The sequence below is a fragment of the Tiliqua scincoides genome, chromosome 4 (assembly GCF_035046505.1).
Source record: "Tiliqua scincoides isolate rTilSci1 chromosome 4, rTilSci1.hap2, whole genome shotgun sequence".
Lineage (NCBI taxonomy): Eukaryota > Metazoa > Chordata > Lepidosauria > Squamata > Scincidae > Tiliqua > Tiliqua scincoides.
In genome coordinates, this window is record NC_089824.1 from 21,022,730 (window position 1) to 21,166,908 (window position 144,179).

Consider the following 144,179-nt stretch of genomic DNA (forward strand, 5'->3'; position numbering starts at 1 on the left):
AAATTCATGCTATTGTGTAGGCTCTTGACACATTTCCTGCTCTTATAAAATTCTGCGCATGTACAATTGTACTATTCCACTAAACTGTCGGGCAGTCTGACTGCCTGTCAATAGAAAGCAGTTCCAAGCCTTGCATTAAAATCCGCAGACTGTACTTTATAGCAGATTTTATCAGCTCTACAGCTGTTCATGTAGCAGATAAACAGATGCTCATTTTACTCAGTGTATCAAATGGCATTAGGAATTTCAATGAGCAGCTTAGTGTAGAGAATAATCAGTCAAACGAGATTTAAGCAAACAGGAAACAGAGAGTGGGAGAAACAAGCTGGATATCAAAACAATGCCTAATAGTGGCTATTAGCGTTAGGATGGGGTTTTAAAATGGCATCGAAAAGGGAAAAATTCTCTCTTTTCATCACTGTGTGTTTCCAAATTGTTCACGTTACAATATGTCAAGGATTTGGTTTCTCTTTTCCCATTTATTCTAAACAGTTTGTTCTGCTTCCAAACCCTGTTATAAAATACTTTTCGCCTCAAACTAGTGTGATGTGACACAGAAATACTTTACCTACAAGACCTTCTCCATTTACTTCACAGAGAAGGCAATGCCCTTAATATGGATTTACCTTAGCCACTGAAGTGAATGGCACAGCCCACTTTGAAGTGAACCACAACCCGCTTTGTCAACCATGGCAGTTGTGTTGCACCCCAGAATGCCTTGGCTTCTGGGTAGTGCCCCAGAATGCAAAGCCCACAAGGCATTCTGGGGTATGATGCAGTTGACACAGCCAACAAAAAGGGTCAAGTGCCATGCTACCTAGAAGCCACAAGGCATTCTGGAGTGCTACATGTCCCAGAATGCCTTGAGGTTTCTGGGTAGCATCAGTCCCATGACCCACCAGAAATCAGGTTACAACCAACTTGTGGGTTGTGGCCCACAGTTTGAGAACTGCTGGGTAAATCAATAAGCGTAAGAGTCCCAAATGTTCACCAAAGTGAACACAGGACTCTGTCAATCCAGATACGTCTGAATTGACTCCTGAGTAGAGTAGCGTTTGTGTTTAAACATTGTCTCTTACATCATCCAAAAAATGGTATATGTATTTTATTTCTTTATTACATTTAAATCCCAGATATATGCCTTCAACAACCCCACATATACAGTATCTCAGTAGCTGTGACAAGAGAAACTCACTTTGTAACATGCAAAAAAGGGTGGGCTTTCCAATTTTTAAATTCTTTAAAAAGTTTATAAGGAGTGCCAGTGATCCTTTCAATAGTGGCTCCACAAAAGCGTGGTGACTGCTAGTAGTAATGGCTGTGCATCCCCCCTCCCATATCCTGCACCAGATTGGGAATTCCATAGCTATTAATGCTGCATTTAACATCACATCTGCTTTGACCCTCAGAACATCTCTAATAAATTTGAAGCTTCCTGGGTGATCTTGGGTCACCCTCGACCTCTCCCTGACCTACCTCACAGGGTTGTTGTGAGGGCAAAAGAAGGGAAGGAACCATGTTCACCACCCTGAGTTCCTTGGAGGAACAGCAGTACAAAATGTGAAAAATAATGATATACAGGTGGTGCCTTTGTATCTGTGGGGGATCCATTCCCGGACCCCCTGTGGATACTGAAAACTGGATAACCAAATCTGTTTTTGGTCCACCTGAGCTCTTAACATGCTCTGGTCACTTTGGTCCAGTGTTGCACAGTCTCTCCAAGGTTCAGATTATGTTTCCCAGATGCTATCAAAATGCGGTTCCAGATGCATGTGGGAGGTCTGGGGGGAGGGGCAATCCAGGGGTTCAGCATCCATGATAAGACTAACCTGCTGATGCCAAATCTGCAGATAAAGAGATGTACATGTGAATGTACATGTGAATGAAGAACACCTGCTAAAATATATTCTACTTCTGTCTAATGAACTTAGTCAGCCTTGCTGGTCCCAACGAGACCTTTGGTACAGCTGAGCAAACTGCAGAGGCTTCTTCGCACTGAAGACATACATCAGATCTTCAGCACCTTGGAGAGCGCTAAATGCCAGCCGCAATTCATCTAATTGGTCGGGTGGCTGCTCGGTTTGGTGGAGGTATCTTTTAGCAAGTATTCCATGAGTGGACAGATAAGAGAGCAACTGATGAATCTTGATCTTGCCAAAAGACCATCGCTTGTCTAAGCAGCCAGGAGGCAGGGCACACTAAAAGGAGAGACCAACAAGCTTATTGTGTAAGTGTAGCACAACTTAAAACAATGCATTAAAGTGCACTGCCTCCTTCCCCAGTGTGTTAGTGAGCAGTTTTTGTTCTGAATTGAAGCATGTCCCATGAGTAGCAAAATTGCTGCCACTCTGGTCTGGTTCACACACTCATTGACATCATTTGAGTTGTCTGCATGATTATTGAATGTTGAAACTGATTCTATTAGAAGTGTTACATTTGAAGTGATGCCATAGATATGGAAGCTCTACCTGTGGTGCTGTTGCCCAGTCACATGTAGATTTTGTCATGTGTTCAGGTTGCAGTCATCAAACAACAAGCAGGCCTGTCTGAAAAATTTGTATGCAGTTTCTAAAGGAAGCTCCTGCTAAAACATCCAAAGCAAAGCAAATCCAACCATACCTGCTGGCAGGATCAATACAAATCCCTGCTGGAAGATTTCTATACGATGCTGTATCCACCAAAATAAAAATATGGTATTTCTGGTTCACTGTGCCTGTTTGAGCATTGCAATTACCCCTGCTAATTGGGTAAGAGGCACTTTTTCAAGTGGGTGCTCCTTTTTTTTAGCAGGGGGAGAGTAATTGGCCCACCTCACCCCAGCACTGTCTGTTCTAGTGGCTGCCTGCTGGTATTCATTTGCATCTTTTTAGATTGTGAGCCCTTTTGGGACAGGGAGCCATTTAGTTATTTGATTTTTTGGTTCTGTAAAACCGCTATTTATTTATTTGGTTCTGTAAACCGCTTTGTGAACTTTTAGTTGAAAAGCGGTATATAAATACTGTTAATAATAATAATTATTATTATTATTTTCTGTACAGGACCATTGGTGCATGGGTTATTATACTCTTGTTAGCCGAGTGCATGACATTGATGAAACACTGAACAGATTTACAAAGGGGTTGCCTACATTTTTTGTGAACTTGGACATGCTTCCTTAATTTTGTGCTCCCTCCCATAGGCAGCAATCCTGTACACACATACTTGGGAGTAAATCCCATTGAGTGGAATTCAACACTAAGTAGACATGCCTAGGATTGCACTAGTAGATACTAACTAATACCACGTGTCCTAGGTGGTTGTGGTCATTGCGTAATACTCAAGGAAACCCTAGGGCAACAGCCATGCTTCTGGGATAAGAACTCCCATTGCAATTTCTTCTGGAAGAGTTATTTCCCTCCTACTTTAGTAAGAATGCTTCCTTAAACTCAATCCTGTTACAATTTCCTTGTTACAATGCAGTGAGGGCTCCGTTGCAACTTGTGGGGAAGATTTGGCTGCTGGAGGTCTGTCAAGGTACGGGGACGTTTGTCCTGGGGTAAACCCCAGCAGCCACTATGGGGCAACTCAGACCTGCACCAGCAATATCACTGGTAGAAGTCTGAGTTGATCCATGCAGGCATTGGGGTAACTCGAGGGGGGGGGCAGCACACTGAATTTTGCATGCTGCAGGGAGCCTCTCTGCAGCATGCAAGCAGCTTCTCCCCCTCCCCTTGGGAGCTATTCACCTCATTTCCCCCTCCCCACCCACATGGCTCCAAAGGGGAGGGAAGGAGCTGCTTGCCTGCTGCAGTGAGGCTAAACAGAGGCGAATGGCTCCCAAGGGGAGGGGGAGGAGCTGCTTGCACGCTGCAGGGAGGTGCCCTGCAAAACTTAGTGTGCTGCCCCCCCCAGCTACGCCAGTGCATGCAGGCGAATTGTGCCTGGGAAGGGGGTTAGGCTATGGTGCATGCTGGCACCACCAATCTCAACCCCCTCCCAGAACCAATCCACCCCCCACTCCATTTCTTCTCTGTTTCACCTCCTCCCCACCCTCCCCCAGCCCTCCCTTGCTCCTGCGCTGGACTTCCCTGATCCAGCAGATGTGCCTGTGCCCTGGCAGGCTGGGCTTCTAACACTGTCACAAAGACTTGATGGTACTTTTGCTACAGCACATGCCAGTGGAACACATGTTTCCCCAAGATGTCCTTTGCACAGGATTGGGCTGCAAATCACTTTACATGTACTTCACAGATGCCTCTGTTTTGTTTTCCCACCCAGAATGGCTCCCAAGGGGAGGATGAGGGGCTGCTTGCACACTGCGGTGAGGCTCCCTGCGAAACTTAGTGCTTTGCGCCCCCTCTAACTATGCCACTGTAAAGAACTCATGTGATGCCTAATTACTGAACCAATATTCTATATGCATAAGGGAGGGAACCACCATTCATATGAAATATAATATGAAACATGAAAGAATGACTTGAAAAAGTTTGTGACTTTGCCATCATAGCTTAGTGTGCAAATTTCATACCAACAAAAGAAGAAGTTGGGGGGAAAAATTGAATATATCTGTCTTTTTAAATTGTCTTTGCTTTTATCAACTTTTTAAAGTGGTTCTTTGAAACCAACCATGTCCTAATCTTCAGTCTTCTTTCAAGACATTATAGGTTTGTTTGCTCAGCCTTCACACACCCTCTTAACTATAAGCCCCTTTTCTTACCTGTCAACAGGTGATATTGTACCAATTTGAAATACAAATGAAAATACCAAATGAACGAAGAAAGAGAATAAGGAACATGAAAAAGGTTAAAGTGGATATCGTTTTAAAGGTTCACTTCTGGCATGGCAAGAATACCTGCCTCATTTAGGCGATGTGAGACCAATTAGTTGATACTTGGAAAGTGCACTGCAGGATAAAAAGCGCCGTGTGCATTAATGATCAAACTTCCTTTGGTGGGGTGTCCAAAGCCTTCCATTGCTCCACAGCCTATTATACTACAAGCAGGTGCAGCTGCTCGCTTGGATTTGTTTTTCAACTTGCCTGGCGGGCTGAAACAGATGGACTCTCGGTGGAACACCGCTAGTGTTTAAGAAACGTTCCTAGCTTCTCCCTAACTTTGATTAATTTAAAAGGTTAAACTTCAGTTGGAGGAAGAATCTTTTTTTTCTCAAAGCTTCCGTCCCTTTGGGGCTCTTTAGTTCTTCCTCCTGCTTCGCTTGACAGAGCCTCCAAGCCTCCAGTGTTTAAATGTCTTGTAAATGACTCCAGAATAGCTTGCGTTTCGCACAAAAACCATTTGGTTCTCATTATTACTTTAACTGTGAAAACGTACTTAGCTACACAATCAGTTGGTGGCATTGATTAGCTCGCTGTCCAAGGGAAGGAGTCTGCTAGCTCTGATTATTCATTCAGCCAGCAGAAAAAAGTAGTCCCTTGTTTTCATGAAAAGGCAGTATTTTCTTGCAAGGAAAGTGGACAATTTCTAACATGAGAACAAGCGAGGAAAGACAATGAGCAGTGCCATTCATCGCAGCTATTGCAAACTTCCCATTTTGTTCATCTGCTGAGCAAAACTAACAGGCCAATCCTACTTACTGGTAGCACCAGTAGAATGTGTGTTTTGCCAGTGCTGGATGCCGCAAAAGTACCATAAAGTGCTTTATGGCAATGCAGGGTGCCGGTATGCCAGCAGGAAGATCAGAGCCTTCCTTTGTATGTAGGCAGAGCAATGGAAGCTTTCTGGAGCAGGTAAGCCTGGCACAGGGGGTGGAAGAGGGCAGGGGCAGAACAAGAAAGATAGGGGGTGGGAGGCAGATGGATCAGGCCCAGGAGGGGTGCAGGTTCTACAGTAGTGGTGCATACCAAATTCCAAGCCCCTTCCTGGGCCTGTTCTGCCTGCACAAATCAATATCACAGGTGTAGGTCTAAGTTGGCCTCTTGTGGCTGCCAGAGCTTACTCTGGGGCAAGGGAATAAATGTCCCCTTATTCCAAGGAGACCACCAGCAACCAAAAGTCCCTATAGGATGCAATGTAGCAGGATTCAGGAAGCCGACGTCAGCACTGCTGCACCACAGGAAGATTTGGTTAGAATTGGGCTTTAAGACTGATGATTATAAATCAGCAAAGCCTAGATATTCAGAAGTCATTGGGGTAGTTTTGCATGTACCTTCATCACTTTGTGGCCATTTCTGAACTATTTCTTCTCTTCATGGGACCTTCTACTAACACAGAGAAGCAGATGTGCATAGCGGCATTGCCTTATAACTAATGGTCCAGTCCTAAAAGGGCCTTACACTGTTGAAACTTAATAGCGGTCACAGAACACAGTATGTCATTCAGTGCAACCTGGCTGCTATCACAAGTGGTGAACAGCCCAGATCCCATGCCAGTGGACAGGGAAGGAGGGCCCAGTGCTAGTAATTCAGTTTGGAAGACCGGGAGATGGAAGGAATGGGGTGGGGAAGAGGATGGATTGAGACTGGGAAGGGGGCAGTATCAGCTGCAGTGGCATCAGAGATATCCTATCCCCCTTCCTGGCATCGATCCACCTTCCCAGGTCCACTTGGATGTGCACCAGCAAAATTGCTGGCACAGGTCCAGGTAAACCCAGTGGGGCATTGAGGTAAGAGAACAAATGTTCGCTCAGCAGGATGCAGCACACACCACTTTGGTGTGGCGGCATTGGTGCCAAGGGAGTTTCATAGAATGGGGCTGTCCATATTATAAGGCAGGGAGAAAAATGCCTCTATCCACTACCTTCAGACCATGTACAGTTCTATGAACCTCTATCATGGGCTCCACTCTCCTCTACTATAGAATCTTTATTCTAACTACAAACTTTAGACTACATCACAATTCCGATTACCCAGTCCTAACCAACTTTCCAGCACCGATGCAGCCACAATACAGCCCAACGAGAAGGGAACAAACATTCCCTAAGGAGGCCTCTGTGACTGCCACCCGATCACAGAATTCAGCACATACCTTGTTGGCATGACAGTGTTGGTGCTGGAAAGTTAGTTAGGATTATCGTACATAAAGTGGTCTTCCTGGGACAGCTCAGCAAGGACTCCTGCCTACCCCCCAAAACATGGATTTGCAGAATAATTTTCTGAGGACTGTAACAGTCATGGATTGGGGTCACACAGTTTGGCTCTGCAGACAAATTATTCATGTGACATTTTCTCCTGTTGTTATTAAGATCCTTGTTATCAAGATGAGGTGTTGGATCCCTTTAGTCATTGGCACTAAGTTAATACTTTGGTTCGTCTCTGTGACCTATATACCATTTTACAGGTTAATTAAAGGTGTGTCTTTATGTGTCTATCTCCTCCTGTCTCTTTTGCACACTAACCGGTTGGTGAGAAGGGAAGGTTGCTTTGGTTGGTGTCCTTTCACCAAAATGGGTTGATTGTTTAAAATGAGAAATGTAGGAAACTATGAAAGCACATGCAGCTTTACATCAGAAAGTTAACAAACTTTCAAGGACTTTTGTAGGTACTAGATAAGCTTCAAAAGGACATAGGTGGTTGCCTGTTCTTTGATATTGCTAGCTCTAATCCTACTGCCTTGAAACAATATTTGCATGCTGACCCCAGATCATTGTAAAGTACGATTCAAAATGTATAGTTTAGTTAAAGAGGCTAATGGGGAGGGCTGAGTGCTCTGATTAGATAGCGAAACTTGAAAAAACTAATTCCGAATCAATTTTTTGCTCCAACTGTGTTTCTAAAACTGTGGGTCAGGACCCACTAGGTGGGTCGCGAGCCAATTTCAGGTGGTTCCCCATTCATTTCAATATTTTATTTTTGATCAACCTAGACTTGATGCTACCATGGAATGTGACTGCATTTGGGGAAATGTTATAGACCTGTACTTTTTAACCAGCTACTATGTATTTTCTTTTAACAATGATAGTAAATGGAACTTACTCCTGGGTAAGTGTGGGTAGGATTGTAGTCTTAAGATTGTTAAAAATTTTCCTGCTGGATGATGTCACTTCCGGTCATGACATCACTTCTGGTGGCTCCTGACAGATTCTCATTCTAAAAAGTGGGTCCCTGTGCTAAATGCGTGAGAACCACTGGATTTGTGAATACATAGTCATGTTGCATGGATGCACATATTGGTATTGGAGATGTAGAATCCGACAGCCCGAGAATCTCAGGTTTCATATTTTTCACTTAAAAATCGTTTCTAGTCCAACCATTTTCAACCACTGTGCTGTGGCACACTGGTGTGCCACAAGTGGTCCACAGGTGTGCCACTGGAATTTGGGGGAAGGTCATTTATTTGTAGAACCAATGGGGATGTGAGCCCCCTGCTGGCAGCATGGTGTGCCTTGTCAAAAACCTGATGGTGTGCCTTGACAATTTTAATGCCTTGTCAGTGTGCCATGAGATGAAAAAGATTGAAAATCACTGTTTGAGTCCATAGGACTGTAGTGTGTTGTTCAGCTTAGTAGACTGGATCATTTGAACTTCTCCATCAAGACAGCTCAGTGAGTGCAAGTTTCACTTGTACCCCACCGACTTCCTTTTCACCACATAACCGCACTCCCCTCAATCTCTTATCATTAGTACAAAATTGCCATGAAAATCCAACTTTCCAAAAATTCTAAGCTCTTGGCTGGTAGCTGTTTTTAGAGGAAGCAGCATTAAACTTTTGTTTTTTCCCCAAAACCAAACTGGAAATAATGGATGGTAACTGATTCTCCAAAATGACAGCTTGTTAACAGTTCTGGAACAACAAGGAGTCTGGCAATGTATTTTTTCAGACTGCTCCTCCATCTCTGGCTGACTTTCATTGAAAAGCACTCTGGGCAAGGACACTATAATTGAAAAACTATTTTGCTTTTTTGAAAGAAAATGTAGTATGACTGAATCAGCTTGTTCTCATCAGCATTATATATTACTAGTCATCTATTTCACTTCCATAACTGCCACAATAAAGTACATGGTCTCTGACAGGACACTGTTTGATGGAATCACATCACAATAGGGCTGTTGGTTGAGACAATTGTCAGATAAACATGTCACACCTTAACCTCATTTTGGGTAATTAGCAGCTATCTGATTGTTGAATAGCCTCAGGGCTTGAGACAGGCCCAAATCCTAACCAACTTTCCTGCACTGGCATAGCTGTGCCAATGGGGCATGTGCTGCATCCTGCAGTTGGGGGGCAGTCATGGAGGCTTCCTCAAGGTAAGGGAATGTTTGTTCCCTTGCCTCAGAGCTGCACTACCCTTACCCCAGTGATGGAAAGTTGGTTAGGATTGCACTCTTAGTTATCTGATCTTTCCACCATCCATGTTTTCATGAGAACATAAGAACAACCCTGCTGGATCAGGCCATAGGCCCATCTAGTCCAGCTTCCTGTATCTCACAGTAGCCCATGGAGCACACAAGACAACAAGAGACCTGCATCCTGGTGCCCTCCCAGCTGACATTCTGACATAGCCCATTTCTAAAATCAGGAGGTTTTCATCAGGAGGTTTCATTCATCAGAAAGTCTGTTCTGCAACCCACCCAAAATTTGAGTTGCAACCCATCAGTGGGTCCCACCAGTTTGGGAACTACTACTCTAGGCATTTAGACTAGTGCTCATTATGATAATCTTTAACAGTGCTTGTATCAAAGCTCAGTAGAAAGAGCACCTCCTTTGCATGTAAATGTTCTTGAGTTCAGCCCTTAGCATTGCCCGCCCGCCCCCCCCCCCCCAAAAAAAACAACCTCTGCAGCTTTGGAGCTGCTGTCAGTCAGCATCAACATTTCTGAGCCAGACAAACTGACATTATGGCCCATCTATTTATGATGGACTTGTAGCAAATAGATATTGTAAAAGAGTTGTAACAGATATTCTACTCAAGGTAGAAAAGAATGCTCAGGAGGCTGTGATGAGTTGGGGCAGAGAAAGCATTATATCAGAGGAAGCATTAAAGAAAATCAGTTTGAAAGTAACCCATAATTATGGTCTTCATTTGACGAAACTTTTGCCTTCATTTATTAAAGCCAGTTTACCATTTGGGATGGCATCTCCTGCAGGTGGTGGCGAAGTTCGAGGGCGTGCAAAGCACTAGGTTTTGTGGGGAGCTTCACCACAGCATGCAAGGGACCTTTCCCCCTCCGTGCTTGGTGTAGTGCCCGGGGCAGATGCCCCTCAGGCTCCACCCTATTTATGGCTCTGTTGAAAGGGTAGAACCAATCTTCTGGTGCTGGCTGCTGTTTTCAACAACCAGGGTCAGGACAGCAAACCTTTTGCCTGTCTCCATCTCCCAAGCTGCCATTGTGGAAGGTGGAATGCTGTCTATTGGACTTTTGCAACCTTCTGGCAACCCACAGAGAAACACTGAACTCAGTTTCCCTTCCCAGCATAACATCAAGTTACTTGGAAGTGTTGCTCTGATGAATCCATTGAAGGAAATCACGGATGTGTTTTAATGTCATCGCACATGACAATCTACATTCCTGCTTTTGAATGTCCTTGATTATAAAGACAGTGATTTCATTTTTGCACAGTCTATCAATTTGTTTTGTGATTACACTCCCATGACAAATTTTTCAGTTATGCCATGGTCAGAAATTGCAAATAAGTGGGGCTTTCCATTCCTTAAGACAGCTTGTCTGTATTGAACAGTTTATCTCCAGAGGTAGAAAGACCGTGTAAAAATTGTCAGAATGCTTGACAAATCCTGTTTTTCTGGAAATTGTTCCATACCTGTGAAAATTATAATGGAGGGGAGTATCTGTTTAATTTCCATAAAAATGAGATATGTCCAAATAGTAATGTCTTGCAAATATGCATAAGCTCTTCTAGAAGACATGAAAGCATTTCTTCTTTGTCCCAATAGATTTATGTTCTCTGATATATACCTTCAGACAGTGGCATAGCTAGAGGGGGGTGTAAAACGCTAAGTTTTGCAGGGAGCCTCACTTCAGCATGCAAGGGTATCTTCCCCCTCCCCTTCAGAGCCATTCCAGGCAGGGGAACAAAACAGAGGCGTACGTATGGCTCTGCCTTTCAACTTGATATTTGACTCTTTACCTGCCAACCCTAAGAAGGACTCTGACTTCTCACCAAATGTTGTAACCTGGGTATTTTTTATTCTCTGCATTCTCAAGACTGGAAAAAAACTGCAGTGTGAGTGCTAGTGTCTCAATACCAGTGGGTGCCAGTGAGTCTATTAGCAATCCCCGGGGGCAGGGGGCACAAAGCTAGTTTTGCAGGTGCCTCAACACACCATGTAAATGGCTTCTCCCCTTCATCTTTGGAGCCATTCTAGGCAGCGAGAGCAACACAAAGGCATCTCCTCTATGTTGCTGTCGCAACCCAGAATGGCTCCAAAGGCAAGGGGGAAGGCCGCTTACACGGTTCATTGAGGCACCTGCAAAACTTAGAGCTGTGCCTTCCTGTGAATGCTACTGAATGAGTCTTATGAACATGGCGCAAAGCCAGAAAATGTGTATATGGGAGAATTAAGGGAAAGAGTTGTCAACTAAATAGCAGGGATAACAGAATTGTGCCAAGATGCTGGCACAACGATGTACGAGCAGCAAAGTCTCACAAGGCTTCCAGTGGCAGCATTCCACATGTGCAGTACATAGGGCCAGGGAAGAGAAAATGCTTGGGAGGACCTGACTGGACTCTTGTAAATAAGTGAGCCAAGAGAAGAGAACCAAGACGAAGGGCAGGCAGTCCAATCCTGAGCTGCTTGGAGTGCAGGGCTGCTGGCAGTAAGCCCGCGCGCATTGCCTAGGATTGGGTCCTTAGTTGCATTGACCTGCCTTCAGTCCAAGGTATTGGGGAGGCATGAGGTGGACTCAGATACAACCCCAAGGTGAAAGATGGTTACGAATTAGGATTGTCTTCTTTTAAAAGGTACCTTTATGGTATAAATTGTGCTGATTTCCATCATGACTAATGTCAGTATGCATTATATACAGTACTTTTTCTGCTGAATCAAGGGAATGCTGAGGGCGCTTCCAATTCTTTCTTAGCAGTTAATGACATTAACTGCTTGGCATTAATGACTTGCCATCTATCACATTAGCAGTGACAGATGGCTAGTCAGGTTATAGGAAATCCTCATTCATTTAAGTGGATGAAGTTGATGGGTCTCCCTTTCGTGGAGAAGATTTAGGTTTAGAAAAACCATTCTCATACATGCCTCAATCACATCTCAGTGAGGTGGTTGCAATAGGCTCCACGCGAGTCTTTCTTTGAAAGGGTTCAGAAACTGCAGCCGCTGTTGTTTGCCGCAGCCAGAAGGCCAACAGTGGTTTGGTTTTCAGAGTGTTCAACTCCAATATTGTCCAGCTGGATTGGCTTTTGGTTTGTTTTGGGGGCCAATATAACATGCTGGTTATTACCTTTAAGGCCCTGGAATAGGTTGGGAGTGAATGGAAGACATATGCCATGTTCCATCACCTGCAAAAGTACAATTAGTGGGTAAGTGGCCTTCTCAGGTGCAGTGCCCAGGCTATGCCACTAAGAACATAAGAACTTAAGAATAGCCCCTGCATTACACCTGCATTACACCTCACCTCCCTGCATTACAATCTCTGAGCATGAACTGGAGGTTGTCCATGACTTTGTGTACCTTGGCTCAACGATCTCCGACACTCATTCTCTCGATACCGAGCTAAACAAGCGCATCGGTAAAGCAGCTACCACGTTTTCCAGACTCACAAAGAGAGTCTGGTCCAACAAGAAGCTGACGGAACATACCAAGATCCAGGTCTACAGAGCTTGCGTCCTGAGTACACTTCTGTACTGCAGCGAGTCATGGACTCTTCGCTCACAACAGGAGAGGAAATTGAGCGCTTTCCACATGCGCTGCCTCCGACGCATCCTCGGCATCACCTGGCAGGACAAAGTTCCAAACAACACAGTCCTGGAACGAGCTGGAATCCCTAGCATGTATTCACTGCTGAAACAGAGACGCCTGCGTTGGCTTGGTCATGTCGTGAGAATGGATGATGGCCGGATCCCAAAGGATCTCCTCTATGGAGAACTCGTGCAAGGAAAGCGCCCTACAGGTAGACCACAGCTGCGATACAAGGACATCTGCAAGAGGGATCTGAAGGCCTTAGGGATGGACCTCAACAAGTGGAAAACCCTGGCCTCTGAGCGGCCCGCTTGGAGGCAGGCTGTGCAGCATGGCCTTTCCCAGTTTGAAGAGACACTTTGCCAACAGTCTGAGGCTAAGAGGCAAAGAAGGAAGGCCCATAGCCAGGGAGACAGACCAGGGACAGACTGCACTTGCTCCCGGTGTGGAAGGGATTGTCACTCCCGGATTGGCCTTTTCAGCCACACTAGACGCTGTGCCAGAACTACCTTTCAGAGCGCGATACCATAGTCTTTCGAGACTGAAGGTTGCCAATACAATACAAGAACAGCCCCACTGGATCAGGCCATAGGCCCATCTAGTCCAGCTTCCTGTATCTCACAGCGGCCCACCAAATGCCCCAGGGAGCACACCAGATAACAAGAGACCTGCATCCTGGTGCCCTCCCTTGCATCTGGCATTCTGACATAGCCCATTTCTAAAATCAGGAGGTTGCGCATACACATCATGGCTTGTACCCCGTAATGGATTTTTCCTCTAGAAACTTGTCCAATCCCCTTTTAAAGGCATCCAGGCCAGATGCCGTCACCACATCCTGTGGCAAGGAGTTCCACAGACCAACCACACGCACTCTGTACCTGGAGAGGCTCATCTGACCTGCTTCTCAGTCAAAATCACTCTGTGTCACTATGTTTTTGGTATTGATTGGATGTCCCCTCATTTTTATGCTGCTCTGGTGATGCTTGCTCGCATCATCTATTTTCTACTGCTCAGTTCATTCATTGTATTGCTTTTGTAGTACAGTATAATATAGACTGCTGTTTTTAATTTTGTCTTTATTGTAGCGTTGAATTCTTATTGATTTGGTCATAAGTCACTTTGGCAGCTCTCTTTTGGGTGACAGGTTGATTTACATTTAATGCACTATGAGTGGATATACTTATCCCTGCTATGAGCAGGGGTTATAGCTCAGTGGTTGAGCACAAACTTTGTATGCAAAAAGGTTTCAGGTTCAATCCCTAGTTTATCTACTTAAACAAGGATCAGATGTCAGGTGATGAGACAAATCTCCACCTGATATCTTGGAGAGCAAAACATAGTCAGAGTACACAGTCCTGAGCTAGATGGATTGAACTTCCCACTCAATACAAGGTAGTTTTCATAGGGTTGTAAATGAATGCAAGAGTTATATTTCAGGTGCATGCACATGGATCAGAAAAAGAAAAAAAACATTTCAAAGGTATTGAAGGACCCTTTTGAGTTTTGACATAACCTTCTTGTTATGGAAACCACTGCAACACAGCTCCTGCTTGTGCTGCAGCAATATTATGAAAGTTGTCCATGCCTTCATTCCATACCAATGTTTCCATTTCCAAAGAGTGGAAATGGCATCACTAGACTGGGTGGGCTGCCCTGAGTGTGAGGCTCAAGGGGGTGCACCGCCACTCTGACCAAGCATCCCTTTGGCAATCTTTGGGTCACTTTGGGCCCAGTCACCATACTCTCATGGTCAATTATATTTTCATTGCTTGACAGTGTGAGTATACAGCTCTCAAAGAACACTGGCCCAACGATCACCTAAGGGAGGGAGGCTTTTCACATTTAAATCAATCAGAAGGTCAGGGTAACATGATTATGCTGTTATGTGACCCCCCAGACTTCTGGAGGACTTCTGGACTCTTACCATAGTTGATGGCAAGAGTTTAAGGGCCTAGTTTCAGGATCACATGACTTTTGAGACTAGAAACCAATCTATAAGAAATGGGAGCATTCACCATGTTTGGCAGTGAGCAGGCCTATTTTATGCATATTTAACAGCTATTTTGTGAATGGATATAAAAAACTTTTAGACCTCTTTGTTTAAGTTGTACATCCCATCATGGCTGGAAAGGCTACGGCGTTTGGGCCTCTTCAGCCTAGAAAAGAGACGCCTGAGGGGGGACATGATTGAGACATACAAAATTATGCAGGGGATGGACAGAGTGGATAGGGAGATGCTCTTTACACTCTCACATAACACCAGAACCAGGGGACATCCACTAAAATTGAGTGTTGGGAGAGTTAGAACAGACAAAAGAAAATATTTCTTTACTCAGCGTGTGGTTGGTCTGTGGAACTCTTTGCCACAGGATGTGATGATGGCGACTGGCCTGGACGCCTTTAAAAGGGGATTGGACAAGTTTCTGGAGGAAAAATCCATTACGGGGTACAAGCCATGATGTGTATGTGCAACCTCCTGATTTTAGAAATGGGTTATATCAGAATGCCAGATGCAAGGGAGGGCACCAGGATGAGGTCTCTTGTTATCTGGTGTGCTCCTTGGGGCATTTGGTGGGCCGCTGTGAGATACAGGAAGCTGGACTAGATGGGCCTATGGCCTGATCCAGTGGGGCTGTTCTTATGTTCTTATGTACCCTTGTGTGTGTCAGAGATGTTGGTATTTAGTACCATTGCAATTGGTCTTAATTAAAAAAAAAAAAAAAGATGAATCTCATGCTGAAGACTATCTGTCCCTTCAGTGTGATTTCTCCAGGGAAGGGGTAACTGAGGGTTCAATCCTATCCAACTTTCAAGTACTGATGAAGCTGCAGTGCAGCCCTGAGGTAAGGGAACAAACATTCCCTTACCTGGAAGAAGCCTCTTTGACTCCACCTCCCCACTGCAGGATGCAGTGCATGCCCCATTGGCACTGCTGCATCAGCACTGGAAATATACACAGGATTGGGCCCTGAATTCCTTGACATCCTCCCCAGCCACTCTGTCAGCGGTGTTGCATACTCTGGGCCAGCAAGAGATAGGACTGGGTGGTGGCCAGTCACTATCTCTCAGCCTCACCTACCTCATGGGATTGTATATATAGATCACCCTGAGCTCCTTGGAGAAAGGGTGGTATAAACAAGTAAAAAATAAAATAAAAAACAAATCATATGATTCAGTTCAGGATCATGAAAAGCAATGGAAATTTTTGCCATTGAGTTCAACAGAAAATGTTTTCCCATAGTCTGCTCTCTTTCTTCTCCTTCCCCTCCTTCTCCTGCTCCCTCTCCTTCTTCTTCACAACTCAAAGCAGATTATGTTAAAAGAAAAGAGGACAATTGTGTCACACTAAAATCAATTGTTTTCAATGCAAATGTGTGCCCCTAAAGGCTGGAACTAACAACCAATCTCACTGTGGAACATCCATGCCCATCAGGCCCATGACTAATTTGGAACTTTGTAAAACGTGAGAGGCATGGACATTTTACATCCACACAATACCCACAAAACTATGCTTGGGTAGAGCGGATAGATGGATGTTCTCCCTCCCCATCACACAGCACCAGAACCAGGGGACATCCACTCAAATGGAGTGTCGGGAAGAGACAGAACAGACAAAAGAAAATATTTCTTTACCCAGCATGTAATTGGTCTGTGAACTCTTTGCCACAGGATGTGGTGATGGTGTCTGGTCTAGATGCCTTTGAAAGGGGATGGGACAGATTTTTAGAAGAAGAGTCAATCACAGGTTACAAGTGATGATAACTGTATGCAACATCTGGGTCTTAGAGGTAGCTAATCTCTGAATGCCAGGTGCAAGGGAGTGACAACAGGATGCAGGTCTCTTGTTGTCTTGGGTGCTCCCCGAGGCATCTGGTGGGCCACAGTGAGACACAGAAAACTGGACTAGGTGTGTCTTTGGCCTGATCCAGCGAGGCTCTTCTTATGTTCTTAGCACAGAAGTACAGTGAATTCACAACCAACATTTCATGTGCCAAAATAGATGAATGAATGGAAAGACAGCATAAAACACTGCATAGGTACCAGAAGCATCTCCTCTGCATGCCATGTCCCAACAGATGCTTGCTAAAATGATAGCAGGCAATAGGATAGGTTACCTCCAAATAGATGCAATTCTATGTAGACGTAGTCTGGACTTCACCTTTATTATCTGAATCAGGGTATCTCCTTATAGGTATCTCCTTATAGGATACTGACCAGGCTGGCCTCTCAGCACCTGAGGAGGCCTGTCAAATGCTATCCTCCTTCCCCTTACCTGGTGATGTGCACGTCTGCTCCTCCCTCTTCCCTTTACAGTCCAAGGAGTGGCAGGAGCAGAACTGTTTGAGATGAATGCCTCACTCATGAATGGGTCAACTCTGGAATCTAAGAGGAATCTGCAGACAGTGAATCTCAGTACCTTCCATTCAGTTCACTGGAGCATGGAAGGAAGCTCTTTGTGCTGGATTGCAGAGTTTCCACTCACTGCATTGGAGTGTCTCGGTTGTATTCTGCATTATACAACTGTATTCTTTAAGAACATAAGAACAGCCCCACTGGATCAGGCCATAGGCCCATCTAGTCCAGCTTCCTGTATCTCACAGTGGCCCACCAAATGCCCCAGGGAGCACACAAGACAGCAAGAGACCTGCATCCCAGTACCCTTCCTTGCATCTGACATAGCCCATTTCTAAAATCAAGAGGTTGCACATACACATCATGGCTTATAACCCATATTGGATTTTTCCTCCAGAAACTTGTCCAATCCCCTTTTAAAGGCATCCAGGCCAGATGCTGTCACCACATCCTGTGGCAAGGAGTTCCACAGACCAACCACACGCTGAGTAAAGAAATAAACATTCAACTTTAACATTCAGTCACCTCTCTGGATTGGCAAAAGAAAACTCCTAGTTTCCATGGGGATTAAACTGAAATTGGTTATATTGGAATATTCTGAATGCCTCACTTATGTATGATGCGTGCTTACTAAACTCTGCAGTCCAGCACAAAGTGCTTACCATGCATTCCCCAATAAATACAGCCGACAACAGGTATGGGATTAAATGGGCCACTTTATTAACTTACAACAAGCGCAACAAGGCAAAATAGGAAACAATACCCAAACTAAGTGCGGGGTTCTAAATGGGGGAAACGGCCTAGCCGTCTACGTCCCCCAGTCTCATGGGGCGTCCACCCAACTCCAGGCGCAGCTCAATTGTTATTAAGCCCGCCTTTCACTGTCGCCCAAAGAGGGTAAGCCAGCCAAACTACTCTGCCTTCAGGTCACCCCTGCAAGGCCCCAAAGTTCAGACCAGGGGCTAGCCAGCCTGCCTCCTCGAGCCGGACAAGCATCCAAAGAGCGGTTCTGGCTCACCCCTGCCCTTGCTGGCTTAGATTGGACGCCGGAGAAGGTCTTCTGTCTACCCACCCCGCACTTCTACCGCCAGTGACCAGGACAGTAAGAGGTATTATGCAAACCCAAACACGCTCCATAGCCAGTCCGAGGTAGGCGAAAACAAAGCACCATCATATTGCCAATCAGATAATGCTCAAAAATTCCTACCCGGTCCTCCGTAGAACGACCAGCTAATCCCAGACTAGCTACAGGGCGGGTGGGAGGGGGTCGCTTCCAGGAACGGAACTGAGCCGGGTCTAGCGCCTGCGCGCTAGATCAGGCTCAGTTGTCCCGCCCCCCAAGGCCAGCCAGCCAATCAGCTGGCAGCAAAGCCCTGCTGCCGGCTGATAGGGGGTTTAGCCTGGCAATCAGCGCTAGCGTGCCCATACGGGCACGCTAGCTGCCTTTACCATGCATTCCCCAATAAATACAGCCGACAACAGGTATGGGATTAAATGGGCCACTTTATTAACTTACAACAAGCGCAACAAGGCAAAATAGGAAACAATACCCAAACTAAGTGCGGGGTTCTAAATGGGGGAAACGGCCTAGCCGTCTACGTCCCCCAGTCTCATGGGGCGTCCACCCAACTCCAGGCGCAGCTCAATTGTTATTAAGCCCGCCTTTCACTGTCGCCCAAAGAGGGTAAGCCAGCCAAACTACTCTGCCTTCAGGTCACCCCTGCAAGGCCCCAAAGTTCAGACCAGGGGCTAGCCAGCCTGCCTCCTCGAGCCGGACAAGCATCCAAAGAGCGGTTCTGGCTCACCCCTGCCCTTGCTGGCTTAGATTGGACGCCGGAGAAGGTCTTCTGTCTACCCACCCCGCACTTCTACCGCCACAAGGGAAGGTCAGCCTCGCGCTTGGCCTTCCCTACACCCAAAAAGAGGGCCAAGCCTTGTTGCAACTCTGAAAGAAAGTGCCCATAACCCATAGGAGAAAGGTGAACCCCATCGCCACGGTAAAGAGCAGGCTCCTCAAAAGCAATGCTGGGATGATGGATAGCCGCTCCACCAAGCTCCGTGACGACCCTGCCCAGGTAAGCGTTGACCCTTTTTCGTGCTACCTCAATTCTTTTTACACAACTCGCCCAGTGCCAAATTCTCCTAGGCAGCATGTCAGACCACAGGATAGTAATCCCGGGAAACTGACGGACTAATGAGTCAAAATCCTTGCGGGCCTGGAGCCTCAAGGACATGGACGTCCTCTGACCCAAGTCGTTTTCGCCCAAGTGCACCATGATTACCTGCGGCAGGGGGTTACCAGCAATGTACTCCAAAATGGCTGGGCAAAATTGGCCCCAACACATACCCCTCTTGGCCAACCAATCAATGTGTGAAACATCACCCAGCGCCAGCTGAGAGCTGAAACTGGATGACATGGCATGCTTCCAGGCCCAAAAAACTATGGAGTGTCCGCAGATCAAGACCCTGGCGGGGCAGCTCCTTCGCGGACCTGTGGGAAAAAGAAGCACATCGAGAGATAAGCTCACTGGACAGGCCAAGAGAAAGGAGGAATCCTTCCTCCGCTCTAATACTCACTCCCATGGCCAGTCACGGACAGTGACCTGGTCCACCTTAGCTAACTTACAGGACCCCACCTACCCCCTGCGCCGACACTGGCGCGGCAAACGCCCTCCAAGCGCTGCCAACAGAGCCTACGCGGCTCTGACACATCTCGCCAACACTGGCGCGGCACACGCCCTCCGAGCGCTGCCAACAGAGCCTACTCGGCTCTGACACATCTCGCCAACACTGGCGCGGCACACGCCCTCTGAGCGCTGCCAACAGAGCCTACCCGGCTCTGACACATCTTGCCAACACTGGCACGGCACACGCCCTCTGAGCGCTGCCAACAGAGCCTACTCGGCTCTGACACATCTCGCCAACACTGGCGTGGCACACGCTCACTGAGCGCTGCCAACAGGGCCTACATGGCTCTGACACATTGTGCCAACCTGGCAGTGCACACATTGTGCCTGCTGGCGTTGCACACAGAGCCCTGGCGGCACCTTTCCGCACTTAGGATTTAAAGGCACCAGAGCGCCATCTACCGATGCGCCTGATGCCCTGGGGGGAAAAAACCAATGCTGGCCGCAATGGATGCTGCCCCAATCCTAAATGAATGCTGCCCCAATCCAAATGAATGCAGCCCAAACAATTCAGGCCGCAGGCCTAATTGAGACTGCGCTCGTTTAATAAATGGCCCGAAACTGGTAAAGGGGAAGGGGTGGGGCGATCCTCGTGGCGGAATAGCGGGCCCACTCCTGCAGGAGCCATTAAGCAGCACTGTTCCCTGACAGATACTGGACAAAGACACCGGCTCGGAGCCTGTTACAACTGAATCCACTGCCTACGCCCTAACTGGTATATTATGGATAAACTCCCAGACCGTGACACACAGTCCCCCCACTGAAGGACTCTGTCAGGGGGGGGGCAAACCGTGACCTAACCAAAGCAGCCGTGGGGGCCTGGGATCTGGACACAGCCTGGCCGCAAGGCCAGCAGCCAAAAGCGTTCCCCCTGAAATCGAGAGAGAGCGTCGGCCATGCTATCTTCAAGCCCCGGCTCATGTCTGGCTGATAAAACAGTGGTGACAGCAAGACACTGTTTGACAAAGACTCTAACCAGATTCATAACCCGGGACCCTAGGGCGCTAGTCAACATCCCTATCAGCTTATCTAATTTGTCCTCTGGCAGGCGGTTGGTCTGTGTAACCGAGTCCAAATCGATACCTAAAAGGTGAGCTTGCCAAGGCCCTCTGTCTTCTCGTGTGCCAGGGGGACCTCCAGCTGCTCACACAGCACTGTAAAGTCACCCAGGAGCCGAGCACAGACGACAGAGCCAGATGGTCCCATAAAAAGTAGTGGGCAGTGGATCGTAACACGGTTCTGAAACGCACAGTCATTCCAAAATGTACTGGACGCCTCAAATTCCGAACAGGAAATTGAACACCCCATTGGCAATGCCCTATTGTCTGGCAGAAATCCTGGGGGTGCACTAGAAGCGATCAAAAGGCAGACTGAATATCTGCCTTGGCCATCAAGGCCCCAGGGCCACACTTCTTGAGGCAGGCAACCACCTTGTCTAAAGAAGTGTATCTGACTGAACACCGGTGGGTCGGTATCCCGTCATTTATGGAGGAACCCTTTGGAAAGGACAGGTGGTGAATCAGTCTAAATTGGCCCTGGGCTTTTTTAGGCACCACACCCAGGGGGGATACCTGCAATTCCTCCGTGGAGGAAACGCAAACGGTCCAGCTACTCTACCCGCTTCTAACTCCTTGGCTATTTTTACCTCGCACCACCTCCTCCATGTCAGTCACTGACTGGAGGTTGCAAGTGAACGTGGGGCTAACTGGAGGCGGGGCTAGGATCTCGAAACCAAGCTGAAAACCCTCAAATACTCTGGCTGCAGAACGATCTGTATAAAATTGCAGCCAGTAAACCAAGGAGGGAATCTCAATTGGCGTCGGGCCCTTTGCCAACACCAGTTGAGGGTCCACCACCCGGCTTTTTACCACGGAAGGGGCGGAAACCTTGCCGTGGTCCACTGATCCGTGGACATTTTGCCACGGGATGCCCAGCCCCACACATGGGGCAGCCATGGGAAAACGAACATCCTGGCCTGTTGCATTTGCCAGTGGCATTAAATTGGAAGCAAGCGCGAGGGGATTGAACCCACTGCGCACCCTCAGGTGACGCAGGCTGCTCGGGTCTGGAACGAGCAATCAAATGCCCGCTATCCACCCTATCCCCCAACGTTGCCCTAGCCGGCAGGACTAATTGCACCCAGAGTTCCCACTGGGGTATATTCCAGTCCAAAGATGGGTCCTGCGCGGCTCTGATGCGAAATTGACGGTCATAAGCCATCCAAGCCGCACCAGCATGATCACGCAAAGCACGATGAATAATGTCCAGGTATTTGAACAGTTTCCCCACCTTTTTGGGGTGCAACTGGACAGTGACCCCAGCATAGACAATGAACCCATTCGGCCAATTGGTCCAATTCTTGTCTATCTTCCTCTGCCTGACGGTTTCCTCGTCACGCACAGGGTCTCCCACTTTGGGGGTAGGCTCAGGCTCAATGTGAAGGAGACTGAACATGTCCACAAAGTCACCCCGCCATATCTTCTCCTTGACCGACATGGCGAGGTGAGAGCCCAGAGGGATGGCGATGATGCCATACGAAACCGTAGGCTTCTCCCTCTCCACCACCAATCCCAATGACTCTTCCCCCCAGTCCACATCCTGCTGGTCCAACTCTGTGTCGGCCGTGGCAGGATAATGATCACACTGGGGGGGGGGTGCCCTGCTTGCCCTGGGACCAGATTTGGGACAGGGATACGTCCGACCCAGGGCCCAGGGGTACTGGGGGTAATTGGGCCCCTGCCAGAAGGAAGGAGGCCCCCAAGGAGACCAGGGCTGATCTGGTGCAGCCCGGCTAGGTGCCCAAGGAATGCCTTCCTTGTCTTCCCACACAGACTCTGCACTGTGAACATAGACAGAGGGTTTATGGATTTGTGCTATTATATCTTTGAGCTAGTTTTATCATAACCTATTTTAACACCAAGAATGCAAAGAGGGAAAGGGCCTAACAGATTTCCCTCCGAATGCAATAAAATGACATTTCTGGCTTCAAAACAAGGGCATTTCCTGAGGAAATGTAAATCTGACATCCTGCACAAGTCAGGTGGGCATGAGCATTTGACTACGCAGGAGGTGAAATAGATCGGAAGTATTGAATCTGGGCATTGGGAATAAGCGCCTGGGTTTCCCACTAATCACCCTAAAATGCTTGGCAACTGTAATCTCAAAGTCTGGGGAATAAGCCTACAACACCCAGAATTCCCAGGCATTCTCAATGGTATAAGCCCACAACACCCAGAACTCCCAGGCACTCTCCATGGTATAAGCCTACAACACCCAGAATTCCCAGGCGTTCTCCATGTTATAAGCCTACAACACCCAGAACTCCCGGGCGTTCCCCCTGGTATAAGCCTACAACACCCAGAATTCCCAGGTGTTCTCCCTGTCCAGCAGTAACCAGGCCTGGCCCTTGCCTAGTAACAAAATGGCCCTGGGCCCTTATGGGCCCCCCGTGCCATGCGGCCACCCTAAAATGCCTCCACTGCCCATAAGGCGTGCGGAGCCCGCGGCCTCCTTGCCGGGTGTGCGACTATGCGGGCGAGCCTCAGCCTCCCCCTGCCTCGCCTTTCGACAGGCCTTTTCTTTTTGTCTCGCGTCGTAGCAAGCCAAGGCCTGCAACTGTGGCATTTACTTCTCATCATACGATAAGGAGGAAGGGAGGGGAGGGGGGGGCCATGCTAGAGCTGTCTTTTTGGTGGCCTTGCCACCCGACTTCTGGGCTTTCTTCCCCATGTCCACCCCCCAAGTGAAGGAATATCCCCAGTGGGGCCCCCCGCCCCCTGTGCTCTAAGTTTTAACTGGATACGATACGCCTCAGCAGTCCGGAATCTTGGCCTTCCGCGCTGTGTCAGCAGACCGCTGTGACTGGAAGTTGCCCAACTCTGAAAATAAGAGACCCTTTTGGCAGTTGGGGCCCACAAAATGGCCGACAGGCTGTATTTAAATAATCAAAATGGCGGAGCACCATGAGGCAGGGCCCAAAATGGCACCCAGACACGAGGCACCCCCCCAATGGCTGCCAAAATGCGCCCCAACAGGCAGGCCCGCCCCAGGAGGAACGTGGGGCGGCTGCCCACCACGGGCGCCTGCCGCCCCACCGGACCCCCCAAATTGCACCCGCAGCCGTGGGGTGCGCAGATCTGCGAAGCGCTGCAGCCCCGCGGCCGGCAGAGCGCGCAGTGGGCCGCCCCCTACCGCTGCCGCTCGGACAGAGCGCACAGCGGGCCGCCCCCTTCGATAGCACCCTGCAGAGCGTGCAGCGGGTCACCCCCCCCTGACGCCGTCTGCAGAGCGCGCAGCGGGATGCCCCCTCAAGCTCTCACGGGGCCGCTCCGACGCTGAGCCCCGGAGCTAAAGTCGCAGAGCGCGCAGCTCAAGAGAGGCTACCCACTGCCCGAAGTGACGGGAGCCTGCAAGCGCGGATCTCCGCACCTCAAGCCCCGTCGTGGGGCAGCCTCTCTCCGCTCCTGGATAAGCGACCATGCTCGGTCGCTTCCAGGAACGGAACTGAGCCGGGTCTAGCGCCTGCGCGCTAGATCAGGCTCAGTTGTCCCGCCCCCCAAGGCCAGCCAGCCAATCAGCTGGCAGCAAAGCCCTGCTGCCGGCTGATAGGGGGTTTAGCCTGGCAATCAGCGCTAGCGTGCCCATACGGGCACGCTAGCTGCCTTTCTTTCCATGCTCCAGTGAACTGAATGGAAGGTACTGAGATCTTAGGCCGGCCTGGTCAGTATCCTATAAGGTTCTTCATGCCCTGTCTGTGTGAAGTTGCAATACAGCAGCCTTGTGAGGTAGGCCAATAGTGCTCAAGAACTTGAGCAACCCAAATGCACACCAGATTATTGCAATACCGTGAATGTACCTGCCTAGCATTCAGTACTTTCTGTGGGATATTCAGAACCATAATTTCCACAATGTCTGAATCATGCTGGGGAAATACATTATTTCTTGCCAGACTCTTTTACTGATACAGCTCCTGTGCCTTATATCTGCATCTCCATGAGAGTTACATGTGTGTTGGGGGGGGGGGGCTTGCTTGTTGCTAGCTACTTTTTATGACAAAGCTCACATCCCTTTTAACAATTACTAGACTGTGGCAGGAAAAATTTTAAGCATAGAATCCATCCCATTGAAATCATATGCATGTCTTTTTCTTTTCTTTCTGAAAGCTCGTCTGTGCCTTTTAAAAACTCTGAGGCAAGCAGAAATTGAAAGGATTGTTTTACCCTTAGGCCAGCCATTTTCCTTTGGATATACAAGTATAGTATTGATTCTATTTTGCTTTTTCATTCCAGGAAGATTTACAGCAGTGATTTTCAAAGTGGGCGCTAGCACCCCCCAGGGGGCGTTGGAAAGATCCAAGGGGGCGTTGAAAGTAAAATGGGCGTTAGGGGGGCGATGGGGACAAAGTGGGCGATAGGGGGGCAGTGACAGGTCAGGCCAGGTGAAAAACGCTGGCCGCCACCAAAAAAAGGGGTTCCAGGCGGCCAGCATTTGAATTTGGCGCGCTTTGTCCTTGCGCTCCTCTGATTTGTTTTTCTCTGCCTGGAGTCAATGAGCGGGAGAAGGAGGCTCCTCCCCCCCTCACCGCTCAGAGTGCTCCAGACTTCTGAGGCAACAGCCTCGTGAGTGCTCTTCCCCTGCGCCGCTTTGCCGCCTGCCTCCCTGCTTGTGTGGCCACAGCCTCAATGCTGGTCGTGGTGCCTGCCTGCTGCCTGTGTGGCCACAGCTGCTTGCCTGTGCCATGTGCCTGCCATCGCCACCACAGCCTCTGCAGCGGCGTTGTGCTGCCTGCCTGCCTGCCTGGGACCAACACAGCTCAGCAGCAGCCTTCTCCATTGATATCCAGGTAAAAGAAGAGAAGGAAGTATAAGTGTGCAATCCTGAGGCTGTCTACTCAGAAGTACGTTCCATTATATTCAATGGGACTTACTCCCAAGAAAGTGTCTTAAGGATTGCAGCCTCAATACATTACGTTAAAAACATTACTCATCCTACTTGTGTCTACTCATAAGTAAAGTCCATTACTCAGTTGGGCTCGCCCCCAGTCCAGCAATCTCCCCCTCCCAACCCCCTCTGCATCTGCAGCCTCTATCTCCCAGTCTGAGCCCCATCCCAGTTGTGTCTACTCGGAAGTAAGCCCCCTGAAATGAAGTGGCTTGGATTGCAGCCTAACTAGTCTTGCCCCCCCAACCCCTCTGGACCTGCCTGCACTGCCCCCCAAAAAATCCCATCATGCATGCACCCCCCCGCCCCAAGATAAAAAATATATGCAATATATTTATACATATTTATTTTTAAATTTATACATATACAAGATGGTTGATGCTGGATGCAAAAAGGTTGGTTGCAAAGTTTGCTGCAATTAGTGTTGTGTGATTTGCACAGGTGTTTCCTGACTTGGCCTGCTGGGGACTTCTGCAGACTCTGCAGAGAAGGTTGGTTGCAAAGTTTGCTGCAAATAGTGAGTGCGTGCTTTGCAAAGAATTTGCATATTCTTGATCCAGAATAAAATATGGCTCCAACACAGCAAACAAAAAAGAAGTGTAGGCAATACAGTGTGGAATATCTGAAATATGGATTTGTACCAGCACCAAATAACGAGCAGCAACCAATGTGCCTACTGTGTGAGGGAGTTTTTTCAAATGAAGCCATGAAACCTTCCAGGCTCCTACAACATTTGAAGAAAATGCACTCTGATAAAGCAGACAAAAACTCAGCATATTTTCAGTCACTTTGGGAACAATTACAGAAAAGGAAAAATATTGTAAATATGTTTGCTAGCACTTCACAGCAATCCATTGATGGTTTGCATGCATCATACAACATCTCATTGCTAAATGCTAGATCTGGTAAGCCTCATACAATTGGGGAACAGCTTATTCTGCCAGCAGTCAGTGAGGTTCTGCGCACAGTTCTACACAAGTCACCCGAACAAATTATTAAAGCTATTCCTCTCAGTGATAACTCTGTTCAAAGAAGAGTGGATGAAATGGCTGATAATATTGAAGACACATTGTGCAACATGCTTAGAACAATAGAATTTGGTTTACAAATAGATGAGTCCATTCTTCCAGGCAATCAATCTTTGCTTCTTGCTTATGTTCGCTTTGTCAAAGATGAAAGTTTGGTTCAAGAGCTGTTATTTGCAAGACAACTAGAAACAGATACAAGTCAGTATTTCGTGTTGTTGAGACTTTTTTCAAGGAGAAAGATATCCCGCTTACCAACATTCTTGCTTGTGCAACAGATGGGGCACCTGCGATGACAGGTCGTTACCGTGGCTTCATCAGTTTCTTGAAAAAAGCTGTACCTGGTGTGTTTACGGTCCACTGTGTAATTCACAGGCAACATTTGGTCGCAAAAAACCTAAGCAGTCGACTTCACAAATCATTAAACACTATTATCAAAGCGATAAATAAAATTAAGGCACATGCTCTCAATTCTCGATTGTTTCGACAGCTCTGCATTGAGAATGATGAAGATTTTGAACATTTGTTGTTGCACACAGAAGTTAGATGGCTGTCAAAGGGAAACTGCCTGAGACGTTTCTATTCAGTTTTTGGAACAGTTGTTGAATTCTTCCAAGACTCCAATCCTGTTCTCTCTGATGAACGAAGAAACATCAAGCAAGATACCGCCTACTTGTCTGATGTATTCACAAAGTTTAACGAAGTTAATCTGCAACTGCAAGGAAATGAGATTAGCCTTATCAAAGTCAAATCTGTTCTCTCCACGTTTCGCTCGAAGTTACAGTTGTTCAGACGTAACATAGCCCGTTGTGAGCTCTTTCAGTTTCCGAGCCTCTCTGAATTGGAGAAGGAGAAGAGCATACCAGACGATAACCTACAAGTGTATTGTGCACACCTGGATGAGTTGCACAGAGACATGTCTGATAGATTTCAGGATCTTTTTTTGCTTCAGATACCAGACTGGGTGATAAATCCATTCCTAGATATCGGCAATGATGAAACAGGAATGGTAGAGGAAGAACTTATTTCACTCCAAAATGACATTGAGCTCAGGCCAAAGTTCAAACAGTCATATCAAGACTTTTGGTTACAAAAAATTTTTTTTGACCGATACCCTGCACTGTGGAACAAAGTTAAGATGTACTTCATTGCTTTCCCTACATCATATTTAGTGGAGCGAGGCTTCAGTGCAGTCGCCTACCTACTTTCCAAGCAAAGAAACAGACTGAACATTATTGAACGTGGGGATCTAAGACTTTTCCTTAGTTCCTTCCAGCCAGATGTTGATAAGCTGATATCCCTACACCAAATACATCCATCCCATTAAACTTGTGAAGACAACGTAGTTGCAGAAGAGATGCAAATTTAGCTTTTTAAAAATGTTATTTATTAAAAATGTTAAATGTTATATATTTAACTTTAAATACTGTTTACTAGATTTATTTGTCAAATACATACGCTTTTTTTAATAGTGTTATATTACTTGTTTTGAATTTGCAGTAGACTATTAAGCAAAGAGGTGGGGGGTGCTAGGAATTTTTCCTGGGCCTCAAGGGGGCGTTAGCCCGAAAAAGTTTGGGAACCACTGGTTTACAGGCAACATCCGTGCTTGACCTAACCTTGTTGCTTCCAACTCTTGCAAGGAGGTTTCCTCTCTGCAGTTGTTCCTTCACTAGCTGATGGCTGCTATATTTTCTCCTGCACCAAAATTGAATGGGTTGCTCCAAAGCCTCAGCCATCAAGAGCAGTGGCATCACTAAGGCAGTGCGGACCACACTGGGTGACTCACACAAAGAGTATCTGTGACACCACTACTGGCCAAAATTGTGAAAATTGGGGTATTTTTGACAAATACCATCATGTTGTATATCATCTGATGTGTGATTTAATGCAAAATACAATGAAGCAAACTGCATTGAAATATCTGTATTCTATCAAAAGTTATCGCCAAATAACCAGAAAAGGAAAACACAGCTGCCTTATGGAACAAAAAACAGATTTTTTAAAATTCAAAACTGATCAATGAGACTGCTTGTTCTGAGAGCCAATGAGGTGTTATTGTGATGCATCAGGGAACTAATAAAGTGTTAGTATGAGTCAGCTGTCATTTTCATGTCTCAGGCTAATACTAGACCTAAGGGCAATACAGCTCCAAGGTAAGGGAACAAACAAATTGAGGAGGACTCCTTGACTGCAGGATGCAGCACAGGGCCCATGGGCAGAGCTTTATCAAAGCTGGAAAGTTGGTGAAGATTTGGGCTTTAGTTGAGTGTCATCAAATTGGCCACTGGTTTTTTGTTGGTTACTGATTTGTTGGGTGACTTGTACTGTTATATATCAAAATAAATAAACAAAGTTAATGGGGGTTACACCAACCTTAGTGATGCCACTGCATTTAGGTTGTATATGATATTGTAATTTATTGTATGTTCTGATATGGGAAGAGGTCCATAACAGGGGTGACACAATGAGCTGTTGCATGGGGTGAAGCAAACCCTAGTGGTGCCTCTGATCAGGAGAATATTTAGAAAAGCATCATTTCCAAGGAGGCTTCCTCTTCTCCAATGACTTGCTGCCAAGCATATCGAACTGGCATCTCTTGCATCTTGAGTTTCTCCAGAGTTGTCCAGGATTTGACCTACACATCCCAGGAAGCACCTCTAAGGCCTGGGAAGAGCCTGCACACAAACATCAGAACCATTTCTTTTCAGCCACTTCTTTCAAGTCCTCAACAACAATGGCAAAATTTTCTGGTCCCATGCAAATCTGCATTCAACGCTAACCCCCCTCCCCCCCAATAAACCGTTAGTTATGTCTTTTAATGTCTTCATCTTTCAGGTCAGGATCTGGACCTCAAAAGTTTAGAAGACTGGCAAGATGAATTTCTTCTCATTTAGTTTTCAGGATGCTTGAAAAAAGAGACTCATTTTTATCAATAAAAGCATGTTCAAGTTATATTATATTCATAAGAACATAAGAAGAGCCCCACTGGATCAGGTCAAAGGCCCATCTAGTATCATGTATAATCTCAGGTTCCTGTATCTCACAGCGGTACTCCAGGTGCCTCGGAGCATATAAGGCAACAAGATTTCTGCATCCTGATGCCACTTCTTTGCATCTGGCATTATGATGTAACCCTACTTCTAAAGCCAGGAGGTTACACATACCTATCATGGCTTGTAACCTGTGATGGACTTTTCTTCCAGAAATTTGTCCAGTCCCCCTTTAAAGGCATCTAGGCCATCGCCACATCCTGTGGCAAGGAGTTTTATTAATATATTAACATATTCATTACACGCTGGGTAAAGAAATATTCATTTCTCCACAGGTTGGGTTTCAAATTTGGGAAGGGGGAGAATTCTCAGTCAGGCAGCCCAACCATCACAAAATTCCCCTGTGCTGATGCAGGGATGCCGGCATGGGCTACTCTGCTTCCTGCGGGAGAATTCAGCTGCCAGAGGTCTCTGCAGGGTTAGGGAACATTTGTCCCCTTGTCCCGGGGTAAACCCCAGCAGTAAATTAACTGACAGTTAAGTCAGACCAGAGCCAGCTGTATCTGTGCCAGAGGACCATAAGAACATAAGAACATAAGAACAGCCCCACTGGATCAGGCCATAGGCACATCTAGTCCAGCTTCCTGCATCTCACAGCGGCCAACCAAATGCCCCAGGGAGCACACCAGATAACAAGACCAGGCCTGGGAAGGGGGATAGAACAAGGTATGTGCTATCCCACCCTCTCTCTGTCAAACTACAAATGTTCCATAAGAAAGATGTGATCACACATGGGTGAAGTTAAATTGTTTCTTTTCCAACTAAGGGCCAAATCCCATCCAACTTTCCAGTGCTGATGCAGCCATGCCAGCAGGGTTTGCACTGAGTCCTGGGGGTGGAGAGGCAATCATGGAGGCCTCCTCAAGGTTCCTTACCTCTGTGCTGCATTGCGGCTGCATTGGCACTGGAAAGTTGGATAGGGTTGGGCCCTAAATGTGGAAATTTATCTTCTGTCATGACATTTTCTTCCATCATGTTCAATATTTGGTTGCATGCAGAGCGATGTCAGACTTTGTTCTTCATGAATTCACATGCTCTCTTCCCCTTGGAGTATTGTTAAATAAAATGTTATTGATAGAGAATGGGAGACATGGAAAGCAGATAACTGGCTGAACTCAAGGTGACGCAAACACGAAATTAGGGACACAGTCAGAAATTGAGTCTGACAATCCTGCCTAAAATCCTGCCTTCTTGTACAAATTAGACAGCAGCTGGACACAAACATTTAGGACAGTTTGCTTAATTTTCTGAGTATTTGGGTATTGTTTAAGGCACAGGAGCATAGCTACTGAAAAAAATCTGACAACCCTACACATGAAAGTTGTTTTCACCATTCATTTCATCAGGCAGAGAATATTTTTAACTGCAAAAAATGTTGAAAAATACCTTTCTAGCTGGAATATGGTAAATTGAATTTTTCCCAATATTTATAGATAACACTGTGTAATCAAATTGTTTGTGTTGAATGTTTAATGTTTCGTATAAAATTTAGAGGCACTGATTCCAGTGGTAATCTTAGATTTTTTTTTGTACCCTGCAAATTTTTTAAGTTACTTTAAATTTTGTGTTTATAATAATAATAATAATAATAATAATAATAATAATAATAATAATAATAATAATAATAATATGTTGTTGGCATCCTTCAGTCTCGGAAGACTATGGTATCACGCTCTGAATGGTGGTTCTGGAACAGAGTGTTCTCTCCAGTGCGCGAAGCCTGGGTAAAGTAGGTATGGAGGATAGGCTGTTACCCATGCAGCAAATCCCCCCTCTCCACGTCGCTGAAATGGTCCAATGGAAAGGCAGAGGCCAATACGGTTGGTTCCAGCGGCGTCACAGGAGTTGCCAGAACGTGACTGTGTTCAGCCATGAACTGCCTCAGGGACTCCGGCTCTGGATTTTGCCTCAAGGTGGACTCCTGAAGCCTTTTCCATAACTGGATGTAGCCACAAGGCAGTGGAGGTTTGGGATCAGAGTTTTCCTTCTCTCAGATGAGCTGCCTTCCCAGGCTGACGAGTCCCATCTACCCCGTGGCTGTTTAGTCGCCTCTTACGACAAGTACAGCCGAACTATAATAATAATAACAACAACAACAACAACAACTCGATATTTATATACTGCCTTTCTGGTCATCAGATTACTCCTCTGACTTTATTCAACATGGTTTACATAGGCAGGCATTTCTAAATCCCTCAAGGGGATTTTTACAATCATAAACGGTTCTCTCTTTCAAGAACCAACAACATTTCAGATGGATCTTCTGGGTCTGATCTCACTTCTGGCCTCCAGTGCCTCCCATGCAGGTTGACAGCAGCTCCCACATGGAGGGCAGCCAAGACGCTTCTTCGCTCACAGCAGATGGAATAACTCGGTTCAGCTTGTCAGTTGTTTCAAGGTCTCCCCGTTCAGGGAACTACTGGTGTTCTCAGACTGGCAACCTTCTGATGTTATCTTCAGGCTAATGGAAGCTCTACCCTCTAGACCAGACCTCCTGCCCCTTTTTATCTATCTTATTGCCTAATGCTTTGTAATACACATTGTATTATACAATTGTGGCTACACTATTGATGTTAGTGTGTGAGGCCCCCCTTGTGGGGGGGGGAGAGGGGAGGGCCCGCCCAGCCTTTCCAAGGGGGACCCCCTTCTGGAGACCTCAGACTAGTTCACCAGAAGGGGGGGGGTTGTGTCACCTGGCTCTCCCTCTTTGGGTTGGCAGCATTTACCAGAGTCAGGAGCAGGGGCTGCTGCCTGCTCTCCTAACTCCCAACTGCCTTGTCATCCCTGACCTCCAGGTTTATGTAGGGCAGACCCCTCCCCTTTGGCCCCTCCCCTTCCCTCACAGGGATGGTACAAAAAGGGCGTGTCTCTGGGACTGCCCTCCCCTGGGATGACCACAACTCTTCCCCTTCCTCTCTCCGTTTCCCTCCCACCTCCTCTCACCTGGAGCTGCCAGGGTTGTTCCAGAGATGGCTGGGAAGGCTGCTGCCTCTGCTCTGGTCTCTGCATTTGGGGAGTGGGCTGGCCCTGCCCACTTGCAGGCGACGTCGGGAGGTCCAGCTGTGGGCTCCTGGTGGCACAGCCAAGTGCCCTGCCCAGCAAGGCAGGTTCTGGCTGGCTGGGCAAGGAAGTGCTCCCCTTCTCCCCTGAGGCGGGGGAGGGGCAGCTGCCCAGCAGCCGAATAGCCTGCGTCCTGTCTCTCCCCTCCCTCCTCCAAGGCGGAGGGAGAAGCGGGGGGTTCGGTGTACAGTGTTCCTCTGCTGCGCTTTGCCACCCACAGGAGTGCCCAGGCAGCATATGGGGAGGTGGCCCCATGTTCCACTGGCTTCCTCCCTGATCTTCTGGCCCAGAAGTCTTTGCCCTGGGTAAGTTGGGGACCTGTGGGAGGAGGGGAACCCCGACAAGCAGCATTTTTGAAATCTTCACACCAAAATTAATAGACATAAAAATATTTAAAGGTGATAATTAGTAGTGCTGGTTTGCAGCCCAATTCTTGAGCTGCCCGGTGCTCAGTGGAGCGGTGGCACCAAAATGGCTACCACTGCATCCTATGTGCGCTGCGGCAGCTGCCAGAGTCTCCTTGGTGGAAGGGGACATTGACTATATTAACTATCAACACATGATTATTAATTGTGATTTTTGTAAAATTTTTGTATGGATTCTTTTGCCTTTTTACCAGGTTTGCTTTCCAAATTTGAATATAACAGATGAAAAGGGGGATATAAATATAGTGAAATTTTATATTTCAATACAGTTTTACAATACAATAAAATTCAATGCAGTTTTTCAGGATCTCAAGATCATGAATAGTTTGTTCATTACACTCTCGTTTTCTGCCTGTGGGTGTTGTGCCATGGATGACTGGCAGCTGAATTTATGAGCTGGCTTCTTCAAAAGTAATGCATCTAAGGTTATGTAAATGTCTATTTCGAATATTAAAGCTGTGATGGTTTATTCAAACATGCAAGCCATTGCTTGATGGTGCAGTATTTACACAATGAATATGCCTTAGTGAACTAGTACTACCATCAGGACCTCTAGGTCCTTCCAAGAAAAAGTGTTATGTGTTAAGACTGGACTGCGTGGAAGCAAAACGGGGGGGGGGGCAGAAAGAGGCAGCAATGGGGGCAGGGGGAGGGTGGATCTGGTCCATGAAAGGGGTGGGTTTAGCGGTGGTAGTGCCCACCAAATTCTAGGCCTCTTCCTGGATGTGGATCCTGGATCCTGCTGTGTGGGTCCACACAGACCTGCTCCAGTGAATTAACATAGCAAGGGTTCAAGTAGACCCCCAGGTGGAAGAGGTTTACCCCAGGTAAGGGAACCAATGTTCCTTACTCAAAGGAGACCTCTGCAACTGCCCATCCCTCAGTGGTAGCCATTTTGGTGCCACTGCTCACCTGTTTGTTGCCTCTCCTAATTTGCCTCACCCAAAGCAGTCACCGTCGTGGGTAACATGTTGGAGTCAGGTCTACTTTTACTGCCCAGCTTCCTGTGGATCCTCACAATTCCAGCAATTTCTCATTATATGTCAGAAGTACCAGCCTTCTTTACTTGATCCCAATATAAACAGCACTGACATTTGGCAGACACTTCTTCAGAACAGTAGCAAATATCCCTGTCAGAAAGCGTCAAATGTCAGCCACTGGCAAAGAACATCAAGCGAGTGTCTTCTCACTGGAACAAGCACATTCATAAGCAGTGCATTTCTCATGGCTGTGTTATGAACCACCTGCTGAATGAGACTGCACAAGGCCAAGTGTTCCCATTCCAAGTCTTGTCATGTTTAAGTTTTCAAAGGCCACCTTAGAGAGCTATAGGCTAGTTCGTTGTTTCTCAAACTGTGGGTTGGAACCCACTAGGTGGGTTGTGAGCCAATTGCAGGTGGGTCCCCATTCATTTCAATATTTTATTTTTAATCTATTAGATTTGATGCTACTAGGGTATGAGACAGCATTTGGGGAAATGTTACAGATCTCTACTTTGAACAGGCTACTATGTATATGCTTCTAACAATGATAGTCAATGGGGTTTACTCCTGGGCAAGCGTGTATAGGATAGCAGCCTAGAATTGTCAAAACTCTTCCTGCTTGATGATGTCACTTCCAGTCATGACATCACTTCTGGTGGGTCTCAACAGATTCTCATTCTTAAAAAAGTGGGTCCCGCTGCTAAATGTGTGAGAATCACTCAGCAAGTTCATATAGGAGGTAGCAGCAATCATTACACACAGTGGCGTGGCTAGAGGGTGTGCAAAGCCCTGAGTTTTGCAGGGATCCTCACCATGGTGTGCAAGCAGCCACTTCCCCCCTTTGGACCCATTCCAGGCGGTGGGAGCGTTTGCCTCCGTTTTGCTCCCACGGCCTGGAATGGCTCCAAAGGAGAGTGGGAGGGGCCATTTGCATCCCGCAATGAGGCTCCCTGAGAAACTTAGAGCTTTGCACCCCCTCTAGTCACTGATCACACAGGTACAGGTGCCTGAGAGGGCCAAGCCAAAACAACTTGCTGCAATTTGGGAATATTTTTGCCATCCTCAAAACATTCACTCTATTTCAACAACTTGTGTAGTATTCTCGCTTTCAAAACAGAATGCTGTGTGTGCCTACTCAGAAGACCGTTCCTTTCAGTTTAGTGGTATTTACTCTTTAAGTATATGTAGGATTTCAACCTTGTGGCTTCATTTACCATCAAGAACCACATTACATACCCATATTTATTTATTTATTTATTTATTTATTTATTTATTAGTAGAATTTATGTCCCGCCTTTCCACTCCAGAAAGGAGAACTCTGCGGCTCTCTGATTGGTTACTTGTTACTGTGGTCAGTGAAGTAAGTGGATGACATCACAACGGCCTGGTCTCATTCATGATTCATCCATGACTCATCTAGGAAACTTTCATGTCCCTTTGCTGAATTGGTTCATTTCCTTTTTAGTGGTATCTTTGCATCTCCAGTTCAGATTGTTTAAGTCACATCATGACATCATTTCTTACGCATCTAATTCTGTACTGCTGGGGGACACCCGCGTTACTGATCCAAAATGAAGCATTTAACAACCCGATCCTAGCTAAATTCCTGCCAGTGATGCTGACTACGCTGCATTCCTCAAAGGGATTTCAGCTGCTGAAAGTTTCCTCGGGGTAAGGGGACATTTATCCCCCTGCGCCAGGGTAAGCTCCAGCAGCCATAATGGCTCAGCTCAGACCTGTGCGAGCGATATTACAAGTGCAATTGGCAGATTAGGCCTAGGAAGGGGGATAGGATTAGGCACATGCTGGCACTGCCACTCCTGCCCCCCTCCTGGGCCAATTCACCCACTCCACCCCATTACCATAGCATTTTCAACAGTGAAGGATTTAGAACATAAAGACATAACATTTGTCAAAACAATTTGTCATAACAATTAAAAATGATCAATAAGCCCAGCAAGTTACAAAAAGAACAAAATAACTCTGCATGCTCCTATCATTGTTAATAGAAGTCATTAAAAGTGCAATCTATGTTAATGAACCAACACATGAAGAAACACAATATTAAAAACGGCATGTAGAAGCAAGGCAAATGACTCACCAAAAACATTCCACAAAAGTGGCTTCTTGTGGGTGAGAACCATTCTAGAAATCTACTACCACCAAGTGAAGTCACATAGGAGCTATATAGTCCTTCTCTTTACCCCACCTGAGAAATGAGACTCATCAGGCTAAAGAACTTGCAGTGGATAACTGAAGGAGGGGGGATTATGAATATTGCAACCTTGCTTTTAAACTCCTTAAAAAGCCATTTGAAACCAAAGACTATATAAAATAAACCTATTGCTGCAAACATTTTGGAGAAAATTTTTTTTAAATCTTTCCCATGTTGATACCTCTCAATGAATCTTTGGATGGACTTCAACATCAGAAGGTTTGTTTTTGTGTCCATAAATGGTACACTAAACAGTACACTAACTTCTTGCAGTTTCAACCAACCACGGAGAAGACAAAGAATACGAATAACAACTCACTCTTGTTTCTACATAGTCCAGATCAGGGATGGGCAGATTTCAGGCTTGTGGGCTCTACTTTGAATGTTCAAGAACCCAAATGACCAGTAAGAAGAGTCATACAGTTAGGATGAAGGAACAGGTCACTCCTGAGCATACACTCCGTGCAAGAACATGTTTAGAGCATCAGAACTGAGCTCACAGCTTTCCACCCAAAATCCGCTCCCGGTTTCCCACAAGATTTCTTTATTTCAGCAGTCTAATTTGATGCTGTTGAAGAAAACTTTTTGTAGTTGCTATTGTTAAAGCATTGGAAGTTATAAACCTTTGACGGCCTACTCCAAGTTCGTCAGATATCCGCCAGTAGATGCCAGTGTACCTCTCCCCACCCTTGACCTTGATCAATAACCATCATCTCCAATTCCTGCTTTCATTCACATTGATATCATTACAGTAAACGTTAGATTAATCATGCTTGAAATGACAACTTCCTTGGCAGGGCTGGCCTTAGGAGCTGCAGGGCCCAATTGGAAATGCTTTTGCAGGGGCCCCTCTAATTTTGTGGGGCCCCATCATTTAATTTTTTTAGCTCTTGAATGGAGTCAGTCCAAGAAAAAAATTACATTACTTCTGTGCAGGTGGATAGGACTCTTGTACCTTTAGTGGTTATGTTGCAGTACGCAGCCGACACCACAGCTCCAGAGACTCAAGTTCAGGCAGATACTCCCGGTAAATAACAAGGCACAGGCACGGCAGTGCTCCACCACCAGATGTCCTTTACTTGAAGATATATACAATATTTACAGTGCAAAGGCAGCTCAGCAAGCAAACAGCAAAGAAAGCACTTTTCTTAATTCTCAGATCACCTCTACCTACGTAGGTTCCCGCAGACACTCCACATCACATCTCCCACACAGCAGCTTGCACAGGCTGCAATATATATTGGCACTGGCCAATGAGAAGCGGGCTACGAGCTGGTGACTGCATGACTCATTGTCTGGTGACATGATATTGCAGGGTATTGCATCATCCCTGCTGTGCCCTGTTGCATCAGCCAATCCCATGATGCACCTGGGCTACATTACATGTATGCAGGCCAGTACATCAGGGCCTAGCCTTGCCCTATCCAGCCTGTAAATTGACTATAGGCCTGAGGCATATGTCATAACAGGTTATGTAGAATAGGCACCTGGGAGGTCAGTCAGAGGGAGAGAGGGAGGGAGCCCACACCCAGCCCACAATGCCCCCTTGACTCTCACCCATCGCCACCCCATGTGCAGCAGCCGACTCAGGAGTGAGAGGGGTAGAGGATGGTGCTGGGAGATGTGAGCGCAGGGAAAGAGCAAGATGTGCATGCTGCCACCTGCGTGGCACCAATTTTGGGGCAATTGGAATAAACAGTGGGCAGAAGGGCAGTATGGGGTCCCCATAATGTGTGGGGCCCAATTGGGCAAAATTGCCCCAATTACCTAAAAGCCGGCCCTGTTCCTTGGCCCTTCTTGACATGATAGTCCTCTGCACCCTTGAAAATTCACTCTGGATAGCGGGGTGAACCTCCAGTGTGGAATTCTGTGGGGGAACTGAGAGATCTGGGGTTATGGGAAGATCACAATGACTGCTTCTCTCCTTTGCATAAATGGAAGCACCTTCCATCTGCAGAAGAGGTTAGGATACAATCCATTTCTTGACTGAGGGCCCAATCCGATCCAATGTTCCAGCACCGGTGTAGCCGCAATGCTGCCCCAAGGTAAGGGAACAAATGTTCCCATACTTTAAGGAGGCCTTTGTGACTCCATCCCTACCACAAGATGCAGTGCATGCCCCATTGGCATGGCTGCACTGGCACTGGAAAATTGGATAGGATTGGGCCCTTATGCCACTCTAGCAGGCAATATTATAAATATAAACAAAACGTAGACCATGAAATGAAAATGTATCTATAATCTGTACACATTTTTTTAAAAAAACACTCAATAGTTTCATTAATGAAAACACAATCACAGTATACATAGTCTACATGGTACTTTCATAGTATACATGACCCCATGCTGCTTGAAATGTATTTTCTGCATTTTCTATTTAGTTACATCAAGTTAAGCAAAATCAAAGAACTGCATCGGGCACACCTGGGAACTAACATTGTACACCCGCAATAAACAATGGCAATAAGTAGCATTTCATATACAAAATTCTCTGCTGCTATCATCTCATTATTCTGCGTGTGTGATCACTTTCAAACACCACCCTCGACGAACAGATTTGGTGAAATCCTCTGAGTGATTTTCAGAAACAAACACATTATACATGATTATTTTTGATACTTATATATTCAGGTGTCCCCCATATCTGTGGGGATTCATTTCAGACCCCCTATGCATACGGAAACCATGGATATGGGGAACCCTATCTCTGCACCCTCTGTGGCCTCCCTTTGCCCTTCCTTCCCCGTTAACATCATTTAGGCCCAAATCTTAACCAACTTTCCAGCACTGGCATAGCTGTGTCAATGGGACATGTGCTGCATCCTGTAGTTGGGTGGCACTCACAGAGGCCTCCTCAAAGTAATGGAACGTTTGTGCCCTTACCTCGGAGGTGCATTGCCCTTATGTCAGTGCTGGAAAGTGGGTTAGGATTGCACCCTTAGATGCTTACCCCTGGGAAATGTTTCTTCCTTTACAGGATGCTATAAGCATGCAAGTGTATAGCATGTGAAGGCAGCCTGAATGTTTGAAGAGACCAGATTGAACCTTGACAGGAAGCAGGATATTAATCCAATTTCTTCATGCATTCAGGCTGCCTGCAGCCTGCCTACATGTGCTATAAGCTTGCATGCTTACAGCATCCTGCAAAACATTTCCCAGCAGTAAGCATTTAAATGGCGTTAATTGGTGAAGGGGCAGGGGGCGCAGTAAACTGTGGATAAGCAGATCCATGGATACGGGGGACACCTATAATGCTTTGGATCTGTTAAGTTAACCAATCTGAATTATCTTTAAGAAGTTAAAGCAGAGGCTGAAACTCCCCTGCAGGATGCATCGGACAGTGGAGTAGCTAATGATCGTGTAGCCCGGTGCCAAACTCAAAATGTTGCCCCAGATGTGATGTCACAACCGGAAGTGATGTCACACCCGGGCTTTTTAAAAAGTGAAAACTAGAAGGAACCCTCCTCCTCCCCCCAGCTGCTCACCCCCCACTTGGTCTGCTGCCTCCCCCCAGTCAGAAGCATAGCTAAGGCATCTATCTGCTACCTTGGTTCAAAGAAGATTTTGTAGCCCCCCCCCGGATGAAAAAATCAAATTTAATTAAGGAAATAAAAAGTTATTGGTTCCATACTGAATCATAATAACATCTCATTGGCTCTCAGAACAGACAGTCTCATAGGTCAGTTTGGAGTTAAGCAAATCCACTTTTTGTTCCACAAGTCAGTTGTGTTTTCATTTTCTGGTTAATTGGCCTTAACGTTTGATAGAAAACAGATATCCCAGTGCTGTTTGTTTCATTGCACTCTGCATTAAATTACCTTTCCAATGATATGTAACATGATGGTATTATTCATACAAACCAAGATTTTCACAATTTTGGTCATTAGTGTCAAGCTTAGCTTGTTGCCCCCCCTAAAGCTTGATGCCTGGTGCAACTACCACCCCCTGCACCCCCTCAGCTACGCCGCTGGCATTGGGCGCCACACTGGTAAGTAGATTGGGTTTTAAGATAGTAAAACTTGGCAGAGGAGACTGCACCACTTCAAAGTATAGAATACTTATCTACTAAAATATTTCCAGCAAGGAAGAATTAGCACTTCTGGGGAACAAAAGATTGTCATTCCCCATGCAGGTTCGTTCAAAAAGCATTTTATTAACATGCAAATGTAGCAACTTTGACCATGTCTAAAATAATGGTATACATTCAGCTCATAGCACAAGCTGGTAAGATTCAGCGAACAGCTTTTACTCCATGTTATGAGAATAAATGATTGAAGTAGAGGGAGAAAAGCAACCATCAGAAATATTGAAATTTCAAGTATGGAGAGATCGGTGGACATACTTAATTGAATACACTTGATATACCCCTGGTAATGCATGCAGTCAAGAGCGCACATATATATTTGCAATAAAGTACTTGTAGCTAACTCATTTTATCTCAGCGGAGAGGAAGTCAAGGATGGCTCATGAAGTTTAATTCTAATGTAAAAAACCAACTGGGGACTCACAGTCTGTGAAAATTGCTTTTCAGTTACAAACTATTAGTTAAAAATGTTCTCCTCCCTTTCTCTTATTCAACTTAAAATATTCTGCATCACAAAAGAGCTTGGAGTATAGTGTAATAATAAAGGTAATGATCTGAATAATGTCCCTGAGGCTGTGAAAGTTTGGAGTGAAAATCTATTTCATTCATTCTGCAGTGATAAGAACATAAGAACAAAAGAACAGCCCCACTGGATCAGGCCATAGGCCCATCTAGTCCAGCTTCCTGTATCTCACAGCGGCCCACCAAATGCCCCAGGGAGCACACCAGATAACAAGAGACCTCATCCTGGTGCCCTCCCCTACATCTGGCATTCTGACTTAACCCATTTCTAAAATCAGGAGGTTGCGCATACACATCATGGCTTGTACCCCATAATGGATTTTTCCTCCAGAAACCCGTCCAATCCCCTTTTAAAGGCGTCTAGGCTAGACGCCAGCACCACATCCTGTGGCAAGGAGTTCCACAGACCGACCACACGCTGAGTAAAGAAATATTTTCTTTTGTCTGTCCTAACCCGCCCAACACTCAATTTTAGTGGATGTCCCCTGGTTCTGGTATTATGTGAGAGTGTAAAGAGCATCTCCCTATCCACTCTGTCCATTCCCTGCATAATTTTGTATGTCTCAACAAAAGTGAGACAAAGTGATGAAACTTTTGTATTTATAGCGTAATCATTTCAAACAACAGTTACACAGGAATAATGCAATAACTGAATGCCAAACACTATGTTCAACTTCAAACCCAGGAGGGCACTCCTGTTGCACAGTTTTTATGTCCCAAAGAGAAGTTTTTAGCTACCGAGTGTAAATGTTTATTTACATTTGATCTATCCTTTTTCTTCCAGGATTGCTGAGCACTTCATTCAACATCTCTTGGTTGACAGCCTTCAGTCTCGAAAGACTATGGTATAAGCCTACAGCACCAGGTATTCCCAGGCGGTCTCCTATCCAAGTACTAACCAGGCCTGACCCTGCTTAGCTTCCAAGATCAGACAAGATCAGGGATGTGCAGGGTAAATATCCATATCATTTCCCAGTCTTCTATGGGAAGTTGCAGCAGAAATTGAAAGCCCAGCAAGCAAAACAAGCAGGACATTGAAAGAGAAGAGCTTTGTCAAGTAAACATTTTGCTGTGAGGCTGGAAATGAGATAGTCAAAGACTGCAGACTGCACAGCGGGAATGATTTTTTCAATACTCATTGTGTATGGAAGCTCTTGCAGCAGAATATTTGTACAGCAGAAACAGTTTTCGTCAGACTGGGAGAGGAGTGGGTGGTCCAAACATGAAGAACCTGATACAGCTTGCATCAGTGGTAGATGATGAGGGGAGTGAGGTAGCAGTGAATCAGGGAGCCCTTCAACCCAAGTCTGCCTCCATCACCTCCCGCCAGCCCATCGCAGAAGTTGTTGACTATCACCTACTATCAAGCAGATAAAAGCAATGGGGAGGGGCACACAAAGGGAATCATCATGACTATTGTACCACCAGCAATGAAAATGAGTTATGAAGGCAGATGTGAGCCAGGAGCTCCAGGCAGTTCTAGCCATTCAGAGGGAAGGCTTTTGGGGGCAGGGGGAAGGTGAGGAGGGGGTGAAACTTGGTGGAGGGAAGGAGGTCCAGAGAGTGAATCAGGCCCAGGAGGGGGGCGGGGCAGTGGTAGAGGCTGCAGCTGAATCCTGTGCCCCCTCTTGAGCCGAGCTACCTGAGCTGAGCAGGCCTCCTGAGCTGAGCTGCCCACCTAAATAGTGGGTACAGCTCAGAGAAGTCCCATTAGCACCAGTGAAACTCTACCTTGGGTAAGGGAACAAATGTTCCCTTCCCCCAAGGAGACTCTGGTGGCCATTTCTGCACAGCTGGACCTGCAGCACCAGAGCACCATAGGATAGGGCTGCCCTCTATGTAAACTGCTCTATGAACATTGTTTTGTAGAAAATCAGGATCTAAATATTAATAGTAGTAATGTGATTTTAAACAGATCACATGGGGGGGGCCCATGTGATCTGTTTAAAGCAGAACCTGTATCCACCGTTTCATTTATCCATGGGCCTCCATGTGTACCCCCATGCGTCCCCCCCATGCGTCCCCACCGGAATAGGGTTCTGGAACGGAACCTTCATAGATACTGGGGCACACCTATATTTTTAAAAACTGTCTTTAGGCCTAGTCAACCCAGGAATTAATTGGTCTGTTTCCAATTTGCCATTTAAGAGGAAATGTATTCCAAAAGTGGTGGTGACCCAACTCCAGACCTTACTGGACGAAACAGATTGTCTATATCTTTTCAGTCTGAACTCTGACTAGGTTTGGGATTTCAATGGCCTTTGTTGTGTTGACAACTGGACAAGGGAATGTCTGTGTACCTGTTAATTCTGTTGGACTCCATAGTGCTCTTTCATACCATCAGCCATGGCATCCATCTGGGCCCCATTACTGCATTGGGTTTGGAGGGTGCTGCTTTGCAGTGAATTCACTCTTTCCTAGAGGGGCAGGTCCTAGAAGATGGTGCTGGTAGACAACTGTTTAACCCCTTGGGAGTCTGGGGTCCCTCAAGGTTATGTTTTCCTTGCTGTTTCGCATCTCCATAAAACTTGTGGGAAAGGTTGTCCAGAGGTTTGGGCTAAGATGCCATCAGTATCCTGATGAAACCCAGCTCTACATCTCCTTTGCCTCTTATTCTGGATAGGCAGTGGAGGTTCTGGACTGTTTCCTGAGGTCCGTGATGGACTTGATGTGGGCTAATAGACTGAGATTGAGTACAAACAAAACAGAGGTGTTTCTGGTCTTTAGGAAAGCCAATGTGGATTTGTATTACAGCCTGTCCAGATGGGATAATTCTCTCTGAAAGGTCAAGTTCATAGTTTGAAGGTACTCCTGGATCCCAGGGGCATCTTTGCCGAGTCTTAACTGGTGCACCATCTGTGCCTCTTTCTGATGGAGGCATATCTAACCATGTAACATATATCCTGTTTGCAGACAGCTTAAATTATTGCACCTATCTTGATATAGGGCTATCCTTGAAGAATGACCAGAAACTTCAGTGGATACAGAAAGTGACTGCATGGGCTCTTGTGGGGGTTTGTGCTTGGTAGCATAGAACTCCAATTTGGTAGCATCTCCATTGGCTTTCAATATGTTACTGGGCCCAATTTAAGATGCTGATTATGACCTTCAAAGCCCTTAATGTCATGGAACTAGGATACTCAAGGCCATCTCTTCCTGTATGAACATGCCCACCTGCTCTGCTCTCTGTCTGAGACCTTGCTCCATGTTTCCTCCCTCTCTGAAGCTCATTTGAAGGGGACATATGACAGGTTCTTTTCAGTTGTGGCCCCCAAGGTTGTGCAAATGCTTTCCCTCCATGGTCTGTCTGCAGCATACAAAATGGCAACCTATGCTCTAGATCAGAGGTTATAAAATTTTCTCAGTTCATGGTGCCCTTAGCATCTCAGTAATTTTTTCATGGTATCCCTAGGTCAAAAGAAACACCTTACAGTTCCATTTATTAAGTAGTTAGGTTACTAGCATAGCTGACAGTACAAGCAAACAAAAACATATCTCAAACAGAATGTCATTGAAAGGAATGTCACATGATCTAATGTTGAAACTGTGAACTACCTCTAGCTTGAGGTAGTAGTTTGCATGGTGTTGAGTATCATTGTGTTTCCCTTGAAAATTTAAAATATCCCACGGTGCCCCTGTGAGTTTACCTCAGCGCCCGAAAGCAAAGTTTGGGACCTGCAGGCCTAGATATTTACATTAGTGTCTAGGTCAGATGTCATCATCCGATCCTGTGGCAAGGAGTTCCACAGATTAATTACATGCTGTGTAAAGAAATATTTTGTTTTTCTCCAAGGTATCCTATAAACATTTATCGGGGCAGGTATCACAAAATATGGACTTGTCCCTGGTAAATAAGGACAGCAGGAATATGCTACATAGGCCACCATGTGTTCACTGCTCACTGACTATTGCAATGTGGCTGGACATTATCTCCTCCTCCATTCTTTCCCGGGGAACGTGGGTGCCTTGGAGCGAAGCCTTTCTAAGCACCTGGAGAGAGACTGATTGCTTCTGTGTGCATTACAAAAGGTCAGCAAGGCTGTTTTTAAATCTCTGAGCAAAAGGACATTGCTTTTTTAAATGGATTTGCCTTAGTTTGCTTTTTGCCATCCACCTGAGTTCTGGGAATGTAACCCTCTCGAATACCGAGACTAACCCTGTATTCCTTCACATAAAAACTTCCCTCAAAGTGCAACTGAACAGGTCAGGGAGAAAGGATTTAGCTCAGCTCTTTGCTAGCCTGATATTAGTCCCCTCCACCTGCAGATGAAAGTTGCGCAGTTCATTCTTCCACCCCAATATTTTCCCACCTTATTCTTCTTCATATGCAGACAAGGTCCCCAAGTTCCATTAGAATCAACAGGACACATTCGGATTAAATACAGGATTGGATTGTTAGTTCCTCTGTATAGTCAGCAAGGGACTTGACAGTGGGGTGTAATGCAATTCAAGTATATTTCTGAGTGATATCTGAAGGAACTGAGGGAACTGGGAACCGGGAGGGTCACCTTGTCTTATCCAAAACGATTGAAAGGATAGAAGCTGGTTGTGGCCAAAGGCTGGGAAATTGGAGGAGAGAGTAAAGGACTTTCTTTGCAGGATAAAGGTTCTATCTGCTGCAAAAGGTTGCTTTTCAATTACACCACTGGTTTCAATGGAGAATAACTTTCAGGTGAGGTACCTGTATTCTCTTTAATTGAAGCATATCTATATAATCCTGAACTGCAATTTTTAAAATTTTAAAAGCTTGCAATTTTAATAGCTTTCACAACACTAATGATGAATTCACACAATAAGGGCTCAATCCTATCCTGCGCTGGAACAGGCAAGCCACGAGGCTTGCACTGTATCCAGTGCAGGATAGTGGCCACAAGCGGCTTAGCCAGAGGCAAGGGGAAACTTTTCCCCTTACCCCTGGGTAAGGACTGCTGGCCCCAATGGGTCTCATTGGACTTGCGCCACCTCTGGAGGTGGCACAAGGCTGAGGAGAGCGGAGCGACTTGAAGCTGCTCCATTCTCCCCAGGAATAGGGGTTGGGATCCAGCATAACCGCCCTGCCTCCTGTTCCCCGCCCACCCACCCCCAGGGCTGCTCATCGCCTGCCCTCCCCCTGCCCAAGAACACCTTCCTCCCTCCTCCTCCCCACCTCCCCCATGCCTACCTTTGCTCCTTGTGTTGGCTCATCCGAGCTGATGCAAGGAGTTGGGAGGAAGCTGGCGCGGAGGCTTCCATCAGCGCCCGCAGGCCAGTGCTTCTGGGAGTGCTGGCCTGGCTTCCTCCCAAGGAGGTGCAAACATGCTTTACAGCATGTTTGCGACCCTCCCAGGCCAGCCCAAGGGACACAAGGCATAAGGTGCCGTTAGGATTGCGCCCTAAATTAATCAAATTTTGATTGTTGATTGATAATCTGAATCCTATGAAATGAATTACGTGTACTATAGATCAGTAGCAGTCTGCACTATAGTACAGGCAGCCCTTCGTATCGGCAGGATCAGGAACTGTAGATTTGAAAATCCATGAGTTACGAACCCACCAGGTGGGCCACCTATTGCCCTTTGAACGCAACCAGAACTATGCTCCAGTCACGTTCAGAGGGCAACAGGGTGCCTGATCCACGGATTTGAACATCCATGGGTTTTGGTATCCGCAGGGGTCTGAGAACAGATCCCCCATGGATACCAAGGGCCACCCTATACTTGGCTTTTGGCTTAGCCCAGTGTTGAGTTTGAGTCTATTGTCACTTGGAAATGTTAGGGTAGTTTTCTTTAAAAAAAAAAATCAACTTCAGTATTGTATAGACTTTCATTGGTCAACATTAATGAATCCTTATTGATAGAGAAATAAAAAAAATAAACCTGTAATCCTTCTGATCGCAAGACCAACTCTGGAGCACGTTTGTCCTCTTAGGGTCTCAGTGTGTCGGAATTATGCCATGAGTGGCTTTGCACAACAGAAGTGGCAAAACGCAATCATGCGAGTGACAGACAACTTGTACCTTTTATACTTTGGGTCAAGGAAGAATTTACATATTATCCTTATGGTGAGATGCTTCCTGCTATGAGATGGGACCCACTGCATGGTCAGTTACAGAGGACAATCATGTGAGGTGGGACCAGCAATATGGTTCCTTTCCATGCAAAAATCATTGATCCACACAGTGAAATCTGTAATATGGAAAGCAACTTGAGCATAGGAAAGGTGGTATGTAAAACTTTTAAATAAATAAATGATGGTGCAAGTCATTCCTATGTGATAGCTGTTTTTGGCCCCAATCCTAACAAAGAACTCAATCCATTCATTCCCCTCCACTGATGCGGCAGCATCAATGGGGGGCAGTGTGGAAGTCTCCCCTGGGTAAGGGAACAATGCATCAGTGTGGAGGGGGGAGTTGAAAGTGGGCTGTTTTAGTCACGGCTGGAAGCTGCTTGAGAGAAACTATGCCACAATGGCTCTCACACCACTGCGGATTATGTATGTATCGGACCTACATTCCAAATGCACGTTGAACCTGCACAGCTTGCTGAGAGCTGTGCATTGTTCCTGGAAGCATGAAAGCAGGGTGCACAATTCACTCACACATCCTGTCATCTCCACTTCTCAGAGTGTGTGGTCCACCCATTAGGACTACATTCCTTAATCTCTTTACCTTGAAGTCTTCCTATAAAATTCAATGTGGTGACTCCCCCTAGAGAACCCATGTGGTTGAGAAATTAATGCTGGGGCATGAATGACAAATGCACATACATCTGCCTTTTACCTCCATAAAGCACGCATAGTCTAATGGCACACAATAGCTTCCACATTTGAACTTTATAACATCAACGATTATTAGGGGGAAAAAAACACAGATTGGTTCAGAACCATGGGGTCAAATAACGTAGGGGAAGCAGCAACACGGCAGAGATAGCATCGTCCTTCAACTTCACATCCCCTGTAAGGAGAAATGGAAATATAATTCACTCTCAATGTCAGAGGTGTACAAGCATGAAGAATCACATATTTGGGTTGCCAAAAGGCTCCTATCTCTGGACAGTACCAGCTTGCAGAATACAGTATTGAAAACGGTCGAAATAAATTCATGCACTACATTCCTCAAGAAGCCATTTCGGATGCTGCTGCTTGATAATCTGAATGAAATGGCCATTGCTAATTGTGACGTAGAAAAGTCCTATATAGATCGTGGCTGAACCTTCTGCATATAAAGTGCAGCTTTATCTCTGACCTCTCCGCCTAACCTCACAGGTGTGCAAGGTAGTCAGTGGTTAGAGATGTGTATTCCAATGGAGGCGCAAATGGAGGGCCCTTGCCAGGCATGCGCTAGGAGCCTGCACATAAGAAAAACCTATGACCACGCCTGTCTGGCCCCCTGCCCTCCCCTGGCATTGGTAGGACTATGGCATTGCTATTGCTACTGCTGTTGTTCCCCATAACCAGTTGTGGGACCACTGGGAAATGCTTACCAAACAACAGAAGGGAGAGAGGATACTGTGGACCTCTTTCAACCTCTTTCTTCCTGGAATCATTTAACAATATTTGGATGTCCTGCCACCTTTGGCCCCCAGTGCTGCGGGCCAAGGTGACATATAGATTTTAGACTAAAGGATACTGCTTCATACCATTGATCTGGGTCCTTACCTCGGAGGAAACACAGGTATCATCAAAAGACACTTTTGCCGATGACAGATAAGCATCGGTGACTGTGATCTCCTCTAACTCGGTGTTGAAATGATCAGACTCCTTGATGACACTGTAGTTGAGGGCCACACTGTAGTTGTTGGGCTTCTCCAGCTGTTTCTGCTGACAGTTGCAGAGTTTCCTGAAGGCCGCTCGGAATTTCTGGGACATGAGGTTGTAAATCACAGGATTGATGGCACTGTTTAGATAAATGCAGATCCTGCAGAACAGAAGGAACCAATTTTCTTGGAAAGGGTGAGAGAGGAAAGAGTTGATGACCACCAGGGTCCTGTAGGGCATCCACAGAAAGGCAAAGAGGATGACAACCACAGCCAGCATCTTGGTAACCTGTGAGGGGGGAAAAAAGGTATATCCTATGAGCAAAATGAGGGGGAAAAACATGAAGGTTGTAGGGAAACCTCTTGCTAGTCTAAGGGTTTTTTGTTTTATTTTGTTTTGTTTTTGCCTAGCAAAAAGAGGGACTGGCCTTTGTTTGCTTTTACAGATTTTCCAAGAAAAGGCTCAAAAAATGGCAAAAATTTCCCAACGATTTCCCATGAAGGCAAGGGAAAGATTCTGAGATGGGGAGGAGGTGGGTGGGAGGCGTTCCTGGGTAGGAAAGAATGGGCGGTGGGAGGCCCTGGGGGCTGGCTGGTGGGGAATGGGATGCAGGGCTGGGGTCTGGCAGTTATGCCGGATCCCAAAACCTGTTTCTGGGGAGCTCAGAGTGGCTTCAAGCCGCTCCGCTCTCCTCAGAATCGTGCCACCTCAAGAGATGGCACAAGTGCAAGGAGACCCATAGGGGCCAGGGTGCCTTACCCAGAGGTAAGGGGAAAAGTTTGGACCCCTATGCTACTCTGAATAAGGTGCAAGCCTCTTGACTTGCCTGTTCCAGCTCAGAACAGGCTTGTGCCCTTAGTGATGCTTATTGATGTAGGCCATTCTAAGTGATGTTGAATCAAGGAGAAACAATTAGAAAAGATCCCCAAATACAAAGACCTGGAAGTTGAAATATTGCAACTTTGGGGATAGAAAAAACCACCCCTACTGTCACTGGTGCAATTGATGCAGTCCCCAAAGCCCTTAAGACAGTGGTTCCCAAACTCACTGAAGCCATGGCGCCATTCGCCCTCATAGGGACATTGCACTGCACCACATGGCCTTCCCATCTATTATTGCACAATCGCATGAGAATATTGCATTATTCTCACAAGATATTATGCTATTCTAGCAAGATCTCAAGCTAGGCAGCAGATGAACAACTGCAGTGAACCACTCTACTAGGCAGTGGCGAACCTCCCCAGCCCTGCCTCCAGCCACGCAAAGGTCCATGATGGTGCCCCCATGGGATGTCACCATCAACCTGCATGCAAATCCCCCCCCCGACTTACCTAGAGCTCACGGAACCTTACGCGACTCCAGGACACGTCGGGGAAGTCTCTCTAAAATTCCCCAACGCTTAATCCAAGCTTCCGGAAAACCTGAAGCACAGTTTCTGACCCCGAAGGGAGCCATAGAGTGGTTTCCATGGGGTCCTAAAGGTGTGCAAGGCTCTGCACTCAGGGCATTTGCCCCATTGACTAAATGGGAGGTCTGCCACTGCTACTAGGAACATCAAATATTATATGACAATAGTTCATCAATTCTTAAATTCTTGGGTAGAGTTCGAAGTAGTGAGAACCAAAAAACCCACCCTAAGCATCTGATTGACTGCACCCTATAATCATCATCATCATCATCATCATCACCATCACTGCGGCATTTAATTTATGGGGGTAAAAAAGAATGCATTCTGCTGCTTCTGAATCACTACAGTTGTTTTACTGTCATCATAAGTTAGCTAACAAGTCTGTTGCAGCCACTTGGATCTTCAAAGATAGGGTAATAGATACAGTTTATTCCAGAACCTTTTGCTTGCTAGAAGTTCTTAGTCATAGACTTTGGGAGTCACTTGGCACTAACCAATCAAAGGCAATTGAAGACTCTCTTGATCTTAGCACATTCTGTATTGAAGGCCGGTCCAGGGAATAAGAGAAATCATTTTAATTGGATGTAGTTACACACTGATTCACCTGCACTGAATTAAAAGTGCTCCATTTTATCGAGGATGGAAGAGCCAGCCACTAGTTTGACAGCAGCAAATGGGGTTTTGTGATGGAATTATTACATGGTATAAAGGTAGATAAATGAAAAAAGAAATAAGCACAGTCTTGTTCTATTGTCTGTTGTGATCAGGCCAAAGGCTATTATCCTCAGCTCATTGCAGAGGAAGCCAGCTGAAGTTAATGGCAATGCTTTGAAACTAATTGGCAGAGAAGTGCATTTCTGAAGGGGCAATCGGAGACTGTAGGACACTGTGTTCTCTTCAAGAGGAAAGGGTGCTGTTGGGCAGTGGTGAAGCTAGTGCATTTGACATCCGGGGTAGAAAATTTTTTTAACACCTCTTCTCTATGTTTAACACCTGCTCCTCTATGCTGGGTTCTGAAGAACAAAGAGAGGAGTTCTGATCTGGGAGAGGGAGGCCCGAAAAGAGACTTCCCCCAGCTGGGAAGAATTATGCATCTTGTTTCAATCAATAGGATTATTTCGGGCATGAACATGGACTCGCATTTTCAATCTTTCTGGGTGTGCGCATATGGGCCTCCATGCCTGAGTCCTGTGTGCAGACTTCTGACCAACCAGTCAAAGGGCAGGTTGACTCATGACAACATCTCTGAAGGAGACATGGATCAAGGCAGGAGGCTTCAGGAATTTCCCTCTGTAGGCCAAGGAATCGACATTCATATGGTTTGGGGAAAGGGAGGCTCCTTGCCAGCCCCTCCCTGCTTTAATGCCCTTATTTTGACATGGAGCATTAGTGGCGTCACTAGGGTTTGCACCACTCGGTGCAGGATGCCAGTGCATCACACACACACCCCATGCAGTGGGCAGGACAATACCCCAGGTGGTGGGCATGGTGATGTACCATCACTCCGCCCCACTGGTTTTTTGGCTGTACCTTTTGATGGAACAAAGATAGAACACATTCTGTATGAAATTGCAGATTGATTGATATATAACATGATGGTATTATTCTTCCAAATCATGATTTTAGTGATTTTGGTCACTAGTGGTGTCACACACACCCCAAGGGTGTCAACTTACTAACACTTTATTGCAGCAGTTCTCAAACGTTTAGCACTGGGACCCACTTTTTAGAATGACAATCTGTCCAAGACCCACCAGAAGTGATGTCATGGTGGAAGTGACAGGCAAATTAAAATAAATAAGTATAAATAATTAAAGTAAAACAAATAATTAAACAAGCAGAAGCCAGCCCTGTTCCACCAAGTGAATTTCCTCTGTAGCCTTCCTGCAATAACACCCTCCTCCAAAACCAGTAAGGTTTTCAACCCTACCCGGTGCCCAGTTCAATTTAAGAACATCTCTTTAAACCAGATCACTGTCAGGATCCACCTGGCTTTGCAAGTCTCAAAAACTTCACCTTATCAGCTGAAGCCTCTGTTTTGATCCTTTTTAGTGTGTGTGTGTGTGGGGTGGGGGCCTTCTGGAGCACTTGTTTAGCTCCAGGTGCATAGGATCAGGACCATTCTGGTAACTTTGCACTCTGCTTCACCTTCCACACCAGCCAAGGCACGTTTGCTTACACATGAGTAAACTCAACTGTGAGGCTTACTTTCGCTTTCCATAGGGCTCAATGCACTCATCTGCTTGGAGGGAGGGATTTCCTTCTCAGGTGTTTTTGGGGGCTGCATTCATTGGATCAGGACCATTTTGGTGTCATTAGATTCCTCTCAGCCTGCCCTTTCTGAAGGACTAAGGCAAGTTCGCCTACTAGCGAGTAAACGCATGATACGGCTGATACGGCTCACTTTCACTTTCCATAGGTATCCATGCATTTTTTGTTCTCCAGTTTTTTGACCATAACCTTTGATATAAAGGAGATATTTCCTTCTGGTTTTTTGCATTGCATTTGCTCAAAATTCCACATCCAACAGTATATAATATGATGGGGATTATATATAAACCACAGCAATTTTAGCTCGTCACCCCCCAAGGGCGCATCGCCCCGCCCCCTTGCGCATCACCCAGTGCGGCCCACACACCCCGCACCCCACTAGCAACACCACTGTGGAGCATGTAGGCGTCATCTTAAGGCAGTGGAGGTGAGGTAGAGTCACAATGGAGGAAGGGCATTGGGGCGGGGAGAGAGAGGCTTTGCTATGGCTAATTGTACATAAGGAATGTGCAATGTCATAAGAAAACATGGGGGTCAGGAGTAGGATCCTGGAAGTTCCATGAGTAGTAAAGAAAAATGTTGGTCAGCCCTGATAGGAGGCAGAGGCAGAATCTGTTGAAAAGTCTCCATATCTCTGAAGGATGACTATTTAGGGACAGCCTTAATTATTCAGAAGGCTTACCACTTCATTTAGCATGCACAGATGACAAGCTGCACCTGCTGAAATTCTCTCTCCTACACAATTGTTAAAGGTCCAGGATCCCTAAAACTGAAAGTTTGCCCACCCCTGAATTTTAGCAGAAGCATTAGAAATATTGAAAAGCATACTGGAGGTATTTTAACCTTTTTCCTCATGCCATGGTCCCCCCCAAATGGCCTCCTGGATCTACCATAAGACTGAGAGGCTCTAATTGGCATTAATAGTGTTTGGGATCATGAAGAAGGTGGGGATGGGGAGGAGACAAGGTGTGGAAAGGCAAGTGAAGGAACCAAGGACCGCACCTTGAGGCGACAGATATATAGGGTCAGTAAGGCCCCAAAGGTATTGATTTTCTACATCAGGGGTGTCCAAAGTTTTCATCAGGAGGGCCACATCATCTCTCTGACACTGTGTCAGGGGCCGGAGAACAAAATAATTAATTTACATTTAAAATTTGTATAAATTTATAAAAGGCCTTGCACAAAGCAAGGCTGGCCTTTTCTTTGTTGCCGCTATTGCATCACAGATGTGAAAAAGCAAGCAGTGGAGGGAGCCCTCATTCTACAGCTAACATAAGAGGTCAAACAGTCACCCTCACTCTGAGAGCAGTTGCATTGGGCCAGTGCAGGCTCCAGCAAATTTCTGGAGGGCCAGAGGCTCATTGGGGATTGGGGTGTCCCTGAGGGCCACATTGGGAGTCTCCGAGGGCCGCAAGTGGCCCCAGGGCCAGGGTTTGGGCACCCCTGCTCTACATCATCTGGTCTGGCTGGGCAGAGAAGCATCAGAACCCTTGCTGCAGTGCAGCAAAGATAATGGCACAGGGAGTAAAGTATCTAGGATGGCTGTTGAAAGCCCTGGTTTGAGCACTCACTCACTCACTCACTCACTCACTCACTTTTTAGAGCCTCTGGAATGGTGCACTACTTAGGCTTGTCTGTGTTCTCAGAATATTCAATATGTCTAGGGCAGCAATTTTCAACATTTTTCTTCTCACATATGCATTTGGGCTTCACCGCTTGTGATGTCATATTCGGCTTCTGAGAAACTCTTCTGGGTTCTGTGGCTTAGTTTCTAGGGCAATTGTCTATCCCTCTTCCTCTACTGTTACTACGGTACTGTTACTGTTACTTCCTCTCGGTTACTCCAGTTACTACACTGTTACTACAGACAGTTGCCCTAGAAAAAGAGCCGCAGAACCCAGAAGAGTTCTTCAGCAATTTTCAACCACCACACTCCAAACACTCGTGGCACACCTGTGGACCTTTCACTGCACACTGATGTGCTATAGCACACCAGTTGAAAACCACTGGGCTAGGGATTCACATGAAGCTTCCAAAACCTTTCAAATAGACCTGCACAATGTGACCAATATAAACCGCCAGTTAAATTGGTTTGGGGGCTGCTAGTTGTCAAGCACCCCAAAAGCCATCATGTGTGGTTCATGGGTTCATGGACAGCATCTGGCTCTATAGGACTCTGGAGAACACCAAATCCATCATTTGTGTGACTTGTAACATGGCTCCTGTTCTTCCCATCCTTTTGCATGTCAGTGTGTAAACTATTCTTAGTAAGGGAAATGAAAAATACTGTTGAAGAGTTTCCAATGCGTTCCTTTAACCCCTACGCTCATTAGTGCTCTTTCCAAAACGAAAATGATTTGCTCTATGGACCCGGTTGCATTAAAAAACACTCCAAAATTCAATCATCTCAGAATCTTTTGTTCGGAAAGTGTTTTGAAAAGATCTTATTAAAGGGCTCTTAGTATTTCAATCTGGGAGCAACAGTTCGGGGAGAGACAGCTTTTCTTTTCCTGTTTTTCTCACTTGAAGTGGCCCTCTTCCTACTACAAGTGCTATTTGTGATGGATCTGAGGCTACACAGATGTGTACAATATTCCCAATTAGCTAAATGGTCTGTTCACAACTGCTCTTCAATTGCATACTTACTGTGGCAGGCAAGAATAAGGTTGAACCCTCCTTATTAAACAACTCTGCATTAGAGAAGCACTCCACTTTTCTTGTTCAGCATCACACTGCTAAAGACTTCACATTGCCCAGTTAATCACCAATGGTAGCATTTTGAAAAAGCATTTGTATTATGAGCATCCCAGCATCCAAAGGGTTTGCTAATACAATACCTATTATACTCCCCCCATGGGATATGGGCAAGGCATTCAAGGATGGCTCACTTGGGTTTCCTTTGTTCATTCAAGTACAGACAAAAAATATTGACCTTTACTGTGGTAGCACTGTCTCTTTCAATAAAACTCCTTCCGTATTAGCTAGGTTACGGTTAGCAGTAAAGAATACTGCAGCCAGATCAGTGGAGTGGAAGGTTTTTGCATACAGTTGGTTGCTAGGTTTGATCTTTTTTTGGGGGGGGGGGGGGAGATAATGGGAACTCCAAGCACAGTGATCCTCTAGCTGGCAGCCCAATCCTGACAAAACTCCTGTGCTGTGATGCAGTGGTGCTGGTGCATCCTCCACTGCACCCAGAGTAAGAATAGAGGCTGCTGGGGGTCTCCCCAAAGAAGGGAGACAAATATCCCCTTTCCCCAGAGCAGTAGCAGACCTGTCATCAACTGAAAGGGGCAAATGGCCCGGGTGTGAAGCCCTGCACGCCTCTAGGACCATGTGGAAACCTTCCCCAGTTTGTCGTGGAGTCACGCAAGGCTCCGTTCTGTGGTGGTGAGTGCAGGGGGGGGTTTGCACATGGGGGGCGACAGCATTTCGTGGGAGAACACCATCACGGACATTTGCCCCAAGCGTGGGGCTGGGGAAGTCCACCACTACCCCATAAGAACAGCTCCACTGGATCAAGCCATAGGCCCATCTAGTCCAGCTTCCTGTATCTCACAGCAGCCCACCAAATGCCCCAGGGAGCACACCAGATAACAAGAGACCTCATCCTGGTGCCCTCCCTTGCATCTGGCATTCTGACATGGCCCATTTCTAAAATCAGGAGGTTGCGCATACACATCATGGCTTGTACCCCGTAATGGATTTTTCCTCCAGAAACATGTCCAATCCCCTTTTAAAGGCGTCCAGGCCAGATGCCGTCACCACATCCTGTGGCAAGGAGTTCCACAGACCAACCACACGCTGAGTAAAGAAATATTTTCTCTTGTCTGTCCTAACTCTCCCTACGCTCAATTTTAGTGGATGTCCCCTGGTTCTGGTGTTATGTGAGAGTGTAAAGAGCATCTCCCTATCCACTCTGTCCATCCCCTGCATAATTTTGTATGTCTCAGAGTAAGCCCCAGCAGATTGATTGGGGTTACTCAGGCTTGTACCAGCAAAATTGCTAGCACAGGTTCAAGCAGCCCCTTTTCAGGGACTGATGCCAGCAGGGGCAGCACAGGCCTTTCCACTGGTGTCAGGATCCTTTGCACTGCCGCAGTGTGCCTTACAGCACATTTGCAACTGCGCACACACCCGTCCAACCAGTGGTTGCCGGATTAGGGTTGGGCTGTTAGACTTGGTTTGCATGTTACAGTTTTAGTTGGCTGGTCCATAGACATGTCTCCATTCCTCATTGCAGCTCCTTCTCCTTGTGAAGGGCTCCATGGATGGGTAACAGTCAGTCTTTCCACATCTGTTTAGGGGAATTTAGCCATTTCAGGTCATCCCCAGGCCCCGGCATCCTCATTTCAATGAATCTGTATTCAGAACGCTTCACCAAGGCTCTGCTCTCAGTTATGGATGGCAGAGAGCGACTTCTTTAATTTCCTCCATCTGATAAATTTATGATAGCAAGTGTTGTGTGGAAGGTAATACCAAAGCTCAGACAACATATTAAGCACGTAGTCTGACCTTGGGCTTTATTTTTATTTTGTACTTTAAATAGTAGCTATGGGGGCCCCAGGATCAGCATTGGGGGAGGCGGAAGAGTTTTTAACCTTGGCACCCGTGCTGTGGTTCTGATGATAATCATGCTCCCCCAAAGCTGCTATTTCCATCGAGGGAAGTTGCCACGAGTGCCAAAATTGACAATGTGGTGATGGGCGCACAAGAGCCTTGCAGCACATGCTGTGAGTTACTAGGGGTTGACTTTTCCCTTCAGCCACATTGGCCTGAAATGGGTTTGAGCGTAGCTCCTTATGTAAGACTAAGGCTGCAATCCTAACCAACTTTCCAGCACTGGCATAAGGGCAATACAGTTCTGAGGTAAGGGAACAAACATTGCCTTGCCTTGAGGAGGCCTCAGTCACTGCTCCCCAACTGCAGGATGCAGCACATGCCCCACTGGCACAGCTATGCCAGCGCTGGAAAATTGGTTAGGATTGCGCCCTAAGGGCACAACCCTAACCAACTTTCTAGCACTGAGGTCTGGGCAATGCAGCCCTGAAACAAAAACTCCCTTACCTTGCAGAGGCAACCTTGACTGCCCCCCAACTGCAGGATACCACACGTGCCCCACCGGCACAGCTGCGTCAGTGCTGGAAAGCTGGTTAGGATTTGGACCTAAAAGGCATTCTTAGTTAATATCACTTGTGAAAATGCCCTAAGCACATAACAAACCCCCTTTCCCTGAGTGGTGAGAAGTTTCAGGGTTACAGTACAATCTGGGTTCACGTCTCCTTGGGAATAGAGATCACTAATGGTGTCTTTATAATGTTTGCTTTATTTAAAAAAACAGTCGTCCCCCTTTAGCTGTGAGGATATGTTCCTGCTGCTACCGTGGATACCTGAAACAGCAGATGGCAGTGAACCCTGTACTTACTATTGCTCCTGCAAGCTCTTCAAACTTCTTCCTTTTCGTGCTTACTTGGTAGCACTTGCAAATGGAGGGCAAGCGCTAACGAGGAAGAGGGAAGAGGAAGCAGTTCGGAGGGCTGCAAACACTACCCTCTCTGGCAGCAGTGACAGCAGAAGTGGGGCGCAGGCAGCACAGGAGTCAGCAATGAAACCAAAACAGATGCGTCCTGAGCGCAACAGGGAGGGGAATTGGTGAACCACGGAGAAGTGAAACTGCGACAACTGAGTCCGCAGATATAGGGGGTAACGGTATACAGGTTGAGCAATGCAATAGAATTAGGTAGCAGCACACTTCTGCAAGGGGCAACAGGTTTTACCCCCAACTGGCTGCTCTGTACCCCAAAATGTGCCTTAACCCTAGGCTGGCTCTTTCAATTAGCTTCCATCCAACCTCTGTTTTTCATAGAATCACAGAATCATAGAGTTGGAAGGGACCTGGAAAGTGCTGGAAAGCACTGACATAAGGAACTAGGATTGCACCCTGTGGCTGTCTCAGGTGAACTTAAGGATAACTCTGTTCTCTCCAAACTGCACAGCAGGTATGCGGCAGATTGCACGTATATGTGATACGTGATCCTCCACCCCTATCGCCATCAGCCCTGATACTGACACTAGAACAGGGTTGTCTGCTGTGTAGTCTGTGTTGGTCTCCAAAGCCCTCTTTAACCTCCAAAGGAAGTTAACACAACTTCCTGGAAATAAAACAGACTGGCTAACTGGCAAAGGTTAATTTAAGGTCTGATTTGCTTCACCTGTTTCTTAATGGAGCACTGACATCAGGAGAGCTATTTGCCTTGCTCATTCCTCTGTGAGTTGCAAATCAGTGGCACAGTGCTCAGGGCCGTCAACGAACCGGAGAAGCGCAAGGTAGGACTGGCATATGCTCTCCTTCAGAGCCATTTCGGGTGGTGGGAGCAAAAGGGGAGGGGAAGGGGCTGCTTGCACACTGCAGTGAGGCTCCTTGCAAAACTTAGTGCTTTGCACCCTCTCTAGCTATGACACTGGCTCCCTCTCTCTTTTCTTTTCTGTTTTCAAGTTTGACAATACTGTTTTCTTTACCTCACCATCCAATTTGGTGCTGCTTTTTTAAAAAAAATGTGCTTATGTAGATCACTGTGGGACTTTATCTTATGTTAGCTGCCTCCTAAATTATTTTTTCCAAATAAAATAAGCGATTTCATTGTTATGGATTTTATCTATTTGCTTTTTAAAACAACCTTATCCAACCATTTTAAATGACATAAAATACAATTCATCTTTGTAAATATGACATCCTTTGAAGTCCCCATAGTTTCCTATCCACAACCCCCAAACTTGTCAAAAACAGCAATATATTTGAATGTCTGCTTTGTCCATATCTCAGGCATGCTAAATGCCAGCATTTATTCTGATCTTCTTGAAATATATGCTTCATTTCTCCTCCTCCCTCAGACCTGATCAAAGTTGCAAGCTTAAACACATTCAGTGAGACTTCAGAACAAGTAGAGATTGCACTGTTCAGGTGTTCAACCAACATAAGGTGCGATCCATCCAAAGTAAAGCATTTCATTTTTCCCATTTGAGAGGATGGGGCGACCTAAATGTGCATAAGTCCCACGCAAAGGAGTATGAGATCTAAAAGTGGATCATTGTGGATCTTAGATTATGTGTCTAAGAACACAAAGGACGAAATGCATATATATCCAAATACCACAACAACACTACTTGGGATTAATAATATAGCAACTGGGGGGGCAGTACACCCTGGGTGCCAGCCATAAGGGGGTGCTAAGGGGATGTCAGTGTCACGTGCTTATTTTGTGCCTCACCAGCCCTCGCTCAAGTCCATGCAGAGCTTAGCACCAGTCCCAGCTCTTGTCCTACGTGGGACATCAAGCAGGGTAAGCCTTCCTGGTTTCCTGAGGAAGGAGTTCTCTGTGATTCACCCCCTTGCACATGGAATCTTCCCATGGGAATCTTCCCATGGAAGCCTCCTACTGTGAGGATAGCTGGAGCTGCAGCTGCCACCACTCCTAGCAGTACCTGCTCAGTCCATTGCATCTACACTAGCTGTTACAGACACATAGCATTTTCCCTCCCCTTTCTGCTGTCGAGCACCTTGCTCGGTGCGTGTGTGTGTGTGAGAGAGAGAGGGGGGGGACATGGCTTTCTCCCTCCCCTCTTCCTGCAGTGGAGCAAGGGGGTGTTAAAAATTGTCTACCCCAGGTATCAAATGCCCTAGCTACGCCACTGCTTGGGGCACAGTATATTTATTTCTTCAGAAATTGGCCACATTTTTTAAAGCCACTGCAGATGCTAAATGGAGTAATGAAAACTCCATCTGACTCTAACAGAGCCCAGACTTCATCACAACATCATTAGGGAGATACTTTGTTCCTGAATGCATCATTCTATCTGCTCCACAGCTCTATTGATCATACAGTGACACTGGATAGTAATGCAAAAGGATGCAGAATGGCTTTCAAACATTTCATAATGGACTTTATTAGTAGGCCGGTGATTTCCCATTTCTCTGATCAGGAGGAGGTTCTAGGGAGAATCTTTATTGAGCTACAAAGCCAGTGCTGCAAAAGTTTACTTTCAAGTAAACAGTACTTTCTCTGTGACCCATAGTGCTCATTCCCAGGTTAATCAATATAGGATTGTGGCTCTTATTATGATTTTTATGAGAAACTATTTACAGACACAAAAGCTAAACATCAAGCAAGGAGCAAGTACACATTTCAATATGATTAGACCAACTGCTGGCCCAGCCATAATGTCACCTGATACTGGTTGCTTCAGTGGCAAATTGCAAATGGTCCAAGGAGAGGGTGAATTTGGGGTGCTTTTAACCCTGAGCCTGTTACCTACACCTCCATTCAACCCACTGCTGAGCAAGTTGCAATGATCTGTTTCCCACTCACTGGAGAAAGATATTTCCTCTCCTTACTGTATTTCTTGCATACTATGGTTAAACCCAGAAGTGTGGAACTCAGAGACATAACTAGGGTTTGCATCATCTGGTGCGAAAGCTCATTGTGTCACCCCATGTTGAACCTCCTCCCATACCAGACCATAAAGAGTAAATCACAATATCATACGCAGAACCTAAATGCAGTGGCATCACTAGCATTGGTGTAATCCCCATTAAATTTATTTATTTTAATATATAACAGTGCAAGTCACCCAACAAATCAGTAACCCACCAAACACCAGTGGCTAACCTGATGACACTCACACAATTAATAAGACTTCTAGTATTTGCTCTGATGCATAGAAATGACTCATACTAACACCTTATTGGTTCCATGTGCTGTCATAACAACACCTCATTGGCTCTTGGAACAATCAGTCTCATTGGTCAGTTTTAAGAAAATCCCCTTTTTGTTACAGAAGGGTTTTCCTTTTCTGGTTATTTGGCTATACGTTTTGATAGAAGACAGATATTTCAACCTGGTTTGTTTCATTGCATTCTGCATTAAATTACACATCAAATGATGTCTAACATGATGGTATTATTCAAAAAATACCAAGTTTTTATCATTTTTGCCAGTAGTGGTGTCACCCCTCCCAAGTGTGTCACCTAGTGCGGTCTGCATCCCCTGCACCCTCCTAGCAATGCCACTGGGTTTCTGAATTTGCAAAAGAGCCTCCGGGGTTAGCACTTATTCCTAATGTTATCAAGCTGCTGTGAGAGTGCTGCTTTCCAGCCAAATGCAGACAAGGCTCTGTCCCCCCAAGTGCGCCACCTGGTGTGGTCTGCACCCCTCCCAGTGATGCCTCCTCCTCCTCCTCCTCCTCCTCCTCCTCCTCTTCTTCCTCTTCTTCTTCTTCTTCCAGGGACTGCATGAGCATTTTGGAAGCATTATACAGTACTTCCAAGTTTGACAACAGCATGCAAGAAACACAGTAACTAGGTTTTTTTGGGGGGGAGGGTAGCACAGAGACGGAGAACTCAAGATAGCATCAGACACTGTTCTGGTCATGCTGCTCCTTATTAGCCTCAAAGCATCACCTGCCCACCAATATCCTGGGAGTTACTTTAACAGCGAGAAGCCTTTTAGCAACCCTTATCAGCAAGTGTTCATCTCAGATAGTTTTACTCTTCCGGCTAAATTCGACATCATCCCTTCAATCTTCTTTGCCCAGTAGCCATAGTTGGCAGAGCAGCAGGACAGTATGGACTGCTTGCCAGCTTTTAGGATCAGCAACAGACCACCAATGGCCATACAGCAAGCACCTTCAGGTATCAAGCTCTACAAGGGGGGCTTGTTACCTCTTTGCAGTGTATCATTAAATGGAACACCACCCAGTGAAGCAAGGCAGTAGAATGCCGCCAGTGTGTCATTAAATTTCTTGCATGGCCTCTGCTGGAATGATCATAAAATACTGAAATATGTTGCAACATGGAATTTGCATTCAGCTTGTTGCCTTGACTTCTGAATGAGGCCAGGGAGGCTTTGATCTGCCAAGCTTCAAAAGGCTGGTTTACCAGGATGCTGCATTACCATCTCATTGATGTTAGTCAGTGTTGCCATTTCAGCTGTTAAATTCCTTCTTAAGTGCAACATTGTTCAGCGGGTCTCATATCTGATCAAGTCATAAGCACTGACTGGCTGCTGAACTCAGAAGTGCAAATTGGAGAGAAGGCCAGTTTCCATTCCTTCATGGGCTACTGGCACACAGGGGCTTAGTATGATGCAAAGGATGATGTTGGGGTGGCCACTGGGACAATCCCCAAATTCTCAGACCAGCAGCTGTAGTAACTCCCAATGCGCCACCAGGGATGGACAAGGGCACCGTGGAGAGAGAGAGAGCTCAGTGTAGGGTTGTGTGGGGCTAGGACTGGCACTGAAAAGGAACATCATTCCTATCTGTGACTGTCTCAGAGCCCCATCGTATACCTACTGCACATCCTTGGGTCTTCTCTTCCACTGACGCTGACTGCAGAATAGCAGACAGAGCCATTTGCAAAAGGCACTCAGAGCACAAGTCAGTGACTCCCAGGAGTGTCATCCCAGCTGCTCACCAATGAAGGTCAGTGGGAGAGGCAGGAGGTGGTAGTGTAACAGCAGAACTAGGGCAGAGGTGGGTAGGGATAGGTGGATTGGACCCAGGAAGGGGTTGGATTGGCAGGATTGGCAGTTACCAGCACTGCCTTCCCAGACTTGAACTTGCAGCATGTGTCCAGTTGGACCCGTGCCAATTATTCAGCTGTCACAAGTCTAAGTAGACCCCTCCCTGTTGTGGAGTAGGTTCCCTTACCCCCAGGTTCCCTTACCTCCTGAACTGCCCCAACATAGGAGGCAGAGGTCACCTTTTGGGGTGGTGGTGATAGATAGGATTGGACTGTCAGATTTTCCCCCATCTGTCTCATTTGCACAACCAGGTCACCTCTCCTCTTAAACCTCTGTGTGCTAGCTTTCTTCCACTTTCAACATCAAGGTAGTGCAGTGTGGGTGTAGCGGGTGAAGCAGAACCACCCCATTGTAGTCCATGGAAAAGCACCGCAGCTGCCCCACCTGCTTACCACCTGCTTTCTCAGGTGTAAGAAGAGCCTCCTTGGGTGTAAGCAGGCGGAGCAGCTGCAATGCTTTTCCATGGACCACGATGGGGTGGTTCTGCTTCACCTGCCACCCCCACACTCCACGTCCTTGTTCAACATCTGCTTCAAACCCCTCATTCTTATGTTTGTTTGTTTGTTTGTTTAAACCCCACCTTTTCCATGCCAAAGCAAATGCTCAAGGCACCTGACAAAGTTCCATAATAATTAAAAGCTTCAGGGATGGAATTAGTTAACTTAGAGTTAATTAACGCAGCATTGTTAGGAGCTTGCTGACCCCCCCTCCCCGAAAGGTAATGTGCATGTTGTTGTTGTGCATGACTGAACCAAAATACAGTAGAACCTCCAAAGTTGACCACCTCTCTATACTGACCACCTCCTTAAGTTGGCCTAATTTTCACAGTATGGACAGACACTGCATATATACGAGGGTCGCCCAGAAAGTAATGCACCACTTCTTTTTTCTCAGCCTACAGTAATGGTACGAATGCGAAACTTTAGATATACATTATTTGAATTTTCAGGAGTGCGCACACAAATTTTTGGTTTCTTCAGACAGATAGCGTAGCTGCAACAGTGTTTCGAAATGGCGTCTGTAAGTGATGTACGTTACAAGCAGCGTGTCGTCATTGAATTTCTCACTGCAGAGAAAGAAACTGTTGGGAACATTCACAAACATTTGTGTACAGTTTATGGAGAATCTGCAGTCAACAGAAGTACGGTTAGTCGCTGGGCACAGAGGGTGAGGCCATTAGAAGGCGGTTCGGCAGAGCTCCAAGATTTGCAGCGTTCGGGGCGGCCATCCACGGCTGTCACACCTGACAAGACGCAGCTTGCTGATGCGCTCATTCGCAAGGACCAACGCATAACGACTAGGCAGTTGGCGCTGAAGCTGTCAATCAGCAAAGGAAGTGTGGATGCAATCATCCATGCTCTTGATTACTCAAAAGTGTGTGCACGATGGGTTCCGCGCTGTCTTACAGTGGACCACAAATCTCTCAGAAAAACATTTCTTCTGAGTTGCTGAAACGTTTTGAAGATGAGGGGGAAGCGTTCTTGTCCAGGATTGTGACAGATGATGAAACCTGGGTTCACCATTTTGAGCCCGAAACAAAACGACAGTCGATGGAATGGCGTCATCCTCAATCTCCACAGAAGAAAAAATTCAAAGCAACTGCTTCCGCCAGTAAGGTCATGATCACTGTGTTTTGGGACTGTGAGAGCATCATACTCATCGATGTGATGCCAAGAGGCAGCACTATTAATTCTGAAGCTTATGTGAAGACATTAACGAAACTCAAGAAGCGCTTCCAGCGACTTCGGCGCCATAACAACCCAGGTGAATGTTTGATTCAACATGATAACGCTCGGCCTCACACAAGTTTGAGGACTTTGGAACACATCACTAAACAGGGTTGGACTGTGTTACCCCATCCACCCTACAGCCCTGACCTAGCTCCCTCAGACTTCCACTTGTTTGGGCCATTAAAGGATGCCATTCGCAGAAGACATTTTGAGGATGACGAAGAGGTGATTCGCACAGTGCAGAAATGGCTTCGTGACCAGAACAAGGAGTGGTACCGACAGGGCATACATGCCCTTGTGTCTCGCTGGAGGAAGGCCTTAGAACTGGACGGAGATTACGTGGAAAAATAGGGAGTGTAGAAGAAACATCATTCTTTCTTGTGTGTAAGTTTCATTGTGCTCAATAAATAATTGTTGAAGAAAAAAAATGTGGTGCATTACTTTCTGGGCGACCCTCGTACTATGGGAGACCAACATCTCTGTATTGACCACCTCCGTAAGTTGTATCTTGACCACTTCGACCATTGCACAGAGTATTAATTTACCCTCCGTAAGTTGCCCACTGAACACGATACTGTGGGCCTGTGTTTTGTCTGGTTTGTCCCATCTTGGAAAAGCAAGAAGCCACGCGACAATCCCTCCCCTACGCCTGCTAGCGCCTGTGCGAAAGGGTTTTTATAGCCAACAGACAGACAGACTGCACATAGCCGACAGACCTGCACCGGCTGCCAATTGTACCTGGACATGTACCAAGTTGTGAGGGACATGAGGTTGCTTGCAAATAATGAAGCCATTGTATTTTCACTTTGGTTCCCATCACCAGTGCATTACTTTACACTTATATTGAAACACAACTGCTATTTTGCTGCTTATTCTCCCGGTTTGGAGAGATCCTTCTGGAGCACTTCACAATCCCTTCTGGTCTTCAACACTCAGAAAAGTTTAGTGTCATCCACAAACTTGTCCACTTCCCTGTTTATCCCTCTTTCCAGGTCATTTATGAAGATGTTGAAAAGCACCAGTCCCAGGACAGATCCTTGGGGCACTCCACTTTCCACCGCTCTCCACATTTTTTGTCAATTGCCCATTGACACCCAGTCTCTGTTTCCTGGTCCTCAATCAGTTCCCAATCAATGAAAGGACCTGTCCTCTTATTCCCTGACTCTGGAGTTTTCTCAACAGCTTTTAGTGAGGGACCGTATCAAACACCTTCTGGCATTTAGTGAATCTGAGGAGACCCAGTGGAGGCCAGGCAGCCTAAGTAAAAAAGTGTTGTTGTTTTGTTTTTTTTGCTGTTGGGGCTATGTAACATGCTATATGCTGTGGGCTGGCAAGGGAGAGCATTGGTCTGCTATGAAACCAAGTATTTTTTTTTTAACTTGCAATTTTTTTTAAGCTTATGAATTTTCAGGGTTTTTTAAAACACTGATTGTTGGCTGTTTATTCTCTGTCTCTTGATATAGATATAGATTATATAACTCGTAAGCATCACAAGAGGATCAATTCTCATTGATATTTGCAATAAAGCTTTTAAAAAATCCAATCTAAATAATAACTTGGCCTTGCGTTTGTTGTCCTGGGAGCTAAACATGATAATATTTAAATGCCTTTTTCCCCATATGTTGACCACCTCCCTGTGTTGACCAATTTCCTCCAGTCCTTTGGGTGGTCAACTTAAAGAGGTTCTATTGTATATACATTCTGAGAAGGCGAGGAAGCAAAGGGAAGAGCTGACAATGTGAATGGGAGACAAAATGGAAAACCTTTCTGTAAAAAGGACTCTTGCTAGCCTAAGGATGTCTTGGTATGGCAAGACAACCCAACTCAGCATCAAAAGCTTGGTAGCAAAAAGTAATTAGGGAAAGAATACGGTATTAGGTGTTAGCTGCACAGGCTACTAGAAGAAAACAATGCAGCATTGGCTGGCACTTGCATTCTGTGAGAATTTACCATTGAATTTGACATGCACAGGCGAAAACACTGCACAGCCTAGAGGGAAGCCTGGAAGAGAGGATAAGAGCCTGGCTGCTGAAAGACGGTTGGGTTGCATTCGTGGCTTAGAATCTTGACAGCACTGCATAATTAAACCATTTTTAAAATAACATTCCTCTGAGCTTTTGCATCGCAAACTGGAATAAAGTTGCTAGTTGGAAAAGCTGACAATCTGTTCAAAGGGCAAGGGTTTGGGGAGATCCAAATCTTTCCCGTCTCCACTCCAGTAATCAACCCTGTCAAAACAGACCTTGCAGGCAGAGCTTGGTCCCTGTGAGTACGCAACCCACCCCATGCCCGAGGCTCTTTGGATTGGAGGCCACACTGAAAAGTTATTTATTCCTTAAAAAACACACACACACACACAAACAAAAAAACACCCAGTATTGTAGAATCATTTCCTATGCTGCAACTCAAGGTGCCTGAAGTGGGGTGCCCAGATAGTGCCTTATCTCACTACAGACAGCCCCAGACCGGCATAGCCTCAAGCAAGATGTACTCAAACTGGACTGAGAATCAAAACATTTTGCATCAAAAGTCAGCATAATACATACTAGTGCACATGGTAGACCCTTTCTGCCCTTGCAGAGGCCAACAGAACCACCCTTGTGAACTCAAGGCGGAGGAGATGAAACCATCAAAGCCGAACACTCTCTCACACCTTTTTATTATTGTGATGGTTTATTTTTTCATTGATTTTATGTAAGGTGCTCTGGAAGCTTTGTTGGCTGAAGATCAAGGGGGGAAAAATACTGTTGGCATATCAGTTATCTTTACTAAGCAGAAAGAAGCACCTGTGGGCCATGCATCTTGCTTTCATAATGCTGATAAGAGAAAAGTCGAAGCCCCCATCTAGCTCAGTACTGTCTACACTGACAGACAGCACCCCTCCTGGGTTTCAGGCTGGGGCCTTTCCAAGCCCTACCTGGAGATGCATCTGCATGCAAAACAGGTATACCACTGACTTGCAGTTCCATTTTGCAGGCACCCTGTAAACCAGGGGTGTCAAACTCGTTTCATACCGAGGACCGAAAGTGACGTCATTAGGCAGGAAGTGATGTCATTAAACAGGTCATAACCGAAAATAAGCACTTTTTCCTCATTTAGGAGCTCATTCGCTGCAAATGACAGAAGAGAAAATACACAAATCTTTATCATATTTCAAGATATGGGAGAGCCCAATTTTCATGTGGTCTGACCTTACAGCAGTAACACCTCAGCACTGCTCAGCAGCTGAGAGTCAGAGGGCTGGATAAAAAACTTCCGCGGGCCACATCCAGCATGTTTGACACCCCTGCTCTAAACAGTAGAGTAGCTGGCCCAGTGCGCTATGCTCTCCATGGTGTCTCTGCATGCGTGTGTGTAGCACTTACTGCCTGAGTGTTTGGAATGGCAAGTGGAGTGCTGTTGGGCCCTCCTGTCCTCCCTGATTCCAAATCAGAGCCATTCCGGAAGCATGGGATGTAGGGGTGGCATGATAATGAAAGGGCATGATGATGACCCCCACCCCAGGCGCCAGCCGGCCCAGCAACACTGCTGCCTCTAACTGCTGTTGCACTCCATAGCTCTGCCCCACTTGTCTTCCCCAGGTCCTTGTCCTCTTGGCTGAAGAGGTGAATTATGTCCCTGGGGAGAGAGGGAAGCAAACAAGGGAGAGTGGAAGATACTCCTGTATCTTCTCTACCTTCTGTATTGTAGAACTTCCCTATTTTCACTGGGTCATCAAACACATCTTTTGCTCAAGCCAGAAGAGTAGGAAACCCAGGAATGGTTAAAAAGACGTTTTTTCCCCTATCCCTTCTCCCCTCCCGGTTTCTCCCCATGAAAAGTCACATGAAGAATACAGTTTTCCAAAGGTGCCTGTTGTTTATACTGATGCCCTGCCTGGCCCTTGTAGGCATGGAACAAAAGTGGAACATCCTGCCATCAAATTCAATTAATTGGACAAAGAAAGGACGCTGCCTCCTGGGGTGCTTCTGCTAATCTGAAACCCAGTATTGACAAGTGCGTCTCTTCCTATTGGTGGCTGCAGCAACTAGCATTCTTGCCCTGCTCCAGATACTCACCTTCTCCCCAATCCTCATCCCTTTGTCCCGTCTCACCCCAAAAATTTGTAAACGTATAGAACCAATCAGGAACTCAGGAACTGAGAAGGTTCTCAGGTAGGACACTGAGTCTTAAATTCCATACTTTGAAGGTATGGCAAGGCTTCCTGAGCCAGCTGGGGCAACACCCCTCCTCCCACATACTTTCGAAAAGACTGTAATTGTCCTAGTTTGGGAATATCATTTTGAATTCTTGCTTGGCTTTGGCTTGCATGCTTTCCCCTATGCTTATGTGAGTGAAGTCCCTGCTATGACATCTCCAAGTATCTCCAGCAAACTACTGGAACTCAGCCGGTTTCCTTAACCTTGACATTTGCCACTGCCTGTCAAGGGAAGCAGAAATTCTCACTGCCCTGCCTTACTCTTCACCTAGTAACTATATTTGGTTTTGCCCCACTGGGTTATGTGATCTAAACAAGACTTGGGGTCTCTCAGAGGGGTCATTTGTGCAGTGTTTTGGGTGATGCACTGATAAGGGAGCACAAGGTAAGGCATCCAGTTTAAAGGTTCACAGCCCAACCCTAAACTGCCCAGAGCTGCAGGACCCAGCAGCTCCACAAAGGGCTCCCGCCAAATCCAGAGCCTCCCGCGCTGCCGCGGGAGGCTCCTCGGGAGAAGGGGATGTTCGTCCCCTTCCCCTGAGTAAGGGAAGCAGTCCCATAATGGGACTACTCACTTTAGCGGCGACTGTTTGGTCGCCACTAAAGTGAAAGCACTTGTGTAGGGTGAGCAGCTCTACCCAAGCGCCCTGGATCCTGCAGAGCTTGGCTCTGCAAACCTGCTTCTCCCCTGCCCCTGGAAATGTCGCCGACCACGCCTCCCCCTCCCCGGAATGCCTCCCCCACGCCCCCGGGAATGCCCCCATTCCCCGTTCCGCAGCCCGGCGGTCGCAGGCACCGCCGAGCTGCAGAACGCCGGCACCCGCCAGGCAGTGGCTCAGCGCTGGCCTGAGCTGAGACACCTCCGGCGGGAGTCCGGCGGTAAGCCCCACAAATGTGCCTTATGACACATTTGCGACTGTGATCCGCGGCGTAGAGGCGCGGCGCAGACCACAGGATTGGGTTCATAGTCTTAACATCCTTAGTGCCAGCACTCCACCTCTACCACCGCCGCTGGGTGTCATAAAAATGCCATAAGGCACTCTCCTGCTGGCATGAGATGCCCAGCGCTGGCTGAGAGGCAGTGCCAGTTGGCACTGGGCCTCAGTGCTGGGAAGACGCACCACTGGAGAATTAGATGGTAATAGTTCCCACCAGGTATCAGAGAGGCTTTTTGGGGTGGGGAAGATGGGAGGGGAGAGTGGAACTGGGTGGAAAGAAAGCAGGCCTGAGGATCAGGCCTGGGAGGGAGGCAGGGAGGGTTGGCAGAGACTGCCAACTAATCCTATGCCCCCTCCTGAGCCACAGAAGCTGTTACTGGCCTCCTTGGTTCTGTGCCAGCTGAAGAGCTGTTACAGCTCCAAAGAGACCCATTGGGACCGATAGGTAAGGGAACATTTGAGGAGGCTCTGGCGGCTGCCCCGACCCCATGGGGGCACCAGGACATAGGATTGGGTTATCTTCTTCATTCCTGGAGTTTGGGGCAGGAACATTCATTTGCTTTCTTTTCCTTCAGACATCATCATCCCTAACATAACTCTCTCTCTCTCTCTCTCTCCCTCTCTCTCTCTCTCTCTCGTCAGTTGCAGAACAGAGAGATCTCTGCCTCTGCCTAGTCAATTGCAAAATGTAGGGAGTTCCCTTATCTGCACTTGATTTTATTGCTTTCCCTTATATTGTAAATAACAAGTCCCAATATTTTAAATAAATGGACACGGGTTCATTTCTGACCCTTCTCGCTCTCTTTGTTAGCCCCTTCAATGCCAGTATCTCATCACAGTGCGCCATGAGCCAACTGCCAAAAATCTTTTTACAGAAGTGAGTTGTGGGTCTGTAGCCTCATATGTGTGTCTCTGAAAAGCACTGTTAGCAACAGTGGAAGCTCTTCAAACTTAGGAAATATCTAAAGAGGGCTTGGATCTGTGCAGTTCTGTTTTCATGAAGCCGGAAACCAAGAAACTTGTGTTGGGAGACTCTAACCCTCGTCAAAGGATGGCCAGCCACCACCTACACACACTTATACAGATTCCAACAAGGAAGAAGAGCCAATTTAATTTTCCCTGCTGAAAAGACACAGAACATTCAATGAGTCCAGAGAAATGAAAGTGGAACATAAGAACATAAGAAGAGCCCCACTGGATCAGGCCACAGGCCCATCTAGTCCAGCTTCCTGTATCTCACAGCGGCCAACCAAATGCCCCAGGGAGCACACCAGATAACAAGAGACCTCATCCTGGTGGCCTCCCTTGCATCTGGCATTCTGACATAACCCATTTCTAAAATCAGGAGGTTGCGCATACACATCATGGCTTGTAACCCATAATGGATTTTTCCTCCAGAAACTTGTCCAATCCCCTTTTAAGTTGGAGATTACCAACTTTCAGTTAGGACTCCCATTCTGGCAACACCAAATTATATATTTGGAGAAGATGTTGATTTCCAAGGCTGTGTAATAAAATGATGCTCCTTGTTAACACAATTCAATTTGTCAGCACAGGCGCCAAGCAGGATAACAAAAGAGTAGGCATGTGGGATGAATATTTGATAAAATTATCCATGTGGGAGGAAAATGAAGTGCTTAAACAAGTGAAAACAAAGTCTGATGGGTGAACTTGGTTTTGCATTATGAGTGTCCTGCATTCAGAAGAGAAATCAATCTCAAATTACTTCAAGAGTGCTGCATTTGGGTAAAAACATTTTAAAGACACATTTGAATCACGTGCTTCCTCCAGAGAGCCATAGGTACATACATGGTGGGTGTTTTTTGCTTTTTTTAAATGTCATCCTTCCAATGACCCTTCACGGTAGGTTAGTCGTGGAGAAAATTAAATTTAAAAGCCAAGCATTTAATTTCCGGAATTTGCAGAGATACGAACATAAGAATATAAGAAGAGCCCCGCTGGATCAGGCCACAGGCCCATCTAGTCCAGCTTCCTGTATCTCATAGTGGCCCACCAAATGCCTCAGGGAGCACACAAGACATGACACAACATATAGATGAACAAGCCTTGCTGAGGGAGAATCAGCATGGCTTCTGTAAGGGTAAGTCTTGCCTCACAAACCTTTTAGAATTCTTTGAAAAGGTCAACAGGTATGTGGATGCGGGAGAACCCATGGACATTGTATATCTGGACTTTCAGAAGGCGTTTGACACGGTCCCTCACCAGGGGCTACTAAAAAAACTCCACAGTCAGGAAATTAGAGGGCAGGTCCTCTCATGGATTGAGACCTGGTTGAAGATCAGGAAACAGAGAGTGGGTGTCAATGGGCAATTTTCACAATGGAGAGAGGTGAAAAGTGGTGTGCCCCAAGGATCTGTCGACCTCTTCATAAATGAGCAACCCCAAGGATGCTCTTCAACCTCTTCATAAATGACCTGGAGACAGGGTTGAGCAGTGAGGTGGCTAGGTTTGCAGACAACACCAAACTTTTCCAAGTGGTGAAGACCAGAAGTGATTGTGAGGAGCTCCAGAAGGATCTCTCCAAACTGGCAGAATGGGCAGCAAAATGGCAGATGTGTTTCAGTGTAAGTAAGTGTAAAGTCACGTACATTGGGGCAAAAAATCAAAACTTCACATATAGGCTAATGGGTTCTGAGCTGTCTGTGATAGATCAGGAGAGAGATCTTGGGGTGGTGGTGGACAAGTCGATGAAAGTGTCAACCCAATGTGCGGCGGCAGTAAAGAAGGCCAATTCTATGCTTGGGATCATTAGAAAAGGTATTGAGAACAAAACAGCTAATATTATAATGCCATTGTACAAATCGATGGTAAGGCCACACCTGGAGTATTGTGTCCAGTTCTGGTCGCTGCATCTCAAAAAGGATATAGTGGAAATGGAAAAGGTGCAAAAGAGGGCAACTAAGATGATTGCTGGGCTGGGGCACCTTCCTTATGAGGAAAGACTATGGCATTTGGGCCTCTTCAGCCTAGAAAAGAGACGCCTAAGGGGGGACATGATTGAGACATACAAAATTATGCATAGGAAAGATAAAGTGAATAGAGAGATGCTCTTTACACTCTCACATAACACCAGAACCAGGCGACATCCACTAAAATTGAGTGTTGGGAAGGTTAGGACAGACAAAAGAAAATATTTCTTTACTCAGCGTGTGGTCAGTCTGTGGAACTCCTTGCCACAGGATGTGGTGACAGCATCTGGCCTGGATGCCTTTAAAAGGGGATTGAACAAGTTTCTGGAGGAAAAATCCATTACGGGTTACAAGCCATGATGTGTATGTGCAACCTCCTGATTTTAGAAATGGGCTATCTCAGAATGCCAGTGCAAGGGAGGGCACCAGGATGAGGTCTCTTGTTATCTGGTGTGCTCCCTGGGGCATTTGGTGGGCCGCTGTGAGATACAGGAAGCTGGACTAGATGGGCCTATGGCCTGATCCAGTGGGGCTGTTCTTATGTTCTTACATGGTGCCCTCCCTTGCATTTGGCATTCTGACGTAGCCCATTTCTAAAATAAGAAGGTTGCAAATACCCATTATGGCTTGTAACCCATAATGGATTTTTCCTCCAGAGACTTGTCCAAACCCCTTTTAAAGGCATCTAGGCCAGATGCCATCACCACATGCTGTGGTAAAGAGTTCCACAGACCAACTACGCTCAAGTTAAAGATCTGAACTTGAGTCTCTTTGGTCCAAATACAAATATTCTGTCCCCAAATGGCACAACATGTGGCCCTCAAAATGTCAGTATAGGCACAAAACGCAACCCACCAGCAGTGAATGAACAGCTGAGAACAGACTTGAGAAACCTATTTGTGTTGGCTGCCTTGAATTGCAAGAATAAAGAGGCTGTCGACACCTCTCACACCCCAACCCATGGCGGGTGGATTGTATGTTCATGGGCTGTGTGTCTTTGCTGTATCAGCCACACAACACTGGCTCTCTGCTCTTTCCGTTTGCACACTCCATTACAGGAACAAAAGAATATAAAAAGAACCTTGCTTCTTCTTCAAAGGGCTATTTTGTCCAGCATCACGTTCCCACTGTGGGGCACCGAATGCCTCCTGGAAGCAGATAGTGCTCTTCTGTAATCCCCAGCAACTGATTATCACATTCTCCAGGAACTGATCAAACACACATGAGGCTAGAACAATGGTTCCCAAATTGCAGATCTTGACCCACTGATGGGTCATGAACCAATTTTTGGTATGTCATGCAGTGCAGAGCAGAGCTCCAATGAAAGGGTAGTGGAAAGATCAAATAACTAATTGCGTAAAGCCCTGAGGCTATTAAAAAAATCAAATAGCAGCTAATTGTCCTGCAAGGAGCTCAGCTCCCACAGTTTGCAAGATAGCAGCTAATTGCCCTTCAAGAAGCTGAACTCCTGTGGTTTGCAAGCATGTGTAAATATAGATGGATAAAGAAGTAAATAAAAATATTACTACTTATAAGTGAATAGATGGTAGACCGGGTAGATGGGGCTCATCAGCCTGGGAAGGCAGCTCATCTGAGAGAAGGAAAACTCTGATCCCAAACCTCCACTGCCTTGTGGCTACATCCAGTTATGGAAAAGGCTTCAGGAGTCAACCTCGAGGCAAAATCCGGAGCCGGAGTCCCTGAGGCAGTTCATGGCTGAACACAGTCACGTTCTGGCAACTCCTGCGACGCCGCTGGAACCAACCGTATTGGCTTCTGCTTTTCCATTGGACCATTTCAGTGACGTGGAGAGGGGGGATTTGCTGCATGGGTAACAGCCTATCCTCCATACCTACTTTACCCAGGCTTCGCATACTGGAGAGGACACTGTTCCAGAGCCACCATTCAGAGCACGATACCATAGTCTTCCAAGACTAAAGGATGCCAGCATGGGATAAGTGAATAAATAAAATATTTCTTTCTAGAGCGACTTTTTTCAAAGTCTCGTAAACCTAAGTGGATCCCGATAGAATGTCATTTTAAAAAGTGGGTCTCATTGCTTAAAAGTTTGGGGAACCCCTGGCTTAGAAGCCTCATTTGCTCCTCTGTCTTTGTTTTTACAATAAAATAACAGCCATTAGTTGGTGGGGGAGGCCTGATCAGCCTTGGGTTTGCAACTCACTGTGCGGATAACCCTTTCAGTCCACACTGCAGTTCCTGTGAAAATCACCATAAGCGATCACTGCGATAAGCTGCTGCATCTGCCATGCAGCCCCAAAGTAATGCAAGCCTTACCTTGAGGAGGCCTCCATGACCCCCCCACCTCCCACCCCCACTGCAGGATGCCCTGCTGGCACAGCTGCATCAGTGCCAGAAATTTGGATAGGACTGAGCTCTCAGTTGATTACGACAATGCTCATAGCAACACCCATAAGAAAACAATGACAGCTTGTTTATTAGGGCCTTGAAAACATATCTTCATGTTCATTTTACACAGGGTGAGGAATAGTAACCATCGTTACGAGTTGCATAGTATCTAGCTGAGATGAAACCAGAATGTTGCTTTCTGAATGTTTCTTAGTTGCTAGTAGGTGGCAAAGCTGTCTCTGGCCTCTTACAGCTTCTTACGTCTTTTAGCATCATTTCAAAATTAAATGGTGAACCAGTTAGCAAGGCTGTGTTGAATGGACTGTTACACTATATTGCTTTTGTGGGGGGACACTATGGAGCTGATCAATTATAAGAGAAGATGATTTTAAGAGAAGCTTATAAATTATAAGAGAAGATAAATTATAAGACTAAGATGATTACGGGGCTGGGGCACCTTCCTTATGTATGCGCAACTTCCTGATTTTAGAAATGGGCTATGTCAGAATGCCAGATGCAAGGGAGGGAACCAGGATGCAGGTCTCTTGTTATCTGGTGTGCTCCCTGGGGCATTTGGTGGGCCACTGTGAGATACAGGAAGCTGGACTAGATGGGCCTATGGCCTGATCCAGTGGGGCTCTTCTTATGTTCTTGGAAACACACTCTTCTGATTGGACCCTGCCCTACAGATCCAAGAAATTCTTCATAACATTCACTGTGATAGCAGTTAGGAGAAAAACCTCCATATTCTGAAGCACTTCCCTCTGCCTACTAAATCCTTGGGATAAAAAAGAAGGAATCGCTATCACCATCATATCCTTCTTCTCTCTGGGGCAGAGTAATGAGGTAAGACCATTTTAAAACTTCCTTCAAATACAATTTTTCTAGGCAGAAGGGTTCAAATCAATTACACAGGCCTACAAAATTGAGGGTCAGAAAAGTTTTTCCCAAACTTTATGGTGGTTTGTTATGAATTTGGGGTGCCGATTCCAAAAAATGGCATCCGTTTTGCCCTATCATGTCTAGTTTTGGAGATATAGTATAGCCTCATTAGTGAATGGTTCAAGCAGCTTCCTCATGAGGAAGCTGCTTGAACCATTCACTAAAGAGGCTATGCCCTGTCTCCAAAACTATACATGATAGGGCAAAACGGATGCCATTTTTGGAATCAGCACCCCAAGTATACCCAGGAATTGGTGTAACGTTTAAGGAAGCAAAATGTGTGTTATCACTTCACTTCCCAAGGGTTATTTCACTCCTTACGTATCAAGAACTTGGATGCACCATCACGAGTACACACAACAGGGCCCAGCCAATCTCACACTCTGTGTGTACTTTTTCAAACTCCTCTTCATCACATACACATTTTACAGTTGTAGATGTATGGATTTAAAAAATCTCAGGTGGTACTGGTTAAACCCCAATTACCACCTAAAGTAGTCTCACACATACAAGGGAGATGGTTGAGGTTGTGTGTATATTTCAGCATTATAAGAGATAGGGACAACTATGTTCCAAAAGACTATTGGGGTGACTGGCAGGGTACCATGGGGGACCCAGTGCAGAAATTTGCTCCAGGTCCCCAAACAACCTGATGCCAGCATAACACAGGGACAAGTTTTGAAGTGGCCCAGGAAAGCACCTTGCCTGCCTCTTGAGCTGTGGTTTTTAGCACACAGAGTTGGGTCCTCCACCTCTGTTTTGCCAGGTCTCTTTAGCACCTGTCATGACTGTAAGAATGCCCTTTGGTGCAGGGAGAGAGACTTCAGATTCACATAGCCATACAAATCTGAAGCTATTAGAAGCATGTCTTGCACAATGTATGGGTGGCCTCTTTCCATGCAATGCACTGATCTTTTAGGTATTTGACATTCAGGGTATAAGTTTGGTTTACCCCCAGAATTTGTTCTACATCCTCTAGATCAGGGGTCAGCAACCTTTCCCACAAAGGGCCAGATGTTTGGCGATAATATTTTCATGTCCCTACCAAACTTCTGGATTGCCAAACTCCTAGAAGGGGCATGTGGAGCTCAGCTTGGGAGGCTTTGCTTCCCACTAAATTTACCATGCACCAGACAGGGAACAGCAGAGCTGTCTGCCCAGGCTTGCGGAGTTCCCTGAGCCATGCTCCCAAACCAAACTCCTTGATGACCTCTGGTGGTGGGCTGAACCTGGCTTGCGGGCCATAGGCTGCCGACCCCTGCTTTAGATAGAAAGATATGGAAGCTGCAGTCAGGGACAGACGAAACAATGCTTCTGCCGAATGCCACTTCCTGGTGCACCCCATGGTCTACAGACTCAGACCATTGATTGGTCCATCTATCTCTGTATTGTTTATGCTTAATGCAGTTTTTCTTGGGTGGAATTCAGGGACCCTAAGTGTGTGCAGGAATGCAGCCGGTGCCTGCCCAATCACAAAGGCGACCTAATGTGGCTTCTGACAACAGCAGATGGCGGGGATGAGGGGTGGCTAAAAAAAGCAGCCACTTGTCTCCTTCCCACATGAGACTTTTCATCAAAATCATTCCCTAGAAGCATTTTTCTGCTCTTATGGTTGATATTTGTATGCATTGCTGATGCTTTAATGATATTTTCTGTGAATGCTTCTGGCTTTGTTTTCCGTTTCGTTGCATTGTCAATGGTTTGATGTTATGGTTTTTATGATGTATTCTTGATTTTATGGAAGCTGCCTTGGGCACCTATGCTAATGGGGGGGGGGAAGGCAGGATATTGCGCACTGCAGTTTCTCTTTTTCTTCAAGGACAGCAAGGAAGAAGCCCAATCAGTAGCAGCTTCTCCTTCATCCTTGCACTGTCCCTTAAGTTGAAATGGGCTGTGTGAAGAAGGAGTAAGGTGAAGGAGAAGCAAAACAGCATGTTGCTTCCTGCGTTGACAAAATTGTGCAGGCAGTGCCTGACTGCTTTACTACCCCTTGTCCCTTTCTTGTGCAGTCCAACCGCACAGTGCAGAATGCAGGGAAAGGGTAGTAAAGTGGCTTCCTGCTGTCCATGTGGCCAAATCCACCACGTGGCCAAAGTTTGCTGCACCCAAACTTGAGTGCCCCCTTGCCCCCCCCACCTGCTGCTGACGCAAGCTGCATGGTTGGGCCGACCTTGGCTCCAGTCCTGCACACAGTCACAATCCTGTACTCAGAAGTAAGTCCCATTGTATTCAAGGGGGCTTACTCCCAGGGAAGTGTTAGATGGTTGTAGCCCTAGGGTCCTTAAATCCCACTCAAGTAAAATTGCTGTAAATGTAGACATGGTTGGCAACCTTCAGTCTCGAAAGACTATAGTATAAGCCTACAGCACCTGGTATTCCCAGGCAGTCTCCCATCCAAGTACTAACCAGGCCTGACCCTGCTTAGCTTCCGAGATCAGACGAGATCGGGCATGTGCAAGGTAACAATCCTGAGATAAAAGGGCCAATGGACCAGATAGGATCATATGAATGGACACCACTTCATAAGAAAGTTAAGAATTTCATTTGTGGGATCAGACCACATTCCATCTACTACAGCATTCCACCAGTAGCCAGCCAGGTGAGAGCTTGCAGCCAGCGCACGAAAGTGTCAACATTCTCTTACGTTTGGTACTCAAAGGTATGGTGCCTCTGAACATGGAGGCTCCATTCCATTCAAACCAGTTAAAGGTTCCCAGTGCAGATACAACCCTTCTTTGCAAAAAGCTATTTGAGAGGCTGTTCTCCTACCTGCCTTCTAGAAGCCACAGCACTATTGATACCCTTGTTGTTGGCTTTGAGCATGTTCGAGGGAGCGGAATCATTCTTCCACGTCTTTGAGTTTTCCTTGGGGTCTGAAGGAATGGGATTCAGGAACAAAATCCTGGCAATCAACCCATACAGGACTGTGGCTAATATCATTGGCATGACATAAAATATTCCAAAGTCCATCATATAAATGGGAGAGTAGTAGCTCCTGGGCACCTTGTACCCACATGTGACCACCGTGGTATCTTTGTAGACTATTGTGTTGAGATCCAGCAAGAAAAACCAGAGCAGGCAGTAGATACAGGTGAACGCCCAGACAAAAACAATGATCTTTTTGGCTCTGGAGAAAGTGCATAAAAACTGGGCTTTGATTGGGTGACAAATGGCAATGTACCGCTCAATGGTGAAGGCCGTTATAGAGCAAGAAGAAGCATTAATGCCAAGATACTGCAGGTACGTAATGCAGAGACATCCAAAGAAACCATAGACCCAGGACTCATAGATGCTCTCAGTGATGTTGGGAAGCCCTGCAGCCACAAGCACCATGAGGTCAGCTACCGCAAGGCTCACCAGATAACAATTTGTAGGTGTCCTCATGTGCTTTGTCCTGAGCACCACCAGCACCACCATGATGTTGCCCACGATGCCTAAGCCGCAGATGAGGAGGACCAAAAAGATGGTGACTACTTGGTATTCAATGCTGGCCACTTCTCGACTTGGCAGCAGCCCTGTTTGGTTCTGTCCATCACTGGTGGTGTTCTCCATCTTGACCCAGTTGCTCCTTCAGTCCGCCTCTGGTCAGAACATTTCCTCCTTATCTGCCTAGGGAAAAGGTTGATCACAGTGAACAGAGTATACAAGATGAAGTTCCTTTGTATGATATCCATATACTACACCAGCAATTTCCAACCTTTTTCCTCTCTTAGCACACTGACAAAGTGCTAAAATTGTCGGGGTACACCATACGTTTTTGGATAATCGAATTGGTACACTGCACTGCCAGAGGCTGCATCCCCCCAAATGCCTTACTAATATATGCCCCTTCCCCACACTCCCACAGCACTCCTGTGGACCATTCGCAGCACACCAGTGTGCACAGCACACTGGTTGAAAATTGCAGGGCGTGTTGACCTTCTCCCAACACCACCACAGCACACACATTCGGCACACACAGGTAGGGACTTTTTCAATCTGTTAATTGTTAGATCTTTTCAAAGCAATTTTGGTAAAACCAACAGAGCATGGCAAATGTGTGTGGGTGAGTGCGTGAGAGAGAGAGAGAGAGAGAGAGAGAGAGAGCAAGAACGAGAGAGAGAGAGAGAGAGACTGCCTCACAAGGATCAAAGTTATCTCTTATCCCAAACAGGCAGGAATTGAAGGCTGAAATTAGAGGAGGTTCAGCCTTCAAGATTGAACTTGATATGACAGAAGCATCACAATGTTTCAAAAGCCTGCAAAACCTGTTGGAGCAGAGACCACAGTGGTGTGTGCCCAGCAAGCGACCAAAGAAGTATATGCCCAGAAAGAAGAATTATGCCTCTATCATAGCGCCTTCCACTGTTAAAAATAAATAAATATCATCAGTACCCAGGCAAATGAGGGTAGACCCAGACTGGGATTGGACCAGCTCAACTCTCCCATTTCAAGCATCCTTGGTAGGAAGAAACCATAAAGAGTTATACTGTAAAAGCATCAAAGGGCATGAAGAATAAATGTATGTGATCACCATTAGAGTAGCAACACCTTCATACTGCTGTATACCTTCCCATTGGGTTTTACTGTCAGTGGCTTTTATTCATTCAGCACTCCACCAACGGAGGGGGTTTTACTATTATGCAGAAGTGCAGAGATTTTTTTTTAATGAAATAAAATACTCAGAAAAAAAGTACTCCATGTCCTGCCTTCTCCCCTCAGGTGCTTGCCAAAAATTTGATAGATAGGACTTACCTTCAGGCTCCATGGGCTGTTCGGAACTGTGCCTGTCGAAACGAAGTTGACGGAACGAACTCTGTCCCAACTCGACGCACCCAGGAATAAAAGCACAAGTGTCGCACTTCACTCCACGCGCATTCTGCAGATTGCCGTGGTTACATGCAGGAGCTTTGCAGCGCCGGTATCCTTTCAACCCTTCCAGCCCTCCAAGGGATGGAACCGATCGTCTCTGATCTCCCAAGCTGTCAAACTGCAGTCTATTAATGAAAATCCAGAGGGTTCGGTGATTCACAGCTTCTGCTTTTCTCGCTGTGAGGAAAAAAAAAATTAGAAACATAGAATCTCTTTTGGTAACATCGTTTTAAGTCAGAGCGATTATTTAAAACAACAATAACCACACACAGAGATGAGGCAGGAGTCCACGTCAGTTCTGTAGTGCTTCCTTATGAAGCTACACCTGGAATATGTACGCTCTCCCTCTCTCTCCCTTTGCTCTCTAACCTACTTTGCATTTCCACGCTCCAGTGAAATGGGCAGAGAGGAGGGGGATCGGCAGCAAATCATTTTCTTAAGGATCCACAGTCACTCCACAACATATTTTGGAGCCCATTTTTGTCATTAAAAGGCCACAGATGAAATCGGTTTAGAAATCCCATTTGCTTTTCGAGGCAAAGGGCGTCTCTGTTGCCTGAATAGCAGCAATTCTAGAAATAACAAGTTGTGTGAATGAGGAAGGGAAATTAGATTTCCTAACAGGTTTCATGTTGAAGAGACTGGGGTTGAAAGAAACATTTAAAAAGAAATAAATAAGTACCGTCATGACAAACCAAGGCTCATACCTCCCGATGCATAGCACATCTCCATCTTGCAAAGGCTGGGTGAACAAAGCCAGGGGACTCATGAGCATATATAAACTTTGGAAATAGTTGCCAAGGAAGACGTGGTTCTCCACATCCCCTAATTCCAGTGGCGTAGCTAAGAGGGTGCAGGGGGTAGCAACTGCACCAAGCAACAAGTTTTAGGGAGGCACTAGGATGCAGGTCTCTTGTTATCTGGTGTGCTCCTTGGGGCATTTGGTGGCCTGCTGTGAGATATAGGCAGCTGGACTAGATGGGCCTATGGCCTGATCCAGTGGGGCAGTTCTTATGTAGGCAACAAGCTGAGCTTGACACTAGTGGCCAAAATTGTGAAAACCTTGGTATGTACGGATAATACCATCATGTCATATATCATTGGAAAGGTAATTTAATGCAGAATGCAATGAAACAAACCTTAGTGGAATATCTGCATTCTATTAAAAGTTATGGCCAATTAACCAGAAAATGAAAACACAACTGCCTTATGGAACACAAAGTGGATTTTCCTTAACTCAGAACTGATTGTTCTGAGAGTTAATGAGATGTTATTATGATACAGCATGGAACCAATAAGGTGTTAATATGAGTCAGCTCTCATTTCTATGTATCATAATATAGTTACCCCTGCTAACTGGGTAAAGAGGCACTTTTTAAATTGGTACTCCTCTTAGATTTAGCAGGTGGAGTCCCTCTTCAACCCAGTCCAGTGTCTCCAACCAATAAAGGGCACAATTTTTATTTATTTACTTAATTAATTAAATTTGATTTTGTCATGGAGGAGCTACAAAATCTTCTTTGATCCCAGGTAGCAGACAGATGCCTTAGCTATGCCAATGGCTGGGCAAGTGGGTGGTGAGCTGCTGGGGGGAGGAGGTGGATTCCCCCGATTTTCACTTTTTTAAAAGCCTGGGCGTGATGTCACTTCTGACATCACTTCTGGGGCATCATTCTGAGCTCGGCACTGGGAAACCCAAACATTAGTTACACAACTACCTAATTCATTGAGGAGGGAACCAGGACAAGAGTATTTCTGCATCCTGTTCTTCACGGTGGTTTTTACTGCAGTTTGGTTTTTGCTTTCAGATGTTGCCGTATTAAATAATGGTGATTTTTATTTCTAGATTTGGATCGTTCACTTTTCTGCTATTTGTTCTAAGTCACTTTGATAGCCCAATTTGGGAGTAAGAGCAGGAAGGAAAAGAAAAATTCATGCACACCGTGCGGAAGGGCGTGATCTCATGCACACCTGCCGGTTGTGTATAGCCAGAGGAACAGGTAAATGACAACAAATGTGCCTTGCCACCTGGTTTTCATTCTCATATGCTGAAACCTTGGAAAAGAGAGCAAATACTTCCTTCCAATATAAATGCCAAGTCATTTTAATTGTGTTTCGTCAGAGCCACAAAACTTGTACCCTGCCTAATGACGGCCAGGCAGATTCTTGAACAATGTACACAATGAAACAGTAGAACAAAGAGTTACTCAACTACACAGACCTACAAAATTGAGAGTCAGAAAAGTTTTTCCCAAATTTTATGGTGGTTTGATATGAATTTGGGGTGCTGATTCCAAAAATGGCATCCGTTTTGCCCTATCACGTCTAGTTTTGGAGAAACAGCATAGCCTCATTAGTGAATGGTTCAAGCAGCTTCCTCATGAGGAAGCTGCTTGAACCATTCATTAAAGAGGCTATGCCGTGTCTCCAAAACTAGACGTGATAGGGCAAAACAGATGCCATTTTTGGAATCAGCACCCCAAATATACCCAGGAATTGGTGTAATGTTTAAGGAAGCAAAATGTGTGTTGGCCTGTGCTATTAGCAGCCATCTTATCTGCTGTTTTTGAAGTGTGATTAATCTTCATCAGATAAGAAGCAGGATGTATTCTAGAACAGTCTGTGGATAAAGATAAAGGATGCTACAAAGGATTGACTTCTTGGACAATCAACTTCAACTGGCCCAGTGCTAGGGTTCCAATACTGACAGGCCATGGATACTTGATATCTTCCATCCAGATGTACAGAGGGCACTGATTAGCATTTATACTCTGTAAAAACATCTTTGGGCTCACAGTGCAAACCAAGCGGCATCCCAGTGGAACACACATTCTGCCAGCACATGCTGTTGCAAAAAGTGCTGTAAAGCACATTGTGACAGCGTTAGTAGATTTCCTGCTGGCAGAAAGGCTGGAGCCTTCCTGAGTAAGCTGATGGAGCAAAGGATACCCACCAGACCAAGTTAGCCTGGCACAAGGGTGGAGGGAGGCTGGGGAAGGGGTATAAAGGGGCAAGGGAGGTGGTAATGGGGGCAGATTGGGAACAGGAGAAAAGTGGGATCGGCAGTACTAGCACATGTCGTATTCTATCCCCCTTCTTGGGCCCGAGCCACCTGCATGGATCAACTCAAACTTGTGCCAGTAAGTTGACCAATAGCAGCTGCTGGCACTTACCCAGGGTCAAGGGGATAAGTGTCAACCTGAGGAGATCTCCAGCAGCCAAAGTTCCCCCATGGGATACAGCATAGCCAGCACCAACGCCACTGCATCACCATTTGGAATTGGGTGTGTGCCACCCTGACTGATCCCATCCTCCATCCTGGGCATGATCTGCTCTCCTCCCTGCCCCTGCCCCATTCCACCCACCCTTCCCCCTTTCTGCCCACCATGTTCAACCCCCTCTCCACTTCCCTCCAACCCCCTGTGCAGGCTTACCTGTTCTTACAGGTGTCCATCAGCCAATCAGTGTGTGGGAGGCTGCTACAGCCTCCCTGCTGGCAGGCTGGCTGCACGCATTGGCAGAACCTACTTGATGACAGTCGTAAAGCAGCCAATGCTAATTACAGTGGCAAGAGAGGGGGATTGGGTTGGGCCATAAAAGTTCACCAAGTGGTTTACATAGCATGAAATGGTATCTTCCTCTCCCAGAGGAGCTCACAGTCTTAAAAATATGCAAAAGAGACATAAGCAGATGACACTGAAAAAGATGTGCTAAGATGCCCAGGAACATCATAAGAAAGTGTAAAAAAACCAGATGATTTAAAAAACAAAACAAGAATCATTGGGCTGGAATGGTGGTTCCTAGCTGAATCTCAAGTACTGTATCCCATCAGTTATGATTGCTATGTTACCTCTAGCAGACTGATTGTTCTGGCAGAGACTTGCTCTAAAAATCGTGCTTTAAAAGAACAAGAAGCAAAACTTTTTCTCCTTGCAAAATTATATCTGCTTTGTTACCAAAATTTTTAAAAAAGGTTTTGACTACAGTTTATGGTTATTATGATGAATGATAAGAATATAAGAAGATAAGAACAGCCCCACTGGATCAGGTCATAGGCCCATCTAGTCCAGCTTCCTGTATCTCACAGCGGCCAACCATATGCCCCAGGGAGCACACCAGATAACAAGAGACCTGCATCCTGGTGCCCTCCCTTGCATCTGGCATTCTGACATAACCCATTTCTAAAATCAGGAGGTTGCACATACACATCATGGCTTGCAACCCATATGGATTTTTCCTCCAGAAACTTGTCCAATCCCCCTTTAAAGGCATCCAGGCCAGATGCCGTCACCACATCCTGTGGCAAGGAGTTCCACAGACCGACCACACGCTGAGTAAAGAATTTTTTTTTGTCTGTCCTAACCCTCCCAACTCTCAATTTTAGTGGATGTCCCCTGGTTCTGGTGTTAAGTGAGAGTGTAAAGAGCATCTCTCTATCCACTCTGTCCATCCTCTGCATAATTTTGTATGTCTCAATCATGTCCCCCTTCAGGCGCCTCTTTTCTAGGCTGAAGAGGTCCAAACGCCGTAGCCTTTCCTCATAAGGAAGGTGCCCCAGCCCAGTAATCATCTTAGTCGCTCTCTTTTGTACTTTTTCCATTTCCACTATGTCCTTTTTGAGATGTGGTGACCAGAACGGGACACAATACTCCAGGTGTGGCCTGATGATGTTTATTATGATAAAAAGCCCAATATTCACATTTATGGTCATTCAAAATATGTTGAGCTCCCATATTGATGCAGCATACTGATTTCTCCCAAATTATTCTGTGGTTTCTAAAACTTGCCAAGGACAATCTGAAAAGATTATTTCAGCCTACAATATCCCAGGCAGTTGCAGGCCTGCAGAGAGGGAGGGCAGGAGGGGGGTAATCTCCAGGGCCCAGACTTTCAGGAAGTCCTGGCCATGACAATACAATACAGTATAAATTTATTACAAAATAAATGTGGGTACCTCAGCCTATCCAGGGCTGCATCTCCACTACATCTTTAATCCACTTGCAAAGCACTTCCCATTACCCCAATGCACTTAGGAAAGGGGGCAATCAGGCTTCTTGCCCTGGGCCCAATGCCAGTTGTCAGCGGCCCTAGGAAGTTGACCTTCACACCACCCACAGGGCAATCATAGCACTGTAGAACAGCAACAATAACAATGCTGCAAGGAGAGTTTTGGAGCCATGTGCTGGTCGGGGTTAACAATTTTTTAAACTCATAGAAGAAGGGACTTTCTGCAGAGACGCATACTTGCGCATGAGGGAGAGTGATCAACATCTCTGCTGTCTTGCAGGTGCAGCAAGAAAGGAGGAGAAGATTGCATACTTTGCTTGTCCTATTCCAGTGTTTCTCAAACTGTGGGTCAGGACCCACTAGATGGGTCAAGAGCCAATTTCAGGTAGGTCCCCATTCATTTAAATATTTTATTTTTAAATATAGTAGGCTTCATGCTACCATGGTATGTGCATTTGGGGAAATGTTACTGATATATACTTTTAACAGGCTACTATGTATATACTTTTAACAATGATAGTAACTGGGACTTACTCCTGGGTAAGTGTGGAGATTACGATGATTATGGTGATGTCACTTCCTGTCATGATGTCACTTCCGGTGGGTCCTGACAGATTCTCATTCTAAAAAGTGGGTCCCGGTGCTAAAAGCATGAGAACCTCTCTCCAATTTGCTGATTCCTCATGGACTGCACTGAATCCCACCTTACACCTTAAGGAGCTTTCATCTTCCAATTAGCAAAACAAAAGCTTAGCAGTGAGTAGATGGTAGATATTCTTAGGAAATTAAATTGCAAATCATTAGTTAGAACTGAAAAACAGTCAGGGATCTCAAGACCAAGTCCCCCCTTTTTAAAGATTTCTAAGAACAACCTTTAGGAAACATGATCAAGGTCACACAATTATGGATTTGTTCCTTTTTAACCCCCATTAACCACCGTGTTGTATACCTGGAGTTTTAGTATATTCTGTTTTATGCTATTAAGAGTTTTGATCATTTCAGTACAAAATGGAAAGGGGGGATATAAATAATCTAATTCCTGCCATCTAAATTTTCCTTTCCATTGAGGCTGATTCACTTGTCTACTACACTGCAATCCTATGCACATTTACCTGAGAGTAAGTCCCATTGAATTAAATGAGACTTACTTCTGTGTAAACCTGCTGAAATCCTGGGCCTGACTTCCTCTGCTGTTCAGTTACGTTAAGGTTCACAACCTACATTCTTACCTGCAAATGCAGGTCCAGCTCACATATGTGTATGACTTGATTTCTCTATGCTTGAATACTATACACTTAACACTTGGTAGCAAAATGAGTGATGCATTGTACCTTTAAGAAGATGCATTGAAAAGTATCATGCTAGAAGCATTTTGAGGTGATATGGAAGGTGATATGGACATAAGAACATAAGAAGAGCTCCGCTGGATCAGGTCAAAGGCCCATCTAGTCCAGTTTCCTGTATCTCACAGTGGCCCACCAAATGCCCCAGGGAGCACACAGACAACAGACACAACCTGTGTCCCAGTGCCCTTCCCCGCATCTGGCAATCAGAGGCAGCCTGCCTCTAAAACCAAGTGCTTGCACATACCTACTATGACTTGTAATCCGTGATCAACTTTTCCTCCAGAACTTTGTCCAATCCCCTCTTAAAGGCATCCAGGCAAGATGCCATCACTACTTCCTGTGGCAAAGAGTTCCACAAACTAATTACAAAATAAGTTATATCTATGTGATGGTCGATTTGCAAATGTCATAAAAAAAACTGCCACTGCACATGCTGAATCTTGTCTGATCTCGGAAGCTAAGCAGGGTCAGGCCTGGTTAGTACTTGGATGGGAGACCGCCTGGGAATACTGGGTGCTGTAGGCTTATACCATAGTCTTTCAAGACTGAAGGTTGCCAACCAACCACTTCTAGGCCACCTGTGACTGGACCTATTGCCACATTAATAGTTGATGATAGAATGGAGTGGGCACCCCATTTGCTGCAGAACTGAAGTTTAGTTCCAACCTCCATAGTCAAGTCCTTCATCTGCCCCCAGACATGTTTTCTGATGGGTGATAACTTCACTGTTTCCATATGTCTCTGTAGGTCAAATGATTGTTCATCTATAAAGATGAACAGCTACTTCATCCATCAAGATGAACAGATGCTTTTCATCCATCAAGGTTCCTAAACCTCCAGATCAGTCTCAGATTTGGACTAAGTCCAACTGGCCATAGCTGGTGTAGAGCCAGGGTGGTGTAGTGGTTTGGGAGGTGGACTTAGACCTGGGCGATCCAGGTTCAAATCCCCCCTCAGCCATGAAGCTTCCTGGGTGACCTTGGGCCAGTCACTTTCTCTCAGCCTCACCTACCTCACAGGGTTGGAGGGGAGCAACTGTGTACACCGCCCTGAGCTCTTTGGAGGAAGGGCGGTATAAAAATGTGAAATATAAATAAAATAAAAATAGGTGGAAAGCCTCCAAAGGTTATATATGACTAAGGGCCCTAGTGCTAGTGCTTCATCGGTGCTAGCCCAGTGCTGGCTGGCTCCGGGCTAGAGCCAATGGAGCACTGTCGGCAGGACCACCGAGCAGTGGAGGTAGCTGGGGGCATGGAGAGAGGCAGGAAGGAAGCATTCCAGGGCAGAAGGAGGTGGAGGGAGGGCGGGGAGAGGGGGGAGGAAGAGTGCCAGGGAACGGAGTGGGGCGGGAGAGAGGCAGGACAGGTGGAGCTTTGCTCCACCGGATCCAGAGCCTCTGTGTCAGGCTGGCCGCCCGACACATAGGCTTTTCATTCTACGTCGACCTTTGGGTCATCGTAGAATCAAATAGCCCCTTTGTGGGGCTACTCAGTTTTCCCAGGGGAAGGGGACAAATATCCCCTTCTCTCGAGGAGGAGGAGGAGGTGGCTGCCTGGAGCACGCTGGATCCAGTGGCAGTCTTTTTTGATGTCATTGTAGCCCCTCACACCTGGCAGCTCAGGATTGAACTGTGAGGCTTTCTTCATCTGGAGGACTATGTACACCTGGGAGAAAGTTCAACTGGATACAGCTATGTACAAGACTGTGTGATTGAAATACTGCAAATGTGTGGGGAAAATGTGTACTTCCCATGTCCTCCACATCCATATCATTCTGAATTCTGCTTTTGGCCATCTGCATATGCTTTTTGCTAATGCAGGTTATTAGTAACTTTGCTGCTTGGATTCCACTTGAAAACAACAGGGCATAAATCTTGTTTGGCACACACAAGCTAGTGTTTAGCTGTTTGGTCCTGTCTCATCTATTCATAACTCAGCAGGTGCCTGAACTGGATCTGATTTCTCCCCCTGCACCACAGTAGTTACTTAGATGGAATTACAGAACACATCCTGGATTTTGTGTCATAGTTCATCCGAAACCACAGATAACCTGAATTTATTTAGCTTTTTGCATTCTGTAAAAATTGGCGACTGCCACGCACTCTTTTCCTTTTGTATGGTGGTGTGATTGTTTAGAGCAGTGGTTCCCAAACTGGTGGGTTGCGACCCACCAGAGGAATTGGAAGATGGCCATTCCCCCTTAAGGGGAGTGGCCCAGAAATTGGTGCCCTGATGGCACAGCAGCAATAGTGGCACCTTCAGGAGCAAGGGCTTTTCTAAACTTACCTGTGGGGTTGCACTGGCCTCTGGGAGGGTCCGGGAAGCTCACAGCCCCCTCTGCAGGCCTCCCCAGTGCTCCAAATAGCTCTGATCAGAGCAAAGATCGGAAGTAGGCTCCAATTGATCAGAGCTATTTGGAACAGTGGAGAGACTTTCAGAGGGGGCTGCAAGCCTCCCGAACCATCCCAGAGGCCAGCACAACGCCCCCCCCCCATGTTTTAAAAAACCCTTGCTCCCACAGTGGCACGATCGCTACAGTGCTGTTGCAGCCTCCCTCCCCCGCCCCTACAGTACTTACTGTGGTCCCAAAGTCTGAGTAGGACTTTGGGAACCTCCGACTTAGAACATCAGGCATGGTAATCTATTCATTTTATTATTTTACTTTAAAACCATATAGAGTCATTGTTTTTTATTTTCAAAATGTATATACCCTGCCTTGTCCAAAAATACCTGAGGCAGCTAACAATTCAGTTTAAAACGCAATTACCATAAAATATACAATGTTAAGACCAAAACGGATAAAACAGCCCCCAAAACGAAATGAGTTAACATTTAAACATAACTAGGAGAAAGCCTGAGAGAGCAGATAGGTTTTTAAGGAATTTGGCTCAGCTGCATTGGCGGGTGGGGGGAGAATAGGATTGGCCCGTGTAATGGGAGATCAGAAGAACATCAGGTAGATGATGTAGTGTTGACAGCGATCCCATGTTTTGACAGCTGGTTGACAGCTCTGGGAAGGGCAGGGCTGGCTCCACAGCTGTAATCAATCAAGGCCAACGGAGACTCTGATGGACACCTGAGCTTCATTTGACCTTGATGGGACTTTGAATGGACATGGATGAAGAGACTGCTCACCTGAGCCTAATTTGGACTTAATGGGACATCCAAGGATAAAAGGCAGCTTCAGAAGAAGCAGAGCTACTTGACCCAGATCTACAGGAGAAGGGGACTGCTAGGACTCTGCTGGAGGACACAGAAGAGAGAACTGCTAGGACCCTGCTGAAGGAGGGACTCTGCTGCAGAAGACGACTGTGCTTTGGGGATTAGACCATGGACTTGGACTGGAGGCTTTGGCCCTTCACCCACTGAGTTAAGTGGAGTTTTGAGGAGGGAAAGCCTCAGAGGACTTGCAGGGAGTGTCTGTGTTGGTAGCAATAAATTCTTGCTAATTGCTCAACTGATAAGGAGTTCTGTTCATTTCTTTGCACACCACAGCTGTTGTTCTTAGAAAAGGAGGGTGTTAATTAGCCAAAAGTGGGCATTAGAAGGGAGTTGGAATATTTGGATGGGACAAATTGGTGTAGTCGCCAGGATAGGGAGAATTTGGGCAAGATAGCCTGCTAATTATATAGTACTATGGCACTGGTCAGAATTTTGTGCAAAGATTTAAGGAAGGGTTCATCAATCCCTACAGGAGCAGAATGGCTATATTTATTTGGATGCTCCTTGTCACCACAAGAATGTACTAAATTTACTTTGAAATCTAAATCCAGATGCGGGCAGTGTCATTAAATTAAAAGCATGGAATTGATATGATGTTGTCTTCTATTACACTAGCCAGAATTTTAATATGTTGTGTTGGGCAACATACAATATTTTACTTCAGGCAAGGTGAACTCTCTATAACTCAAAATTTTTCATGAGTTTATTTTTCTATTCATTTTTGTGACAAGCAAGCCAGAACTGCACTTAAGCCAGTGAAGGCCCCCTGCCCTCCAAGTATCGCGAATGTGCCATAAAGCATGTTCTCACCACCTCGGAAGTTGGGGAGGCTGGTGGAGGGACCCACGCTGGCTCCAGGAGGCTGAATCTGGACCCTATGCCAGTGAGTTTGTGCCAGCCAAGACAGGCTGGCACAAGGTGTAGAAGAGGGTGGCCAGAGCAGGGAACAGAGGCAGGAGGCAGGCAGGGGAGGACGGTTCAGGAGGAGGATTGGACCTGGGAGCGGGGCTGTTCCAGCACAAGTTAGGATTGTGCCCTAAGGGAAGAAAGCTCAGTGCTCAGTTTTCTTTTCCAGTAGGAGAATAAATGTATATTTTCTGGTGGGAGAAGTTTGATATTGAGAACTAACCTCTGCTCAATCCAGATGAAAATATATGAGCATATATCTTGTCTGATTCTTACTTGATCAGCCATTCCCAGTGGATTTCTGAAGCAATTTAGAATATGGTAGAACTGTTTGAAAAACAGTAAAAGGTACTTTCTGAGTCTCAGCTTGCCACATCTATATAGTATAAAGTGCTTTTGAAAAAAATGGTTTTTAGCGAATATCACAGCTGAAATAACATAGAGAATGGGCCTCTAAACTCTGGTCTGTGGGCCAGGTCCGGTGTGCCTGACAATCGCATCCGGGCATGGCAGTGTTGAAGCCTTACCATTCCGGGACGAAGCAAACAGTTTTCACAACTGAATTTGCATGCCAGGGAGACTATTCTGCTGGGAATCAAGGTGCAGAGCCTCCTGGGGTGACTGGCAGCAAAATCCTTGCCCTGGTGCAAGGCTCTGCAAATATATATATTTGGGCTTATTAGCACCCGAGTATCAGACTGGAACAAGCTAATTAGAAGCTATGATGGTGCTGTTTTGAAATTTTAAAGAAATGTTACTAACCTGTTCAAGGGCTATGGCTAGTTAATAATGCAGATATATTTTATTCCTATGTATAAAGGGAATCAGTACAGCCTGTGTTGTGGGAAGAGTTGAACTGAAGGGCAGGCAACCAAGGCAACTGACTGGTATGCCGAGCAAGCGGAATGCTGGACAGTTCAGTTACTCTTAAATTAAAAATGCCTTGTATATGGTTAGAGAAAAGAAATGTACTTTAATTTGTTTATGTGGGGCATGAATACCTACAGATCTGCTGTTCCATGCATGCCAGTGAGTCATCTTACCTGACAGGAAGAACTTCCTAAATGTATAGGGTGGCCACAAGGTCCCTATGCTTGGTATTGTGTGGCTTTGGGATTGAAGCCATTTAAGTCTCCGCTGTGGCTTTGTAGATTTTGCATCAGTGTTTTGAAAGAGGCTACAAGTGTAAGAAAATAGCATATAAGGTACTGTATTTAGAAGTTGGTCAATAGGAGGGGGCACCAAAGATGCTCCTCACTTGAGACACCTTTTGATCTAGGACCAGCCTGGATACAGCTGCTATAGAGCCCATATCTTTGTACTTTAAAGGTGATGGGCACCAAAGTCATTTATCTTACCTGCCCACTACAGAGTTTAGTATCAAGGAAGCTTGCTATAGGTTCATGGCCTAATCTTTGACAAACCCCTTCAGTTCAATGTGAATGAGTGACTTGTGCAAATCAGCTTGTGCAAACCACATGCTCTCCTCCTCTATCAACCACACCTCCCCTGCCATTGCCCTAATAGCCTGTCCTTTGCCACTTGTAATTAGCCATCATGAGCATAAGGTTAAATCACTTCTGAAATCTGAATTTATTTTGTTTATTTGCAGTATTTTTTACCCTGTCTATCTTCTCAAGGGGACCCAAGACAACTTATAAAAAGAGATGCAGGAGGTACAAAAAATAAAAAATAAAAAATAAAATCACAATTAAAAAACAAATTACACAATAGGTGAAAACCCATAAAACATTGAGACAATCTTAAAACAACAATAAAATGCTATTAGAATAAAACATAAGAGCAGCAGCAACCACCTTATAAAAGAATTTATAAATTTATGGTTGAGATAGTCTTTATACTCCTGAGATGATACTGTCATAATATAGCTAGTCTTCAGGTAAGACTATAAGGAAAGCTCTGCTGCATCAGACTAGCATTAAATCCCAGCATTATATTTCCAACAGTGGTCTGCCAGATCCCCCCAAAATCCCATAAACAGCACATGAAGGCTGTTCTCTGTTTTAGGTTGCCAGAATCTAGTACTGAAAGATATACTGTCTTTGACTATTTACATATTAGCCACTGATAAACTTAATTCCCATGAATTTGTATAATCCTTTCTTTTCATAGTGAGGGTCCTGTTGGATCAAACCAAAGGTCTGCCTACATTTTAATTTGACTATTTATCTGTTCTTTGTTTTAATATAAGCAAAACCTAAGAGTACTCTTGTTGGCATCCTTCAGTCTCGGAAGACTATGGTGTCACGCTCTGAATGGTGGTTCTGGAACAGAGTGTCCTCTCCAGTGCGTGAAGCCTGGGTAAAGTAGGTATGGAGGATAGGCTGTTACCCATGCAGCAAATCTCCCCTCTCCACATCGCTGAAATGGTCCAATGGAAAGGCAGAGGCCAATACGGTTGGTTCCAGCGGCGTCGCAGGAGTTGCCAGAAGGTGACTGTGTTCAGCCTTGAACTGCCTCAGGGACTCCGGCTCCGGATTTTGCCTCGAGGTTGACTCCTGAAGCCTTTTCCATAACTGGATGTAGTCACAAGGCAGTGGAGGTTTGGGATCAGAGTTTTCCTTCTCTCAGATGAGCTGCCTTCCCAGGCTAACGAGTCCCATCTACCCGGTGGCTGTTTAGTTGCCTCTTATGACAAGTACAGCCAAACTGAGGGCCTATTCTTATCCCCAGCCCCCAGGGTTGGGGGTACTAAGAGTACTACCAATGCATTTATTCTGTTCCTCTTAACTGGTGCATTTTTAAGGCTGCACGTCTATGCACATTTACTTGGGATAAATGCCACTGACTATAATGAGTCATACTTCTGAGTAAGCCTTATAGGATTGCACTGTTAAACCAAAGATCTATTATTTCTCCAGAGTACCTCAAGAAACTTGCCAGTTGCTCATTATTTTTTTTAGATCTGTTGTGTACAGTGTTTGCCCATATTTTTTTGTGCGGGCAAAAGTCATGCGTCTGAGCAACCTTCAATCAGTGTTGCCTTGAATGTCAGAAACATGTGTGAGGCAAAAGGTTTTCTGCAAGCCGTCTTGGAGAATAATCAGCATACTTTAAAAAAAAGAGAGAAAACATTTTGTTGGAGTAAGTTGCTTTGTAGAAATAAAATGTATCATGTTGTTATTTTGTTTGCTGTAATTACTGTGAGATTTCTGGGTAAGATAAGAAGGAGTTATAATGACCACTGGCTGTTCATGGCAAATTTCCCAGTCCAGTTACACAACTAGGGAGTGATCCAGTCAAAGTTCAATACTTCTACATCTTTTGGATTTCAGTGGGAGGGATTTAAGCAGATGTTTAACTTTCCTGTTGGAATTATTAGAGATTTACAAACACTAAGTATTGCCAGAATTATGCCCCCAAATAATTCAAATACGTTATTAAAACTCTGTAATAATATGAATCCATTCATATAGAACTTGGTGGAGGAATGGTGCTATCCAGGGAGACTCAATTGGCATAGATACAGGATAAAACCTTCTCTGTGATAGCCCCACAAATGTAGGACTCCTTGCCTCCGGGACTTCATGAGACTTCTCTTCTCTTTGCTTTTAAAATGATTATCAAGACCCATCTGTTTCACAAAGAATTGCTTTATTACTGTTCCTGTAACTGCTACCATTGGAGTTTTTTATGTTCGTTGGATTACTTACCTTTCTGGCCCCTGCCTGGTTCCCTATGGGACTCCTCAGATCTACACCAGCTCTTTTGCTGGCATAGATCTGAAGATTAGCAAGGGGTGTGTCCAGACTGGGACAGGGGTATAGGATTCAGCATCTGCCACTACTACTAAAATCTACCCCCTGTCCTGGCCCTGATTCACCTCCCACTAAGCTTGGCAGTTAAATAACACGGCTTCCGGTTTCCCAGAGATACAAGAGGTGACATTTTCCAACACTTTATAAGGCATGAAAAAATCACTTCCAGTTTCTCAATGAAACCGGAATTTGTGTAATTTTAACTGCTGAGCCTAGCAGAAGCTGTGGATTGATGTGCTGGATCCTAACCCCAGTTCTGGGTGATCCAAAGCAGCTCCGGGCTGCTTGGATCTGCTCCACCTCTTTAGGTGGCGCAGATCCAAGGAGTCCCATTGGGACTGGTGCAGCTTTACCTGGAGTAAGGGGAATGCATCCCCTTTGCCCTGGGCTGAGCCGCAGGCAGCTCCAACCCCACTCTGGATATGGGGCAGGCTATCCGCCCTCCACATTCCGACCTCCCCATTCCAGTGCAAGTTAGGATTAGGTCCTTCCTTACTTAGGGCGCAATCCTATCCTGTGCTGGAACAGGCAAGCTAGGAGGCCTGCGCTGTATCCAGCACAGGATAGGAGCCATAAGCAGCTTAGTCAGAGGCAAGGGGAAACTTTCCCTTACCCCTGGGTAAGGGCTACTGGCCCCAATGGGTCTCCTCAGACTGGTGCCACTTCTGGAGATGGCACAAGTCCGCGGAGAGCGGAGCGGTTAGAAGCTGCTCCATTCTCCCCAGGAATGGGGGTTGGAATCCCAGCCCCGCATCCCACTCACCCGAGCTGACGCAAGCCAATGGGAGGAAGCCAGTGCGGAGGCTTCCATCAGTCTCCACAGCCTGGCACTTCTGAGAGCGCCAGCCTGGCTTCCTCCCTTGGGCCAGCCTAACTCGATGATAGGATTGCAAACTCCCTTCCTTCCTTACTTGTCATTACTTTTCTATTACTTAAAGTAGGCAGATAAGAGGCTTCTTTTTCTCACAGCCTTTGAACAGATACTTGGTAGCAGGTGCTGAAGTGCTTTCAGCCCCACAGACTTAAAACACGTTCATTTCAAACCAGAAAAGCACATGAAAACAGGCAGCAAGAAGCGCCTGCTTAATCAGATCGAACGTAGGATCATGTCCTTCGGTGCCCTGACTACATTTTTCTTCACCGAACACATCAGGCACCCAGTAGGCAGCCAGTTGGCAACCAGGGGCTCAGCTGGTACTTCTCTGAAGCACAGCAGTGGCCAAATAAGAGGCGGCAAGACAAGAGTGAACATTTTTACCAGCTCAGCTGAAGCCAGTGAGAGCTCATGCAGACCAGCTGTTGAATGTTGCCACCTAGATAATTTTAGCTTTGTGTCATATGTGGGATATAGTCAGCATTAGACTATCTTGTTCTATTGTCCTGTTACTGTTCAATGAAGAAAAAATCCACTATCTAGCACGTGGACCATTTGCAATGCTGGTTTATTTTATGGCTTCACAGCCCAAGCTTCCTGGAGGATTATGCTGTCAGATCATGAGACTGTCTTTGCTCAGTACAATTTAGAGCCCAATCCTAGCCATGTTTACTCGGAAATAAGTCCCATTATGGTCAATGGAGCTTACTCTCAGGAAAGTGTGGATAGGATTGTAGCCACAATCAGCCTGGCAGCGCCTCTCCAAGCTTGCAGACAAAAGACTTTCCTAAGCCAAGAGGTTTTTAGCTGATGATGTCCGGGACTGAACCTATGAGACATTCTGCTTGCAAAGGAGATGCTCTACCATTGAGTTACGACCCATCACAGTCTACCAAATTGGAGATTAATCTGGAGGTTCTTGCTTGGGTAAAATATCTCTGGCATTTTCAGGGCAGAAAGAAGAACTGTACCCATCTCTAGGTTGCCACCAAATATTACCTGAGGCAAAATCCAAAAGTACTGTGGAGAGTCTTGCTTGAGCAAAACAGTGGCAACTTTTGAGGAAAGCCAAAAGGGATTCAAAATGGTCAGAGGAATTTCTCAGAAAGGGTTTCACAGTTACCACCAAATTTGCCTCAATGGGAAAACAGAGGTGAATTTGTAAAACCCTATTCAGACAAAACATTCAAAGAGTTTGAGAGGTTATGATAGTGTAGTGCAGATTCTCATGACAACTGATTTTTACATTTCCTAGGCCAGAAAGTGGCAGAGCTATCAAAATTGTGATTGTGATCCCAAAGGATCTCCTCTATGGAGAACTCGTGCAAGGAAAGCGCCCTACAGGTAGACCACAGCTGTAGTACAAGGACATCTGCAAGAGGGATCTGAAGGCCTTAGGAGTGGACCTCAACAGGTGGGAAACCCTGGCCTCTGAGCAGCCCAGGATTCCTGGAATGAGCTGGAATCCCTAGCATGTATGCACTGCTGAAACAGAGACACTTGCGTTGGCTCGGTCATGTTGTGAGAATGGATGATGGCCGGATCCCAAAGGATCTCCTCTATGGAGAACTCGTGCAAGGAAAGTGCCCTACAGGTAGACCACAGCTGCAATACAAGGACATCTGCAAGAGGGATCTGAAGGCCTTAGGAGTGGACCTCAACAGGTGGGAAACCCTGGCCTCTGAGCGGCCCACTTGGAGGCAGGCTGTGCAGCATGGCCTTTCCCAGTTTGGAGAGACACTTGGCCGACAGAATGAGGCAAAGAGGCAAAGAAGGAAGGCCCATAGCCAGGGAGACAGACCAGGGACAGACTGCACTTGCTCCCAGTGTGGAAGGGATTGTCACTCCCAAATTGGCCTTTTCAGCCACACTAGATGCTGTTCCAGAACCACTATTCAGAGCGCGATACCATAGCCTTTTGAGATTGAAGGTTGCCAACTATCAAAATTGTGATTGCAACAACAGAGTGTAGGAAACAATCCACTTATTACACAGGCCTACAAAACTGAGGGTCAGAAAAGTTTTTCCCAAACTTTATGGTGGTTTGATATGAATTTGGGGTGCCAATTCAAAAAATGGCATCCATTTTGCCCTATCACATCTAGTTTTGGAGATATAGTATAGCCTTATTAGTGACTGGTTCAAGCAGCTTCCTCAGAAGCTGCTTGAACCATTCACTAAAGAGGCTACGCCGTGTCTCCAAAACTAGACGTGATTGGGCAAAACGGATGCCATTTTTTGAATCAGCCCCCCAAATATACCCAGGAATTGGTGTAATGTTTAAGAAAGCAAATGTATGTTGGCCTGTGTTATCAGAAAATTGAAATGGGTTCTGCAGACATTGAGAAATGGAGGACTGTCAAGGAACCACTTGGGAACTGGAAGTATACAAAACACAAGGCTATCAGAATAGATAGAAAGTGAGGAAGTTGTACAATTTGCCAGAAATTCATGATCTTGGCATTCTTCTTTTTGAGCCTTCCCAGTTCCAAAATAGTGGAGGAGAGTTGTATGGAAATTTATAGGCAAATCAGATGTGAAAAAGGTAAATGGAAACAGAATGACATTTGTAACAAAAAACTTGTACTAGTCATTAATCACCGAAACGTATTCTGCAGAACTAAAGCAATAATCTCTCCCTCAGCCATGGTCCATGCACGCTAAGTGAAAGCATCTACCCTTCATTTTGGCATATAATCCATTTGATGCTCAGGGTCCATATATTCACTGGGATGAGTAGGCAGTTTTATTTACTTGTTGATTTATTTTATTTAGCATCATCAGTGTGCATTTGGTTTCCTGAAGAAAAGAAGATAGACCCCATGTCATAACCCAGGCCTTGGGAGGCAACTTTCAACACAGATGAGGAAGAAGAGCTAGCTTAGCCAGGAAGGTTGGCAGCACTAGCTGCAGACGCACTGAACCAGAGCTTGAGAACCTGAGCTTATCAGCTAGCAGCATTATGAGTCAGACACCCTTGTGCCAAGTTCTTCAATGGCAGTCCCTCTGGACTCCAATTTCCCAGAAGGACTGGCCTCTGCCATTACACTCCCTGATAGCCATTACACTCCCTGTGGCCATTACACTCCCTGATGTCTGATTGCTGTCACAGACCATGCATCAGGAGAAAGTTGATAGGGAGTTAATGGAATGCTAGGCTCCAAGTCAGAGGTCTACCTCTTTAAGGCACATCACTCTTCAGAGAAGGGTGGAACTTGGTAAGGACAGTCAGATGCAGGAGCACATGTACAGTGCAGAGCTCTAGACATCATCAGAACAAGTTGTCTGCTTGGAACTAGCCAAGATCTGTAGATCCAAGCTGACCTGCTGCCTGTCTGCTACCTGTCAAGCACCCCAACCGATCCCATGAACTCCCTACCCATGGGTCAGGATAGGACATCCATGTTCCAAGGAGCTTGCATCCTAAATGCTTACAGTGGCAAAAGATAGCAGAGGAGGAGAAGGGATGGAAAGAAGAGGTAAATGTAACATAGGTAGGATGTAAAGAAATGCCACTACACATCATATAGCTTGAGATTCAGGAGGAAAGAGTTTTGAGCAGGGATATGAAGGACATGAGAGCACTGGCATCACTAGGGGGGTGTGGGCCGCACTAGGTGATGCGCTGGGGGGATGCACCCTGGGGGGAGGACGTGCTATCATCGTGGGGTTAGAGCTACTGTGTCATGCCATACACTGTTGGATGCGAAATGGCCAGCGGAGTGCAGTGCAAGAAACAGAATTGAAATAGCTCCTTTCCTTCAAAAGTTATGACCGAAAAACCGGAAGGAAAAAATGAATGGATCCCTATGGAAAGTGAAAGTGAACTGTATTGAGTGTTTACTCATGAGTAGGCGAACTTGCCATATTCCGTTGGAAAGGGCAGTCTGAGTGGAATCCAACTACACCAGAATGGTCCCAATTCAATGAATGCAGCCCCCCAAAACACCTGAGAAGCTCCCCCCTCCCAGCTGCGAGTTTGAGCCAGTAACGAAGCCATGTGGTCGTGTTTACTCGCGAGTAGGCAGACTTGCCTTAGTTGAGGTAGACTGAGAGGCTCCAAGGACGTCAGAATGGTCCTCATCCAATGAGTGCAGCCCAAAAAAACACCGGAGAAGGAGGTTCTTCCCTCCCAGCTGCCTCCCTCCCAGTCTATGGAGCCCTATGGAAAGCTAAGCAGCCTCACAGTCGCATTTAATCGCAAGTAGCAGATGTGCCTTGGCTGGTGGTCAGGCCAGGCAAAGGGGAATATGAGGACACCAGAAGGGTGTCCACTACATGGGGTGACACACAGGCCTCCCGCACCGGGTGACGCGAATCCTAGTGACGCCACTGCATGGGAGAGGTGGAAGGAAATCCTAACAAAAAGAGACAACATTTAGATAGAAAATAACTCTAAAAATTGTCTGTTCTGCCAAGTTAACAGATTGTATACTTGCAGATAATTGTCACATTAATATTTGTAGACAAAAATGTACTGCATCAGGTCCATTAAATGGTCAGTGAACATGCTGAAAATGTAGGCACACTCTTTCCTTGCCAACATAACAGCTAATGATAGAGACATCTGCTGAAAATGTATTGTATCATTTTAGCACTTCAAAAATTAAATCAGTGTATGAAACCCATGAAAGATCATCAATACTTGAAATGCATTTTATGAGACCGATTATTAACTATGGCCTTGTGGATATGATGGTCTAATTCAGATTATCATCTCTAAGCAGTGTCTTTGATTACCTTGAATGAACCATGATGGGTCTCGGGCTCCAGTACTCCGCTTTCCTCGTTTCCCTTCATATGGGAGGGGAGAAGATTAGAATCCTTCACAAGGCAGCCTTGGGAGATTTGCTTCCCATGTGCAATTCTGCAAACAAGTGACAACTGAGTTAATATCAGCTATCACCACCCTGAGGTCCTTGAACACAGAAGAGATTGTGGGCCATCTTGGTTTGACTAAAACAATGTGTGGGTAGACTTGTGGCAGCTGGTCCTCCATCCCTAAGGCTAATTAACATGATATGTCTAAAACGCAACTCATTTCCTGAAAAAGATCATTTCAGATAATGACCCTTAATTTGCTTGTGAAAAAATGTGAATTATTTAATCAAGACTATTATAAGATTTATCTGCAAATATTTATCAGATTTAAGGGGGGAAATTTTTTTTAAAGGATACTTAGAAGTTAGACTCTAGAAACACTTTTTGCCAAGCTCTCTGTTGCCATAGAAATCAGCATCATCATTGGTCACCCAGAAAACAAAGGTTACATTTGACTGATTTAGATCTGAGTTCAGTGACAAATAGAGCCATGAACTAAAAAGCCTGTAACAACATCTGTCTTTCTGTTTATAAATCATAATAGAGGACATAGGTGGATAGAATGTGTTAGGCTGGTAATATAGGGGATGGTAACATGTGGTAGAGGCAAAAATAGAAGCAGATATTATAGAAACTGAATGCTTTGAGAGCAAGGGAGGTACTAAACTCAGAACAGATGGCAATGTAATTGTGTGGGCAAGAATTTGGTTACTTCCAAAGGTTTCCTATAACCAATGGAAGGAGAGTCCTCCAGAAACAAAAAGTCTTTCTTCATGCCATAGCCCTGGAATTGGATACTCTACTGTCAGAGGATACAATGGGATAGGAAGACCAGTTGCAGGAATCATTCCCGGAAAAAAACCCCAAACCTGCCTGCATCAAGCCTGAATCTGTCCAGGCCCACACCGAACTGTCCATGGTGCTGCTCTCCTTCCTGGACCAGGAAAGAGCCTTTGTCTCTGGGCATCAGTCTGGAATAGGATACTAAGAGGAAAGTTCCTTCCCTTGGGAAAAACGACGCTTCGATGACCTTGAAGGCAAACCTACTTCACCGGAGTGCTGTGAGGATCAAATAAGAGTACAAACTTGTTGGCAACCTTCAGTCTCGGAAGACTATGGTATCGCGCTCTGGATGGTGGTTCTGGCACAGTGTCTAGTGTGGCTGAAAAGGCCAATTCAGGAGTGACAATCCCTTCCACACTGGGAGCAAGTGCAGTCTGTCCCTGGTCTGTCTCCCTGGCTATAGGCCTTCCTTCTTGCCTCTTAGCCTCAGACTGTTGGCCAAGTGTCTCTTCAAACTGGGAAAGGCCATGCTGCACAGCCTGCCTCCAAGCAGGCCGCTCAGAGGCCAGGTTTTCCCACTTGTTGAGGTCTACTCCTAAGGCCTTCAGATCCCTCTTGCAGATGTCCTTGTATCGCAGCTGTGGTCTACCTGTAGGGCGCTTTCCTTGCACGAGTTCTCCATAGAGGAGATCCTTTGGAATCTGGCCATCATCCATTCTCACGACATGACTGAGCCAACGCAGGCGTCTCTGTTTCAGCAGTGTATACATGCTAGGGATTCCAGCACGTTCCAGGACTGTGTTGTTTGGAACTTTGTCCTGCCAGGTGATGCCGAGGATGCGTCGGAGGCAGCGCATGTGGAATGCATTCAGTTTCCTCTCCTGTTGTGAGCGAAGAATCCATGACTCGCTGCAGTACAGAAGTGTACTCAGGATGCAAGCTCTGTAGACCTGGATCTTGGTATGTTCCGTCAGCTTCTTGTTGGACCAGATTCTCTTTGTGAGTCTGGAAAACGTGGTAGCTGCTTTACCGATGCGTTTGTTTATCTCGGTATCGAGAGAAAGAGTGTCGGAGATAGTTGAGCCAAGGTACACAAAGTCATGGACAACCTCCAGTTCACGTGCAGAGATTGTAATGCAGGGAGGTGAGTCCACATCCTGAACCATGACCTGTGTTTTCTTCAGGCTGATTGTCAGTCCAAAATCTTGGCAGGCCTTGCTAAAACGATCCATGAGCTGCTGGAGATCTTTGGCAGAGTGGGTAGTGACAGCTGCATCGTCGGCAAAGAGGAAGTCACGCATAGACATCTATCTATCTCCAGACCAGATCAGACGGAAAGCTCTTCAACCTCTCCAGACTGAGAGCAAAGTCCAAAGTTCAGCTGAGGACAAACTACTACTTGAGGAAGGGTATAACCAGTGACAGACCTCCCCAGCCCTGCACTCCAAGGCAAAGGTCCATGATGGTGCCCCCATGGGATGCCGCCGCCACCCCTGCATGCAAATCCACCCCACCCCACTTACCTGGAGTGCATGGTGCCATGCGTGACTCCAGGATGTGTTGGGGAAGCCTCCTGAAGGTTCGCCAATGCTTTAAACTGTGCTTCAACAAACTGGAAGCACAATTTCTGACCCCATCAGGAGCCTCAGAGAGGCTTCCGCGGGGTCCTAAAGCCATGTAAGGCTCCGTGCCTGCGGTATTTGCCCCATCAAATGAATGGGAGGTCTGCCACTGGGTATAATATTAACGTAAATATCTTTACTAATTAAGTTTAGCAAATCCTCTTTCCTGATTGGGGGTGTTTGAAAACCTTCTAAATTTCTTCTGACAAGAAAGTCAGACTTTTCAAAATAAAATGACATGGCACATGATCAGCTCCAGTGGTTATGGTTCCTTGTGACCAGTTAGCCTGGTGTTCAGTGCCAAGCAACAAATCCCATAGAGTGGGTCATTTTTGCTAGACAAGCATTTCCATGAGAGGTTCAGCCTGCCGGAAAATTTGAAAACTACCTAATTACTTTGAAGTAGCTCCTGGGAAGGAAGCAAGGCTGTAGACAGCCCAACTCACCATGCGACCATTCTTCATAAAAGTCAATTGCAGTGAAGAGGGAGCAAGTGCATCCATCAAGCAGGAATGGTCATTTTTTCATAGTTCATGTCATGATTCATCAAAGCCCATCACTGCGTGATCCATCATTAAAGTTTGCTTTGTGCTCTCAAAGCTTTCTGTCACTGTATACGAGTCCCAGATTATAGAACCAATCAGGGCATAAAACAGAACTGAAAGAAAGTTAAAATACAGGAGGAAGAATATGCGATTCAATAAGGAAGACCAGATCTTCTTTCCCATATAATGCTAATTTCTCACTTCTTAAAGGTAATTTTTTCTCCATCATCCAGGACCCCTGACCCGACCACTCATGCTTAAAAAGATGTCTATGTGTGAGTCCATGTGCCAGTATTAACTAGATGCACATGAATATGTGCATTCAAATGCTTGTGCAAATGTGCATCCTATTAAAAATAATGCTGTGAAGATAGATGGATGTGGATCCGTGGATGTGGAACACAGACACAAGATTTCACTGAACGAACAACCCAAGCTGGGGCCAGCATATTTTTTAGGTTCTAATGAAGCAGAGGGCCATTCAAGATGTGTACTCCATAAATCTTATGTCACAGACATTGCAGGCAGCTCTCTGTGTGCAATCCAGATGTTGCACACTTCATATCCTCTGCAGGGTTGCAAGGAATTCTGGGCCATATCACTCAGATTGTACAGTGTTGCTGTCTGTTTGCCTTAGGTATCCATTTTATTTTGCTCGGCTTTCAGAACAACCAGTAGATAAACTTCTGAGTTTTCTGTACCTACTTTAACTGCAGAAAATTATACATTTCTCATAGTTCTTATTTATTTATGGTTAATGAACCATGCATAGGCTTGGAACATGAAGTGCAGGCCAAACACCCACACATACTTTTCTTCATTATTTTCACTTATTTTTCATGAAGCATGCAAAGATGGACTTGACTTCTCTGACTTTTTTTTATTAGCGTGCTGCCCCAAAAGAAAATACTGGCTCGCAACTGATCTGTTCTGAAATTTCATTAGCTGTGCTAAAACAGGTCTCTTGTTTCATGAGGACCAACAGGCAGCTTTTCTTCCAAGCACATAAATTCTGACTACCTGAATGATTTGACAGGGATATTCTTAATTGACTGGAGTTGATTGCAGTTCAGAATAGCACAGACAACTGAACAATGAAAAATGATTAATATGTACTCTGGACTCTGGAATGAAAAACCCAGAAAAGAAGAAAAGATTGGTTCAGATTCAGGGTCCAGTCTAGTCCAGTATCCTGTTTCCAGTAGCGGTCTCCAAGATGCCTCCAAGAAATTCACAAGCAAGACATTAGTATGCCACCCTTCCATTGTCAGAGCACAACAGATGATATTCTGGCATACAGCCTGTGTCAATGGAGGTTTCATTTCGTTATTATGGAATTGTCTTTGATAAGTTCTCCCCGAATGTGCCTTTTGGTTAGTGACCATCACCACATCTGGTGTGTAGTGAATTCCTTTAGACTATGTGCTAGGTTTCTCCTTGAACAACAAATAGTTTTTGTTTGTTTGTTTTTAATAGAGGTGAGCATTCAAAAATGTGACTTGCCACCTGCAATCAGTACAGCCAGTGGCGTAGCTAGAGGGGGTGCAAAGCACTAAGTTTTGCAGGAAGCCTCAGCGCAGCATGCAGGTGGCCTCTCCCCCTCTGCCAGGGCCTCTGAGAGGAATTTTCTCAGGGCGTACAAAGTTTCTTTTGGGTTGCAAAGAGCAGGGGATGGTAGTGGCAGATGAACAGAATGGGAGCAGGGAGGGACAAAACTGTGTGGGGGAGGGGGGGAGACAGCTGAAAACGTCTTTGGAGCTCAGGTCCACCCACCAGTGTGGCATTGGCAGCTAGAAACAGTAATATGGAAAACCAAACACACTCCTAAGTCTCTCTAAAATCTTTTAAACATAGAAAATCATGCAGAAAATTAGCATCAACGTATTTAGGCTCACACTAGAGTGGAAAATGTCCTGTGTGTACCAAAACTTGTTTCTGCAGCAGCTGTAGTCTTGCAGCTATGTCCCTGAGCTGTGTCCCTGAGCATGCACTCCCTCGTGGTAAGCAGATCCACAAGTCAAAGAGCTACTGTAGCAGTCCAGTTTTCTCCCAGATATGAGATTATGTTAAAGAGTGTCATGTATGCATTCCTCGACCCAGTAGATATGGCTTGCCAGTATCTGCAGCTGCACACTCGTGGTAGTGTCCCCAGCATCCCATTCAGGCAACAAGTCTGAGTAGATAGGAAATTTCTGGGTCCCTCCTTTGGCTCCTGGGCCCCCTTTTTGACTCTGGGCCTGGGTACAAATTACCCCCTTTACCTCCCTCTCCTAGGCCCTGCCCTCCACTTCAGAGCAACTTGCACACTGTGCTGAGGCTTCCTGCAAAACTTAGCACTTTGCACCCCCTCTAGCTACACCACTTACAGCCTTAGCATACTTCTCCCTTTTCCTCCCAGATGTGAAGACCAAGCCTAATTGTGATGAAGAGATGCCCTTGGACTTCGACTGCTCTTTCAGAATGGAGCACTGCAGCAGTGATTTCGGAGAATAACTCTTTGTAACTTCCAGTTAAAAGACTGTCTTGGAGTCTATCAAAAAATGAAGAAGAATTTCTCTTACAAGACAATTACCAAGAGAAAACCTGAAGGAAAAGGCTGGCAGAAGGTCAGGAGAAGTTAATGAATGAGCCAAGTTGAAAATTGACAGTCCATTTCCAGATCCATCAGTTGTCCTATACACTTACTCCATTCAGATGTGCCCACAGTATAATTGTGAAGAAAAAAAAATAGCAGATGGGGGTAGGGATTCTGGAAGCTCCCCTGAATTAATGCTATTACCGCCAAAAGACTGATGCTTTGCATATAGGGGGCCCTGGATACACTCATAATAATAATAATAATAATAATAATAATAATAATAATAATAATAATAATAATAATAAAGAAAGAAAGAAAGAAAGAAAGAAAGAAAGAAAGAAAGAAAGAAAGGTATTTATATACCGCCTTTCTTGGTCGTCAGATTTCTCCTTAGACTTTATTCAAGGCGGTTTACAAAGGCAGGCTGTTCTAAATCCCTGTAGGGATTTTTACAATTGAAGAAAGGTTCTATCTTTCAAGACCCACAACATTTCAGATGGATCTTTCCGATCTGGTATCACATTCTGGCCTCCAGTTTCCTCCCACGCAAGCTGACAAGCAGCTCCTTCATCTCTCACATGGAGGGCAGCCAAGATGCTTCTTCGCTCACACCAAAGAGCAGGTGGAATAACTCAGCTCGTCAGCTGCTTCAAGGTCTCACCATTCACGGTGCCGGTGGCCTCGAACTGGTGACCTGCGGATGTTATCTTCAGGCAAATGGAGGCTCTACCCTCTAGACCAGACCTCCTGCCCTTAAAATCACCTTAAATTCAGAGTTGGGATAGCTACTGCCAGTTCAGAGTTGGGAAAGCTACTGCAACAAGTAATACTGAGTTAAATGGACCAATAGTTTAATTCAGTGTAAGGCAGCAACATGTGTCCATACGAGGAGTGAATAAAAAGATGTAGACAATGGTGGGAAGAGAGAGAAGTTTGGTGGTTCCTTCAGAGGGGCTGGATCACTTGCCTATTGGCCAAAGCTGTATTGTTTATATATATATATATATATATATATATATATATATATATATATATATATATATATAGGCAACCTTCAGTCTCAAAAGACTATGGTATCGCGCTCTGAAAGGTGGTTCTGGCACAGCGTCTAGTGTGGCTGAAAAGGCCAATCCGGGAGTGACAATCCCTTCCATACCAGGAGCAAGTGCAGTCTGTCCCTGGTCTGTCTCCCTGGCTATGGGCCTTCCTTCTTTGCCTCTTAGCCTCAGACTGTTGGCCAAGTGTCTCTTCAAACTGGGAAAGGCCATGCTGCACAGCCTGCCTCCAAGCAGGCCGCTCAGAGGCCAGGGTTTCCCACTTGTTGAGGTCCATTCCTAAGGCCTTCAGATCCCTCTTGCAGATGTCCTTGTATCGCAGCTGTGGTCTACCTGTAGGGCGCTTTCCTTGCACGAGTTCTCCATAGAGGAGATCCTTTGGGATCCGGCCATCATCCATTCTCACGACATGACCGAGCCAACGCAGGTGTCTCTGTTTCAGCAGTGCATACATGCTAGGGATTCCAGCACGTTCCAGGACTGTGTTGTTTGGAACTTTGTCCTGCCAGGTGATGCCGAGAATGCGTCGGAGGCAGCGCATGTGGAAAGCGTTCAGTTTCCTCTCCTGTTGTGAGCAGAGAGTCCATGACTCGCTGCAGTACAGAAGTGTACTCAGGACACAAGAAAATCCCAAACAAGGTTGGTGCAAGAACACAGCCCTGCTTCACGCCACTTCGGATGTCAAAGGGGTCTGATGTGGAGCCATCTAAGACATGCCCTTCATGTCCTTGTGGAAGGATCTGATGATGCTGAGTGGACATCCGATCTTGGGGAGAATCTTGAAGAGGCCGTCCCTGCTGACCAGGTCGAAAGCCTTCGTGAGATCTATGAAGGCTATAAAGAGTGGCTGTCATTGTTCCCTGCATTTCTCCTGCAGTTGTCTAAGGGAGAATACCATATCAGTGGTGGACCTGTCGGCTCGGAATCCGCACTGTGATTCTGGATAGACGCTCTCTGCAAGTACCTGGAGCCTCTTTAGTGCAACTCAGGCAAACAACTTTCCTACAACGCTAAGGAGAGAGATGCCACGGTAGTTGTTGCAGTCACCCCTGTCACCTTTGTTCTTGTACAGCGTGATGATGTTTGCATCCCTCATGTCTTGAGGTACTCCACCTTCTCTCCAGCGGAGACAGAGGATTTCATGCAGCTGCTTCCGATGGTGGGAGAGATCATTGCATCTCACTGAGCAGCTACCGCCTGCCTTAAGCTGGTCCTTAAGCAGTCCCCAGCCAGTAAGGTGTTGCCTCGCCACGGTCCGTTAACCTCATGGGGTGCATGGGGTTTAGGGTGAAAACCAACAAGCGGATCGACAACTCTGCACCATGCAACAGAAAACAGAAAACTCCTGCCCTAAAACTGGGCACCTGGAACGTAAGGACAATGACACCTGGCTTCTCTGATGACCTGCAAGAAATATTGTTAATAATAACATCAATATTAGCTGGAATTCTTTGTACTGTATATTCTGAGAATTACAGTCAAAGGTCTGGACAACAGTAAACAAGTGTGGAATTCATATAACTGCCATAAAGCTCGTAATATAGAACATTCATTCTCACCAGCTTCTCCAATTTAAAGTCAATGGGGTTAAGCTTCTTATTTATTCACAATACATGCGACACCTCCAGGCCCACTTCCTTTATTCTGCATTAATTTCAATGTTTTCAGCCAACATAATCAAGTTTAATGCGGAAAACCAACTCCAAGTCTCCATTTCATTTTAACAAATCATCAGAAAGTCTGGTCGCAGCTAGTCCTTCACCTCTGGATCTGCAAGAGCCAGAGATCTATTCCGCTGCTGCTGCAGTAATACATTTGGACTCCCTTTCAGAAGCATGAGGTATTGGTTCATCAGTATTCAGTCCCACAGTTATCAGAAACAGGAACCTTGGAACAAACAAGTGTAAGGGAACAGCAAGAAAGGCAGCAAGTTTCTTTCTTTCTTTCTTTCTTTCTTTCTTTCTTTCTTTCTTTCTTTCTTTCTTTCTTTCTTTCCCTTGAACCTGCATCTCTGGTTTGCAATAAATGTTATATATGTTTGGCACTTCTTCCAGAATTGAACTGATTTTTATTCTACTGAAATGTAGGACGTAGCTGTGTTGGGGCCCAATCCTATCCAACTTTCCAGCACCAGTGCCAAGGCAAAAGAACAAATGTTTCCATACCTTGAGGAGGCCTCTGCGACTGACTCCCCACCACAGGATGCAGTGCACGCCCCACTGGCACAGCTGCACCGGCACTGAAAAATTGGATAGGATTTGGTTCATTAAAAGAAAAAATCTAGTCACTCCAGTCACTCCTTCTCAGGCAGTCACTCTCAGCCTCATCTACCTCACAGGGTTGTTGTTAAAGACAAGCAGAGAGGAGGAACTATGTACACCACCCTGAGCTCCTTGGAAAAGGGGGGTATAAAAATGTGAAAAATAAAAATAATCTCAGTGCAGAAATATTTCTACATTGTGCATGGCTGGCTCCTGACAGGAAAGGAGAGAGGTCATTCATGCACAGTTCAGCAGTGGCAAACCTTGGCCAGGGCAGGGGAGGCAAATGTCCCAGTGCTGCACTTGCCACGTGCTTGCTAAGCCCCCACTGCTGCCACCTGCCACACTGTGTCGCACTGCCTGCCCCTCCAAGCTGCTCCATGGGCAGGTGAGGCTCCGCGCAGCACTTGCTAGCAGGTGACAAGCCTTCTGAGGCTTCCCCCATTGTTTTAAGCAACACTTCCGGTTTCATTGGCAAACCAGAAGTATTGCTTAAAACAGCAGGAGAAGCCTCAGAAAGCTTCTCAACCACTGCGGAAGGTTGCATGAGGCTCCATTATGCCTCAGTGAGTATCCAGGGGGGGTAGCATGCTTGGGAGGTGGGCGTGGCATGTTGCAGACCTGCCCAGGGTTGCAAAGATTCACTGCGGAGAAATAGGGAGGGAGAATAAACTGGAGGGTTATTCCAATCTCCTCATCATGGTTAGGAGATCAGGAATATTCCATCTGCACTGGAACTCTGTGAAGAGTCTTGACCCATTTTAATGAGCGGCAGTCGATCAAGAAGAGATCAATACCTTAGACCTTGCACACCTCCCATTTGCGCTTACACAGGTCACACAGTTTATGGACTGAGCCCTGCGTATCCACAGTTCAAAAAGCAAACTATGAGGCTGTTTACCTCCTAAAGCTTTAAGGACCTTCGGTGTGCCCCCTTTTATATTTTGCCTGCATTGGTAATCATAACACGTTACTTCCAGCCCAGCATCAAGCCTGCCTAGTTAACAGGAAGCTGAAACAATTTCTAGACACATCAGCTTCTCCAGCTGATCATTAAACAGCAAGAAATGTTCCAGAAGGTCGTGAGAGACGCAGAAGGGGTTATTATTTATTTCCAATTAAGAGAAAGGACTGATGGACTTTAGGGCATTTGTAGGTGGATATGGCTGCCTGGCTATGATGCATTGAGAAGAAATTGTGCTTTAGGCAAATACAGTGGGTCAGGAAGAAAGACCAGCACGGCAAAGACCCACCATCACCATGTCTACCTGCTGGATCCCTTTGAAGCTTGGACTATGTCTGCCCCGTCATAGTGGCTACAGAAACACCAACCACCCCATGAGAACGAGGAGAGGGAGACAAGCAGCAAGCAAGGCGTATCTCCCCCACCACAACAACTTTTTGGTTTGATTTTATATGAGCTGTTCTGGTAGCCTTGTTGGCTGAAGAGCAAAGTGCAAATGCATTAAATAGCACCTCTAAGTGATCATGTAGGCTGTGAGCAGATCATGCGTACATTGGTTCTTCGTAATTGTCCAGGACCACCTCCACCCAGCTGGCATGAGATGGGTTTCCCTGGACTTGAGTGGGGAAGAGGCAAGGTTGACCACTCAAGAGCACTGTGGTGCTCTACCAACCAATATGGTTGGTTCCTGCTGAGGCAAGCCATGGCCTGGTTACCATAAGGATGGGGATTATTTCCACCCTGAGGTCTAAGGTGTCTCACGAGAGGCCAACAGAACCTCTTGCATTTGTACAGTTTGCCATGCTTTATACAACAGAAGGTGGGGGAGCAGTGGCATAGGTAGGGGAGTCAGAGGTTGCAACTACTCCTGTGTGGCACAGCTGGGGGGACGGTGCTGCCCCCACATTTGGGGGGAAGGGTCCCCACACCTACTGCCTCCCCATCTGGAGACATTATGAGGGCTGGAGAATGCTGTGTGCATTCTGAGAGCCGTGCACAGCCTCCCCAGCTTCAGAAGGCTTTCTAAGGCCTTAAAATGTCATTTCCGATTCTCTTTAGAACACCTCAGGATGTGACATGGCGTGCGCCTCCTGTCGCGTCCAGAGGTCTGGCAGGGTGGCATTCATCCCTTGTTTGGGATCTTCCCAGAGGCTTCTGGTTGGCTACTGTAGGAAACAGAGTCTTGGACATCACAGAACTTTGGCCTGACCCAGCAGGTCATGGGAAGGAGGAGGAGAAAATGGTGGGAAAACCAAACTCCATCCACGTTCTGAAGTACCTGCAATGGGAAGAAGGAAGGCTGCTGTCTCTGCCGGACTGATGGACAATGGAGAAGATTCCAGGAAAAGGGAAGCCTCCTGATAAGTGGGTGCTGAAAAGAGTCCATGCAAAGTTCCCCAGACTTAGATTCTTGACATAAATGATACCTCAGACCACTCATTTCCCTGGAATATTTGGGCAGCTGCTTCCAGTGGGTGTTTGCCCACCAGCAACCTTTGTGACATCATGTGGGAAGTCTGAGGAAAGTAATAATGAAGTACGGTGGAAATGCTAAAAACCACTTCCAGAGTCTGATGGTCCCAGGGCTGTTGAGTCATCATCCATCTGTTTTGCTTTCGTTTAATACCCTCAACCTGTAATTCTGCTTTATTTTCAAAACACTATTCTTCTTGATTTTTCAAGGCAAGTTTTCCTAGTAATTTTGTGCTGTTCTCAAGCTGCAAGGACCAGTGGTGTCACTAGGGTTTGCATCACCCCATGCGGGAGGACAGCGCATCATCCCCTGATGTACCTCCTCCCATGCAGTGGATGTGGCAATGCCCTGGGCAGTGCGCATGGTGATGGACCTTTGCCCTGCCTCCACTGGTTTTAAGGCTATAACTGTTGACAGAATAGAGATATTTCAACGCTGTTTGTTTCATTGCATTCTGCATGAAATTACACATCGATTGATATATAACATGATGGTATTATTCAAAAGTACCAAGATTTTTAAAATTTTGGCCAGTTGTGGTGTCACCCCTCCCCGTGTGTGTCACCTGGTGCAGTCCACAGTCCCCTAGCAATGCCACTGGCAAGGACATTTCCCTGGGCCCACTTCTCACTGCCTTGCACCAGCCTCACCCTCTTCTTCCCTTCTGGTCCATGTCCCTTGCCTTCTATGGTCTCCACCACTTCTAGGGTCCATGTCCCTTGTCTTCTATGGTCTCCACTCATCTGGCTCAGTAGTTCCCTTCCTCTTCCCAACTGCTCTGTGCTTCTTATTTGTCCCCTCCTTCTGCTCATCTTTGCCACCTGCTACACATCCTTGGACCTCTCTTCTTTGCCTTCCCCTTTCAGCTGCCTCCTGCTCACTCCTTTCCTCCCCTTTAATCTACTCGCCTTCCCAAGCCCCACCCCTTCCCAAGCACCTGCCCGCCCAGCCCTCATTCGCCACTATTGTCCACATGTGGCATAGCAGCAATGACAACTCGGCTCATGTCAGGGACTCCCAAGTGACTGGACCAGGGGTGCATGAGCCACGTGGAGCTGTGGCCAGGGGCCAGATTCCACAGAATGCCATGATTTCTGCTCAGATGCAAAAAGAAAGCACTGCTGTGATACTGGATGGAGAATTCAATGACCTCAGAAGTTCGCAGTGTTAAACCACTCCAGAATATATATTTTTTCCTCTGTAGGAATGCTGGGACATGGTCTATACCAGCAATTTTCAATCACTGTGCCTTGGTACATTGGTGTGCCACAGATGGTCCACAGGTGTGCTGCAGGAGTTTGGGGTGGGTCATGTGAGTCTCCTGCCAGCAGCATGATGTGCTTTGTCATTTGTCAAAAAATTGATGGTGGTCCTTGACAATTTTAGCACCTTGTCAGTGTGCTATGAGATGAAAAAGGTTAAAAATCACTGTTCTCTACAGATACGACACTCCTGAGTGCCAGGGTGAAAACACAACTTTATTTCCCATTTACTTTACAGACAATGAAATATTGGCTGCTCGGTGGATAAACTCAGAATGCAGCTTCTGACACCTTGTGGCGCTTTCTCAAAACTGTATCATTCACATTATCTTCCCTTCATTCTGCTCTGTCAGTGAGCTTCCCAGAGGGCATCTTGCTGCTCACCCTTGGGCACAAGAGTATTGTCCTTTAACTTCGTCCAGAAAAGCAATGTTGGTGTTCTAAAATGATCAACATACAACAACAGCAAATTTAAATAATCCTCAGTTGCAAAGTTAAGGCAAAAGTAGACTGAGAGTCCAGAATCAAAGCTGAAAGAGTCAGTCATCTCATTGAATTGGCACAGGACAGAATTAGGTTATGCTCTTACATGCACATTCATCAGCTGATGGATGTAGCAACAGGGGATGCCTTGCATGCGTGAATGATGGATCATTGGTGGATCAAATGATGGATCATCATGAACCAAATACCAAAGGTAAACCTTCCTACAACCAGGTATGATTTCTTAGGATCCAATCTAGAACATCTAGCACCAGCCCTCTGTCGGTGCTGAATGTCATGAACATGCGCAAGACACATTCGCAACACTCAGCAACGGGTCAGTGCTCGCGCCAGCTCCGCACCAGTCCATGTTGAGCCAGTGCTGGCCAGAGGCCTGCCACATGCTGCCCGGAGCAACTGTTACAGACATCCTCTTTCCCAAACGTGTACAGTTTAAACCAGTGTTGCTCAAACTGTGGGTCGGGACCCACTAGGTGGGTCGTGAGTCAATTTCAGGTGGGTCCCCATTCATTTCAATATTTTATTTTTACTACATTAGACTTGATGCTACCATGGTATGTGACTGCATTTGGCGAAATAGATCTGTACTTTGAATAGGCTACTATGTTTAAGCTTTTTACTCCTGGGTAAGTGTGGGTAGGATTACAGCCTAGGATTGTTAAAAATTTCGCTGCTTGATGATGTTGCTTCTGGTCACGACATAATTTCCAGTGGGTCCCGATAGATTCTCATTCTATCCAAAAGTGGGTCCCAGTGCTAAAAGTGTGAGAACCACTGGTTTAAACTGACTCCATCTTGGTTTCAGAGCCAGGCAGGCCTCCCTGTGAAAAGGGGTGAGATTTTGCTGGCTCCCAAGGAAAGGCCCCTTTGTGGTCAATTAAATCTGGGTGCTTGAAATCTGACAAAAGAATAGCTAGCAAGAACAAGTCCTGCCTGAATGTTAAATTAAATTACAATTGCCCAATAGGTAGTTCTTTTCAGACTCTGGGTCAAGAAATCCTTCCACCTGAACCTGAGATTACACACTCCCCTAGATGGGCTATCAAGCTCCTTTTGTGTCCTCCTGGAAAACTCAGTCAAGGCCAGGAAGCTCAAAATGCATAGCTAAAGAAGCTCCCCAGACCCCTTTGTCTAGCCAAATATTCCTTTGTGAAAAGTCCTATAACTTCCCTGCTCCGGAAGCAGATTTTAGGGGGAGTTTGGTCACTTCAGAAGCAAACAGATTGGGGGGTTTTGTGGTTCACTTCAGAAGCAAGCAGCTGAGCCCTGCCTCACTGCTCAGGAAGGACTTCATACTCAAGCTATAACCAGCAGGCTCGGATACGTGATCTCCCCCCCCCCTTTTGACCTCTCTCTCTCCCCCTTCCCCCAAAGATTCAGTGACTTGTTTTATTTCTTTAATAAACTCTTTATCTTCTTTGAAAATCTGTCTTGTTTTGCACCATTCATCCACGCCAATGATCCCAAACCTTGACACGCTGCTAGATTTTACCTCTTGCTTGCTAATTTTCCCAATTTGTTATGTGCACATGAAACATGTAGGGCACACATATACATGTGAAGGAGCAGTGTTGGCAATAGATTGGCAGAGAATGCAAGCATAACAGATTGGTAGAGTAGTGTTGGCAACACAATGGACAAGTTCCAGGTGGCAAAAAGGTGAGTGGGGGGGAGGGCAGGTAGAGGGCAGGGGAAGGCGGGGGGAGGGAGCGAGCCGGGTGGGAGAGGGCAGGACCAGCGGAGCTCTGCCAGATTCAGAACCCCAAATTGGGCCTCCCAGCCCAACACAGGGCCTCTCAATTCTGCACTGGCTAAATAGCTGATGTAAACTTGAGTAGCCCCATTGTGGGCCCACTCCCTTACCCAGAGGAGCTGCTGCCAGCTACCCGGCGAGCATTGGATGCAGCCATTTTGGTGCAGTGGCTCCTCTGGGCACCAGGTAGCTTAGGATTGGGCTGCACACAGTAAAGTTCATTTTGCAGCAGTTATAAGGGCACCATCTATTTACCAGCAGTTATAAGGACACCATCTAAGCACCATTCAGTGCTCTTTTTTTCTTCAAAGGAAATTACTCTTGTAAAGTATTCCCAAAACTTCCCATTGCCAGTGGCAGGAGTTGCAACGAAACAATATTATGTTCCTGCTTCTTATTGCATGTTTCATCTCACCTACACAATCAGCCTCTTCCCACTCAGACAAAAAACAATTCCCATTTTTCAAAGGCCAGGAATCTTCTGCCCATTCGATAAACAGCACAATCAGTCAACTTTCAAGATGCGTCATACATTCCCCTATAAAGTAACACCAGAGCTACGGATGCATAAAAGCTTTTGATTCTAAATGCAACTTGTACTTAATAGATCATTAACTGGGTGATAAAATGAAAAGGAATTTGAAAGCTGAGATCGGCTTGCACTGTGTAGGAGGTTTGGTTGTCTAAACAGTGTGGGAAGTGAAAAACAGCCACAAATTAAAAAATTAGCAGAGAAAGCTTGGAGCAAATTTGTATAATGTGAACAGCCTTTCAAAAAATGGATGCTAAGATTGCATCTTTGTGGTATGATTTCCTGTATTATACAAGGTTGAAACTGCATAATTCATCCATTAGTTATTGTATGAACCCCACACGCAGCTAGGCTACAGGAGAACAAAAAACAATTCAGTATTTCTCTCCAAGCTTTTCCTTTGTTGTGTACATAAAGGAGCAGCTGGTTAAAAGGAGGATTTCCCTCTGTCATAAACTCACTATATGACACTAGGAAAGTCATTCCTTCTCAGCCTCAGTCTTCCCCATCTGCAATATGGGGTTACTGGGGTTACAATGACAGGGTTATTGTAAAGACAACATCACAGTACTCTATGTGAAGTGCTTTGCACACTCAAAGTGCTATACAAATGCAAAGTATTATTTTCAAGAAGTTTACAAAGCATGTGCTTCCAAGTGACCAGACCCACCGCATGTCTGAATTACAGAGATGAGTCATCAGAATGAAGTGAGTTGTTCAGAGACTTCTGCTGGTGCAGAACATGGCGGCTTGGGTGCTCACAGAGCCTGCCATTTAGATCAAATACCAGACCATCTTTATGGGCTGCCCGTCCATTTCCATGCCAAATTCAAAATGCTAGGGTTAATCTTCAGAGCCCTAAGTGGTTTGGGAGCTGGATGTCTTAAGGCTCCTATGAACCCACTTGCATTCTTAGATCTTTAGTGGGGTGGTATTCCCCACTGCCAGCTATGATGTGTTGCACATAAGACAGGGATCAACTTATGGAAGTCTCTGCCTTTGAGTATCCATTTGGATACTCATTTGGATCCATTGAATATCCCTTTCTAGGGATACCAAATCAAGATATTATGTTACCTTCCCACAAAGGCTTGCCAGTTGCAGCTCTCATTGGGCTCTGGGGAAGTACCCATCTCCTCTATCCCCAGGTCAATTGGGATATTCCCAAGCAGCAGATCTCACACTGCATGGAACCATCCAGAAGTCCTGGGGGGGGGGAGAGGAGGAAGCTCTCCAGAAGCCAATCAGATGCTGACCCAACCCATAGGCAGTTGCTGCACATGTCCCAGTAATGCCTTAAGTCTCATTAGTTGCATATCGACTTACAAAAATCTGGAGTCAAAATGCAATTCTTGAGCTTTAAGGCAATGCTGTGGGTATGGATCATCAGGAATCAGCCAAGCGGGCCCTCAGTCACTTCCCAACCAGGCCTGAACCACAAAACAAAATGGCAGTAACAGCACTGCCATGACCAACCTGAGCTTAGATTGCGGCCCACTTCTGAGTCCCAACTCAGGGCCCAATCTTCTCCAACTTTCCAGCACCAGTGCAGCCACAATGCAGCCCTGAATTAAGGCAACAAATGTTCCCATACCTTGAGGAGGACTCTGTGACTACCTCCCCACCACAGGATCCAGTGCATGCCCCATTGGCACAGTTGCACCGACACTGGAAGATTGGATAGGATTGGGCCCTCAGCTGTTGAAGCTGTTCTGCACTACAACTGAGTTTCCTTTGGGGGAGGGGTGGGATCAGTATGAATTTTAAGCTACCCTATTTTTTGAAAACAGTGACTTAATACTGCAGCTTTAATTCTGTATAGGAACTATATGTACAGCAGGTGGCAGCCTTCTATTTGGATCGGACTGTATCCTCCTGGAATAGCATGTGGCTTTTAAGTTACTTCACATGCACTTTTTAAGAGAAAATCACATTTTAAATTCTGTTTGTACACACACCATGCTGCTACACAGGGAAGGCAAATGTCTCTACACATCTATTCTCTTTTGTACAATTTGTTGGCAACCTTCAGTCTCAAAAGACTATGGTATCGCGCTCTGAAAGGTGGTTCTGGAACAGCGTCTAGTGTGGCTGAAAAGGCCAATTCGGGAGTGACAATCCCTTCCACACCGGGAGCAAGTGCAGTCTGTCCCTGGTCTCTCACCCTGGCTATGGGCCTTCCTTCTTTGCCTCTTTGCCTCAGAATGTTAGCCAAGTGTCTCTTCAAACTGGGAAAGGCCATGCTGCACAGCCTGCCTCCAAGTGGGCCGCTCAGAGGCCAGGGTTTCCCACCTGTTGAGGTCTACTCCTAAGGCCTTCAGATCCCTCTTGCAGATGTCCTTGTATCGCAGCTGTGGTCTACCTGTAGGGCGCTTTCCTTGCACGAGTTCTCCATAGAGGAGATCCTTTGGGATCTGGCCATCATCCATTCTCACGACATGACCGAGCCAACGCAGGCGTCTCTGTTTCAGCAGTGCATACATGCTAGGGATTCCAGCACGTTCCAGGACTGTGTTGTTTGGAACTTTTGTACAATAAAAACAGATTTGTACTTTTGTACAATAAAAACAGATTTCTATGTATGAGTAGATTCACCAAAGAAAGCACACAGTGGATGCACATATGCCATTCCTGCTAAATAGCAATGGGCTTAGGAGAGACATTCTCCTGCGTTCTCTGACTCAGCTGTCCCATGCAGGAAAAGAGTCATGTGTGGAAAATGGCAGCAAGGTTAGACCCATACAAATTATGACCCCACTCATCAAACCCCTAGGCGGATACTATTGCCTGCCAGGTGCACACTTTTCCTGCAATCCTAGGCCGGTATCAAAAACAGGTGTTTGATCAGGACCGTGGTAGGCATGGCTATCCATGATTTCTGGGAAATGTTTGGCTTGAGAGGGGACCCAATTTGTAAAAACCTGCCTGATGTTGGCAACAGCAACTTATAAAGGTCTCAAGCCGTTTTACGATATTGGATCATAATGTGTTTCGACACCTGAAAGTCTTGAAGTGCCACAGTGACCCACTGCAGTTTGTCCCAAGGCAGAGATAAGAGAGTCATGCATGATGTGGCTGTAACTCTCCTCTGGGATGGACACAAGAACATGAGATCTGCTGGCTCAGATCTACTCAAGTCCAGCATTCTGTTTCTCACTGTGGCCAACCAGAAAGGAGTGGGAACTGCTAAACATTATGTATTTTGGAAGAACTGCAGGCAAAAACCAGTGAGTTTCAGGATCTGCTTTTACAAGGGGGAGGCATAAAGTGAGCATTAAGAAACTGCATCATTATCAATGAACTGGACATCACAAGCTTTGAAGAAATGCTCTGTATCTGTATGTTCAGAAATCCACACCTCAGCTAAGACAACAGGGTTCATTAATCTGCAATGCACATTCCCCCACAGAATGTTGTTGGGCTAATTTCGAGGGGCCAGTAGGGTCAAAGGAGGGATGCATTAAATGCAAAAACATTAATCACAAACAAGCTAGTATGTGTCATTTGCAACAGTATCAAGGTGACAGTTTTCTTCTCCTGGTGGTGAGGCTTTTCAGGGGAGGGAGAGAGCAGGGGAAAACAGAGGAGGGCAGAACTGGGCAGAGGGAGCAAAGACTGAGGGGAGGTTTGGACCCAGGAGGGAGGTGGGGATGGCAGCAGAATCTTCTGCCGAATCCTATGCCCCCTCCTGAACCTGAAGACCGCCATGGGCCTCCTGGGTTCTTTGCCAGCTAAATAGCAGCCACAGCTCCAAGGGCACCCATTGCTGACCATGGAGCTCAACATGGGGTAAGGGAACAACTGCTCTCTTACCCCAAGGAGACTCTGGAGGCTGCCCTGCCCCATAGGACATAGTGGTGGCCACTTCAGCACCGCTATACCACTGGAGACTGCAGGAGCATAGGATTGGGTTGCCCAAGGGCTTGTCAACAATGTTTGAAGGTAGCAAAAGGATTTTGGTAGGTGCCTTTTGTGATGCATGGATGGAAACAGCTGCATCTGCTGAAATGTTCTCTTCAAGGTAACCATTAGGAGTAAAAGAAGCCCGGGTTTTCCTTTGCCTCTCATTATGCTATTGACTTCCTACTACCATCTATTGTTTCATGGAGCTATGAAATATTAAAAAGCATAAAAAGAGCATTTATCTTCTTGAGACATCAGACCTTCCAAATGTAACTGCAGGTATATTACACACACACACACAGGTTTGTAACCTGTGATGGACTTCTAGAAATCAGTCCAATCCCCTAGGCCAGATGTCACCATCACCACATCCTGTGGCAAGGAATTCCACAGACTCAATTCCAACACTCAATTTTAGTGGACATACCCTGGTTCTGGTGTTGTGTGAGAGGGAAAAGAACTTCCCTGTATCTATTCTACCATCCCCTGCATCCTAACAACCTTCTAAAGAGCAGTGGATTGAGAATGCCCCTTCACTACTAGGGAGACACTCTAGGCAACCACTCTCATTTCTTCTCTTTCCTCCACACTTCCTCTTCTACTTCATTCCGCCTTCCTTTGCCAGGACGGTGGTGGCAATGGAGAGCAGCTCTTCATGTGCCATTGCTGAGCCTGGCCTGACAGGGGAAGAGACAGACACATGAGGCAGATGAAAAGGCAGAGCCTTCCCCCCTAAGGTTATTTCTTCAATCAGCCTCTTCATAAGGCTAGCCCTGATTGTGTGTCACAAGATTCCTGCAGTTCTCAGGCAGCATTGACTGCCTCTGCTATCCTATCCAAAATCCAATCTGTTAGATTTTTTAGAGCAGCGGACTATAAAAAGTTTCATTTATGACAAACACCAAAAGATGTAGCCCTTTCCAAGAGGCAAGGGTCAAATTTTGGCATTAACAGGCAGAGAAGACCATGTGCCTTTCTCACGCTTACCTACTAAATATACATTATCTACTGTGCTGGGCTTGGTGCTTGTGTTCACTTGCAACAGTTGTCACTTGTACATCAATCTGGGATATGAACAGGCAGGCTGCCATCGTAACAGATGGGTTCGAGTAAAAGCATGCCAGCAAACCAGATTGTGCACTGAGTTTAAGTAATGAGCACATATTCACTTAAAGACATGCGCTGTGCCTTGACAAGCTAACAACTCCTACAACTGAAAGCAGCGGGCTGCACAAATCACTTGATCCTAACCAGGTCTACTTAGAAAAAAAGACCCACTGAGTTCAGTTGGGATTACTTCCTAGTAATCTAGTTTATGATTGCAGCCCTAAACATATTTTATTAATTGCTAGGAGTGTTTGAAAACAGTTTAATTTACTCAAAAGTAAGCCCATTGTATTCATTAATAGCTAGGCTGTAAACCTAAGCCAAGGTATTTGAGGGAACACCTTCTTCCATATAATCCTACGCACCCTTTCATCTGAGGGGGACTTTCTGACTATGCCGCCATCAGCAGAGGCAAGGGAGATAGCAGCTAGACATATTGTCTTCTCGGTTGTGGCTCTTTGTTTCTGGAAATCCCTTCCCTTGAAATTAAGAATGGCTCCCTCTTTGGAGATCCTTCAGCCAGGCCTCTAGAACTTTTTGTTTAAGAAGGCTTTAAACATGATTGGCATTTTTAATGAATGTCATTTTAATCATTTTGTGTGATCTATTGGGGTTTGATCTTCCTTATCATTTTAAACATTTTATGTTTTAGTATTGTTTAAACCTTCCATTTTGTATTGTGTTTATGTTGCAAGTTACTTTTGAGTGTCCCCAATGTGTGGGAGAAAGGCGGGATGTGAACAAACAAACCTATCTTACTGGACACAAACACCTGTATTGATTGCATTTAAATCCTGCCCTTTACACTGGCACCCGCCAAAGAAGCACACGAAACACAGGCTTGGAATGATTTAAACTTTATTAACAAAGAACAAACCTGCAGCAGGGAAAAATTTATCTAAAGTCCCCCAGCATGCTGGCATCTAATAGCTTGGGGGAAATGGCGCTGGCCATCTACCTCCCCCTGACCCCAATAGGGTGTCACATCCTGGCTCAAGGTGTCACTCAATTGAGGACTGAGTTATCCTATCACGGCCAACCCCAAAGGGTCAAGGCAGCCGGCCAGCACAGACCCACACCGGAAAACTTTGTATAAGCCTTTGCTCAAGCCAGCCAAGGGGCTCGCCAGCCAGCCTCATCAACCCGGACAAGTCTTGTCAGAGTGGTTCTGGCTTACCCCTTGGCCTTGCTAACCTCAGCATGTATGCTGTCCCCCGCTCCTAGCTACCCAGCCAGCATGCCACCTGCCACACAGGGGGGTTAACCTAGCGCTGAACCCCCACCGCCCCACGGAAAAACCCAACAGGTTCCGCAGACCCTGCTGCAGGTGAAACAGAAAAAATATTAGCCCCAGTCATAGATAGATGTACTCTGTGAGAACATGATCTCAGGGTGGAAGATGGCGGTTCCACCTTGTCTGGACATAACCCACCTCAGGTATGCATTTATCTTGTGCCTGGAGATGTCACCTACAAGAGGATTGACAGCCCCAAGCCAGACCCTTCTGGGGAGCACGTCTGACCAGATTATGACAATTCCTGGTAGCCAGCTGTGAGTCAGAGCAAGATCCCTACAGACCAGTAACCTTAAGGACAACTAGGTCTTCTGGCGCAGGTCATTCTCACCAAAGTGTATTAACAGTACCTGAGGGGGCATCCTGGAATCCAGAAAGCTTACACAGCAAAGGGAGTAGCTGGCCCCAAAGCATACATCTCTTGGCAGCCTACTACATCTCCGCCATGTCACCCAAGTCGAACTGGGTGCCAAATTCCGAGGCCGCTGCCCTCTTCCTCGCCCAAAACGCAATGGAGTGTCCAATGATGAGGACACAGGCGGGGAACGATCAGCAGCGATCTGAAAATACAGAAAGGAGTGTAAGTAACCTGAATCTGTAACCTAAGACCTGTAACAATACAACCTTAAGTGTCCATCACACTGGGCAAAAGAACTAGGACCTATCACACCAGCCCCTGAACAGGCCATGGCCATGGCCCCCACATGGGACATCCATCACACCAGGCACCCAAACACTCAGTGGTACCTATCACACCAGGTACCGTTCATCCACACAGGCCAGGCCAACACTAGCCTGTTGGCCTTGTACTTACCCTACATGGGACATCCATCACACCAGGAACCCAAAGACTCAGTGGTACCTATCACACCAGATACCATTCATCCACACAGGCCAGGCCAGCACATAGCCTATTGGCGTAGTACTTACTTAGGTAGACTTATAAGTGACCAACCTCCACTGGCCGATGTGTTGAATATCCACTGGTGAAAGACCGAATACTGCTGCAACAGATGCTGCCCCAACTCTGAATGAATGCAGCCCACCCATATAGGGTGCTGAATACCAACCAGCCACTGCAAGGCAAACACTGGTCAATGAAGGCCTACTTCACTTGCAAATGTAGCCCCATACAGAGTGCTGAATGCCTGCCAGTCACTGCCAGGTAACCATGGGCCAATGAAGTTCTCTTTCACTCACAAAAACCTATTCCTATAAAGAGCACTAAATGCCCGCCAGCTACTTCCTGGCAACCATTGACAACTAAAGGACATCACTTGTAAGTGTAGCCCCATATAGGGAAATGAAACTCTCTGGCTACCACCAGGCAAACATGGACCAATGAAGACCTATCTTACTTGCAAATTTTGCCCCATATAGTGTACTGAATGCCCCCAGCTACTGCCTAGCAAACATTGGCCAATAAATACCATTTTCACTTGCAAACTTAGCCCTGTATAGGGTGCTGAATGCTCTCCAGCTACTGCCGGGCAACTATATACTAGTAAATGCCTACTTCACTTACAAATGTAATCCCATATAGGGTGCTGAATACTTGCTGGCTATTGCCAGACAACTATGGGCCAGTAAAGCCTACTTCACTTGCAAACATAGTCCCATATAGGGTGCTGAAAGCTTGCTGGCTAGTGTCATGCAACCATGGACCAATAAAGGCCTTCTTCATTTACAAATGTAGACCCATATAGGGTGCCGAATGCCCACGAGCTACTGCCAGGCAACCATGAGCCACTAAAGGGACTACTTCCCTTGTAAATGTAGCCCCAGATAGGGTGCTGAATGTTCACCAGCTACTGCCAGACAAACATGGGCAAATAAATGCACCTGCAATATATAGCCCCAGATAGGGTTCTAAATGCTCGCTGGCTACTGCCAGGCAACTACGGGCCAGTACAGGCTTATTTTACTTGTTAATGTAGTCCCATATACTGTGCTGAATGCTTGCTGTCTACTGCAATGAAAACATGGGCCAATAAAGTAATATTTAACCTACAAAGAAACTCCTATATAGGGTGCCAAATGTTTGCCAGCTATTGCCAGGCAACTATGTGCCAAATATAGCCTCAGATAAGGTGCTGAACTGTCATCAGCTACTGCCCAATTATGGGCCCATGAAGGCCTAATCTACTTGCTGGCATAGCCCATATAAGATGGGGATGAATTAACCACCTAAATGCAATTTGAACATGAGTGGCCAGAGCTAAGAGTGACCTAAACTTATGGGCAAATAATGAAGGAATGGGAGCACTTCAATGCAAAATACAGAGAATGTGACCGATCAGTCCCCTATAAGTATATAATCTTGCTGCTGAGGAACATATGTTTTGCCATAGTAAGGGGGACCAAATAAAGGAGTCTATGAGACCTGATCCTCCATGTAATGGTCTGAGTAATGTCAAATAAGCATGGTGTGCAGTAAGTAAGCTGCTATTATTAAATTAAAAAACACTGTAAATTAAATGGCTTGTCCCCAATCATGTGTGTAAAAAATCTTCATTGATGATTAAGGAGTAACCTGCAGCACTTCTGATAAGGGTTCTAATCTAGGAGTTCTGTGACTGAGTTTAAAAAACATTTTAAGTGCTGTATAAAGACATATGCAGCCTATGATAGCACCGACACTATTCTGGGCCCAAGGAGTGGCAAACAAGTACCCTCATATCAATGCTTTCCCCAGGGACCACTTAGGTCCCAGTCCTATCCAACTCTCCAGCACCATTGCTGTTGCAATGCAGCCCTGAGGAAAGGGAACAAATGTTCCCCTATCTGGAGGAGGCCTCCATGAGTGCACCCCCACTGCAGGATGCAGTGGGTGTCTTATTGGCATGGCTGCACCAGCGCTGGAAAACCAGACAGGACCAGGCCCTTCTTTATTTAGCAGATGCTATACCACCTTTACTTGAAAGAGCTCAGGCAAATGTACATGGTTCTCTCTCTCCCTTGTCCCCTACAGTAACACTGTGAGTTAGGTTAGACAGAGGGATAACGACTTGCCAAAGTCACCCAGAAAGTATCATGGCCAAGCAGGGGCTGAACCTGGATCTTCAAGATCCAGCCCATCCTCATAGCCACCACCCCTCAGGCTCTCTGGCTCCAATATTCAAATATATCCTAATTTTTCTTCCCAGGCAAGGCTCTCCCCATAAATAAGAAGCAAGAAGTAACATACAAAGAGGGTCTGAAAGGGGTTGTGCAACCCTCATGATCTGATTTTGATTTGCTTTACCTTGCAAAAGTTAAGAGGTGGCCTCACTGCAACAAACAGGCCTGTTTATCCTCTTGCAGAGACAGGCAGCCTCCTTAACCCGTCCCCTTATTCCCTTGATATCATATCATCTAACCAGGAAGCCTTTATTCACTGACCACTCCCTGACCACTGCAGTTAGACAAGCTGGGTGGGGAGAGAAAGCAACTGGGGCAGCGCAGGCAGGCTACACAGACCTCCCGCATACTGACATACACTAACATATAAGCTTTAAGAATCCACACATTTGGATTAACCTAACAGTAAATTCTAAATTCTCCCTTTTATACATATGCCAACTTTTGCAATTTAATATTACAAATATATAATTGTATGCCAATAAATTCACATATTAAGGGTACGCAGTGGGAGGTCAACTTGCGTCTCTGCAACTTTTTGTGCTGCAAAAAGAGGGAGGGAAGCAGGGCAGACAGAAAGAAGCACAGTGAATGGGAAAGTTCCTACTAAGTCTACACAGCCTGTGATCAGGGCCCTCACCAGGCTGGAGGAGAAAAGAGCCAGAAGCTCAGCTTGAAATCAAAAGCCTCGGAGGGAGTGGGCTCACCCGGGACTAAAACGGCTGCCTGAGGAGAAAGCCAAGAGGCAAGTGCCTGCTGTGAAGAGCACAGAGAAAGGAGGATTTTGTTAAGGGCAAAAGCCCAAAAGGCAGGAAGAGGCAAAGAAAACACTGCCAGCAATGAAAGAGAAGTGAAGGGGGCAGAAAAGTGCCAGAAAAAAGGGACACTGAGGCAGGAGGGCAGGGCTGGTGCAGAAGCTGGTTCCCATTGCCGTGACCAGATTGTTAGCAAGAGCTAGTTTTGTAGCACCTGTTTCTACACTTTATACCCGACTCTGATTTATTTCTGGGCACCATCAGAGGTGCTAGTGACTAACTTCAAACATTCAGGGCGCAATCCTCACCCCCTTTCCAGCTCTGGGGTAAGGGAGCAAACATTCCCTTGCTTTGAAGAGGCCTCCATAGCTGCCCCCCCCCCAACTGCAGGGTGCAGCACATGCCCCACTGGCACAGCTATCCAAACCCAGCCGTAGAATCCTGCTCGCCCTACAGGCCCTCTGCAGAACAGTGGCAGGAATGAGGAAAGGCTCTTCTCATCCAAGTCCATATTCATTCCAATAAAATAAAATCAAATCAATGATCCAGCTGTTCATCTGAGCATCTGTGAATCTCCCTGCTCCACGTCACCTCTTTCTCTGAAGCTGGAGTGTCAACTTGGAAGAGCTGCGACAGGGAGCTTGCCAGATTGGTGCAGATTGAAGCTGGGCAGCCTGCCAGCAACAGCTGCACCGCACCCCTCAGTTCCAAAAGGCAACCCATTGCCTGCCTGTATTTGCCGCCTTTGCCTCATGTGCTGAGGGGGAAGGCAGTGCAAATGGCAGCGGAGCTGCAAGGGCCCCACCAGAATTCTACACAAGAAGCTTAGAACATGCTTCTTCTCCCAGGCTCACTTTTATCCTCACAAGGCTAAAAGATGTCCTATGCAGGCATAACACCTGGTGTGGACAGCAAATGTATGAGGGGCAAATGGGAACGCATTGGGTAGCTCCACCTGTTACACTAGCCATTTTCAACCACATGCCGTGGCACACTGGTGTGCCACGAGTGGTCCACAGGTGTGCCACAGGAATTTGGGGGGAAGGCCATTTATTAATAGGGCCAATGGGAGATGTGAGCCCCCACTGGCAACATGATGTGCCTTGTCAATTATCAAAAACCTGGTGGTGTGCCTTGGCCGTTTTAGTGCCTTGTCAGTGTGCTGTGAGGTAAGAACATAAGAACAGCCCCACTGGATCAGGCCATAGGCCCATCTAGTCCAGCTTCCCGTATCTCACAGCAGCCCACCAAATGCCCCAGGGAGCACACCAGATAACAAGAAACCTCATCCTCGTGCCCTCCCTTGCATCCGGCCTTCTGACACAGCCCATTTCTAAAATCAGGAGGTTGCACATACACATCATGGCTTGTAACCTGTAATGGATTTTTCCTCCAGAAACTTGTCCAATCCCCTTTTAAAGGCGTCCAGGCCAGATGCCGTCACCACATCCTGTGGCAAGGAGTTCCACAGACCAACCACACGCTGAGTAAAGAAATATTTTCTCTTGTCTGTTCTAACTCTCCCAACACTCAATTTTAGCGGATTTCCCCTGGTTAATTCCAGAATGCCAAGTCTCTACAGATAGGCATCGCATCACATGGTACCCACTCCAAGGATGCCTCTTCCACAAGTGGCTTTGCTCAGCTCTTGAAAATGTGAATACTTAGTTAAAAACTTCACAACAAATGGAATGTTATTTGCAGTTCTGACACATTGGACTTGCTGTTTTGTCAGGGAGCCATTTCATTGACTTTGGCTGAATGCCTGACAAGACGAAGAGAAATGTGTTGAGTGGTTTTTCACAAAAAGCAGTCCCATCTATCAGCTCAAAAATAAGTTGGCTGCTGGGGAGAAACCAGATGTAGGAAGGAGATTCGATACTTGTCACTTCTACAGAATGCGGTGGCTTCTTAAGGATAAGCAAAGCAGCCTGAAAATGTAGACTGCAGCCTCCAAATTGATGAGGGGAACAAGAAAATGCTTTACGGTTTTCTCAAAGAATATTCTTTTATTTTTGATGAGCAAACGCAGTGTATAAAATATGAGCGCAGTCACTAGATCATTCCTTGCAAATTAATTAATGGGGACAAATCACAGGCTCAAGTTCTCAAGTAAAGTGAGTTCAGGCATACATTTCATTACAAATACATTGATTTCTGTGATGGCTGTGACTGAATAACACAGTCCACAAACTCACTTGTGTAGGTAAGGTTACCTAGATACGGGCAATCCTGTTCCCCAGTCTCTGCCTCAAATTAAAACTATCCTTCATGGGATTAAAAAAATGTTTCCTTCACACGGTCTTAAAAATTAATATTCTGTATTACAAAATCTGGTGAACTCCTGAGTTCAGCTGCAATCCTATTACATACTTACCAGGGAGTAAGTGCCATTAAAATAAATTGGACTTACTTCTGAGTATACATGCATAAGACGATGCTGTTCCTTTACTTTGAAGGGAGAAAAAAAAAAGATTCCATTACATCGGACATGTCACTGCCAAACCAAACTTATTTCAAGAAGGACATTAAATGAATTCACTCCATATCATCATTAATTATGCTTTACCTTGCTAATGGAAATACATTCCCCACAAGGGCCATCAACAAAATGTGCTTCAACTTTTCCCCTCTGAACATCACCTTTATCTAATTTTGCCCCATGACATCATCCCATGGAATACTTATTTATACATTTACCCAAACAAAGGCTGGTGCAAATGCATTTAAATGCATGGCAGCTGCTCAGAGAAGTGGCAGGGAACAATTTTGCAAATGGGAAATATAATAGGCGACTGACTCATCCACTTCTCATTGTGTTTCTAAGCACCTGCACATTATTATATAGGGATGATCTGTCCAGAGAGCAAATGAAGAACATGCCTAGGATGTCAGCCCTACTAAAAACAGGGGGAAGAGGAGAATAAACAACCTTCAGCTGGATTCCCCCAATGGCCACAGGACATACTGGGCCCTGAATGTGGGCAAAAGTCCCAGGAGGGGATAAATTCTGGAGTGTATAATGTTTGCTCAGATTTTCCTCCTGCCTTCAAACATCACCCTTTACTTGGCAGTTCTGCAGCAAAAGATCTTAAGAACAGAAGTTCACTTATCTCATCAGCATCTCCAGTCTAACTAGACTCAATGTTTCACCCCAAGATCCACATTTGGGACTAAAACCATTTCCCAGCAAGATTCCTCCTTTGTATCACCTTTCCCCCTCACCAGTAGCATAGCTAGAGGGGGTACAAAGCACTAAGTTTTGCAGGGTAACTCACCATAGCATGCAAGCAGCCCCTCCCCTTCACAGCCATTCTGGGTGGGGGGGGAGCAAAATGGAGGCCCTTCCCACTCATCATCAGAGCTATTTTGGGTAGCAGTGCCATCACAGTCCAGCAAGCCTAAGATACTGGAGACATGGTAACTGTGACTGTTTTGCCAGATTCCTGGTCCTAGCTTCACTTAGAGAATTATGCCCACTTTAAGCTAAATTAGCTCCCCTGTATCCCACACCAATGACCCTAGTTTTGCACTGCAGGACCCCACCACCAGGGTAGCTCACCTTTTCAACCTGCAGAGGTCCTCCTTCCTCCCCTCTCCTGAAAGCAGCTTCTCCAGTCACCACAGCAACACGTTGGTCCTTAGCATGTCTTGGGCATGGCAACCACACAGCAGTCTCCAAAGTCCATTCACCCATCAGTTCCTCAGGCCATTAAACTTTCAGTTACCTCCCTCAAACTTTCCTCCCTCTACTACCCACCAAACTCTCTGTTCAACAGGTGCTACTTTTATCCCTGAGGGCCCAATTGCCTTTAAGAGGCTGCAGCTGTGCAGCACACACACTACCATCTAAGGCCTGGTGCTTGCCTTCCAGAGCAAGGAGCAACTGTTGACACCATACCTTATCTCCTTGAGGGATCTTGCACATTTCCATGACAGTGACTTTGGCCCCATACCAAAAATATGACTGCTGAGTGAGTTGCAGTACTCTGCACATGTTTAGGTTGTGACCTCAGTGGCCCATGCTGGGTGCTGCTATTTATTCAGAAGGCACATGTGTGCATTACGCTGAACCAATTATCATCATGCCTACATCTTGGGCATGATGTAATGCCCTCCAGGTCCTCTTCCCCTTTGCATCAATACTCAACAGCAGAAGCTAGTAGTTTAGGAGAGAACTGAACTGCCCCGCAAGCTATCACTATGTGCACAGACATGTTCATATGGGGAAGTTTTCAAAGGTGATTCTCCATTAATATGCAGAAGTGATACAGTTATAGGAAGGACAGCAGCAGCACCCCTCCTCTTAAACATTTGGATTATTTTCTCGACTTGCTGGTTCATTGCAAAATCCCCAATACTGTCCTCTTGACCCTTTCTGTCCCTGGTACCTGAACTGGCTTTTAGCACATGATTGAACAACTTGGAAAATGACTTTCCACTAGGAGGAATATGTGAGCACATCATATTACTCTTGAATTTGAAAATGCCACTGGCAAAAACAATACATCTTTTCCAGTATGACTCTCTTCCAAATGAACTTTGCGGGGGAAAGTGTTTCAAATGTCCCAGATTTTGATTTTGAAAATATAATCACCTTAAGTGCTGATATAGCATAATAAATTCTAGTGAGCTATTTTTACATGGCGTACCTTATTCATGTCAGTGAGGGCCCAATCCTATTCAGCTTTCCAACACTGATGCAGCCATGCCAACAGGGCATGTGCTGCATCCTGCAGTGGGATGGCCACTATCATGGAGGCCTCCTCAGAGTAAGGGAATGTTTGTTCCCTTACCTTAGGTCTGCGTTGTGGCTGCACCAATTCTGGAAAGTTTGATTGGATTGGACCCTGAGTCTTATTCAAGGTAAGGAAGGCAAAGACATAATTTTATATTATATGTAATAGTATTTATAGTCCCGGGTAGATGGGACTCGTCAACCTGGGAAGGCAGCTCATCTGAGAGAAGGGAAACTCTGATCCCAAACCTCCACTGCCTTGTGGCTACATCCAGTTATGGAAAAGGCTTCAGGAGTCCACCTCGAGGCAAAATCCGGAGCCAGAGTCCCTGAGGCAGTTCGTGGCTGAACACAGTCACGTTCTGGCAACTCCTGCGACGCCGCTGGAACCAACCGTATTGGCTTCTGCCTTTCCATTGGACCATTTCAGCGACGTGGAGAGGGGGGATTTGCTGCATGGGAAACAGTCTATTCTCCATATCTACTTTACCCAGGTTTCACACACTGGAGAGGACACTGTTCTGTAACCACTATTCAGAGCGCGATACCATAGCCTTCCGAGACTGAAGGATGCCAACAATAATAGTATTATATTTTCCTGAATTATTATATAACGTATATTAACATATATATTGTTTTATTTGTTAAAAACCACACAGTAGTATTATAACTAATGATGGTAATAGTTGGAAAACTGAATTACACCACAAAAATGTGTATTTTGTTACATGCTGCTCTGTGTGGTTAGAATCCCGCACTCCCCCCACACCCTCACTCACCTCTCTGCTGCCCAGCATTCCAGGCATAAGAACATATGAACAGCCCTGCTGAGATCAGGCCATAGGCCCATCTAGTCCAGCTTCCTGTATCTCACAGTGGCCCACCAAATGCCCCAGGGAGCACACCAGATAACAAGAGACCTGCATCCTGGTGCCCTCCCTTGCATTGGCATTCTGACATAGCCCATTTCTAAAATCAAGAGGTTGCACATACACATCATGGCTTGTAACCCGAAATGGATTTTTTCTCCAGAAACTTGTCCAATCCCCTTTTAAAGGCGTCCAGGTCAGATGCCGTCACCACATCCTGTGGCAAAGAGTTCCACAGACCGACCATACGCTGAGTACTTTCTTTTGTCTGTTCTAACTCTCCCAACACTCAATTTTAGTGGATGTCCCCTGGTTCTGGTGTTATGTGAGAGTGTAAAGAGCATCTCTCTATCCACTTTACCTTCCCCTGCATAATTTTGTATGTCTCAATCATGTCCCCCCTCAGGCGTCTCTTTTCTAGGCTGAAGAGGCCCAAACGCCGTAGCCTTTCCTCATAAGGAATGTGCCCCAGCCCAGTAATCATCTTAGAGCCCAATCCTGTGCTCGGCTGCAAGGCTCCAAGCCGGTCACAAATGTGCCGGTGCTGGGCTAGTGTAATGGAAGATCAGAAGATCATCAGGTAGATGATGTAGTGTTGACAGCGATCCCATGTTTTGACAGCTGGTGACAGTTCTGGGAAGGGCAGGGCTGGCTCGACAGCTGTAATCAATCAAGGCCAATGGAGACTCTGATGGACACCTGAGCTTCATTTGACCTTGATGGGACTTTGAATGGACATGGACTGAAGAGATGGCTCACCTGAGCCTCATTTGGACTTAACAAGGGGCTAACAAGGTAGCTCACAGGTGAGCTGCATTTTGGATTATGAGACATCCAAGGATAAAAGGCAGCTTCAGAAGTAGACAGAGCTACCCTGACCCAGAGGGAGACGCTATCTGACCAGAGGGACCCCAGACCCCAGAGGCTACCTGACCCAGACCTACAGGAGAAGGGGACTGCCAGGACTCTGCTGGAGGACACAGAAAAGGGGACTGCCAGGACTCTGCTGGAGGAGACACTCTGCTGGAGAGAACACAGAGGAGGGACTCTGCTGCAGAAGACTGGATTGGGAAGACTGGACTGTGCTTTGGAGATTAGACCGGATTGGACTTGGACTAGAGGCTTCAGACCTTTACCGACTGAGTTAAGTGGAGTTTTGGGGAGGGAAGGCCTCTGGACAAGAGGACTTGCAGGCAGTGTCAGTGTTTGTAGCAATAAATTTGGTTAATCGCTATAGATAAGGAGTTGTGTTCTTTACACACCACAGCTGTTGTTCTTGGAAAAGGTGTTAATTACCCAAAATGTGGGCATTAAAAGGGAGTTGGAATATCTGGACAGGACAGCTAGCATGGGGCGGCCACCCAACTTCTGCAGCTTGGCGATCACCTGGACCGCCAAGCTGCAGCACGGCAGGCAGGGGCAGGGGCAGGGAGGAGACATTCCGGGGAGGGGGGAGGCCAGCGGGGGGGTGGAGAGAGGGGGGGTGAGCTGAGGACATCCTGGGGGAGAGAGAGAGGCAAGTCCGTGGAGCTCTGCTCTGTAGGATCCAAAGCACTTGTGAAGGGCTCTGCGCCCTACATGAATCCCTTTACCTTACCGCTGACCTTTTGTTCAGCGGTAAAGTGAGTAGCCCCATTGTGGGGCTGCTTACCTTAATCAGGGGAAGGGGACGAAAGTCCCCTTCTCCCAAGGCACCTCACACGGTAGCCCAGGAGGCACAGGATCCAGTGGCAGCCCTTTGCGGTGCCGCCGAGCCTGGGTGCCCTGGGCAGCTCAGGATTGGGCTGCCCGTCGCTCTCTTTTGCACCTTTTCCATTTCCACTATGTCTTTTTTGAGATGCGGCAACCAGAACTGGACACAATACTCCAGGTGTGGCCTTACCATAGATTTGTACAACGGTATTATAATATTAACTGTTTTGTTCTCAATACCCTTCCTAATGATCCCAAGCATAGAATTGGCCTTCTTTACTGCCGCTGCACACTGGGTCAACACTTTCATCGACTTGTCCACCACCACCCCAAGATCACTCTCCTGATCTGTCACAGACAGCTCAGAACCCATCAGCCTATATCTAAAGTTTTTTTTTTTTTGCCCCAATGTGCATGACTTTACACTTACTGACATTGAAGCGCATCTGCCATTTTGCTGCCCATTCTGCCAGTTTGGAGATATCCTTCTGGAGCTCCTCACAATCGTTTCTGGTCTTCACCACTCGGAAAAGTTTGGTGTCATCTGCAAACTTAGCCACCTCGCTACTCAGCCCTTTCTCCACGTCATTTATGAACAGGTTGAAAAGCACGTCCCAGGACAGATACTTGGGGCACACCGCTTTTCACCTCTCTCCATTGTGAAAATTGCCCATTGACACCCACTCTCTGTTTCCTGGTCTTCAACCAGTTCCCAATCCATGAGAGGACCTACCCTCTAATTCCCTGACTGTGGAGTTTTTTCAGTAGCCTTTGGTGAGGGACCATGTCGAACACCTTCTGAAAGTCCAAATATATAATTTCCACGGGTTCTCCCGCATCCACATGTCTGTTGACCTTTCAAAGAATTCTATAAGGTTCCTGAGGCAAGACTTACCCTTACAGAAGCCATGCTGATTCTCCCTCAGCAAGGCTTGTTTGTCTATGTGTCCACTGGGTGGCAGAATGTGGACCCAGCTCCGGAGCTGGCCCAGTGCATGCGTGTAACCACGCAGCAGCAGTAAGGGCAGTAAGCCAGCACGCACTGTTCAGTATTGGGCCCAGAGTCATTAGAAGACAACTTTTTTCCATCCACTCTTATGAAAAGGCTCTATTCCACCTTCTACAACTTCTTGGAGCCTGCTGTTGTCTTCTACATCCACACACAATGAGGTCTAATTTCTTCATTGCTCACTATTGTAGCCCAAATCAGACAGTGCTATTTCAATTAAATGGTAGCAGGAAGTGGCTTCCTCTGTCTAGAGTGAGATGCCTGTATGTAATGCTAGTGAATTAACATTCCTGGCTGGTTCATTATTGTTTTTTTAAGCCAACTTCCCCACCACCCTAAAAAGAATTAAAAAAAGATGTTTTCTAGTACAAGGACTTTTTTTTTAATTGGATTGAAAAAAAGCAGAGAGTTCCAGAGAATGCTCATTTAATGTTACGAGCAACCTTGACATGACTTCTAAGAGGCCAATCAATCAAATACACTGCCATGTGGATATGGATAGCATTGCAAGAGCAATGCTCTAAAATGAACTCTTGGGGAGAAGCAGGAAGGATAGGACTAACTACAGACCCACAATGAGAAACGTATCAGGATTGGGTAAGTAGAAGAGATAGACAGGAAGGTAGATGCAGAACACCTTTGGGAAGATGACAGGATATTTTTGGGTCTTGTGGGAGATATTATATTTTTGTATTTAATTTATTTGTTTTAAACATTAAGTATGGCATCGCATTACAATTTTCTTTCGGATTTGATTTTGTATTGTAATGTATTCTGATCTTTTAGGATAGGGCAGGATTACAACATTTTCATTATTAGTCCCAATCCAGCTGTATTTTTCATGGCTATCCCACCTTCCCTCCAAGCTGCTGATGTGTGTGCATGCATTCATTTCAGAATGACTGAAAAATTGAATCAAATTGGACCCAATTGAGTTTTGTTGGAACAAAAGTGAATACACCTGAAAACAAATGGATACAAATGCAGTTCATTTTTGGAACCCCATTTGTACATATTCAATTGTAGGGCATTTAGTAGTGGCAGCATTAATGCTGTACAGAGAAGGCCTCTTCACATGCACAAAGCCCCACTTATGACATGTTCTTTTGTTGGACATGAGCTATGAAGATAACGATGATCAGTGCTTTTTTTGTAAGAAAAAAGGTGCAGGAACTCACAACTTGTTAATCTTTTATTTATTTATTTATTTATTTATTTATTTTTAAGCCATTTTTATTGGAGAAATAAAATATTTTTTATGTGCTTCCCCCCTAAAGATGAACTTACTTCTGAGTAGACATGCATAGGATTGGGCTGTCAATCTCCACATCCCCTTCCCCCCAGCTACTTTTTCTACATAGGGGGAAAAATACTGTACAGGTGCACTTGTAGCATGTAGTATGTAGTGTGGCACTACTTCGAGGAGAGGAAGCAGTGAATGGATTCTGGAAAATGGTTTACATGAATTCCATGTAGTAAAATTACTCTAAGCAACTGTGGGAGTAAGAACAAAAAAGGAATTCTTACACGAGAGGGGTCCTTAGGTGCACACAGAAACGGCTACGTTTGCAAACAAGCGATTAAATATGGTTTAATTCAGGTATCAGAATACTCTGTGTATTCTGGGAAGGCGCTTGGCATGCAATTGTATGTTCTTTGCTGCCCTGAGCAGCTGCTGTGCATTGCTGGAGAGGAGCTGCAAACACTGGCTGGCGGAGGGCATGCTTGTGGGGGAAGGATGAGGAAGATCTCTGGCAAGGCTGGACAGCACATTGTACACACGTAGAATCCCTTTTCACCTGCCCTTAGCATGCGAAAACGGGTGCAGATATATATCTCTGCCAGGATTAAGAGCCCAATCCTAGGTATGTCTACTCTGAAGTAAGCCTCGTTCTAGTCAATGGAGCTTACTCCCAGGAAAGTGCCTAGGATTGCAGCCTAAGAGCCCAATCCTATGCATGTCTACTCAGAAGTCCACTTTAGTGAATGGGGCTTACTGTGGATAGGATGGCAACCTCAGGGCCCAATCCTGTGCCTCAGAAGTAAGGCTCATTGTGCTCAATGGGGCTTCCTCCCAGGAAGGTGTGGAGAGGACTGCAACCTCAGAGCCAAAGCCTATGGCTGTCTACTCAGAAGTCAGTCCCACTAGAGGCAGTGGGGCTTCCTCCCAGGAAAGTGTAGAGAGGACTGCAGCCTCAGAGCCCTTCTTCTGCCTGTCTACTCAGGTTGCAAGGCTATGACACTTTCCCCAGGAGTAAGCCCCATTGAACACAATGGAACTTACTTCTGAGTAGACATGCATAGGCTTGGGCTCTCAGGCTGCAAGGCTATGCACCCTTTCCCAGGAGCAAACCCATTGAGCACAATGAGACTTACTTCTGAGTAGACATGCCTAGGCTCGTGCTGCAGATTGGCACGGGGGCTGCACCAGCCAGCTTCCTTTCCCTCCTCCTTCGCCAAGCCAGTAACTGGGCGTTCCGTGGGTGCCGCAGCCCATCTCCCTGGCTGGCTGGCTGGCTGGCTGTCCGTCCATCCTCCTCCTTGGCGTGTGTCCCCTGCACCCTCCACCGGCTTGGAAGCTGCGCGGGGAAGCAGAGTGTGGGGGGAGGGGAGGCGGGCTGGGCTCAGGCGAGAGTTTGGGGATGGGGGCAGGAGGGGGTCGTTGTGCGGTCAGGCAGGGACCAGGCGCACGCCCACCCTGCACCCCCCAGCACCCACCCAGCGAATGCCTCTGTTTTGCTTTCCCCCCTCCTGGAATGCCTCCGAAGGGGAGGGGCCCCTGCAAAAAGGTGCCAGAACTCCGTCCCCCCGCGTTCCATTAGAAAAAAAGCCCTGACGATGATCAACATTCAATATGATTTGGTCCCCCTAAGATGGGGTGTGCACATCCAACAAGAAGTCAAAAGCAACTTCCAGGTACATTCGGTGGATTTGCCAGTCTGATAACAGAGTGAATAAGGACAAGATTCTTGAAGGAAGAAGTTGGTGTCCCTGTGTGATAAGAGCATGCACTCACTGACGTTCATGAGCTGAAGGCTTTCTAGGCCTCTGGCAAAACTTGATCTCATGCACCGCTGACTAAATGACCTGTTGCTTTTCTCGTTTCAAAATTCCACCCAACCATATCCTAAGATGATAATTATTTTGACACTCAATTACTAAAATTTTTGTTTGGGTGCATGAGTCTAAGCTAGGATAAAAGAAGTCTCTGATCCCGAGTTGACATTTGGACTCCAGAGTTCTGTTCTATTCAAGAGCCCCATGTGGAGAAGCCCACTTTAAGGGTCAAGGATGGTCTTCTTAAATGTTCAGGTGGTCATAATTTCAGCACCTATTCATCTTCTCTTAATTCCTGTTTTGTCCATTGGTATTCAGACTTCATTAACAAGTTAGGGGTACTCTGTCTACTATTTTTACTGATTGTTCTGGATTTTGGCTAAATGAAGTAAACACAGACTTGGCTTTGCTAGTAGATATTAGTCTTTGGGCGCAATCCTAACCCCTTATGTCAGTGCTTTCTAGCATAGCAGTACCAATGGGGTATGTGCTGCATCCTGCAGTTGGGTATCACTCACAGAGGCCTCCTCAAAGTAAGGGAATGTTTGTTCCCTTACCTCAAAGCTGCATTGCCCTTACATCAGTGCTGGAAAGCACTGACATAAGGGGTTAGGATTGTGCCCTTTGTTACTCATGTATATGCCTCATCAGATTACCTGAGGAGTAGAACAAAAATGCCCTGACCTGTTTATCTATCTAGCCATCCATCCAGGACCATCAATGAAAGAGGTGTTTTTTCAGAATTTCTTAAGGAAAAAAACACAAGTAATAGAGATTTGGGGTCACAAATGGCCTGGCTTAATGAAATCAGACAAATTTACTTGAAATCAGATTAAGCAAAAATGTCTTCCTTACTGCTACCATGGGGAAGGATCAATAGTAGTATACATACTTTCAGTGCAGAAGGCAGTGGTGTAGCTAATGATATTTGACAAGACAGATAATTTTTTTAACACCCCCCTTGAAGTTATTTTATGTTGGCACAGGTACTTCATTTCAAATATCTCTCTATCTCATTAATGATTACCAGCCACCCTAGAACACAAATCCAACAGGCAAGCAACACTGGCTGCCCTGTATATTTTACCATGTGCATAATATACAGGGCTGCCTTCATCATATGCCTGTTGGTCCTTCCTTCATTGCATTCCTTAAATGAATTTATTCAATGAAGGAAAGACCAACAGGCAAGTGGGCAGCCCTGTATTTTTTTTTTTTTTACTGTGTATTAATAGACTAGAACCACAGTCAGCAAGAAGGGAGAGGGACTGCCTGTGTTAACACCCCCTTCTGGCTGGCACCCAGGGTGGGCCATCCCCCCCCCCCACTCCACATTGCTATGTTACTGGCAGAAGGCCCTAAATTCAATCTCTGGCATCAGTGGCGTAGCTAATGATTATGTAGTCCGGTGCTGAACTCAAAATGATGCCCTGGAAGTAACATCACACCTAGGCCTTTAAAAAAGTTAAAATCCACTTCCTCCCCCATGCAGCTTGCCGCTCACTTGCTCCTCCCCATATTAACACTTTATTGGTTCCCTGCTGTATCATAACAGCACCTAATCGGCTCTCAGAACAATCAGTTTCATTGGTTCGTTTTAAGTTAAGCCATTTCTGCCCAACATTGCATATACACAACAGGGACCAAAAGTGTACACCTGTGGGCTGCGCAAAAATGGGTTAAGAAAATCCCGTTTTTGTTACGTAATGCAGTTCTGTTTTTATTTTCTGGTTATTTGGCTATAACTTTTCATAGAATAGAGATATTTTGACGTGGTTTGTTTCATTGTATTCAGCATCAGATGGTATATAACATGATGCTATTACACCAAGGAGTTCACAATTTTGTCCACGAGTGTCAAGCTCAGGCTGTTGCTCCCCCCCTATCAAGCTTGTTGCCCGGTGAAATTGCTACCCCTGCATCCCCTTAGCTACTCCACTATCTGGCATTGCCAGGCAGGATAGGGAAAGACTGACAGCTGTCAGATAGATAGTACTAACAACCCAATCCTATGCATGTCTACTCAGAAGTAAGTCCCATTAGAGTTAATGGGGCTTACTCCCAGGAAAGTGTGGATAGGATTGGGCTGTGTGTCAGGTGGATCAGTGGTCTCTCTTAGTGGAAAACAGCTTCATATATATCATCATTCTGGGATCCATTTGGCTATAATTACAAATGACTGTGTTATACATTATTCCCCTTTAAATTAGTTCTTTCCAGATGTCCATAAAATGCATCTGCTATACATACACAAAACACACACACACACACACACACACACACACACACACACACACACACACACACACACGTAAGGGTTACATTCCTTTGGAAGGCAGACTGCACTTGGCCTGTCAGTGGGCAGGCTACAGATGTAATGCATACTTAATAATTCACAGTAATTGTTTTCAGTATTTTATTGCTTCCGCTGGGCAGGAACCTGGTGCTTCTGCAAATAAGTCAGACATTTTTTTTTCCAGCATTCATACTACATCTGCCTTCATTTCACTTTTGGAAATGGGAATATATAAACCATGGCACAAGATACAGCTCTTCTGTGGAAGCTAAGATGTTTGGCTGTGTAAGCTCTCTGAGTAGGAGACCAAGATGCAAGGGTAGGAGACCAAGATGCAAGGGACAGAACTTCATGCAAAACACGTGTTCTGCCGATAAGCTTCTGACAATGAGTTTCAGCCATTACTTCAGGGTAATGTTCTCTGAACTCTAAAAAGCAGAATGTAAGTTACAGTCCCTGCTCAGTGATAAAGCAGCATCAGTTATGCTGCATTCTGTGGGGATTTTTTTTTGGCTGCTGGGGGTCTTCTCCAGGTAAGGGGACATTTGTTCCTTGCCCCTGGGTAAGCCCCAGCAGTTGCTAGGGGTCAACTTGGACCTGTGCCTGCAATATCACTGGTGCAAGTCTGAGTTGATCCGTGCAGGTGGATCGGGCCCAGGAAGGGGTTTTGGATATGACAAGGAGGTTGTTTAAGCAGGTTGTAAGACATGCCGAGTGGGCTACATTCGGTTTGGTTGGTCACAGGGTATTCAGTCCTGGACTAACTTCATTCACTTCCGCTGTGGCCTTTTGGAATATTTTATTTCATGCACTTAAATTTGATGAGGAACAAAGAAGTGCTGATTCACCTGATGAAGTGTGAGGCTTCCCACATGACTGTACAACCTCAGTTTACACAGGCCAACTCATTTAGCAGAAAGGATCCTCCCATGTGAAAATTGTACCCAGTGTTACATTATCTCACTTTCTCCTTAAGTACAACCCAAACTCTGGACTCCATCCTCATGACCCAAGTTAAATATTATTGCAAATCTGTGTTAGAGTCCGACTGGGAAGGTTTCTAGAACCCTGTTTTTAAACCAGTCATCAATGCCTGACCAGAGCCGTAATTCCTTGGTCAGCTTTCAACAGACAACACATACTCCATATCAATTCTTACCGCCTTTGACTGTTTCAGTCAAATTTCAATAGGTCATCTTTAAAGACTTCATAGCAAGATGTTGGCTGTGGAAAGTGGAAGTCATTGGAGATCAGAGAAAAACATTTTCAAGAATCAATGAAATATGTCTATTGGAACCGAACATGTTAAATAAAACCATAAACCTTGTAGTGATATATGTTAGAGGTTCTCTGCTGCACAACCCTACTATAGATCCGGCTAATGCATAACTAAATTTAGATCCAGCAGTAGTTATGATTCTGCTTATGAAACTACTTAGCTAATGGTTCTCTAAGGTTGGCCAGCCATGAAGCCCAGATGTAATTTCATAAAAAGCTGCATGTTATAACTGCAGAGCCCTTTGTTGGAGCACTTCTGACATGTTTTCTACGGTGAATAGTCCAGACAGAAATACAGCTATTGTATCAAATAGCCTTTTTGGCATATTTGACTCACAACCATTGCTTAATTTCTAGACATGGGCACTGTTTGTGACGTACACTTTTGTCACTTGGACAGTAGTCAGCATCAACCTTCCTGATTTGTCTTCCAGAAGTGTAAGAGGGATACATTCTGCTACTTTGCTCTTTCATATTGTCTGCCGGAAGATTTCAAGTCCGTTGTAAACATTAATGATCCCGTAGGATTCAGAACTTTTAAAATGTAGCCACAAAATTTTGCCTCTGCTAAGTGGGCAAAGAGGCACCTTTTAAGTGGCATCCTCTTATATTTAGCAGGGGGAGAGCAACTGTCCCTCTTCAGTCCAGCATGGTGTCTTTTCCGCTGGCTGTTGTTGGTGCCTCTTCTGTGTCTTTTTTCAAAGTCCGTTAAGCCCTTTGGGGATAGGGAATCATTAATTGATTGATATTGCTATGTAAATCAATTTGTGAACTATTTTTTATTTAGAACCCGCACTCATGCACACCCCTGTCATCATCATCATCATGGTGGTTCTGGAACAGCGTCTAGTGTGGCTGATCCCATGTTGTGCCGACGCCGTATGGCGAAGTTGGAGTGGCCTCTCCAGTGCGTGAAGCCTGGGTAAAGAAGGTATGGAGGATAGGCTGTTACCCATGCAGCAAATTCCACCTCTCCACATCGCTGAAATGGTCCAATGGAAAGGCAGAGGCCAATACGGTTGGTTCCAGCGGCGTCGCAGGAGTTGCCAGAACGTGACTGCGTTCAGCCATGAACTGCCTCAGGGACTCCAGCTCCGGATTTTGCCTCGAGGTTGACTCCTGAAGCCTTTTCCATAACTGGATGTAGCCACAAGGCAGTGGAGGTTTGGGATCAGAGTTTTCCTTCTCTTAGATGAGCTGCCTTCCCAGGCTGGCGAGTCTCATCTACCCGGCAAATGATGCCATTAATTAGTTGCATCCTTTGACTCGGAGGTTCTCACACAGTGCATCATACTAGTGATACTGACTGCTACAGTTCACCATAATGGAGAAGGGAGCTGGCCAAAAGGCAGAAGTCAAACTATTTTATCTATATACAGTGGGACAGAGCACTGGCTTTCAAACTGCATCCTGAGGGGCCCTGAGGGTTTCTTTGAATCTTACTGGAGATTCTTCCATGAAAATATGTGAAGTGGTAATGAGTGATTGGGGCTAAGGAATGAGGTCTTAGACATCACTGTGATTGAAAGATAGAATCAACATTCCTTAAACCAATCAGATCAGTAAGAAGGGAAATGCTCATTCTGGGTCACCTCAAGACAAAAGCTCAAGTCTTCTTCCATAGCACATTGAACATATATAACCTTTTGTCTAGTAATTCCTGTTAAGTCTTCTGAAACCCCATTCTGTCAACTACAATATCTATTTTACTGAAGGCTGTGCATCTCCTGGCTTGTCACCAGTTGCCATCATCACTTTCTTCTTGCATCTACAGTCTTTATGCTTGCAGAACTTAAAAGATACGGAAGAATCCGTAAGTAGTTTGCTTTTGCTAGATCACCTGAGATAATATCCTTCGTTCTTCTAAAAAGTATGACCTATATAAAACTCTCCACTGACTGTTAAAATAGCCCTTTCTTGCTAGGGTGATGGGTTGACTGTTATAGACGTCATAATGTATATTGGATGAAGAATTTGTTTTATTTTTTAGAATGTTGGATTAAGATCCAGGTTCTATCCATCCTTCCCCCTCCCCGCCAATGCTGCAGTGCCATAAAGGCCACTTTATGCCATAAAGGGGGGCAGTCATGGAGACCTCCTCTGGGTAAGGGAACATTTGTTCCCAGCTGTAGGCTTCCACAGCACAGAGGGGTCTACTCAGACTTGCACGAGTGAATTCACTGGCCATGTCTGCATGGACACTGGCCGTGTCTGCATCAGGTCTGGGAGAGGGGCTAGGATTCCGCAGACACTGCTGCTACCAAACCTGCCCCCCTTCGCGGACCCAATCCACCCTGCCCCACCCCTGTCACTGCCTCATTCTGCCCAGTTATATTTGTCCTGTATTCCTTATATACTTCATGACAAGATTTTGCCACAGACCCTTCCAGCCTAAGCACAGCTAAGCATATGTGCGCCCTCCTTGCTTTGTGGGCACACACACTACAGCTGTTTGGCCGTTATACAGAATGGGAGGCCAACAGGAGCATGCCTCTCCTTTCTCCATTTCAACTTTTTCGTAATTACAGAATTTACATAAAATCTTTGCTGACCACTAAACAGATCCCTCCAGGAACACATGGCTGCACTGGTGTCTTTTTAAATTTTTTTTAAAAAAAAATATATCTTTCATAGCTCCGTTTAAGAAGTATGGGACACATGGACATTCTCAGAGTTC

The 144,179-nt window shown here is 46.0% G+C and overlaps 1 protein-coding gene and 1 pseudogene across 1 annotated transcript; both read right to left on the bottom strand.

The window, feature by feature from the left end:
• Nucleotides 1-1,931: 1,931 nt before the first annotated feature.
• On the bottom strand, nt 1,932-79,798 carry TRHR (thyrotropin releasing hormone receptor). Its single transcript, XM_066624388.1, has 3 exons — nt 79,016-79,798; nt 48,787-49,173; nt 1,932-2,198 (listed from the first exon to the last, which is right to left on the bottom strand). The coding sequence occupies exons 1-3, from the start codon at nt 79,796-79,798 to the stop codon at nt 1,932-1,934; spliced, it is 1,437 nt and encodes a 478-aa protein (XP_066480485.1).
• LOC136649817 (5S ribosomal RNA) lies at nt 78,604-78,722 on the bottom strand (annotated as a pseudogene).
• Nucleotides 79,799-144,179: the final 64,381 nt, after the last annotated feature.

Coding starts and splice junctions, on each gene's coding strand:
- TRHR (XM_066624388.1), bottom strand. CDS start 79,798: ATGGAGAACACCACCAGTGATGGACAGAACCAAACAGGGCTGCTGCCA. Junction 49,174..79,015: donor CTGTGGCTTCTAGAAGGCAG/GTAGGAGAACAG, acceptor CCCCCCTCACAG/GTTACCAAGATGCTGGCTGT. Junction 2,199..48,786: donor ATACCTGTGTTTCCTCCGAG/GTAAGGACCCAG, acceptor CTCTCCTTTTAG/TGTGCCCTGCCTCCTGGCTG.